At 40.9% G+C, this 144179-nt stretch overlaps 5 protein-coding genes across 11 annotated transcripts in view; 1 reads left to right on the plus strand and 4 right to left on the minus strand.

The window, feature by feature from the left end:
* Positions 1-10672, minus strand: part of LOC117814542 (NADH-cytochrome b5 reductase 2) — a 14157-nt gene extending 3485 nt beyond the window's left edge. Inside the window, exons 1-8 of the mRNA XM_034685940.1 lie at positions 10569-10672; positions 10269-10418; positions 7889-7961; positions 7356-7462; positions 4776-4905; positions 4586-4669; positions 3200-3285; positions 2976-3075 (exon numbers count right to left, since the gene is read on the minus strand). Coding sequence (XP_034541831.1) covers positions 2976-3075; positions 3200-3285; positions 4586-4669; positions 4776-4905; positions 7356-7462; positions 7889-7961; positions 10269-10418; positions 10569-10583 — 745 coding nt within the window. The 5' untranslated portion in view covers positions 10584-10672. The remainder of the gene's footprint in view (positions 1-2975; positions 3076-3199; positions 3286-4585; positions 4670-4775; positions 4906-7355; positions 7463-7888; positions 7962-10268; positions 10419-10568) is intronic.
* A 7752-nt stretch (positions 10673-18424) lies between these two features.
* Positions 18425-40474, minus strand: LOC117814775 (ovochymase-2). Its single transcript, XM_034686284.1, has 15 exons — positions 40390-40474; positions 40179-40276; positions 32386-32483; positions 31920-32276; positions 31660-31838; positions 31247-31451; positions 30847-30873; positions 30598-30688; positions 29928-30061; positions 28746-28889; positions 28130-28254; positions 27952-28045; positions 27680-27811; positions 25753-25854; positions 18425-18808 (listed from the first exon to the last, which is right to left on the minus strand). The coding sequence occupies exons 4-15, from the start codon at positions 32023-32025 to the stop codon at positions 18684-18686; spliced, it is 1464 nt and encodes a 487-aa protein (XP_034542175.1). The 5' UTR covers positions 32026-32276; positions 32386-32483; positions 40179-40276; positions 40390-40474; the 3' UTR covers positions 18425-18683.
* Positions 40475-47486: 7012 nt separating this feature from the next.
* On the minus strand, positions 47487-110895 carry far1 (fatty acyl CoA reductase 1). Of its 2 annotated transcripts, none has more exons than XM_034685768.1 (13): positions 110759-110895; positions 81548-81663; positions 80960-81076; positions 77464-77639; positions 73034-73213; positions 68666-68843; positions 67706-67750; positions 66579-66706; positions 66422-66489; positions 64239-64410; positions 58687-58816; positions 56066-56193; positions 47487-52918 (listed from the first exon to the last, which is right to left on the minus strand). In XM_034685768.1, the coding sequence occupies exons 2-13, from the start codon at positions 81617-81619 to the stop codon at positions 52759-52761; spliced, it is 1554 nt and encodes a 517-aa protein (XP_034541659.1). In that variant the 5' UTR covers positions 81620-81663; positions 110759-110895; the 3' UTR covers positions 47487-52758. The 2 variants fall into 2 exon arrangements, with proteins under 2 accessions (XP_034541659.1, XP_034541660.1); XM_034685769.1 differs by lacking the exon at positions 64239-64410 and adding an exon at positions 63424-63595 and having other exon boundaries at positions 49209-52918; positions 110759-110853.
* Positions 110896-114008: 3113 nt separating this feature from the next.
* On the minus strand, positions 114009-136270 carry dkk3b (dickkopf WNT signaling pathway inhibitor 3b). Of its 3 annotated transcripts, none has more exons than XM_034686768.1 (10): positions 136251-136270; positions 131626-131927; positions 128166-128265; positions 127709-128040; positions 125770-125895; positions 123584-123664; positions 117909-118001; positions 117108-117252; positions 115345-115495; positions 114009-114239 (listed from the first exon to the last, which is right to left on the minus strand). In XM_034686768.1, the coding sequence occupies exons 4-10, from the start codon at positions 127901-127903 to the stop codon at positions 114215-114217; spliced, it is 816 nt and encodes a 271-aa protein (XP_034542659.1). In that variant the 5' UTR covers positions 127904-128040; positions 128166-128265; positions 131626-131927; positions 136251-136270; the 3' UTR covers positions 114009-114214. The 3 variants fall into 3 exon arrangements, with proteins under 3 accessions (XP_034542659.1, XP_034542656.1, XP_034542657.1); XM_034686765.1 differs by lacking the exon at positions 136251-136270 and adding an exon at positions 132204-132315; XM_034686766.1 differs by lacking the exon at positions 136251-136270 and adding an exon at positions 132204-132315 and having other exon boundaries at positions 127709-128043.
* Positions 136271-141814: 5544 nt separating this feature from the next.
* Positions 141815-144179, plus strand: part of mical2b (microtubule associated monooxygenase, calponin and LIM domain containing 2b) — a 108568-nt gene continuing 106203 nt past the window's right edge. For 3 of the 4 annotated variants that reach the window (XM_034685343.1, XM_034685344.1, XM_034685345.1), the window contains exon 1: positions 141819-142034. The gene's annotated coding sequence lies outside the window, so the exon portion shown is untranslated. Of the gene's footprint in view, positions 142035-144179 lie in introns of all 4 variants that reach the window. The other variant, XM_034685346.1, reaches the window with a different exon arrangement.

The following is a 144179-nucleotide window of genomic DNA, read 5'->3' on the forward strand; positions in this document are numbered from 1 at the left end:
TCCTCAACTAAACCAACGAACAAATCAAGAGAAACTTTTTAACTGAGGCTTTCATCCGCTGAGATATTACTCCTCCATCCCAACAATGACACTCCTACAAACAGCGGGAGCACTTCTTTAAATGAATAATGATGACGTGCTTCCATTTTTGTGCAGAACTAATGACATACAGGACAGAATACAAGCAGCGTTCAAGGCCTTCGCAGGAGAGATTACGTTACAATGTTATGCTCATTAATTTCCTCTCGCTTTAAGGATTATGCAAAAGACGACATGAGCGTTCTGCTAAGCTACTGTAACACCTGGCTGCAAGTATCTGCTTCTGCGGCCTGCAGGGATTTTCCTTCAGCTGAGGATTCTTTGTTTGGTTTCACTCTCTGAATATTCAGCAGGGATCCAAAGAACCTTTGAGACTGATTTATTCAGCTCCTCACAGCTCGGCTCTGCACTAATACTAACGTTTCCTGAATCTGCTGCATGGAAACATGATGAAACAAGGTGTGGGGGGCAGTTTCCACCTATACCTCATACAGGGAGCATGATTCTGACTTCACTGTGTTGAGTTATGTTCTCTTTCTGTACCAAAACTATGTGAATCAGTTCAGATGACTGATGTGAATCAGAGGCAGAAGTCAGTTACAAATATTCATTCAATAACAATAATAATGGAGACATGCTGACGCAGAGTGTCCTAACTATACTGATGTGGCTTCTTAGGCTACGTTCACACTGCAAGGCTTAATGCTCAATTCTGATTCTTTTGCTCAGATCAGATTTTTTGTTTGCCTGTTCACATTACCATATATAATGTGACCTGTATCTGATTCCAGTGTGAACTGTTTGCGGCTCCGAACTGCCCCACATGAAGAACAGCAACAAAACTAGGAGCGCATATTTTTGTTCAGTAATCTGATTTGAAAAAATCTGATTTGGGCCAGATTTGAGTGTTCACACTGCCTCTAAAAAATCTGACCTGGTCACTTGACCCCAAAAAAATTGGATTTGGGCCTTCTGTGCCTGCAGTGTGGATGTAGCCTTAGTGTGCCTCAGAGTTTGTGTGCCTCTTGCTGTATTCTGCTTCAGTGTTGTTTGGTTTATACAGATGAAGCTTAATCTTTTATGAGGTGTTGGCGCCCCCCTGTGGACAAAGTTACACCTTCTACTTCTTGGCTGATCTCATCCTGCACTTGCCTGTTGTGTTTTCTGAAAAATCTGATCTTCCAATTTAATTAATCAAACATACTAATCATCAATCCTTTCTGTAAATAGAACCTGAAAATGGAGGCAGAAGTTAAAGGTGCAACAGAACGTGAATTTGTAGTTGATGGTCTTATTTGCTTTTTATGCCCATATGAAGGAGTCGCTCTCAGTTTCAGCTTGTTCAGTAACCATCAAAAAACTCCTCACAGGAGCTTTACTTTGACTATCCATCTCCATCCAACTTCCTCCGCTTGTCCAGGTTGTGGGGGCAGCAGCCTCAGCAGGGAAGCCCAGACACTCCTCTCCCCGGCCACTTCCACCAGCTCTTCTGGGAGGATACTGAGGCGCTCCCAGGCCAGCTGAGAGATATAATCTCTCCAGCATGTCCTGGGTCTTCCCCGTGGCCTCCTCCCAGACGGACATGCCCGAAACACCTTCCCATGGAGACGTCCGGGAGGCATCCTGACCAGATGCCCGAACCACCTCATCTGGCTCCTCTGGATCTGGAGGAGCAGCGGCTCTACTTTGAGCCTCTCCTGGATGTCTGAGCTCCTGACCCTCTCTCTAAGGCTGAGCCCAGCCACCCTGCGGAGAAAGCTCATTTCGGCCGATTGTATTCGCGATCTTGTTCTTTCGGTCACTACCCACAGCTCGTGACCATAGGTGAGGGTTGGAACATAGATTGACCAATAAATTGAGAACTTTGCCTTCTAGCTCAGCTCCCTCTTCACCACAACAGACCGGTAAAGCGTCCGCATTACTGCAGTCGCTGCCCCAATCCGTCTGTCAATCTCTCGCTCCCTTTTCCCCTCACTCGTGAACAAGACCCCAAGATACTTAAACTCCTCCGCCTGGGGCAAAGACTCTCCTCCGACCCGGAGAGGGCAAGCCACCCTTTTCCGACTTAGCACCATGGCCTCAGACTTAGAGGTGCTGATCCCCATCCCCGCTGCTTCACACTCAGCTGCAAACCGTCCCAGTGCGAGCCGGAGGTCACTGCTCGATGAAGCCAATAGGACCACATCATCTGCAAAGAGCAGAGATGGAATCCTAAGGCCACCGAACCGGACACCCTCCGCCACTTGGCTGCGCCTAGAAATTCTGTCTATAAAGGTTATGAACAGAACTGGTGACAAAGGGCAGCCCTGGCGGAGTCCAACCCCAACTGGGAACAAATTCAACTTACTGCCGGCAATGCGAACCAGACTCTGGCTCCGACAATACAGAGACTGGATGGCCCGTAGCAACAGGCCATCCACTCCATATTCCCAGAGCACCCCCCAAAGGATACCTCGGGGGACACGGTCATCAGCCTTCTCCAAGTCCACAAAGCACATGTGGACTGGTTGGGCAAACTACCCTCACAGTACCCTCCCGAGGGTTGTTCCTCCTGCATCTGAGGTTCAACCAACAGCCGGACTCTCCTCTCCAGCACCCTGGAGTAGACTTTTCCAGGGAGGCTGAGGAGGAGGAGGACGTTGACTTTGACTAATAACGTTGAAATAGTCCTTGTCCCATGAAAAGTTTGTTATGTTTAGCAACAGAGAACTACACACATGTATTTAGAGTCATTTATCTGTCAGCCTGATCAGTGTTAGGTAAAAGATGACTCCCTGTGCTCCTCTAGTCTTTCTGTTTGGGCTTCCAGACACTCTTTTAATTCACCATCTTGTTGCTTGTTATGTCATGGAAATATTTGAATGCACTTTTGTTTTCAGTGTACAGCCAAAATGACACTAACAACCATTTACTGTTTGCAGAAATGTCCTCCTTACCCTGTGGAGGTTTGTCCAGCGTGAACCAGAGATGAACTTTGTCAGGATGGTTCTTCTTCACCTCCTCCAGCTCCTCCCTCAGCAGGATGTCCTTCTCAGTCTGAAGTGAGTAGATCAAATGGATGTTATTTCTCTGGAGGTTTCTCCAGTTATTTACAGTGATACTCCTGAACTCTAACACTTAAAAAAAGATTTCCCAGAGCGATGTAGCACACAGAGCTGACCTGGTTGGCAAATATGAGGGAGCACTTGGTGTTGTCAGCAGGGTCAGCTGTGATGCTGCGTATTAACTGCAGCATAGGAGTGATACCTGGGATGGAAAAACACAGTACACAGTAAGTATAGTCCAGGAGAGTGGCTCTCTGTCACACAGTATCATGGGAGATGGTCCTGATAGTTATGACACCATACTTTGTCATTTCTGTGTTATTGAAGAGAAAACACTCTGTCAGCACCTTGTGTTGAAAACAATCATAAAGTCTAGCTCTACAACTTATTGTGTGATAAAGGTATTCAATCAGATAATACACTTTGAGAAAGATTTCTGTTCCTCATCAAACAGAAATATATTGAAATAACATCCATAAATATAAAGTCTGTTATCATTGCTATGCCAATGACACACAACTTTACATCCCAATTAAACATAATGACCAATCAGAAATCATACATCTTCACAACTGTCTGTCAGAAGTTAATTAAATCTTGCCAAATTTAGGTGAACTGTCAAATAATGTTAAGCCCTCAGCTAAAAACCGTGGTGTAATCTTTAACCAGAATTTGTGTTTTGAACCCCAGGTGAAAAAAGTTGTCCAGTCTTGTTTTTATCGGCTCAGAAATATATCAAAAGTCAAGTCCTTAATGTCAGCCAAAGATCTTCAGAGGCTTTTATATCCTCACTCCTGGATTATTGTAATTCTCTGTACACATGTCTCAGTCAGAAATCAATCCACCGTCTACAAATAGTTCAAAACGCAGCAGCTACTCTTTTAACAGGAACTGAAACATGTGCCCACATCACCCTGATTTAAACACAGCTACACTGGCTGCCTGTTGATTTTAAGATTCTTTTATTGACTTCTAAAGCACAACATGCAGGCCTGCTGGTCGTACCTAAAGTCTCTAAAAGTAGTATGGGAGGTAGAACCTTCAGGTATCAGGCCCCTCTCCTTTGGTATCATCTACCAGTCAGGGTCCGGGAGGCAGACACACCTCACCTGTGATTTTAATTATTTTTAGATCTGATTTTAAGGGTCTGTTTTGTAAGTTGGTATGTTTTTAAGTTTTATTTCATTTTATTTCTATCACTTCTTTTTATTTTTATTGCCCACTGTGATGAACCTTGTTGCCTGTATTGAAAAGTGCTACATAAATAAAGTATTATTATTATTATTATTATTATTACAATTACTATAATAATAATAATAATTATTATTATTATTATTATTTGTATTATTATTACAATTACTATAATAATAATAATAATAATAATAATAATAATAATAATTATTATTATTATTATTATTATTATTATTATTATTATTATTATTATTATTATTATAAATGTGCATTAATGTGATAGAAACATAGTAACAGAGATATAGATGAACCTGTTCCTCCAGCGATCATTCCAATGTGCTTGAATTTCCGAACTTTCGGCTCTGACTTCTTGTCCGGTCGGATGGAAAAGTGTCCTGAAAAGGATGAACAGTCAGCCTCAGTGACAGTGTTATATTGTACCACAGTGACACCTGCTGGCAGCTTACTGCCTTTGGTTCTGGTTACACAAACACATCGTACCGTTTCCCTTATAGATAAGCAGCCCACTGGGTCCTCTGAAGTCAATGCTGTCTCCTATCGCCATGTTGTCCAGGTACTGAGACATCTTCCCTCCCTCTGGGAAGGACGGGTGGGTGTTCTTGTAGTACACCTGGAGAGGAGACAACAACCTCTGCCTTAATGTGGAATCAGTGCAAATCAATCAAGTGCACTAAAGTAATACTGTAAGGCAGGGGTTCCCAAAGTGTGGGGCCGGGAACCCCTGGGGGGTCACAAGACACAAATGGGGGGGTTGTGAGATGTCTTCCATGATATATTTTTTTAAAAGTATCTAAAAATATTTATTATTATTCATAATTATTATTTTTTTATTTTTTTATTTTTTTATTTTGTTTTTGCAGAATTATTCCAGTACAACCAATACAGTGTAATAGTTAACAGTCTTTTTCTGTTTTTAAACACACACACATAACTGCTCTCCCTCCCACCACTCCCTCAAACCCCAGCTCAAGTTAAGAAAACAAAATGTAAAATAAAATAAAATACAATCAAGTAATACGTGGTACGGACATAAATAAATAAGGAAATAAATAAATAAATAAATAGAATTACAAGATGTCATTCATAAGAAGTTTGATATTACTTTTGTTTGCTGCTCGGATCCCAGCCAGTCAGGGACGGGGGCATGTAGATAAAAAGTAAGGAGAAGGTACTGAATTAGCGCTGCCGTCTATGGGGTCAACTCCTTGGGAGGGAGGCGGTCTACATAATCAAGTAAAGGCCTCCAGTGGGTATAAAATGTATTCATAATTATTTTTGTTTATTTACCTTGTTTTATGTTTATCTTCATTTTTGTTTGTACTGTTTGTTATTATTATTTCTTTATCAATATTGTATTTATTTATTTTTTCTTCTCTTTGTTGGTTTTGTATTACTTATACATAATCTGTAAACTTTTGATGAACAAAGAAATACTGAAAAAATGCAATAAAAAAAGTTGAATGACAAAAGCTATCTAGAAATAGTACATTTTACCCATTATATTAAAACATATTAACATAAATAGTAGTAAAACTTGAAATAAAACCTTGAAAATATAAACTGTAATGAGTTTTCTTCCTTTCATTGTTTCCAGATGACTCCTAAGTTTAGTGTTAGTGAACAGTTAATTATCTAAAGCATCAGTAGCAGCAGGTTCATTCATAACGGCACAGGAAACACAGACACATGCTCATATAGGGAGGGTCATTTTCTGCAGACCAGCTAAATGAAGACACATTAAATCACTATGAGGGACAGTGGAGGTCGCGGGCTGAAAAGTTTGGGAACCCCTGCTGTAAGGGACTGAGGAGGAGAAAGTCAGATGTGTTAGCAAACAATAGCTTTGATTGAGAAGGAGCAGAGCAACATTTAATCTGAACTGGAGTCACATTCCCAGGTCTGATGTCTCAGCCTCTCTGTAGCTCTGATTGGCTGCAGAGACTCTAGAACAAACATCTGGCTCCACAGTAAAGCTGTCTGATGTCAAGTGTTCTGCAGAATGTTTTAAACTGGCTGGCATTTTCCTCTTCTTTTAGGCTCTTATTCGTCTTCTAATCTTGTTACATCAGGAAGGCCTTCGATAGCCTGGACATGAATCACAGAGTCTGCTCTACATTTGGTTAATTCATAACTTATTCATTCTTATAACTGTTGATGTGATGTCTTGTCAGTGAGTCAGTAGCCTCTAAAGCAGGGGTGTCAAACATGCGGCCCGCGGGCCAAAACCGGCCCGCCAGAGGTTCCAATCCGGCCCACGGAACGACTTTGCAAAGTGAAAAAATTACAGATTAGACATTAACTGCAAATTTTCAATGAAAGTAACTACTATTTTAAATTTGTCCTCTGAGGGTCGCATACAATCATAGTGCTGATGGAGCGCACCTGAACAGCACTTTTTCCCGGGACTTTTTCCTCAAAGTGAGAAAATAGATTACTTGCTGTTTGCATAATCCGGTTGAGATTTATTAAGTCTTTTTAGAGCACTATAAGATGATCCACTAACTACTAACACTAGCACAACTACCCTGCATACAACACTGTCCAGCAAGCAAACAGTTCCTTTTGGAGCTGAGGGGTTCAGGATAGCCAACTTTACCTTCTTCATTATTATAATCTCTCTGTTCTTTTGCAGTAAAAATGACACTCTGTGTCAGGTGAATTGATAACTTGTTTGGTGTGTTTGCAGCAGGTTTCAGTGCTTAAAGAGTAAAATGTTCTGCCCCACTATGAGACTCATCATGGAGAACTGTTTTTGTAGAAAGATAGTTGATTACATTTTCAGCACATACTTGTACTATTTTGCACTAAAACAAAGGGAAAAATGTAAGTGTGTTATTATGTTGTGATTTTACTGGTCCGGCCCACTTCAGATCAACTTGGGCTGTGTGTGGCCCCTTAACTGAAATGAGTTTGACACCCCTGCTCTAAAGGGTGAGTATTTGTCTTAGCATGTGTTAAACCTTTTATAAAGTCCTTCTCAAATGGACATAGAACATGTGCTGATAAAAACCTCTACAGCAGCACACAGGCAAGCAACATGAATGTTTGTACTTTTCATACCTTGACCACGAGGTCCACATAGCCCTGGTCATCATCACAGGAGACTGGAGTGTAGGCTCTGACCACCAGACTGCCGTTCACCTTGGCTGACAGGTACACATGCTGACCTGGTGCAGAGGGGGAGAGCAGTGGTGACGGGTCGGGTGTGGATGAGAGAAGTGTTAAGGCACGGGAACACAAGAATAAACCTCTGAGGAGCTGTTAGACTTCAATTTATGAACAAAGGATTTTTATTGCTTGCCCTTTACCTACATGTCAGTAAGTATGCAGATCAGTGAATGGATTTATGGCACACAGAGCTTGCAATCTCATCATGTATTCTTGTTTATGGTTATTGCATTATGATCCGGAGAATCAAAGATCAAGTCAGGACAACACAAGGCCAGACGTTCTGGGGCTTCATGAGACGATTAAACAGCTGCTCACTGAGAGTGTGTAGTTACTTATAAACATCCTAAAGCACTCAAATGAATGAATTCTGTCTCCTAGCTGAGAACTTAATCCAAGACATAAGACAGGAGAGGTTTCAGTACCTACTGGAAGTCCCAGGATCACATTTGAAGACGGAAGGCCAAACCGAAATTTCTTTGTGTCGTGGCTGATTTCCTGTAAACAAACAAACAAACTCATGAAATAAACAGAAACGAAGAAAAAAACATAAAGTCAACAGTTACCTGCTTTCAAAGAAAAACTGACAAACTAAGCTTACTAAATTAAGACCAGCTGGTCTGAAGTACAGTTGACCTTGATTGTCCATTTACTGAAATGCAGAATGTTTGAAGCTAGAACAGGATGAGACATCACTGAACCCTGCAGAGTCAATTAAATATGGCCGACAGAAAACATGTTCATCAACTAGAATCTAATCATGAGCAGATTGATGTGTAGTTTGTTTGAACTGAACCTGGAACAAGAAAAACCTGACAGTATCTTCTTTGAGGAACAGGTTTATAAATGTGAGATTCAACAATTGTAAGGGTCAGTTCTTAATAACAATTTCATTCTTCATGTCTGTAACTTTTATGACAATACTTTGAACTAAAAATGAATGAACTAATTTGTTGAAGTCACATGAAATGCTCATAATCATCAATACCATAGTGTATGACACAAACATGTATATCAATACATTGAGATCTCATTTAGTGAGCTAAGTTAGACATTGATAGTTTAGAATAGAATAGAATAGTATAGTATAGTATAGTATAGTATAGTATAGTATAGTATAGTATAGTATAGTATAGTATAGAATAGAATAGAATAGAATAGTATAGTATAGTATAGTATAGTATAGTATAGTATAGTATAGTATAGTATAGTATAGTATAGAATAGAATAGAATAGAAAAGTATAGTGTAGTATAGTACAGTGTAGTATACCATAGAATAGAATAGTAATGTGTAGTATGGTATAGTTTAGTATACTGTAAAGTAGTAAAGTATAGTTTAGTATAGTGTAATGTAGTATAGTTTAATGTAGTATAGTTCAATATAGCATAATGTAGTATAGTTTAGTATAGTGTAGTAGAGTACAGTACAGGTTAATATAGTATAATAGAGTACAGTATAGAATAGTTTAGTATAATATAGTATAGTAAAGATAGTGCAGTAGAGTACATACTCTACTATAATATAGTAGAGTATGGATAGTATAGTACAGTACAGCACAGTAGAGTATAGTAAAGATATTATAGTATAGTATACAATGTTACAATGTCATTTAGTAGAGGCTTTTATCCAAAGCAACGTACATACAAGAACAAGAACAACACAAGCAAATATCTAGACAAGAGGAAACAAGATCAGTAAGAGTAACAAAGTGCTTCAAGTCAATTTGGGTGCAGGTACTGCCAAGCAGTGTAAAGGCAATGCACAAAGTAAATAAGGAATTTTATTATTATTATTTTTTTTTAAATAAGGAACATCTACAATGAAGCAACCAAACCATTTAAGACCTTCCATTATCATCATCAACAATTAACATCACCACAAAGTACCAAAGTACCAAGTGCTGGGTCACTTAAGAGCTGAACACAGATTCCCAGAGTAGAGCAGGACAGTGTGAGTCAACTGGAAGACATGATCTGCCACTGGGGACAACAGTGGAGAACAGTCTAGCTAAGTGCATAGTGCTTCCTAAAGAGCTGGGTCTTTAGCTGTCTTTTGAAAGTAGAGAGGGACTCTGTTAAGATATTGTAGTATAGTTTAGTGTAGTGTAGTTTAGTATAGTATACCCAGTAGCGTAGTATAGTAAAGATAGTATATTGTAGTGTATTGCAGTGCATTATAGTATATCATAGTATATTACAGTATAGTATATTATAGTATAGTATAACGTATAGTATAGTATGGCATAGTATAGTATAGTATAGTTTAGTGGGCGGCTGTGGCTCAGTGGGTACAGTCGGTTGTCTATCAATCGGCAGGTTGGCGATTCGATCCAAGCTCCCGCAGTTAGATGCCGGAGTCTCCTTGAGCAAGACATTATACCCTAAATTGCTCCCTCTGTAGTTCAGAGGTGTGAATGTGTATGAATGAGCTCAGCTAATACTGATGGTCCCTACAGTATAGCAGCTGCCACCATCAGTGAGTGAATGTGGTGTGAATGGGTGAATGTGACGAGTAGTGTGTTAAAGCACTTTGAGTAGTCAGACAGACTACAAAAGTGCTATAGAAGTACAAGTCCATTTACCATTACCATTTATAATACAGTAGAGTGTAGTAGAGTGTAGTAGAGTGTAGTAGAGTAGAGAAGAGTAGAGAAGAGTAGAGTAGAGTACATTGTAGTACAGTACAGTACAGTACAGTACAGTGGTATAGTGTAGTATCAAGTATAGTAATCTTTTGTATAATGGTCTGAAAGTGTCAGTGTGTAAATCTGTCTCTGTCCTGTGTGTGTCCTCATGCTGTGTACCTGTTTGTTTATGAGGGGGAGAGGATATTTGGCTGTAGGGTCCTGCAGAGTCACAGGCAGCTTCTTCTTCTTCTCTCCTGTAGAGCCTCGGAGCAGGAAGTACAGTGCTGACACAACCACCACAGAAGCAGCTCCCACCACCGGAATCAGCTGTTAACACAGAGACCACATGCAGCATGGACACTAATGCATTATCAGTGAGTTATAATACATTTAAATAAAATGTATTCATTTTCACTGTGCAAGCGCAAATTAAGAGAAAAAATGTGATTTGAAATTAAAGTGAAAGTTAATTCTTACCAAGCTCTGATCCATGGTTCTAACATGTACAAATGCCTCTTGATTTCCTTCTCCTGCAACAACCTCAGAGACCAGAGTCCACACACAGTCCCTCTCTCTCTCTCTCTCTCTCACTCACTCACTCTCTCTGTCTCCTACACACACACACACACACTCACACAAAGGGCCTCAGATTGGGGTGTGGCCAACAGCTAGGGGAAAGGGGATCCTGGGTCCGAAGCACCAATAGAAAGACAGCTCCGTGCATGACACTATATAGTGCAGAGGTACTGACATCACACCACTGAGGGGAGGGGAGATACAACAGCACACTGATTACACAACCAAGCCTGGAGCTGCCGGGATCCTTCAAGAAACACAAGTTCATGAAGATAAATACTGGAAACAGCTTCATCAAAGCAGGACATATGAAAAGAGTTTTAATCAAACTGTATTATTAAAAACTTTAAGTTACAGACAACTTTAACAGCCCTGAGGGAGAAAAGAGGACAAAAAAAATCTAAAAGAGATGACATATTTATGCAAATATGTAATTTACACTTCAGCAGGGTGTTTCACCGTTAACCTTTTATACAAGTATCACTTCAAGCTCCTGTGAAGAACTTATAGTTTGCACAGTTTTTGCTCCCCCCTGTGGACAAAGTCAATCAAACAATCAATCAATCTTTATTTATAAAGCACCAAATCCCAACAAATGTTCTCCTCAGACTCTTTCAAACAGAGCAGGTCTAGACCGTACTCTATGTTCTATTATTAACAAAGACCCAACATCAAGACAGGATAAGATCCAGTCCCATCTTCCAGACAGGACTCAGTCTGATCTCATCTTAATCCACCATGAGCAGAGCACTTTGCAGCATTTAGCAAGTTACAGTGACAAGGACAAACTTCCTTTAACAGACAGAAACCTCCAGCAGGACCAGACTCATGTTAGACACACATCTGCTGAGACCGTGTTGGAGAGAGGGGTAGAGGGAGATGACCGCACCGTTGCATATGGTGCCATTCCCTCCTCTTTCTGTCTTTTCCCCCCTCTTGAGCAAACACATTCAACAACACTCTGGCACACAACCTCCCCTCTACCTCCGGCCCTCCCACTGCAGAGTCAAGTCCTGAACGTCGGCCAAACACACATGCAGTGTCATCAAGGGAGTCAAGACCTGCTGTGATGTTAGAGTCTGTTCATCTTATAAAGCTGTGTATGTTCCTGAGCATGTCTTCTCTCATGCATCTACAGAGTCTCAAAATGAATTCTTAAAGTATCAAAAACATTCCTGTTTGTGTTCAGTGTGTGACAGCAAACAGGGGAGATGTGTGCTCCAGCTGTTACTGAATGTGTGTTTAGAAATCTGTGCTTAATCAGGAGCTTCTGTGACAAACAAGTCCCTCTTACAGAGACCATTTTTTATTATGAAAAAAAGAGTTTTAAAGAGCTAGGACTCCAGAGTTCAGGGAGGGGAGAGTTACAGCTACACTCTGACAGACGAGTAACGATGAAGGCCTTCAACACATCACAACGTAAGACTTCAACATATAATCAATCAATCTTTATTTATAAAGCACCAAATGCCAACAAATGTTCTCCTCAGACTCTTTCAAACAGAGCAGGTCTAGACCCTACTCTGTGTTCTATTATTAACAAAGACCCAACATCAAGACAGGATCAGATCCAGTCCCATCTTACACACAGGACTCAGTCTGATCTCATCTTAATCCACCATGAACAGAGCACTTTGCAGCATTTAGCAAGTTACAGTGGCAAGGACAAACTTCCTTTAACAGGCAGAAACCTCCAGCAGGACCAGACTCATGTTAGACACACATCTGCTGAGACCGTGTTGGAGAGAGGGATAGAGGGAGATGAAGTGTTACCTTATAGCTCTTGTCTTGCCTGCACATGTCCGAGTCGTGTTTTCAGATGGAAAATCTCATTCTGCCTAGTTTTAAAGTCAAACACATCAGTCACTGTTTATGTTTATTTCTTCATTAACGAATGTCTGTGTTTTAATGATCAGTCTTCTCATTGGTGGTCTTGTTTGCTTCTGTAGGACATATAGAAGCATCATTGTGAATTTCATTACTTCACAACCAGCTAAACACTCCTCACAGAAGCATCAAGTGTTGCCACATTAAAATACCTGATATACACTACCAGTTAAAAGTCTGGAAACACCTTCTCATTCAAGGGTTTGTATTTATTGTAATGATTGTAAACACTGTAGATTAATACTGAAGACATCAAAACTATGAAAGAACATATATGGAATTATTGAATGAACCAAAAAGTGTTAAACAAAGCAGAATCTGTTTTATATTTTAGATTCTGTAAAGTAGCCCCCTTTTTCCTTCATGACAGCTTTGCACACTCTTGGTATTCTCTCAGTCTGCTTCATGAAGTGGTCTCCTGGAATGGTTTCTAATGAACATGAGCCTTGTGAAGAGTTCATTTGTAGAATGACTTGCCTTCTTAATGTGTTTGAGACCATCAGTTGTGTTGTTCAGAGGTGTGTCCAAACGTATGACATCGTAGTGTACTGTGTAAGAAAGGATTTTTAAAAGTTAAGAGGAGGGGCTGCTTCTGTAAGATGATGTCAAATTGAGATATCTGATCCCCAACTGGGAGCAGAAGTATTTTTGCAGATGCAATGGCATGAATAATACACAATAAGAAAAGATGATGGGGTAGCTCGGCTAGCTTAGATCACAGAAACTTTGATTCGGTTAAAAAGAAAATACACCTTCATTTGTGGTAACGAAGAAAGTGCTCTGAGGGGCTCTGAGGGGCTACTGGCACAGTGCTTTGAGACAGGGGTTCCCAAAGTGGGGGTCGGGACCCCCTGGGGGCACTAATGGGGGTCGCGAGATGACTTCTGGAATGTTTTTATTCTTTTTAAGAAGTCCAAAAGTGCATATTTTACCCATCATTGAAAAAAAATATTGACAAAAATAGAAGTTTGGTTGAATAAAAACATTTTTTTTCATGAGTTTTCTGCCTTTCTTTGTTGCCAGATGACTCCTGAGGTTATAGTTAATTAACAAAAGCACAGGGAACACATCAATGTGCACGCTGGCTAATTTTCTGCAGACCAGCTCAATGAAGTATGAAGCAACATTTAATCACTTTGGAGGACTGTTGGTCGTGGGTCTTTGGCACCTACAGTTTGTTTTGGGGTCTTGTCTGAAAAGTTTGGGATCCCCTGCTTTAAATACAAGCTTAAACTGTAATGCTAACTATCACAGTGAAAGAGTCTCTGATTAGCACTTCACACAGAGTACATCTGGGGATTATGTTCCTAGTTGTTGTACTAAACCAGGAATAAATAAGATGTTAAACTGATGATGGCACACTGAAAAGTTCAAAATGTCCTCCATCTAATAGAAAAATGATTCACCCAAGATGTATCATCAGTCCTCAGTTCTCTTGCTGCTGGATCTGTCTGCTGCTTTTGACACAGTAAACCACCAAATCCTCCTCTCTACACTCTCCTCACTTGGTATCTCAGGGTCTGCCCTCCAGTGGTTCAAGTCCTACCTCACAGGGAGATCTTTTAGAGTATCATGGAGAGGAGAAGTGTCCAATATGCATGGCTTATCAACAGGGGTACCTCAAGGGTCAGTGCTTGGTCCCCTCCTGTTCTCAATTTACACCACATCACTTGGTGCAGTGATCCGCTCCCATGGCTTTTCCTATCACTGCTATGCAGATGATACACAGCTGTTCCTATCTTTCCCACCTGACGACACAACTGTCTCAGCTCGGATCTCATCCTGCCTTGCTGACATTTCTAATGAGGGAACGTCACCTACAGCTCAACCTGTCCAAGACTGAGCTAATTATCATTCCAGCCAGTCCTACTATGGACCCACAGATCAATATCCAGTTTGGATCTCAAAACCTCATGCCCACTAAGTCTGCCCGAAATCTGGGTGTCATGATCGATGACCAGCTAACCTTCAAGGTTCATGTTGCCTCGATTGCTCGGTCCTGCCGTTTTTCCCTCTATAACATCAAGAGGATCAGACCCTACCTGACAGAACACGCAACACAGCTCCTGGTTCAAGCTCTTGTAATGTCACGCATTGACTACTGCAACTCTCTACTGGCAGGCCTCCCTGCATGCACAGTTAAACCTCTGCAAATGATCCAGAACACAGCAGCACGTCTGTTCTTCAACCAGCCTAAGACAGCTCATGTCACTCCCCTGCTCATCTCACTACACTGGCTTCCAGTTGCAGCTCGCATCAGATACAAAACTCTAATCATGACTTACAAAGCAGTCACCAAAACCGCTCCAGTTTACCTGGAACCCCTCATCCAGGTCTACTGACCTTCTCGCCCGCTACGCTCAGCCTCTGAAAAGCGCCTAGTGCTTCCAGCACACAAGGCCTCAAAATCAAAATCACTAGCTGGACTCTTCTCTTCTGTTGTCCCTAAATGGTGGAATGAATTGGCCAACTCCATTCGATCTGCAGAGTCCCTCTCTACTTTCAAAAGACAGCTAAAGACCCAGCTCTTTAAGAAGCACTATGCACTTAGCTAGACTGTTCTCCACTGTTGTCCCCAGTGGCAGATCATGTCTTCCAGCTACAGTTGACTCACACTGTCCTGCTCTACTCTGGGAATCTGTGTTCAGCTCTTGAGTGACCCAGCACTTGGTACTTTGGTCATTATTGTGGTGATGTTAATTGTTGATGATGATAATGGAAGGTCTTAAATTGGTTGGTTGCTTCATTGTAGATGTTCCTTATTAAAAAAAAAAAATAAAATTCCTTACTTATTTTTGTGCATTGCCTTTACACTGCTTGGCAGTACCAGCACCCAAATGGACTTGAAGCACTTTATCCTTGTACAGTCTGAAGACTTATATTAAATGTAGAGATATTTTAGTATAAACAAAACTAGCTGTGACAAACACACATCTCCATGCTGTTCAATCATTTATCTAAAATAAAATGTTTGATTATTTTGTTTACTGTAAATCACGCCATTCATTCAATTTCTAATGCATCCAGTCTTAACCCTGTAAAGCCTGAACCATCAAATAATTACCAGAAAATTCTAATTATTGGAAAACAGAGTGTTTATTAGAACTTCTGATGAATAAAAGAAAGACATTTTTGATTTGATTTGATTTGATTTGATGTCTTTATTTCGAACATGTAAAAGTAAAATAGAAACAAAAACAAAAAAACATACAAGTAGAAAAGAAGAAATAGTTATACAAATATAAAAGAAAAAAAAGAAATAGTTATACAAATATAAAAGAAAAAAAAGAAATAGTTATACAAATATAAAAGAAAAAAAAGAAATAGTTATACAAAAGAAACAAAATCAATCAGTTCTATAAGCAAGCAATGAAACATTTTACTTTACATGTGTGAAAAGGAGTAGGATGAAATAGAAATGAAATAGTAATTTGCCTGTATGATTTTTAATAGTATCATATTTGATACATCAAGCATTTTAAAGGTGCTGTGAGGAACTTTTGTTTTGTATCAATTCTGGCGCCCCCCTTGTCAACAAATGGATATCCTCTTATCTCTTGTCCTATACATGCAAAAGTAGTGTTTTCAACAAAAGCCTCATCCTGTTGTGTTCAACAGTCAACTTTGTCAGGGAATGTGATTATTTTCCATGAAAACAGTCAAATAAAGGGTGGTTCTGAAGCAAGATGTCCATCATCTGGTCTGGCACCTACCCCCTCAGGGCTGTTTCAGGCATTAAAAATTACAACAGAGAAGGTGTCAGTGTTGCTGCTGATGGACTTCTTTGCTATTGAAGGTTATAAAGAGGCATCAGTATCATTTTCAGTCTGTTTCTCAGCCAGTTCAAAACTCCTCATAGTGCCTTTAAGCAATTATTGCCCACATTTTTAATTTTTTAAACAAACAAACAAAATAATATAATTAACATTTTTAATCCACTTAACTTTGAGTTCCCTTCAAAAAATGTTTTTCCAATATTGCACGACAACGCCATCCATATTCTGTTTCTGCTACAATAAAGCTATCACGCAGCAATGACAAACCCACCAAAGGAACCTGCAGTATGGAAGAGCATGGTTTCAGATAGTTTGGTTCATTCTTTGGTTCACAATCTCTTTATTTTGCATTGTGGTGGGCCTGAAAACAGCGTCTGTCCTTGTTCAGGCAGAGATGGACCTTACATTTCCCACAGAGAAGTGATTGTCTGTGCAGTGTTTGCATCTCTGTCTGGTTTCCCATGTTGGTAATGATCAATGCAATTCTTTCTCACATTAGGAGGCACACCAGAGGTTGGCCTTTTGCGGGTGGGAGGTGTTCCTCCTGCTTCTGGAGAGGATTGTGATCTGCTGGACTCGATTTTGCCCTTTCCTGCACTTGTGAGAGCGGTGCCAACAGCAGCTTGAAACCTTCGTGGGGCATTTTTTGCCATCTAAAAATAAACAACATAGAAAAACTAATTGATTGAACATTTCTTCACTGAACTGTTCAGTTTTTTAGAGTAAATCAATGAGAAAAAGACAATTATTTACATCGAAACAAACAAGAAATTGTACAGTGACATTGGATAGAATTGGTGAAATTATTATTGGTTAAAAAAGTTAAACTTAATGAAGACTAAATAACTGAAGTTATTAAGTTATTGATGAAGGAAGATAGACTAATAATGCAAACAAAGAAATAATTAAACAAACAGAAAAAAATATATGTATATATATATGTATATATATTTATATTCAAGGTAAAAAACTAATTAAAAAATTGTATAACTATTTTGGATAAAACTGTTGAAATCATTATTGGTAAAAAACAAGTAAAATTAAAACATATTGAAGAGTAAATAATTACAGTTACTAAGTAATTAATAAGGGGCTGCACGGTGGTGCAGTGGGTAGCTCTGTTGCCTCACAGCTAGAAGGTTCCTGGTTCAAATCCCCGGCCGGGGGGGTGCCTCTCTGTGTGGAGTTTGCATGTTCTCCCCGTGCATGCGTGGGTTCTCTCCGGGTTCTCCGGCTTCCTCCCACAATCCAAAAACATGCTCAGGTTGATTGATCACTCTAAATTGCCCCGTAGGTGTGAGTGTGTGCATGAATGGTTGTCTGTCTCTCTGTGTTAGCCCTGTGATAGGTTGGCGACCTGTCCAGGGTGTACCATGCCTTCCGCCCGAAGCCAGTTGGGATTGGCTCCAGCCCCCCATGACCCCTAACGGGATAAGCGGTCAAGATAATGGATGGATGAAGTAATTAATAAAAGAACATAAACAAACAATCAAATAAAACAAATAAATAAAATACAAAATATATAAATAAAATAAATAAATAGAAGAGACAGAAAGACTACTATTTAAAACATTCAACTAGTCATTAATCATCATGATACAGGAGGTTGCATATAAAAATATCTCAATTTCTCCTCTAAATATACCTACACTTGATACCTTTTCAACAAGACTTGACTTTAAATGAAGTTATGAAATATAAGTTTTACATTGCATTAATCCAGTAACTATATCAGTTGTAGTTTCAGTAATACATTGAAGGTTTTTCTTACCTTAACTTTTTCAAAATTGGCAAAAATATCCATGAAAATCTTCACTTGTTGTGAGTCTCTGATCCACAGCTGCCATTTTGGATGTCTCAAGTGAGTGAAGGCTTTCTGGTGCATAAACTACTGACCCCTGGTGGATTATCAGTGCACTGCATGTATCTGATTGTATACATGAGGTTTTTCATATATTACACTGATGATGTAGAGGTCTCAAAAACTCATGTATAGAATAAGATCAGGTAACAGTAAGAGGGACACATTGACGACCAGTGCATTTATTTCATCTTTGTAGGTTTTTATTATAAAATCAATTATTAAATCTGAACCATGACCATCATGAATAAATATTCATTATGGATATGAACAAACCAAAGTATTTTAACCTTGATCTGCCTTCAGCACTTCAGGGTTTACAAATTAAGCATGTCTGGAAACCTGAATGCATCCACTTTGTGTACTTTATGAAGCAATGTTTGATGCATTTTTCCTTTCAGATAATCAAGACAATAAATAAATAAATCTGTACTCATAACTTCTATTTATAATTCATCCCACAGACATCAGTAAGAGGCCTTCTTCAGTGGGTTACAGTCCACTTCCTGAGGACTCCCCGATGTAGTCTTCATCATCCAGTCCCATGTCTGTGTGAGATCTGGGATCATCTGACGTCTCCTGGGGGGAAAGGGCTCTGCTGCTGGACTGCTGCACGACTGAGAAAAACAGAGCAGCGTGACATTATAAAATACATACTGTCCAAAGAGCTGGACTCAAAGTCAGCCAGGAGATAAGATTTATCCCTGTTATACTTCTAACACCGTACATAAGACTTCTACAGCTCAAACACCGGACGCTGAAACACGTTTACCCACACTTCATCTGAAACATGGGTCTGAAATGTAGGACTAGTTTAGTTTACAAGTCCAGAACTGTCGTGATACAAAATAAATCTGAGACACACATGAAGACTTTTAGTGACAGTTTACCAAACAGTGACTCCCTGTCTCTTAGTGAGAGTGCTGCAGTCTGTTCCCTGTGCTTTATATTTCCTGAACTTGTATTTCAGATAACAAAAGAACTCAATGATTGATCTTGCTGAGACTGTGTCTCTAACTGGTGTGCTGTAACTCATATTCACCACATGTGAATGGACAAATGTCCAAGACATGTATATCTAACACAGGTTCACCTCAAGGTTGTGTGCTGTCACCATTGTTGTTCATCATGAACACTGACAGCTGCAGGTCTTTGCATGAGAACAGGTCCCTTGTTAAGTTTCCTGATGACTCCCATCATTTTGGGAATGGATCTCAGAACTGGGCAGGGTGGCAGCTTTTGAGAGAATATCCTACAGTCTAATACAGGGGTGTCCAAACTTTTTTCAAAGAGGGCCACATATGATGTTGTCAGAATACCTCAGGGCCAGTGGCTCCTACTGAGACTTAGGAATCCTAAAAGTTAGATATGAAGTATCTATTTAATAACAATTATTTTAAATGTTTTCTCAATAAAACAGTAACTAGGAAGTACCATGTAAAGATTAGCAAATGTAAACTTCTTCTGGGGGAAAATGTTTTTCATTAGGGTCGGGCAATGTGGGAAAAATATTGTATCATTATTTTTCTATGGAAGGATCACGATCTGGATTTCATCACACTTCTTTTTCATGTTGTTTTTAAGACTTTTCTGACCAGCAGACAACATTTGAAGAACAATGTAATTATTTTCCTGAGTTCTGAACATTTTAATGCACCTAATTTTGCCTTTTCTGCACAATTTCATAATTTTGATCTTGTCTTGTGTCCTCTTTTGTGTCTTCTGAACTTTTAGTGTTCATCAAGAACATTTTCACATCATGATAAAAACATTAATTTGAAAACCTGTCAGCTTTAAGAGTTCTTGTGTTTCTTCTTTATTGCCGTCTTGAAGAATTCCCAGAGCTTTGGTTTTAGACAGGTAGTCCATATGAAGCTTTTTGAGACCTTCCTGGATTGACTTTAGTTTTGTTTGTGCGCTTGAAAGAAACTGCAAATGTACAGATGATTCAGAAGGTGATTAAGTTATGTGCTATTAATAACACAATTTAAGATGGAAGCTTGGGGCCATAAATAAATGGACCTTGGGCCGCAATTGGCCCCCGGGACGTACTTTGGACATGCCTGGTCTAATAAATGAGGTAGGAAAATATAATGATAAATGGGGAAAGTTTCTGCGGTTTCACTCACCACAGGGGAACCTTCTGGGCACCAGCTGATTGTTTTTTTTGAATGCCAGACTATATAATGTGTACATTGTACAACAAGTTGTTTGTATTTGTAAAAATATTAAGACATTTACTTTGCGGTGTGGTTGTTGGGGCTCTGAACTGAATGCAGGAGGTGTGACGATGGTGCGTTGAAAGGAAGCAGTGTGGACACTGTTGGACGAACATTGATTAAATATCTATTAGTGAAGTATGGGTAGAGGGCATGTGACAGTGGTACATTGGACATCTTGTTAACTTGTTCAAAATGTCTTGTTAATACTGGTATTTTGTCATTCTCATTATTTGTGCATTATTTTATTATTGTTATTTTTTCTTTATTGTCTGATACAGTATTTTTCTTCTCTGTTTGTTGTTTTGTCTGTTTGTTTTTTATTATTTTTCATGCCAGTCAAAGTCACACAATTCATCGTGATTTTTATTTTTTTTTCACTCTTCGGCTCGGCACTATTTTGTCCTGTATGTTGTTGATATGTGTTGTTAAAAATTCAAAATCCAATAAACTTGAGTCATAAAAAAGTTTCCTGATGACTCTGTCCTCTTGTCGCTGCTCCATGGTTCAGAGTCTGACCATGGTCCTGCTTTACTTGACTTTGTTACATGGGGCGATGAAAGCTACCTCCACCTTCATGTCTCCAAAACTGAGGATATGGTTATTGATTTCAGACACAATATTGAGCACACAGTTAGTGTTGTTGTATCTTGACCGCCCATGATGTGTAGATGCAGAAGGAATCTTCGTGACACTGGCTTGCTTGCATAGTAATACGTTTATTACAAGAAAACAATACCAGTATCGAACAAGCACCCGGAATGCTTGGGAGAACAGCTCTGCAAATCTGCTGACTCCCAGAATGCTGTTGACCAGCACCTTTTATAGGTCTTTGAGCCAATGACATAGCCTACTGCAAAGCCCAAACTTGTCCATGCATGTCACTAAATTGGAAGGGGGTCTCAACCAAAATTCCTTGAATGTCTGGGGCAACATAGGTTTCTCTTTGACTTGTTTTACGTCAGTTACTTATTAACTATCAGATACTTCAGTGTCATTCACGATGAACATGTACAGACTGTCGAGTCACACAAACATCTTGGAACTGTGTTTGATTCTAAATTGAAGTTTGATGTCAACATGGAGTCTATCGTCAAAAGAAACCAGCAGAAGATTTACCTGTTGAGGACGCTGAACTCTTTTAATGTGAGTGAGAGGATTTTTAGTGACTTTTATTGTTCTTTTATTGAAAGTCTTTTAGCCTTTTCTTTTATCTGCTGGTTCAATGGCTTACACATTAAGAGAAGAACAGCCTGCAGAGCATTGTAAACGTCTGCTCCAGGATCACGGGAATCAAACAAAGAGGCTTGTGTTCCCTCTGAGAGAATCAGGGGGTGAAGAAAACGAAAACATTATCGGCCAGCCATTACAGTTGAGGCCAAACTCATTAGCCCCCCTTGTGAAATCAGATAAAACCATTGATTTCTCCATGAAAATGACCATTAAAAACAAGTGTTTAGAGTTTATTTGTTTCCAAAATAACTAAGTCAAAATGTTCACTATGTTTGATTAGGATATTATATTGATGCAATGAATTGAAACAAGAAAAGGTAAAAATGACACGTCCAAAATTATTAGCCCCCTGGCCTTAAGTAGTCAATAGTGCACCCTTTCTGAGCCACACCTGACAACAACCTCTTCAAATAGTTCTTTACAAGGTTGGCACATGTCTCTGGAGGGATTTTGGCCCATTCTTCCAATGCAAACTGTTCCAGCTGGTCCAAAGCACATGGTTTCTGAGCATGGACATTCACTTTGAGCACCCGCCACAGATTCTCAGGATTGAGATCTGGGCTCTGTGCAGGCCACTCCAGGACCTTGGTTTAGGTGTCCTTTAAGAACCAATGGACCAATTTTGACGTATGCTTTGGATCATTGTCTTGTTGGAAGACCCAGTGATGACCTAAGCCTAGACTATACAAATAAAGATTGATTGATTGATTGATTGATTGATTGATTGATTGATTGATTGATTGATTGATTGATTGATTGATTGATTGATTGATTGATTGATTGATTGATTGAACATCATGGGTTACACAGAGTCACATCAGCATCACCAAAGTGTTGTGAATGGACTCTCCATTGCTCTTTAATACCTCATGCTAAACACTGAAGACTTCTGATTGTCTGTAGACAAATGTTTTATTTTGTAGAGATATTTTCAAACCCATGAAGGAGCTTTTGTTTCATCAATGAGTAGATATTTTACTCATATTATTTAACTGTGTCACTCAGTTTCTCCAAGCTGCCACCAGAGGGCGCCTCGTACCCACACAAACACACCACTGCCTCTCACTGAGTCAGTTTTTTTCCACTCACATCAAAAGTTAAAGTTGTTTTAATATAGCAAAGGTTGAGTTGAGTGACATTTTAGTGAATGTATATTCTTTAAACGACAATAAGACTCTTTGTAATAAATGCTGATGTTGGTGTTTAAAGTTAGCAGGACGACAGACTTCTGTTTGAGTGAAAGTTACATCTTGATTATTGCGTTATTCTTTGATCCACAGTAACTGAAGGAACATGAGTGAGCGTTGAAGGGTTAACTCGTGCCATGTTTGTGTTTCCACATTAGCTGTGTGTCCATAACACAGGGCATGTTGCTGCATCATGTGATATTAATCTTTGCCTGCTGGATGTCCCTTGTGTTATGTTCACTGGCGCTCTGACAGGCTAGTAAAAGAGAACACTGATGTTTGTTTGATGGCTGATATTTTTACTTACACCCCTGCTTTTGTTGTAAGTGCATATTCCATGCTCCTGTTCTCTCTCTGTCTGCAGAGGTAGTGTTTGGTAACAGCTGATTTCACCAACTTCATGTTTTGAGATGTTTAGAGATGCTCACACATTTTACAGTGTTTCTCACATAAAGTTGATGTAGTGAAGTGGTTGTATTTGGGTAGGATTAGTAAAAGATCAAAGTGCTTGTTTAAATATACCCTGTGACATGAGAGGTAACTGTGGCGTTAGGATCCTGACAGCAGTCTGTGGCAGAAAGCCCTGAGGACAAATCTCTCCCGTGGGTGTTGAAAGCTGCGGCATCACCACCCAAAGAGAACCGGTGTGGTGAGGGTGAACCATAGGGGTGAACCCGAGAGCAAAGGACTACGACAACTGGCTTTCACAGTCTGAGCTCAGGAAGTTCACAGTCTCAGAAAAGGCTTCTAAAGTTATCACAAAAGAGAAGAACATGTGTAATAAAAAAGAAAGAATGGTGTAAGTGTTAAAGAGAGTTTATGGACGAAGAAACCGTTTTTTCTTGGGCAGGCACACACACACACACACACACACACACACACACACACACACACACACACACACACACACACACACACACAGCAGAATCAACCTGTTCCCCAGGTTGTCTAGAGTCAGCATGGCAGCAGGTTTTCAAGGGTTCAAGACGTGCAGCACCACCCTGAACACACAATGCACCAAGTGGACATAGGAAATTCTTCTCTATCATCAAGTGTTTACTTTGCATGTGTGTGCATGCTTGTGTGCGTGTCCGTGCATGTGTGTGTGTAACAGTGATTCCTATTCCTTGTGCCATACTTGATAAAAATGGTGATTTTCAGTGACAGACTTTCAAACAGTAGTCCCAAATTAGTTCAATCTAGTTAAACATGTCAGTACATCATGCAAGAGTCAAATAAGAGGATTAATACTGCTCTCTGGAGAGTAACCTGGAATAACAACTAGGAACAGGACAAATAGCTTACTTTGCATAGTGAAAAGTTAACCTAATTCATCCTCTTCTTGACTCAAAAAAGCCGTGGCAGAGATTGGCCGGTGTTTTGGTTTAAACTGCGACCCTGTTAACTGCAGACTTTCAGCCGGATGCATCCCTCATAAACGTCTTTAGACCATCATTAAATATCTGATGAGGATATTTTGAAATCTTAATAAAAACTAAACTAGTTTGCATTCCCAGGAACTCCCTCTGTGTTTCAACAGCTGTGTAAACTCCACAAACACTGACACGTTCAGCTGAAGGTCTCCACTTTGCAGGGTCACTTTTAAAACCGGAACACCGGGAGAGACGCATTCACGGTGGGCTGAGAGAAGACTACTGTTACAAGCTGCTAAATCAAGAGAATCACAGCTTCTTCTTTTGAAAAGTACACACACATACAAAAAAGATAGAACAAATAAAAACTAATGAAAGAAAGAGAAATCAAGTGAATCACAGATGTGTGTGATGTTATTGTGGACGGAGGGTGGAATAAAAACACTGAGGTTAATCTACCAATCAGACACGTTCAGCATTGCAGGCCCCGCCCCCCGAAAGTCCCGGGACCTTTGAAAAGTACTAGCCCCCAAGCAGGGGCTTTTTAGGGGGGGATTATCTACCCCTGAACTAAATTCAGACCCTGGGTCCACCAGTTGAAATGCACATAGTTCAGGGGTAAAGTTCCTCTGGTTGAAAAACGCCTTATGGCGAAAGGATTCACATGTTTTGTATTTTTGGGCTGATTCACTAAAAGTGTTAAAGATCAACCTAAACACTCTCTTTGGCTTTAGCAAAACACCGTCCAGAAAACTCTAAAGAGGTCACCGAATCCACCAAAGAAATATTTGATTAGCTGGTAAGTAGATTTCTTTGCACTTGGACTAGACAAGACGAGTCTCAGCGTCCAATCATTGATTTCCGCTGGTTCTATACTTTGCTTACAGATGTGAGTCACATCACTCTTCTTCTGTAACTCCCCTCAAAAAGATCTGGTAATTGAAATGCTAAATAATTCATCTCAGTTAGTCATCCAACAGAGAGCTGAACTTCTCTTTCTCTCGTGTTAGTGACTGAAGCTTTCCCTCTCTGTTGTATCAGCTGAAAGAAGAAACGAGGCGATAACACCCTCACTACTCTAAAGAGTGTGACAGAAGTGAGATTTCCCTCGTGGACAGGATTACACTTCTGTTCAGTGTACTTCTTACTCTGAAGGACTGTCTGTGGTCAGTGTTAGAACAATGCAGAGTCCCCTCACAGTCCTAGGTTTGGTTAAAGGCAGTACGGAGGAGGAGTCAGTCCCCTCTTAATGCCTCAGCTGAGCCTCCCATGTTGAATGTCCCACGGTCATTCTAAATGCCGGTGAGGCTCTCTGCTTTGTTGAGCCCATCTGTGCTCTTGGACTCAGCAGCTGAGTGTCAGGGCCGTGTTGAAGGACTCCGGGTGACTCAAGGTGAGGATAGTAACTTATTCTCTATCTTCACTTATGTAACGTTTTCCTGAACTCCAGAACGCTCAGCAGTTAGTGCCCTCTTGCTAAATCCTCCAACCTTAAGTCAACACATTAAAATGCACAAAGAGAAAGCAGGGAGTGGACCAAGCCGCCTACCAGGAGATGAAGGAGGTCGCTGGTTAGCTACCACGTCATGTTTGTGAGCTCTGAGGCAGTCTCTGTCCCTCTCTGCTGCTGTGACCTCTGGGTGATGAAGGTCTGCAGAATCAAAGATGATGGGTTCAGCATTTTACATTCAGTTTTGTAAATAATTTTTATGTATATATAAAAGATAATTTTGGACCTTTGGACAGCTTGAGAGAGTGAGGACATGTGGGGAGAGAGAGAGGAGGGGATGGAATAAACCAAATCCTGCCAGGACTGGGAATCGATCCTACAACTCGTGTTAGAGGACTGCAGCCTCTCTACATGGAGCACTTAGTTTACCAACTGAGCTAAACCAGCAGCCTGTATAGATTGATGATGAGTATCTTTTAAAAGTGTACTATTACAGGTTTAGAGCAGTTTAGAAATGTGTTGTGTAATGTAACAAAAACAAAACAAGATCTAGACTAGAATTTAAAATCCTTCTTCTGACCTACAAAGCTCTTAATGATCAGACACCTTCATATCTTAAAGAGCTCATAGAACCCTATTACCCCTTTAGAACACTACGCTCCCAACATGCAGGCCTGCTGGTCCTACCTAAAGTCTCTAAAAGTAGTATGGGAGGTAAAACCTCCAGTTATCAGGCCCCTCTCCTTTGGAATCATCTACCAGTCAGGGTCCGGGAGGCAGACACCCTCTCTACTTTTAAGAGTAGGCTTCAAACTTTCCTTTTTGATAAAGCTTATAGTTAGAGCTGGATCAGGCTTGGACCAGCTCTTAGTTATGCTGCTATAGGCTTAGACTGACACACTGGGATCCTATCTCACCCCCCTTCCCCCCAACCCCTTCATCACTTACTTTAACTCTCCCTGTCCCATTAAAGTTACTAACCATAGACCTTTCTGGAGTCCCTGAGCTCCCTTGTCTCGTAGGTTCCTCTGAGCTGCCGTAGACGTCCTCCTGCTGTGGACGTTCCAGACTCCAGCTGATACGGACGTGCTGGACTCCAGCGGCAACAGCTACTACTACTCGTCTCATCACTATCACCGCTCCCTCTCTCTCTTATTCTCCTCTATCCCTCTTTCCAGACCAAACTGGGTTGAGGCAGATGTGTGTCTAACATGAGTCTGGTTCTGCTCGAGGTTTCTGCCTGTTAAAGGAAGTTTGTCCTCTCCTCTGTAACTAGCTAAATACTGTGAGGTGCAATGCTCATGGTGGATTAAGGTGGGGTCAGACTGAGTCTTATCCTGTCTTGGTGTTGGGTCTCTGTTCATAATTTGACATAGAGTGGTCTAGACCTGCTCTGTTTGTAAAAGCGACTTGAGATAACGTTTGTTGTGATTTGGAGCTGTACAAATAAAGATTGATTGATTGATTAATTGATTGATTGATTGATTGATTGATTGATTGATTGATTGATTGATTGATTGATTGATTGATTGATTGATTGATTGATTGATTGATTGATTGATTGATTGAGTGGGTGTCTGGGTGTTTTTAAAAGTAAACTTAAGGCTTACCTTTTAATCTAGCTTTTAATGTGGAGTCATTTATGTTTTGCCTTGGACTGCATTATTATCTTAATAATTGCTTTAACATTTATTTAACTTATTTAATTAATTATTTATTTATTTATCTATATATTTCTTTCTTGTATTCATCTGATCTTGTTAACTCTACCTTATCTCTAACTTTCTTTCCACTCTTACTTATTGTATTAATTTCACTGTGATGATTTTGTTTTATTTTTAAATATTTTATTTATAATCATTCCTTTTATCATTCTACCATTGCTGCTGTTTTCTGTCTCTCTGTTCTTTAGTGAAAAGTTTGGGCTGCATGTTTTTATGTATGAAAGGTGTTATATAAATAAAGTTGAGTTGAGTTGCAATAAAAACACACACACACACATTCACACACACACCCTGAGTCGTACCTGTGTGGCTGATGAATGTCAGTGTAGCTCTGAAGCCACGATGTGTGACGCTGCTGTCTGACTCAAACTGCAGCACCATGACGCTGCTGTAGGACAGGACAGGAGGAGGAATGCTCCCACCACATAGCACCACTATTCAAAACAGGACAACATAACACTCCCATTGAGACCAACACTGCTCTATTTATTCATCTGAAACTCAGTCAACACAAACAGAAGATAGAGAAACTGGAGTTATTTCATGGTGCCACCCAGAGACTGATCCAACTCACCTATCTCCTCTGATCCCTCCACGTCTCCCAGCACAGTGAGGGAGTCATACAAGCACCTGTCGGACTCCTCCAGGTGAAAGTCATCAAAGTCAAGCTGAAAGACAGCACAGAGGATAGCTTTATATGACAGCTGTGTTTAAAAGTGTTCTTTGAATTCAGTGGATGATTTGAGATTCACCTTCACTATGTGACCCTGCGGTGCATGGACGACCCAACGCTGTGCACAGTCATTACTGTAGAACTGTGGGTAATTTGTGCTGTGGAGAGCAATCTGATCCTGGACTAAAACAACCATCCCACACCCTGATTACACAGACAGATAGACGGTTAGACACAAACACACAAACACACACACAGACACACACACACACACACACACACTCAGAGGGAGAGGGAGAGAGAGAGAGGATAATTACGAACATGCACTAAAAATATCAAGTTACAGAGGAAAGCCCGGTCAACACAAATACACACACTCATTATTTGTGTGTGTGTGTGTGTGTGTGGGTGTGTGTGTGTGTGTGTGTGTGTGAGAGTGTGTATGTGTGTGTATGTGTGGTTTGTGGTTGTCTTGTGCAGCTCATTATGGTGTCATGCGACTCCTGCCTGCACAACTTACAGGTTGTTTCAATATCCCCAATCAACAGAGGTAGCAGAGGCTGTGTGGGAGCCATGTATACAGTCTACATTCAGTTTGAGATATATATGTAAATGTGTGTGTGTGTGTGTGTGTGTGTGTGGGTGGGTGTGTGTGTGTGTGTGTGTGTGTGTGTATCTCATGTTATGTTTCCCACCTGTGTCAGAGTGTCCCTGGACAGCACGATGCCTGATGACAAAGCCGCTGCCTGCTTGGCTAATGTCAGAGGAAAAGAGAAGTGTTGCATTGTGGGAGTTATTCAGGAGCACTTGGCCGGGTAGAACACTTCCACAGAAAACTCCTTAAAGAAACAATAATTTCACATTGCGATTAATTACATTTAAATCACATGTTTAAAGTTCCATTACTTTGCATTCCACAGTTTTTAAGTCTGTAACATGGTAAAGCATTTACCTCTAACGTCCTGATAAGGGAGTCAAATGAATGCAATGAAACGCAGCTCAAACTTGAAGCACTTCAATGATATTTTGATTCTATTAGAAACAAAGTGCATGTTGCTTTTGACTTGTAAGCTGAGCTGTCTGAGAGTTTCTAACGATGTCAATTAAAAGCAATGTTGTGCTTTTTTTCTCATCACAGCAGCAGTAGAAGCAGATAGATGATGTGATGACTTGACAATTGTGTGCCAAAAGGGACAAATAATAATGCAATTTAAAAAAAACATGTTCATTTGGACTTTAATTACATCAGGATTAATTTGTTAATGCAGACCACAGTCTGTATAAATAATGGATGTAAAAACCGTGATGTCACCCATCTGTTTCTGAAGCGCTGTTTTGAGGCCAGTCGGCGGCGGCAGCCATATTGGAAATGTTGAACTCAACATAACTTCTGTCCAGCAAGTGTGATGTAAAGTGGCGGGCTTTGAGCCTCCTAGCCAACAGCTACAGTGTTCCCGCCTGTCAATCAAGTCAGCTGTGCCTCATAATGGAAAAATTCACCCCCCATACAGTGTGTGCTGATAGAGAAATGAGCTATCCAGACTACACTCGTCTTTTGAACCAGGCTGTAAACATGTTTATTTCTGCTGTAAAGATCGTCTTCTCTGAAATGGTGTGTATGTGGTTTCCTGTACTTCTGGAGCCAGCCTCAATAATCCACGATGAACTGCAGTTTTTAACACTTCTGCATTGGACTCATATTTTTAGACCAGAGGTTGCCGCTTGATGCAGACTCTTCTTGTTGTGTGTTGGGTGGTGAGGGCTGCTAGGGGCCAGGTGGTAGAGTAGGAAGCATTGTCGTTGTCACTCCCTGGCCTTCACTCTAAATGCTATGCTATGCTAATCATGACTTCTGTTTGTGTGCGTTTGAAACTCACCAACAGGCCGATGAGTCCCGACTGAAATAGAGAGCCGATCGTAGCGACAGTGAGAGTCCATCTCCAGATCAAACTGAACAAACTCCAGGAGAACGCTGTAACCTGGGGCGACACTGATACTCCAAACACACAGCCTGAGGACACACAGAACATCAGGCTTCTTTACACACGGAACATTGATTTATCTCCTGACTATAAAGAGCGTACACGCTGAATGTTTGTTTACATCGATTCTGGTCTGCACAGAAAGTGAGTGTCAATCAATCAATCAATCTTTATTTATAAAGCACCAAATCCCAACAAATGTTCTCCTCAGACTCTTTCCAAACAGAGCAGGTCTAGACTGTACTCTATGTTCTATTATTAACAAAGACCCAACATCAAGACAGGATCAGATCCAGTCCCATCTTCCAGACAGGACTCAGTCTGATGTCATCTTAATCCATCATGAGCAGAGCACTTTGCAGCATTTAGCAAGTTACAGTGGCAAGGACAAACTTCCTTTAACAGGCAGAAACCTCCAGCAGGACCAGACTCATGTTAGACACACATCTGCTGAGACCGTGTTTGGGTTGGAAAGTGTGTGAAAAGTTCTCTCTCAGTTACTAAATAATAATAAAATCACAGTTATTAATAATAATAATTGTTCTCTGTCCGAAGTGTCACTCACTGGTTGTTGTCATAGTGGTTACCATGAAGGGCGGGGTTTCTGATGACCCCCTCTCTGTCTGTTACTGGCCCATCTCTCACGCTGCAGAGATCTGACACACACACACACACACACACACACACACACACACACACACACACACACACACACACACACACACACACACACACACACACACACACACACACACAGCTAAGAACCTCAGAGACGCATTATGAAATAAAGATGAAAAGAGTTGCTGTGACTCACTGGATGTTCCCTGCTGCTGCTCATCAGCTGAAAGACACAAGGGAAATTATTAAAATATATATGAGAACAAGTTTATATTGATATACCAACATTATACCAACAAATAAAATATCAAAATATGAACGTGTCCTGTTACTATTTACCTGAAACTACACCAAAGGCAATGTAATATTGAAGACTGATAAGAACAGGGTGCAGCTTTTTGCATTTAAAGCAACATAAACAGAAAGAAATGATAGTGTGGATGGCATGTTGTTTACAGCTCTTTACTTTAGCACAAGTGCTAACGTGAGGTTTAGGGTTAAAATAAAGTTATAGACATCAATTCAAAAAGAGTCAAACAAACGAACAATCCTCTCTTGATGTTCTGGTGGAGAGAACCTGAGAGATCTGATCCTACCCTCGAGTCTCAGTTTGTGCTTCACCCAGGGCAGCAGCAGCCTGACATCAGTGAACAGCCCTGGAGATCCTCTCCTGGAGGGGGAGCGGCTTCTGTTGTTCTCCCAGCTCCGACCGCACCCCTTCCCCCAGGAAGTTACACCCAGCACCACCCAGTGACCGCTGCCCGAACTTGTCAGACATACCAGAGGACCTCCTGAGTCCCCCTGAAGAGAGGGTGAGGGAAACAACACAGAATAACCTTACTGAGAGGCTGGTTACTGAGAGGCTGGTTACTGGTCTTTTAATCTAAAGATGATAAAATACAGTTCATTTCATTTATAGTTCCCAGATATTGAGACATGATTGCTTCTGTAGGCTCAGACTGAACTAGAATGCTGAGTGTCAAATACAGTCCACTGATTCTGTTTCTACCTGGCAGGCATCTCTCCCTCCTCTCTCTGGCCCGGCACACAGGACTGTCATGGCCGTGAGAGGCCGTGCTGCTCTTTGGATGAGACCTGAACTTTTGACAGTCTGGAGGACGTGTTTACATTTAGCCGGGCCCAACAGGTCCAACTGGACCTCTCTCAGCACGGCAGGAAGACGACCCTCTGGGTGAATACAGAATTCAATATAAGAAAAATGATCAGCCTGCTTTAGTGAAATCAGTTCAGAGCAGCAGAAGTTCTTACTCTCCCTTATCCTGCCCCATCCACCCACGATGCAAGAGGTGGGCGTGATGCTGTCGTCAGGCAGAGGCAGACATATCGGCTTTACACGAGCTCCTGTTGAAGACATCACTCATCAGTGACTAACTAAATACCTCCCTCAGTGATACAGAAACTATAGCTCTCTGATCATCAATATGAAACCTGCCCAGGCGGATGTGTTGGTCCAGCTTGATCAGAGCGATGTCATAGCTCATGGGCAAAGCATGATGGTACTTCTCATGGACTGAGACGGACTTGATGAGAAAGATTTGCTCCTCTTCATCCTGTACCCTCTGGTCGAACTCCCCCACCACCACTCGCACACCGCTCAGGTACTCTCTGCACGAAGGGGAAAAGAATGCATGACTATGAAACGTGACAAACAAGCATCTATCAGGATCACTCATGAGCATCAGACATTCAAATGGGTTCAAAGTAAGAACAGTACTTAGAGAGCGATGCAAAGCAGTGTGCAGCCGTCAGTATCCAGCTCTCAGTCAGGACGGCCCCTCCACAGAAATGAGAGCCTCTGTATTTGAGGGAAACCTGAAGGTAGATACAACTGTCAGTCAGTTAGCAGAGTAAGCATGTTATTAAAGCCTGAACCATCAAATAACTGTCAGAAAACTGTGTTTGTGTTGTGTAATCTGTTTTCACAGGATTGTATGCTTGTGAATGTTTGAACATGAGGATGAATCCTGGGTGTGCCTTGTTAAAGACCTTGAGGCCAACAGTTCTACATATAATTACAGCCTGACAGTCGGAAACAAACTTGACACTGACCCTCTCAACACTAAACTACACTGCATGCACTCTGTTCAACTGGAGCGTCAGATCAACCTATGTTTTACCATTTAGAAACAGGGACCTGTTTGCAGTTGATAACATTGTGTTTTGATGAGCTATAATCATCATACTGCACACATACAGACTGTTACCTTGAAGACAAATATGAAAAGGTGTCACAGGTATTTTTACAATTTCATTGAAAATACAACAAAGATGGATTACTTAAGTCAAAGTTAATAGCCTTTCTGCAATAATCAATCAATCAATCAGACTTTATTTATAAAGTGCTTTTCATACAATGACATTGTAACACAAAGTGCTGGACATAAAAACAACTTCAAATAGAATAAATTAAAAAAGAAAGATGTATATAAAAATAAAAAGACACCCCATCCTAATCCCCAAAAATTATTCTGATAAAATCAACAAGACATGATACAGTGCAAATAATGAGTACAATTTAATTGATATTTGTCCTTTCAAGATTCATTATAACCTTACCAGGTTCCTGGTGAACAGCCTCTAGCATGGCAGGTAATAATGCCAACAGGTCAACAGTCTTGTTATGACTGAGAAAGAAAATTCTAATCATTTTAAAATGGAGTGTTTATTGGACCTTCTGACAAATAATAAAAAAAAAAATTAGAAAGCAATTTTCATAAATGAGTTTAATTTTGTATCATATTTGATACATCAGGTATTTTGATCCAAATGTATTACTCAAAGTTTCAAATTTTTTAAACAAACTAAAACTAAAGTTTTTAGCCTATTAAAATTAGTGTCCTTCAAATGTTTCCCAAAGTTATTTCAAACATAGACTTTTTTTTTCCTATATTGCACAACAACGTCATACATATTCTGTATCTGCTACACAACAAAACAACCTAATGTATTGTATATTTCTTCTCTGAATTGTTCAGTTTTTAGTGGAAATCAATGAACAAAAGATAATTATTTACTAGGGAGCCATGGCAACATTCAACCAGTCATCAATCATCATGATACAGCAGGTTACATATATAAAAATACAATATACGTTATAAATATCTCAATGTCTACTCTAAATATACCTCATTATGTCATTTAAACATGTTCTTAAATAATAAAAAGACTGTATGTTGCTTTATGGAATAATGTATGAAATGTAATAAAATGATGATTGACAGTAAATAAATGTTCTTATATATCTGCTGTATTCATTTTGATACACACATTTTCAACATGATTGACTATAAATGAAGTAATGAAATATTAATTAGTTTAATATTGCATCAATCCAGTAACAATTCCTCTTGAAGTTTCAGGAACAATTTGAAAGTTTTTTTTCATCCAAACTTTTTCAAACTTGGTAAAAATATCCCTGAAAAACCTGGAGTGGGTCTCTGATCCACAGCTGACATTTTGGATGTCTCTGTGACGTCCTTCTGGTGCATGAATTACTCACACCTGGTGGATTATCTGTGCACTGCATGTATCTGATTGTAGACATCAGGTTTTCTACTGAAAGAATATATCACACTGATGATGTAGAGGTCTCAGAAACTGAAGGATCAAATATGATATGCTTGGCATTTTAGGATTAAACATTAACTCAATAATGTAAAACTGCATTCTTAGCAAACAATCACAGTCTAGATAAGAAGCCTCTCAGTAACCAGCCTCTCAGTAACCAGCCTCTCAGTAACCAGCCTCTCAGTAACCAGCCTCTCAGTAACCAGCCTCTCAGTACCAGCCTCTCAGTAACCAGCCTCTCAGTAACCAGCCTCTCAGTAACCAGCCTCTCAGTACCAGCCTCTCAGTAACCAGCCTCTCAGTAACCAGCCTCTCAGTACCAGCCTCTCAGTACCAGCCTCTCAGTACCAGCCTCTCAGTAACCAGCCTCTCAGTAACCAGTCTCTCAGTAACCAGCCTCTCAGTAACCAGCCTCTCAGTACCAGCTTCTCAGTACCAGCCTCTCAGTAACCAGCCTCTCAGTAACCAGTCTCTCAGTAACCAGCCTCTCAGTAACCAGTCTCTCAGTAACCAGCCTCTCAGTAACCAGTCTCTCAGTAACCAGCCTCTCAGTAACCAGCCTCTCAGTAAACAGCCTCTCAGTAACCAGCCTCTCAGTACCAGCCTCTCAGTACCAGCCTCTCAGTACCAGCCTCTCAGTAACCAGCCTCTCAGTAACCAGTCTCTCAGTAACCAGCCTCTCAGTAACCAGCCTCTCAGTACCAGCTTCTCAGTACCAGCCTCTCAGTAACCAGCCTCTCAGTAACCAGTCTCTCAGTAACCAGCCTCTCAGTAACCAGTCTCTCAGTAACCAGCCTCTCAGTAACCAGTCTCTCAGTAACCAGCCTCTCAGTAACCAGCCTCTCAGTAAACAGCCTCTCAGTAACCAGTCTCTCAGTAACCCACCTCTCAGTAACCAGTCTCTCAGTAACCAGCCTCTCAGTAACCAGTCTCTCAGTAACCAGCCTCTCAGTACCAGTCTCTCAGTAACCAGCCTCTCAGTAACCAGTCTCTCAGTAACCAGCCTCTCAGTACCAGCCTCTCAGTAACCAGCCTCTCAGTAACCAGCCTCTCAGTAACCAGCCTCTCAGTAACCAGTCTCTCAGTACCAGCCTCTCAGTACCAGCCTCTCAGTAACCAGCCTCTCAGTAACCAGCCTCTCAGTAACCAGCCTCTCAGTACCAGCCTCTCAGTAACCAGCCTCTCAGTAACCAGTCTCTCAGTAACCAGTCTCTCAGTAACCAGCCTCTCAGTAACCAGTCTCTCAGTTACCAGCCTCTCAGTAACCAGCCTCTCAGTACCAGCCTCTCAGTACCAGCCTCTCAGTAACCAGCCTCTCAGTAACCAGCCTCTCAGTACCAGCCTCTCAGTAACCAGCCTCTCAGTAACCAGTCTCTCAGTAACCAGCCTCTCAGTAACCAGCCTCTCAGTATACAGTCTCTCAGTAACCAGCCTCTCAGTACCAGCCTCTCAGTAACCAGTCTCTCAGTAACCAGCCTCTCAGTAACCAGCCTCTCAGTACCAGCCTCTCAGTAACCAGCCTCTCAGTAACCAGCCTCTCAGTACCAGCCTCTCAGTAACCAGTCTCTCAGTAACCAGCCTCTCAGTAACCAGCCTCTCAGTAACCAGCCTCTCAGTAACCAGTCTCTCAGTAACCAGCCTCTCAGTAACCAGTCTCTCAGTAACCAGTCTCTCAGTACCAGCCTCTCAGTAACCAGCCTCTCAGTAACCAGTCTCTCAGTAACCAGCCTCTCAGTAACCAGTCTCTCAGTAACCAGCCTCTCAGTACCAGCCTCTCAGTAACCAGCCTCTCAGTAACCAGCCTCTCAGTAACCAGTCTCTCAGTACTAGCCTCTCAGTACCAGCCTCTCAGTAACCAGCCTCTCAGTAACCAGCCTCTCAGTAACCAGCCTCACAGTACCAGCCTCTCAGTAACCAGCCTCTCAGTAACCAGTCTCTCAGTAACCAGTCTCTCAGTAACCAGCCTCTCAGTAACCAGCCTCTCAGTACCAGCCTCTCAGTAAACAGCCTCTCAGTAACCAGCCTCTCAGTACCAGCCTCTCAGTAACCAGCCTCTCAGTAACCAGCCTCTCAGTAACAGCCTCTCAGTAACCAGCCTCTCAGTAACAGCCTCTCAGTAACAGCCTCTCAGTAACCAGCCTCTCAGTAACCAGCCTCTCAGTAACCAGCCTCTCAGTACCAGCCTCTCAGTAACCAGCCTCTCAGTAACCAGCCTCTCAGTACCAGCCTCTCAGTAACCAGCCTCTCAGTAACCAGCCTCTCAGTAACAGCCTCTCAGTAACCAGCCTCTCAGTAACAGCCTCTCAGTAACCAGCCTCTCAGTAACCAGCCTCTCAGTAACCAGCCTCTCAGTGTGGTGGAGGATGCAGCCTTCACTACTCTCAGCTTCTGTCTCTTCTCACATGCAGCTACCTTTCCCTTATTACACAGAGAGGCTCCTTGTATAGCTTCACTACGCACATCTGGACACCACGTGTAAATCCTGTCAGCATGTGGAGCCTCGCTGCCATATATCAGTGTCTACGGGCTAAATCCTCATGCATCCCTAAATATAACCACCTTATTTACTGTCATTTCAGTCCCTAACACAGATTTCTATGAATGTAGAGTTTTCAAATGTGAAATGTTCAGTATGATGCCAGGAAATGATAGAAAACACACATTATGTTCTCTAATTAGGATATAAACAGCACTAAAGTCAATCATCATGATACAGCAGGTTACATATATAAAAATACACTTTATAAATATCTCAATGTCTACTCTAAATATACCTCATTATGTCATTTAAACATCTTCTTAAATAATAAAAAGACTGTATGTTGCTTTATGGAATAATGTATGAAATGTAATAAAATGATGATGACAGGTCTGTAAATAAATGACCTTATATACCTGCTGTATCAGTTTTGATACACACATTTTCAACATGGTTTGACTATAAATTAAGTACTGAAATATTAATTAGTTTAACATTGCATCAATCTAATTAGGATATAAACAGCCCTTAAAGGTGACATATCATGCAAAATTGACTTTTTAATGGTTCTTTACCTGAAATATGTGTCCCTGGCATGTCTACAAACCCCCCGAGAATGAAAAGAATCCATTCTGCCCCTGTTCTGATTTCTCCACCTTTCTGTAAATGTGTGTGAAACCAGCCGTTTCAGACTTCAGTGTTTTTGTTACGTAACAACAATATCCGGTCTGTCACGGAGTCAGAGCTCAGAGCTTGTTCAGCCCATAGACTGTATAAAATAATACTGAATCCCTCCTCTGTTTTTCATTACCTGCACACATGTGTGCTAACAAGGAGCTTAGGAGGGAGGCATGCTAGTTGTAGGCTGTCTTAATAAACACAAAGGTCGGTTTTACTCCCCACGTCTGCAGATTTGAAGATCTAGTGGATGATTTTTATTTGTCATGGATAAGTGCTAGCGCTAATTAGCATAGCCACATAGCTACATGTTCATAGCTGTAGCTGTAGCTGTGTACCAAGACACACGTTTACATACTGACAAATAAATCCAACAAGAAACACTAAATCTGTGACCAATCCTTCAGAAAGGTCCTGCTGTAGAGGTCGGTTTTACTCCCCACGTCTGCAGATTTGAAGATCTAGTGGATGATTTTTATTTATCATTGATAAGTGCTAGCGCTAGTTAGCATAGCCACATAGCTACATGTTCGTCGCTGTGTACCAAGACACACGTCTACATACTGATAAATAAAACAACAAGAAACACTAAATCTGTGACCAATCCTTCAGAAAGGTCCTGCTACAGGCGCCTCTCCGTCAGGATCAGATTCTGGATCAGATTCAGAGGGTTGAAGTAACGTGATCTCTGAGCAGCCGTGCATATTCAGCCAACATGTAAACATTAGATCAACGTGCTGGAGAGCCAAGGCACATCCACTTCCGGAGGGGGCGTGGTCAGAGAGAAAACAGAGTGTTCTGAGGAGGACTGAAGAAGAGGGTTCTTCAGGCAGACCAAAATCTGATTTCAAAGTGTTTTTTTGAGCATAAACTTTAAAGACATGTTTTGGGGACCTCTTAGACCAATATATATTGATGAAAAAAGCGTGATATGTCCCCTTTAAGTAGAGAAACAGTAACATGTCCATGCTCTCTGTGATGGAGGGTAAACAGTTCTGATTCTGAAGGTATCCTGAGGGTTAGACGCTCCTTCCTGTTGAACATATAAAACAGATATGAGCAGAGTGGTTAACACTAGAGGGGCCAGAATCCCATTTCTACTAGAAAGGCTACAAGAGGTCATTTTGACTACTGGATTCAAAATTCTATCCATTATAATAAATAACCAATATAGAGAGTGATGTGTTTATTGTTTAAGGATATACTGTATAATATAGGATGAAGCTTTCCATGACGAGTCACTTTCCTCCACTTCTTATTCAGATAGACCGGCTGTCTGTGCAGTCCCATTCCTGAAACAGCTTCCAGGCTTCCTCAGCTGTCATCTCTCTCTTTGTGCTCCTTTTTACAAACAGTACATGCCAACACAGAGTCTTCTAATTTTTTCAGTTTCAATCCAAAACCTTTCAAATTGCTCTGTACACTGACTAACTAACTCATATGCCTGACACAAAATGAATCAATGTAATCGCAACAACAAGTGTGCAGTCATTGTGACTGCTTGTGGCTAAAGTAGGTAAACTTGGTCGTTTAATTAGGGCGGTTGTGGCTCAGTGGGTAGAGTGGATCGTCTTTAACATCATGGTATATATCTCCTTCATTCCCAGCACTTTTGTACAAAGATCATTTCTAACTATTCAGCGTTTCTGTATACTCTTTATTTTATTTGATCTTTATTTATTTTATTTGTTCCTTCTTCTATTAATATTTTGACTTTCTTACTGTTTATAAGAGCTCTGTAATGACTGAATTTACCTCCATGGGATAATTAAAGTATTTCTGACTGTGATTCTGAAGGTTGGTGGTTCGATCCCAGCTCCTGCAGTCACATGCTGAAGTGTTCGTGGGCAAGACACTGAACCCCAAACTGCTCCCTCTGTAGTTCACCGGTGTGTGAATGTGTATGAATGAGATTAACACTGATGGTCCCTCACTATAGCAGCCTCTACACGTAGGCTACATCACTGGCATGTCCTTGTTTATAAGGCAGTTCTTAACTTGCTCCCCTCATATTTATGTGATTTAATTCATTTTAAAAATAATGGAAGCTTCAGTCTCCGCCCTGTGACCCAGTCACAAAATTTGTTTTTGCTCCCCAGAGTGTGTCTTGAAATGGGTAAAAAGGGTTTTAGATACGCTGTCCCTGCAGCCTGGAACCTGCTGCAGGACATCCTGGGTTTGAGGGAGCTTGTCGCTTTAAACCAGAGGTTCCCAAACTTAGCGACCCCCACTGTCCCTCAAAGTGATTTAATGTGTCTTCATTTAGCTGGTCTGCAGAAAATGACCCTACCTATATGAGCATGTGTCTGTGTTTCCTGTGCTGTTATGAATGAACCTGCTGCTACTGATGCTTTAGATAATTCACTGTTCATTAACCCTAAACTTAGGAGTCATCTGGAAACAAAGAAAGGCAGAAAACTCATTACAGTTTCTATTTTCAAGGTTTTATTTCAAGGTTAGCGTCTATTTTTGTCGATATTTTTCACTCTAATGGGTAAAATGTACTATTGTTAGATAACTTTAAAAAAACAAATTTTCTTGAAGACATCTTACGACCCCCCATTTGTGTCTCCAACCCCCCAGGGGGTCCCGACCCACACTTTGGGAACCCTTGCTTTAAATGTTTTCAAAGCAGACTGAATAAAGCACATAAAGAAACCAGAGCTTCAATGAAAGAACATGCAAAGAACAAGACGTCCCAGATGATGCTACCATTGTCACAGGCCTTTTGCAGACAAAAAGAACGACTTCAAATGTAAAACGATGAGGGGTTAAACATTTACCAGCCATGGATGTGAGCCGTATGTGGCCTCTGTCCCTCCAACTACCCTCAAAAACTGATCCATCGGACTCCACAGCTGGGGAGTCCCACACTTTGAACCTGACGGACAGGATGAGAACTTTCTTCACTTCAGAGTCTGAACTGCACACAAGCATCCATCAAAGAGAGACGGTATCAGCCTCTCCTGAAGGATGCTGATCTCTGTGGTTTACCTGTTTGAGCAGCAGGGACACCAGAGAGGATCCACAGCCAGAGAGAGAGGACAGCAGCAGAGGTGTTCATCACTGAGGCACACATAAGGAATGGGTCCTACTGGGGAGACAAACTGGTTTACAGACCGTGTGTGTGTGTGTGTGTGTGTGTGTGTGTGTGTGTTTTTATTTTCTGTGTGTGTGTGTGAGAGAGAGAGGATACTCATTAACCGGCCAGTAAAACTCTAGCAATGGGTGGTCAGCATGTTTAAATGTCAGCACAGAGCGAGCTGCTCTACAGAGTGAGTGTGTTGGCTTCCTCAAGGTTAACTGTGTGCTGCTGAGTGGAGCTGTGTTCTCACCAAAGAGCAGATCTGCTGTAAAATATTCAAAAAGGAGAAAAACAATCATAAAGCGCTGACACAAACCCAGGGGAGGAGAGCTGCTTCAGCATGTGTGAAGCCACACGCTGACGTAGAAGCAGATGGAGGAAAAGGAGAGAAATAAACCTGAACCTCTCTCTGCCTCCTCTGTGCGTTCGTCTCCCCTGACGTCTGAGCTGGCAGAGGACAGGAAACACTTTGATTTTACTCATTGTTGATGCTGTCTGCTTTTGTGTTGAAGGTTTACAGCAGCTAACTGTCTCCCTGAGTCAAGAAGCTTGTTGTGAAAATGTAAAATGACGTGGACTGGTCAGAGAAATCTTTGAAGCAGAGCTTTACTAAATGAGATACAGGAAACAGAATGCACTACATTAATGATAAAACTGCTGTGTGTCTGGGGAAATATATGATGGAGGATACACTTAGAGCAGGGGTGTCCAAACTTTTTTCAAAGAGGGCCACATATGATGTTGTCAGAATACCTCAGGGCCAGTGGCTCCTACTGAGACTTAGGAATCCTAAAAGTTCTATATGAAATATCTATTTCATAACAATTATTTTAAATGTTTTCTCAATAAAACAGTAACTAGGAAGTACCATGTAAAGATTAGCAAATGTTATCTTCTTCTGGGGGAAAATGGTCGGGCAATGTGGGAAAAATATTGTATCATTATTTTTCTATGGCAGGATCATGATCTGGATTTCATCACACTTCTTCTTCACGTTGTTTTTAAGACTTTTCTGACCAGCAGACAACATTTGAAGAACAATGTAATTATTTTCCTGAGTTCTGAACATTTTAATGCACCTAATTTTGCCTTTTCTGCACAATTTCATAATTTTGATCTTGTCTTGTGTCCTCTTTTATGTCTTCTGAACTTTTAGTGTTCATCAAGAACATTTTCACATCATGATAAAAACATTAATTTGAAAACCTGTCAGCTTTAAGAGTTCTTGTGTTTCTTCTTTATTGCCGTCTTGAAGAATTCCCAGAGCTTTGGTTTTAGAGAGGTAGTCCATATGAAGCTTTTTGAGACGTTTCTGGATTGACTTTAGTTTTGTTTGTGCGCTTGAAAGAAACTGCAAATGTACAGATGATTCAGAAGGTGATTAAGTTATGTGCTATTAATAACACAATTTAAGATGGAAGATTGGGGCCATAAATAGATGGACCTTGGGCAGCAGTTGGCCCCCGGGCCGTACTTTGGACATGCCTGACTTATAGGTTTTACAGAGGTTTGTAAATACATATTTATTTTGTTGAGCAACACGGACAACATTCCATATACACTGAACAAAAATATAAACACAACTCTTTTGTTTTTGCTCCCATCTTTCATGAGCTGAACTCAAAGATCTCAGACTTTTTCTCCGTACACTAAAGGACTATTTCTCTCAAATATTGTTCACTAATGTGTCTAAATCTGTGTTAGTGAGCACTTCTCCTTTAATAATCCATCCACCTCACAGGTGTGGCATATCAAGATGCTGATGAGACTGCACAGGTGTGCCTTAGGCTGGCCTCAATAAAAGCACACTCTAAAATGTGCAGATTTACTGTACTTGGGGGGTCCAGGGTGGTCAGAAAACCAGTCAGTGTCTGGTGTGACCACCATTTGCCTCATGCAGTGTAACACATCTCCTCACAGAGTTGATCAGGTTGTTGATTGTGGTCTGTGAAGTGTTGGTCCACTCCTCTTCAATGTGCCAAGTTGCTGGATATCTGCAGGAACTGGAACACGCTGTCGTATGCGCTGATCTAGAGCGTCCCAAACATGCTCCATGGGTGACATGTCTGGTGAGTCTGCTGGCCATGCAAGAACTGGGATGTTTTCAGCTTTCAGGAGTTGTGTACAGATCCTTGCAACATGGGGCCGTGCACTATCACGCTGCAACATGCTGATGTTTAAGAGTTTCATGATCAGACTAAAGTCAGCCTCTTGTTTGTGGAAGTCTCAGAAGCAAACAGATGCCTTTGTTTAAAGTCAGAAAATACAACTCAATGCAGTTAGCATAGGTAATGAATCTTTGTATAGCAGATCTGACATATGTGAAACTCACTCTCCTTTGTCCTCAGGTTTGGTCTCTACCAGCGGCTTTTAAGGACTCTAACCATGTTAGCTGCTAGCTTTGTCTGCTCTGTGTACAGTATGCTGTTCTAAACCTGAGATATGTTGAAACAGCTGGCTGCTGCTCCTGGAAAAGAGGAGTTTGGTGTCTTAGTAAAACGTTCGGCCTGGGGAGTTTCAAAGATATTCCCTTATCTGTTCTTTTGAAGATGCAGGGTGAGAGTGCTCTCAAACATACCGGTCAGAAAAACAGCCATAGGTGTATCACGTGGTTGAGATCATTTTTATTCTCATCAAAGAAGTCAGGAGGCTGCTGTGAGGCTGGCTCTCTGAGACTGTCTGTACACAGGAGGATGATCACTGGGATAACTTTGTATTGATTTGCAGCAGAGCTTCCATCTTCAGGGAAAAGTGGACCCAATATGCCAAAACCTGTCCCCAACAGCTCAACCACTACAGAACAACAGGATCACTTCACTGCAGGGGTCAGGTACCATGTTTGTTGGATTTGTCACCTTTCTGTCAGTGAAGAATAATTCATTGTGGGTTGGGAACTACAAGAAATAATTTCCATATCACACTGAATTATTCATCTCACATTTACAGTTTTTTTTTTGTTGCTTAAACACGATTTTCAAAACAGGGCCCATTTTATCAAAACACTACACACAGTTCACACAAACACACACACAAGTAGCAGAACACCTCAGATCCTTTGCAGTATGAAACACTCTTATAAAAACTAAACACTAATTTATCAAAACCATATTTTGTTACCATATGAAACACACACGTTTCATATGACTTCATTCTGTTTGAACCAGTTACACACTGCTGCTGCTAAAACACTTTATATTCTACTTCTCAGTGATCAGAGTCCTGTAAGTGAAGTACACAGAGAGAGTGCAAATATACAATAAATTCACCAAACACTACACAAGACCAACGCTGCAGACTGATTAACATATCATTTATTTCTCTCTATAGACCCAAACATGTCAACATGTCAGCATGGAGAATCATGTCCCAGTTTTCATGCTGCTACAGTAGTGTATGTGTAAAACTGTAAACTCAGCAAATATCAGACAAACATCAAATACTGGATCCAGTTGAAGACAGGTGAACTCACCTGCTGCCTTGTTATGGTGCTTAAACCTGATCGGTGTGTCTACTGTACAATTAAGCAGTCATGTGTTTGCTCACCTGATAGCTGTGTTTAACCAATCGGCTCTTAGGTGTGGTCATGTGACAGTCAGGGCTTTGGAATTGAAGGAAGTGACATCATGATATACTTCTGTGTCTAATGTATACACGTGTGTTTAGTGTTTGTAAATCACTGTGTGTTTAATGTTTGTAAATCACTGTGTGTATTGTTTTGTAAAAGTGTGAGGCTTACATTGTGCTTATCGTGGTGCAGATCTGGGCCGATGTTTTTCTCCTTGAGTGTAAGGTTTTGATGATTGTGTAATACTTTTGATTTTAGTGTTCATGCAGTCAAAAAAACTGTAATATGAAAATCTTGCTGTTTGTGAGAATATGATTAGCTTCAGGAAGTCAAAATATACCACCTGTCTTCTCTATCTATTTCAGATTTCTGACCTGCAGAATATCAGATGTTATTCTTGTAATAATGTTGCAGTAAAGATTCACCAGACATCATTGTGTTTAATATTAAGAGGCTAAATGGACAACTATACTGAAATGACCCCAGAGTATGATTCACATAAGCTGTCCAATAACAGATACAGAGCAGACATTCAGTGTGTGTGCTCTAAGCCCCATAAGCCCCTGGTTCCTGTTTATGCAGCCCAGTGGACCAGGCCCCCCCCGGGGGTGCTCGGCTGGTAGTGACTCAGCGCTTGGCGTGGTTGCTGGGCCACGGTTGCCAGGTGTTGCAGAGAGGAGCATGACACACTGAGGGCTCCCTGAACACTGGGACTGTTTACAGTCTCTGATGACCCACAGGCTAAACCACAACATAAAGCCGAGCTGTTAAAGACCATTCAGTCCAGATCCACGGTTTCTATCCTCCCCGCAGACACAGACCCAGATCAGAGTCTGAGCAGTGAGGTCTGCTCTCTCTCAGGAAGGAAGGGAGTGATGGGGCGTTTAAAGCTCCATGAATTCTTAATGTAAAGCCGGACGCATTAAGGGAATTATATCAGTGATTCATCAAGTCACTATGGGAGCTGGTCAGAAGCTTTTAAGTAGTTTGACACTGACAGACAGGAGGTGAAAGATGCATGTGTTGTTTAACATCATTTCACTTTCTTGGCTGTAGATCCTTAAACAAGTCTCTGAGCCAAGTTCTATAAAGTCAGTGTTTGATCTAAGAAAGCTAAGATTTGATCTGGGTATAGAAAGGTTTGATGGCTCAACGTCTTGACTTGCTGTGAGAGACAAAACCTTACCCGGTTACTCACCCACTCCTGCTCCAGAGCCCACATCACGCCCATCCTTCAGCACCTCCACTGGCTCCCCACACAGCACCAAATCCACTTCAGGATCCTGCTCAAGCCCTCAGTCACCTCACCCCCTCATACCTGACCTACCTCCTCAAACGTCACTCCCCGTCTCGCCGCCTCAGATCATCAGATGCTGGCCTCCTGTCCCCTATCACCAAGACCAAGCACAGTACCTTGGGGGACAGATCCTTTACCATCGCTGCCCCGACTCTCTGAACTCTCTCCCTCCAAACATCCTCAACTCTGACTCACTTCAATCATTTAAAAACCACCTCAAGACCTTCTTGTTCAAAAAACTACAACTCATGACCTCTATTCCTGCCCCACCTCTCTTTGTTCTCTTTTATTCATCTGCTTTATTTTTATTTTTCAGTTCAGCGTCATTGAGTACCATGAAAATCAATATACAAATCTGATCAATTATTATTATTAGTTTGTAACAATATCCAGACACACTCTTCACGGGCCTGTTAACAGATGAAACACAACAGCATTCATGTGCAGCAGCAGTCCTGTTACTGGTCCCTGACAGGGTTTACACAACTGCACAACAGTGGCCCCAAAGCCACTGCTCAGGAAGGTTGGAGATCTCCTCCTCCATGTGGATGGCTGTTCCATCTCCCCATGTCCTGAAGTCGGCAACTTGGGTGTGATTCTTGACTCCACCCTCCCCTTCCAGTCACACATCAAATCTGTCACCAAGTCTGCCTTCTACCACCTGAAGAACATCCCGTCTGCGTCCATCTCTTTCAGATTCAGTTGCCGAGACCCTCATCCACGCATTCATTACCTCCCAACTGGATTACTGCAATGGAGTCCTGTTGGGGGTACCCAGCATTGCCCTGGACAGGCTCCAAAAGTCTGCAGAACTCAGCTGCCAGGGTTCTCAAGCATGCTGAGCCCTGGCAGCACATCACCCAACTCTCATGCACCTAAGTACCGCATCTCCTATAAACTCCTCCTCCTCACTTACAAATTACTGCATGCCCTCGCCCCCAATACCTGGCTGACCTCCTCCACAAACACACTCCATCCCGGAACCTACGGTCTTCTGACCTGGGTCTCCTCTCCATCCCCCAGACTAAGCTGCAGACTTTTGGAGCCTTCAGTGTGGCAGCCCCTACGCTGTGGAACTCTCTCCCTCCCGACATCCGCAGCTCCCCAATCCTGGGCAGTTTTAAAAACAGTCAAAACGCACCTTTTCCTCAAGGCCTTTCCCTTGAGGAAGACCCCTTACCTGACCCTGTGAAGCGACCTTGGGTTTCTTGATAGGCGCTATATAAATCCCAGTTATTAATATCATTATTATTATTATTATTATTAATAAATGAAGTTTACATGGTCTAAGATAGGGACTTTTTAAACAAACTACATCTCAGTTTAATTCACATTAAAGTTTCAGACTCAACACGACATGTGCAGAAGTTAAGGGTGACGGTTGAACATCACCAGTCAGACCACTCCACCAGTTGGTCCTGGAAAATGCGAACTGAGCCCTCCGGATCAAGGGCAGGTCAATCCTTTCATTGACGGAGTCGAGTGTAATCCTGAGTGGCAGCATTAAATCTTAATGGAGTCGTTCAATAGCTTTTACTTTAGTCTGCTTCCAGAGAACAGTGCATGTGGAGGACTGATCTGCTATGCACCACAGGAAACAGGTCAGCTGGACTGATTGAGACTAATGGTTCATTTGTTCTGTCAATCATGCCGTGGTTCCCCGGGTGACTCTTGTCCTCATACAGCAGAATCCAGAGAAATCAAACATGGTCAGCAGAAAGAGGATTTACCACTTTATTTCTTCTTTTGGTTTACAAACTAAAGGCACCCTTTGATTTTAGTTTTGAAACTTTAAAGCAACAACTCCTCTATCCTTCTCCAACACAGTGACCTGTGCACATTACCCTGCTGAGAGTCAGAGACATGTAAAAAGAAAAGGGGAACACATTCAGATAAAACCTTGACTCTGAAATGAGACTGAATGCAATCACAACCATGGAAAAGCTCTTCAGTATTTAAAGCCATGTTATGTTTGCAGTATGAGAACCGTTGAGAGAACCGTTGAGAACTGGAGAAGTCAATAATATAAAAAAATAAAACACTACTTTGATGCAAGCGATCAATACACGGGCCGTCTAATCTCAAACATGCAAAAAAGGACAGAGGGAAACAGAGAGAGGAAAAAACAAACAGTGCACCAAGAGTGGAAAAAAAGGTTTCTTTAATATCTGTAGAAAAAAAAATGAGAATTTAATCCAACAAAACACAGAACTGTTAAATACATCACTCATGTGTTCATATCTGTGATCAAGCTCTTAACATGTCCTGCAAACATCCTTCAGTGAGGATTTCTGTCAGAGTGAGTTCCCATATGACACTAACCTGTGTTTGTTTAATGCACATTATTTTGGTTGGTTGTTGTTTTGGTGTTTTTTGCACTAGTCTGGATTGAGCCACATTTAAATCAAAACCTGATCACAGGTCAGGTCATTGAGTCTCCTTCTAACCCGATTCAAACACTTCCCCTCAGTCCTCATGATGTAGATCACTTTCTACAAGTACGATTAAAGCTAGGGTTGGTAGTCACGGAAAACTAGCATGAATTTAAATGTAGCATGTCCTCACGACTCCGTATCAGCTTTGGATATCTGTTTCCTTTTATTAAAGTACAATGAACGCCAGGCTGGAGTTCATTACCCAAAAAAGACAGACTATTCCTTTAACTGTGCTTATTGCATAACTAATCACACATGGTCATTTGGTGTCTTGTATAGATCTCCTTCATTCCCAGCGCTTTTGTGCATATGTAATTCTATCTATTCTGTGCTGCTGTATATACTTATATTTTATTATCTATATCTTATTTTATTCCTTTCTGCTATCAACCCTCCTATTATCCTTGGGGTCAATTGGACCCCATTCGATGTTTAACGTCTCTAAATGAATGACTACCATCATTATTTTGTCTTCATATTTTATGACTTTTCCTCATTTAATGGGGAAAACTGGGAAAATGTCAAATTAAAATGTTGATATGTTCCAATTTCCTGGAAAAAAAATGTACGCATCGGTGTTCCTTGGGGTCAAATTGACCCCAGGCTGTTTTAGCTGTATATAACATAAGAAATGTCAACATTTTACATTTGTTTTGGTTGTTTTGGATGATATTGAGGTCACTATAACCAAGGACACTTCCACATGTGACTGCAGGAGCTGGGATCAAACCGCCAACCTTCTGATTGAGATATAATATTTCCAGGCACCATGTCTCTGAAGACATTCAGTGATGAGTCCTGTGTCATGTTTTGATAACATAAAACAAGGCAGGGCCGACGAGAGCATGACAAACTCACTGTAGTCTGATGTTCTGTTTTATAATAAAGTCCTTCTGAATGCTTTAAATTGTGTTAATGTTTAAAATATATTTTATTTAAAGGCAATTTAGATAGTCAACAAAGAAACAACCTCATACATAAACCTGGGTAACAATCTGTTTCTGGAGGTTTCATTTGCTGGGGTCAAATTGACCCCATGGATAAAAGCTGATAGTAAATTTGAGGGTAACACGAGGGTTAATATTTGACTTCCTCACATACTGTTTATAAGAGCTCTGTAATAACTGAATTTCCCTCCCGGGATAAATCAAGTATTTCTGAATCTGATTCTGCTATTTTTGGGAATCTTGTTTTCATATTGAGGACTACTCCCTAATGTTACGTGTGTTCAATGCCCAGTTTAGTGAACAAAACTTCATGAAACAGACATCCCTCCCCACCCCACCACCATCCACACAGAAGATGAACAGCAGCCATCCTCCACCACTCACTCACACCGTCACCACAAAGAGGAGATAGAACCACAAAGAGTTATTGCACAGCACTCCAACATACAGGCTTGCTTCATATAAAAATTACAGGCAATTCTAGTAAAGTTGATTTCTTGTTTTAGGAGTCAGAGGCAGATTCTTACTGTGCAAACAAGTCAGGCGGTGTTAATGTATTACATTCAGAGAAAAACAAGTACATGTACATACACTGAAGTCTAATAACAAGCAACTTGTGACAAGTCAGCTCTCAAGATGCTGCGTTTCTGTTTACATGTTGAAGAATTAAGAAGCTTCTTGTCAGTAAAATAGCCACACAATGTCATCAGCAGAAAAATACATCAGTCTCTTTACATTTGGAGGTCTACCTAAATAGAGCTGTACACAAAATAATTAGAAAACATAGATCTGATTGCTCTCTCTTCACATTGTTAGAATATTGAAAAAAGTTCAGGCACAGTTCACACTTGCACACATCTTTCCAAAGCTTTGTATCTTCTCACCAAGTCACATGGTTCAATGTCAAATGGCTCATGCTGTCAGATAAAAACAGCAACAAATCACATTCCTACACGATCCAAGACATTCACAGGACATGAATATACATGTGATCAACATCGCTAAAAAGATACATGCGAGCGCAGTTAAAGATCAGCGTGGAGTCATACCCTGCTTTATTCAAACATTGTAGTGTGCTCGAGGAACAGGTAACAGACGTTAGGACAAAGTGCAGAGGTAAACCTCAGGGGGGGTTCACTGGAGACACAGTATGGCAAAGAGGATTCATTTCTAGGGAATGAGAAAAATGTAATGCAAAATCTTAAAATGCTGAATTTCTTCAGTATCAAGAAGAAATTCACACAGCGTTCCCTCCGACACCGAGCTCAGAGCGGGATGCTCACACGCTGTTGTAGGCTGGTTTAGTAATCTGACTATGTTCCTCTGTTTCCTCTCTGAGAGGGACTTGGGATCAGACTTGTGTGTTAACCCATTCAGGTTATTTCTTCCATACATAGACTGTATAAATAATGGACGTAGTCTCCGTGACATCTCCCTACTGTTCCTGAGCGCTGCTTTTGAAGCCAGGCGGCGGCGGCAGCCATATTGGAAATGCTGAACTCAACCAAACTTAGTGTGAGGTAAAGAGGCGGGGTTTGAGCCTCCTAGCCAACAGCTATATGTTCCCGAGTCAAGTCAGTCATGTCTTTATTTGGGCAAAAACTTGTGATCTTAATATCTTCTGAACTGTTGCATTATAAATAAATTCACCCCCGTACAGTGTGTGCTGATAGAGAAATGAGCTACGTAGAGCCAAGCCGTTTTTTGAACCAGGCTGTAAACATGTTTATTAATGCTATAAAAAGATCGTCTCTTTGAATGGGTGTGTATGTGGTTTCTGGTGTTGCTGCAGCCAGCCTCTAGTGGACGCTCGATGAACTGCAGTTTATAACACTTCCGCATGTGCTTCTTATTTTGAGACCGGATGTTGCTGCTTGGTTCAATATTACACTGAGTAATACTCTGAACAGTACAGTAATGTTAGCTGTTTGGTGCTAATGTTAGCTGTTGTATTCATAGACTGTATAAATAAAGGACGTAGTATCCGTGATGTCATTCATCTGTTTCTGAAGAGCTGTTTTGAAGCCAATCGTTGTTGGGAGCCATATTGCTGCTGTGGAGTGATTGTGATGTAAAGAGGCGGGCTTTGAGCCTCCTAGCCAACAGGTACAGTGTTCCCGCCTGTCAATCAAGCTGTGCCTCTCATTGGAAAACTCGTAATCTCAATAACTTCGAAATTGCTGCGTTAGAAAAACATTCACCCCGTACAGTGTGTGCTGATCGAGAAATGAGCTAGCCAGACTACACTGTTTTTTTGTACCAGGCTGTAAACATGTTTATTTCTGCTTTTTTGAATGGGTGTGTATGTGGTTTCCGGTACTTTCAGAGCTAGCCTCAAGTGGACACTTCAGGAAGTGCAGTTTTGAACACTTCCGCATTAGACCGGAGGTTGCCGCTTGGTTGTCATGCAGTAAATGAACAAGTCGCTCTGTCCGCTTTACGCTGTCATTGTGGAAGTGTCTCTATTTTGTAATGATGAAATAAGTTTTCTAATTCTGTAGGTTTATATAATTTACAAACTGGAACACACAAGTTCAACATTACAACAGCATCTAAGCTTCCCGAAGCTGAGCATGACGTCTGAGGAGAGTAACCATGTGTGGTGAACCATGAAGGCAACATTATGGTCCAAGAGTTTTAATGAACAGCACGAGTACAGGACATAAACTGCAGTCATAAAATAGGTGTGTAAATAAAAGTTACTTAACAAACATTTATTCACATACACACACTCAAACAGGAATATGACTGAAGCCAAGGAGCTAAAGACACGCAGACAGCGAGCTACAGGAAGAGCTACTCTGAACTGTGGTGCACACACCTCAATCAGAGTCCTCTCATATAGTGTGTGTTCATGACTCAATACATCATCCAGTCCTTCAATCTCAAGGAGAACAGAGAAAAACAAGCCATAAACGAAACATCTGACCTCTCAACTCCTCCCGTCTCATCCTCTGCTGAGCTACAAGTCGGTTAGCTAAGAGGTATTTTGGCAAAAACAGCTTAAAGACTGACAGCTGACAGTCGAACAACAACGAAAAGGAACCTGGAGAAGAAGCAGCAGCTCCGTTTGAAAGGTCTGTTGATGAAAGTTGATGTTGGTAGGCACTGGATAAAGCCGTTATATTACAATCTACACTGTGCTTGTTGTGGAGATAAACTAGCAGGTCACCAGGGACGTACAGGAGAACACGTGGGATGAGTGAGTGACAGCTCTTGATGGGCTGTGGGCCAACATGAGCCAGTCGCACAAAACCCTGCAATAACAACTCTCTGTCACACTATGCGTGCAGGTTTCATATACATTGGCTTTGGTTTGGGGATAGAAATAAGAGAGACAGAGTTTAGAAATGCTCCCATGGCCAGCTTGTCCCTGAACGCGTCATCCTTCAGCTGCCACCAAACAAAAGTTCTAAACTGGCTCCAAGTGTAGCTCCAGTTTTGCCTCAGTAAATGCTGCTGTCAGATGAAACCCAAGAGATCCCTGCTGACATACGTGTGTCATGATGAGTTAAAAAGCTTCATGGATTAAAAACAGAGAGAGAGAAACAGCCTGATGTTTTTGGGTGACAGCAGAGAAACATAGCTTACATATGTTAGAGTTGTTATTGCTAAAAGGTAACGTAACAGAGGGGACAGCATGGACTGACTCAAAACCAGGTTTTTTGCAACAATCCAATGCATAGTTTTGAAATACAGGCAGCCAGACAAGCAGAGTGTTGAGATGGAGCAGGTGTGGGCGCCATGGAGCTTAAAGACTGTAAGAGCTGACTAGGTTCAGAGGTGGACTGGTCTGACTGGAAATGAACAGAGTGAAGGCATTTGGTCCGGTACATCGTCCAACTGTGGGGGGTATGGGCGTTATACACCGAGACTCATCCATGTCCTCTGCGTGTTATGAGCAGGTTACATGTATTGATTGTACGCAACATTTAGACTGTGGACCCCCAGACTCATCCAGTGGCCCTCTCTGTGTCTGTGTTTCTTCTCTTCTTCTTCTTCTCTGCGCCCCACACGACCCGGGTCCAGGTTCATTATCTCATGGTGGAGGATGCTCTGAAGTAGGACAGGAATTTGAAGCAGAGGCTCACCACAAAGTACCAGATGTTTCTGGCCATCTGTGATCGGGCGATGAAGACACGCCAGATGAGCACCACGAGGATGGTGTTGAAGGTGTAGCGAATGTTCCTCAGCCTGGTGGACAAACACAAAAAAAAACATGTCATGGACTTCACTAGAGTGACTCAAGTTTTAGGTTCTGTGTAGGGGAAAGCATGAGAGAGATAAGAGTAGGCTTCAGACTTTCCTTTTTGATAAAGCTTATAGTTAGAGCTGGATCAGGCTTGGACCAGGTCTTAGTTATGCTGGTATAGGCTTAGACTGTCAGGGGAACTGACACACTGACACACTAGGATCCTATCTCACCCCCTTCCTCCCAACCCCCTCATCACTTACTTTAACTCTCCCTGTCCCATTAAAGTTACTCACCATAGACCTTTCTGTTGCAATGCTCATGGTGGATTAAGGTGGGGTCAGACTGAGTCTTATCCTGTCTTGGTGTTGGGTCTCTGTTTACAATTTGACATAGAGTGGTCTAGACCTGCTCTGTTTGGAAAAGAGTCTTCAGATAACATTTGCTGGGATTTGGGGCTATACAAATAAAGATTGATTGATTGACTGAAGAGAGAAATGACATTTTACCCTGAATGCACAGACAAATCACTACCTGTCATAAAAAAGCAACCCTGCTAAAACCAAAACATACCCAGACCCTCTCACAACCCTGCAGGGCAGAGCAGGATGTTCTTTCTATGCAGCTGAAGCTTCATCTTGCCCACTGAACAAGTCCTCTCTGCTCCGCCCTCCATCTCACCTCCAGCTCCTACATACATCTAACATCTGTGCAGCCACAACACAGCAGACCGCTCTCATACCAAAAAAAAAAGATGTCACAGACTTTTTAGGGTACCTCCTCATGCAATGGTCCTCTCAAAAACCCCAACTGTTTGTATAGCCTTCCTCACTTTATTGGCCAGACGTCAGTTTCTATTTTGTTGGAAGTCTGCCTCTCCTCCATTCTATGAGGGTTGGGTCATGGATGCTCTCAGACTAGAAAAAGGTCAAACATACTCTGCGCAGATCCACAAACCAATTTTTTTTAATATGGTGGCCTTTCTTTGACCTTATATAAAATAAAGCGGGTCAGCTTTTGATTTTCTCTTTTTCCATCGACTATTTCTTTATTTTGATCCTTTGAATCCCTTCTATAGCACAACTATATTCAAAGAAGAACATGTTCTGTTGTTCTCGTTGTAGATTGTCATATGGAGTGTTTTTAATTTATTTCTGCATTTTTTTTTAACCTTTTCCGCTTATTTATCTTTTTAATATTAACCTATTTATCTTATTGTAGTTTCACTATTATCATTTATTTCATTTTCATTTATTATTATTGGTTGCTTTTTCGTTCATTCACTTATAGTGTTTCTTATATAAAAAATATCACTTCTTTAATTGTTTACATTGATCTTTTGTATGTAATGTGTATAAAGACAGTCCCTTTGTTCTACTAGGTACCTTTAAAGTCTGCAGTCTCTCTCTGCAATAACATCCCTCTGCACTACACTTCCTTCACTCTCAGCCAGTTAGAGGGCTTCAAACATTACCCAACCATAGAAGCCCAGAGACGCCAAGGGATGGGTGCCGAATTCGGTACTTTTATACGTACCGACCGAATTCCGTCGGTACTACTGAGTACTGATTCACGTAAAATCAAACGGTACCATGTTTCGGTACCTGAACGCATCCTTGTGACTGTGAGGGAGTGGAAGAGTAGATGATTTTTTATACTTTAGCCCTGTAATAAAGTTCAAGACTGGTCAGGTGGACGTCTCTGCTCTCTGCATCTGCACGGAGCGCGCCAATGTAGCCTGCAGCTGACAACGCGCACTCACCGCGAGGTAGAGCTGCAGGATGATTAGGTTTCGACGGACCCTCTCGCTCTGACTACCTGCCCTGTTTATAACCGTTCCTGTGTGCGTGAATGCCAAACAAGTAAGTTGTGTGTCCTGTTATTATAAAGAGACGGAGAACTGACTTTGTCCCGTCCGCAGGCGTTCACGTGTTCATTGATAAACTCCAGAAAGAGCAGTTAGACGCCACGAGCACGAGTCAGCTAATATATCTAATCACCTATAGAATCCTGTTTCTGTTCATTTCATGTTAAATTAAATAAATATGTTAAATTTAAAAAAACTTGAGATTGTATTATTAAACAAATTAAGATTTTTTACCACATAAACACACAAAAGTACAGAAAATTGGTACCATTGAGTACCGGTACTGATTCCCAGGTACCGGGTATCGGTACCATATCGGTTCAAATGTGAAAGGTACCCATCCCTAGAGACGCCCCCAATGAAGCAAAGAGACAGAGATATTGAGACTTTGAATGTAAACTAAAAACGTATTTATTCAGTCTGGCTTTAATGTAGGGTTTAACAATTTTATGACTTACTTTTTACTGTTATATTGATTTAAATGTTGCTTTATTATTTGATCAATTTTTACTGTTTATTTTATTTTCATTCATTTATTTTAATTTATCCACTCAGTTTTACTGATATTTTTAGCCTTAATTTTATTTCCAACTCTTATCCTTACCATTTTAAATGTATTTATTTTAACTATCTATATTCTTAATATTAATTTGATGCTTTTACCTATTTTAATTACACATGTTGTTTTGTTGTCTGTGTGCATTAGACTCAATTTTAAAATCCATTTTTTGTTTTTTGAATGTGTCTTGCCATTATTTTATTTCTGCTTCTTTCTTGTTTTTCAGTCGCTGTAAAGCTCTTTGGAGCATCTGATTTGTATGAAAGGTGCTCTATAAATAAAGCTTGATTGATTGATTGAAAATACAAGAGAATAAAAACACAGACTACTGAACTATATATGTTGATCAATAAGGATGATCTTCTATTTTATTTTTGGGTAAAACTCACACTTTTTGTCAGCTTGTGTTGAACTTAAATGACTCCATTTAATCTACAGATTTATTCTATTGTAGTCATATTACTGAATGATATAGTTAGTTACTAGCATCACATCATTTTAAAGTCTGTTATTGAAGCAGTCCTACTTTACACTGATGATAGCCTGGCATTTTTGGTTCATGATCTCTGCTTGAATATCTCTGAATTTGCATAAACCTTGTTAAACTCAGAGGACTGATAATCTCACAGAAACAAGATATCCCTAATCAGATGCACTCTTCAGAAGAGTCTTTAGTTTTGTTTCTGTGCATGGTTGCAGAGTTGCACTTGGACAGACTCTTACTTGTTGAGGTGTTTGCGAGCAGCAGGCAGGCCAGACAGCTCTTCATTCAGGACGTATTTTTTGGTGCCCATGCAGTAATTTTCCATGTACTCTGCCCAGTGCAGCTGTCGGACGTCAAAGTTGAACATCTACAGAAAGAAAGAAAGAAAGAAGCAGAGAGAGAGTCGACATTACAGTCTGTTTGAATATCACATTTTCAGTGACTGATACGAGAGGCCTTCATCAATGACACGGTCTAAGACATTGAAACTAAACTTTCTTGATGAGGATTTGTTGACTGACAGTTTTGTGTTTTCACCCTGACCTCACTGATGTCTGCTGATATCAGCAAAACAAAGGAGCTTGTGTTGAAACAAAAAAAACACATGAAGCAATGGTTGCCAAGTTTGTGAGCTGGGACAAAATTGATGAATGACACTTTGACATTAACGTCTTCAAACTAGGCTTGGCTTCTAACTGGTTTTAACAGACGACATCACATCTGTGTTACTGACTACTTTTAAAGCACCCCAGGATTGCTGAAATATTAACACCATACGAGCCATCTCGCGGCCTTAGATCCTCAGGTGGGGCATTTTTTGGTCGTTCCAAAGTCGAGGCTCAAATCCAAAGGGGATCAAGATTTCTCCATCAGAGCCTCTTGACTCTGGAACGACCTCCCTGAGGAGATAAGGCTCGCAGAGTCAGTGACATCTTTTAAATCTCTTCTTAAAACCCATTTTCACAGACTTGCTTTTATGTGTTTTCACCCTTCTAACCGCTTTTACTTCTATTATTTTTTTGTGGCTTAAATCAAAATAATTAATTGTTTTAAAATGTATTTGATTATGTATTGTTAAAATTCATTTTAATTTTTATATGTATTATTTTAATGTTCCTAACTTATCCTTTTCACTTTTTCTATTTTTCCCAAATTAATGTCATCTTATTTATTTATTTATATTTATTTATTTATTTGATTTATTTATCCTTGAAAAACCTCTTAAACATTGATATATTGGTCTGTTGTCACACCACTTCATTCTGTTTAATGAACATATATTCTTTTTAAAGGTGACATATCACGCTTTTTTCATCAATATATATTGGTCTAAGAGGTCCCCAAAACATGTCTTTAAAGTTTATGCTCAAAAAAACACTTTGAAATCAGATTTAGGCATGTCTGAAAATCCCTCTTCATCAGTCCTCCTCAGAACACTCTGTTTTCCCTCTGACCACGCCCCCTCAGGAAGTGGATGTGCCTCGGCTCTCCAGCACGTTGATCTAATGTTTACATGTTGGCTGAATATACACGGCTGCTCAGAGATCACGTTACTTCAACCCTCTGAATCTGATCCAGAATCTGATCCTGACGGAGAGGCGCCTGCAGCAGGACCTTTCTGAAGGATTGGTCACAGATTTAGTGTTTCTTGTTGTTTTATTTGTCAGTATGTAGACGTGTGTCTTGGTACACAGCTACAGCTACAGCTACAGCTATGAACATGTAGCTATGTGGCTATGCTAACTAGCGCTAGCACTTATCCATGATAAATAAAAATCATCCACTAGATCTTCAAATCTGCAGACGTGGGGAGTAAAACCGACCTTTGTGTTTAATAAGACAGCCTACAACTAGCATGCCTCCCTCCTAAGCTCCTTGTTAGCACACATGTGTGCAGGTAATGAAAAACGGGGGAGGGATTCAGTATTATTTTATACAGTCTATGGGCTGAACAAGCTCTGAGCTCTGACTCCGTGACAGACCGGATATTGTTGTTACGTAACAAAAACACTGAAGTCTGAAACGGCTGGTTTCACACACATTTACAGAAAGATGGAGAAATCAGAACAGGGGCAGAGTGGATTTTTTTAATTCTCTGGGGGTTTGTGGACATGCCAGGGAAACATATTTCAGGTAGAGAACCATTAAAAAGTCAATTTTGCATGATATGTCACCTTTAACCTCACATTGTATTCTGCATTGTTTAAATTCCTCCTCCCTGTCTGTCAAAAGGTTTACTTTGTTATTCCAACCATGCTTTGTTTTTCAAAGCACTTTGTTAACACTTGTTTTAAAAGGTTCTATATATATAAAGTTATTATTATTATTATTATTATTATTATTATTATTATTATTATTATTACATTATTAATGTAAATCCCTCTTTATAAAGAAGTCTTTGGGCAGCCCCTCATGTTCTGAATGTACGAGCATCATGTAGCTTTAAACTGTCTGGACAAAGTCATCTTTAATTCTGTCAGAATGAATGTTTACCAAAGACAAACTTCCCTCACTGCTCTGGACTTAAAGTGTGATATACAGAGTGATATTTTGGCTTCTGTTAAGATATAAAACCAAACATAATCTCTGTTGGAGTCACCCCCAAAGTGTGCTTTATTAATGCAGATTTCTCTGGACAGTAGTCCTCCACAATGCCTCTGTTCACTGCAGACTGACATCAGCACAGAATGAATGAGTGACTCTATTGTAGGCAGCCTCCCATCAGACATTAACACACTGAGTGATGACTCTGTCTGCAGACTGCATTCTGTGTACAGGCCTGTGTGGTGTGGTGAGGGGGGACACAGAGGGACGCATTGTGAAGAAAATGTGACATCATCATCATCAGTCTCCTCCATACCTTCCTATCCTGAGGGCTCAACTGGGACATCAGCATGGACACGTTGTCATTGTTCCACACCCAGGAGTGACTGGTGAAGTACTCCAACACCATCATGGCTCTGTGGAGGCGGGTGATGGTCTTCATCATCCTGTGGGCCAACAATGAGAGGAGAGAAAGAGAGGGAAGAGAGGGAAAAGGAAAGGAAGAGGAAAGTTCAGCAGAGGAAGAAGAGAAAAGATCAGAGAAGTGGTAGAGTTGGTGGTGTTACGGCCACAGAGAGGTTCATTGATGTAATATGAATGAAGGATGATGAAGACGGAGAACGAGACTGAGTGAGGCAGAGCTGGAAAAAAGAGGTATAGAAGGAACGTTGTTGAATAAAGGAGAGATGGACGAACAGAGGGAGGGATGGATGAACAGAGGGATGGATGAACAGGGGATGAACAGAGGGATGGATGAACAGAGGAAGGAATGAACAGAGGGATGGATGAACAGAGGAAGGAATGAACAAAGGGATGGATGAACAGAGGGATGGATGAATAGAGGGAGGGATGGACGAACAGAGGGATGGATGAACAGAGGGATGGATGAACAGAGGAAGGAATGAACAGAGGGATGGATGAACAGATGGATGGATGAACAGAGGGATGGATGAACAGAGGAAGGAATGAACAAAGGGATGGATGAACAGAGGGATGGATGAACAGAGGGATGGATGAACAGAGGAAGGAATGAACAGAGGGATGGATGAACAAAGGAAGGAATGAACAGAGGGATGGATGAACAAAGGAAGGAATGAACAGAGGGATGGATGAACAGAGGGATGGATGAATAGAGGGAGGGATGGACGAACAGAGGGATGGATGAACAGAGGGATGGATGAACAGAGGAAGGGATGAACAGAGGAAGGGATGAACAGAGGGATGGATGAACAGAGGAAGGGATGAACAGAGGGATGGATGAATAGAGGGAGGGATGAACAGAGGAAGGGATGAACAGAGGAAGGGATGAACAGAGGGATGGATGAACAGAGGAAGGGATGAACAGAGGGATGGATGAATAGAGGGAGGGATGGACAAACGATGGATGGACGAACAGAGGGATGGACGAACAGAGGGATAGACGAACAGAGGGATGGATGAACAGAGGGACGGAGGGATGGATGAACAGAGGGACGGAGGGATGGATGAACAGAGGGATGGATGAACAGAGGAAGGAATGAACAAAGGGATGGATGAACAGAGGGAGGGATGGACGAACAGAGGGATGGATGAACAGAGGGATGGATGAACAGAGGAAGGGATGAACAGAGGAAGGGATGAACAGAGGGATGGATGAACAGAGGAAGGGATGAACAGAGGGATGGATGAATAGAGGGAGGGATGGACGAACAGAGGGATGGACGAACAGAGGGATGGACGAACAGAGGGATGGATGAACAGAGGGATGGATGGATGGATGAACAGAGGGATGGATGAACAGAGGGATGGATGAACAGAGGGATGGATGGATGGATGAACAGAGGGATGGATGGATGGATGAACAGAGGGATGTAGAGTAGTGAAGTGTCCCCCCCTGATCCAGATCATGTGTCTGGGTTGAAGGATCAGACTTTGGCAGGTTGAGCCTTCAGAGCTGGAGGAAGGTGTTTGGACGTCTCTTGACCGTGTGAACGTTCTCAGGGTGGTGATGTTTGTCAGATATCTGTTCTTCATTTTAAGGGAGGGGGCGTTTGTTGAGAGGCGGGTGAGACTCATGCTGATCCTCTCTCTTGGTTTGATTATTCTTTTGTTTGATTTAATAATTACTTTAATTATTATGCTGTCAAAAAAACTGATAAAGCTTTTGAGCGTCTGTAAAATAAGGATTCCTCTGCAGAAGGAGAAGAGACAAAGATGGCAGGTTAAATGTTTGTTCTTTTTCATTGTGGTTTTTGTGATACTCTGTTTGGCCAATGAGGTAGAAGGGCAACCCATGCACGTTGTTCAGTAAAGCCAACTGCAAAAAACGAGAGTTCCTCTGGTGTCACTTCAAGAGAAACCTCAACAGAAACCACGTTAAGTTGCTTTGCACATTTTTGCAACATATTTACAACTTTGTCCAGGTAGAGTTTTAGTGTCAGTTGGTGATTTCTTTATTGTTTCAGTTCCTGTGAGGAGATTTCAGCTGATTGTAAAACAGACTTAAATCAATACTGATGTCTCTTTATGACCGGAAAAAGCAAACAAGACCGTTAACAAGAAGAGGGACTAGGGATGTAAGGATACACTCAACCCATGATTCGATTCAAATCCTGATCTTTGGTTCACGATACGATTCACTCACGATTCTCTAACGATTTACAAGAAAACTGGACTGAACTCAAAATTTAAATAACTATCATTTGATTTCAGTCCTCAGATATGGACAGTTGGGATATATATTTGTTCTCTTATATTTCTTTGTAAACAAAGTCATCCTTTTTCATTTTGAAGGTGTGTTGGAACTCAAATAAAACCACTGCACACTTTTTTTTAGGTCAATCTCTTTAAATCATCTACAGAGCAGCTTCTGCTCCTGGCTGTGAATTGACATGTTGTTCTTCAGGAATATCAGGGAAAGAGAAAATGCTGCCGTACCTCAGACTGGAAACACAAAGGTGAATCCTGACCTGCTCGGTCTTCACCTGCTGCCTCCATGGCTGTTATGATCAACTCAGTGAGTGACGAGAGAGCAGACAAGAGACTTCATGATGCTGAACAAGCGGAGAGAAATGCAGATAGCGCCCTCTACTGTTTAAAAATAATATCAGGGGGCGCTGGTGGCCTAAGCGCCCCACATACAGAGGCTACAGTCCTCATTGCTGGGGTCGCCGGTTCAATTACCGACCGCGACCATTTCCTGAAAGTCTTCCCCCGCTCTCTACTCCCCACATGTCCTGTCTCTCTTCTGCTGTCCTATCGAATAAAGGCCAAAAAAGGCTACCACAAATATAACTTAAAAATAATATCGCAATACCAATTTTGTTGAATCGATTTTTAATCCACCCTTATTTGTATTGATTTTTTACGATCTTGTTACATTCCTAAGAGTGACTATTTCTGTTTGCTTTATTATGTCTGAACCCGTGGCTGGTGTCAGACCAGGTGACTTAAAGAATGCTGCTGTATCGCCTTTTCCCCCACATTTTCCATGACTAAATAATAAGTAAACATTTGACTGTTAAAGAATAACTAACTTCTCATGTAAAAGAGGGAATGCAAAGACTGCTTTGTCCACAGGGGGCGCCAAAATCAACACAGACCAAAAGTTCCTCACAGGAGCTTTAAAAATCCTCTGCTGTGATTTAATAAAGGCATGGAGGGATGCTCCTCTTTGCAGGTTTCTAGAGTTAGTTGGAGTTAGCTGATCTAACACGGTCACCGCCATCTTTGTGCTTCATGATGCCACTTCAGAAACCAGTGGGGGACGCCTCTGACGCTGACCCGATCAGAAAATGATCAACATTACCAACGTTTTGAAAATGATGTCATGATGCACAGAGGTTGTTCATGGTCAAGAGGGATGTCCGAACTTTCTCTCAGCACTTTAAGAATCAGATGAAGACTCACTCCTCTGGACTAACTGGATTTCATCTGTGTGTAGGCCAGGAGAGCCAACATCAAATTATCAAATCTATGCCATGTGTTTTAACACTTTAATAATGATTGAAACAGTTTGAGGAATTCATTCTGTAATGAAACTTCCAGTATGTTACATTGTCCTCCTGGTGTCACAGGTAAATCCAGTTTAAAGGTGATTTTGTGTTTGAGTGCAGACTTCAGGGCTCATATTCAAAGAGCATATAAATCATGTCCAGTGGAAGTGATGTGGTAAGAACTTTAGAGGGTTTCTGAGTCTTCAAACTGCACAGTTTGATCAAACATTGTAGTTTGAAGGTTCTCCAAACATTATTTAACATTTGACTGTATTTGAGTTGCATTATTTTGCTATCAGCAAATGAGGATTTAATCAACAACAGGTTGGCTGGATTTCAGATGAGACCCTGTAGGTCTTAACACTAACTGATGCAGATAGAGATGACTCAGATTCCTCTCCTCAGTGAAAATAATCTGAAGGATTGGACATACATGCACGGTCGGTAAGCACGACACACCCAGTCAGATCAAATAACAGCCCACGATGTGAGTATGCTACCAAGTCAAGAGGATTTCAGATTGAAGACGGTGTGTGTAAAAACTCATCACACCTCACGTCTGAAATCTCCTTTGCTTTAGGAAGGAGGGAGCACACGTGTGAGTACGGAGCATTAACATGCATTAGAGTTGTATTCAGTGAGGTATATCTCTCTCCAACTGGACACAACTAGGTTCAGAGATGTCCCATGGTGCCTCGGGGTTCTCCATGATTGGATGAGAGCTGAGGGGATGACAGTAATGGATGACATATTCGCCAAAAGAAAAGTCTTCTTTCAACAAAAGGTCGTGAAAAACAGAGCATAGCTGAAGAGTGCTCTGGTACAGGCCAAATCTATTTGTCATGACCCTGTGTTTACAGAGTCCAGCTGATGCCATGAGGTCAGACGAAGACACAGCAGATTCAGGCTTATTCTTCTGCCCCAGACCCTTCAGGTGACCAGCCAGTAAAAACAAACCAAAACAAAAAGTAACACACACAGCTGGGGGGGTGGGGGGGTGGGGGTGGGGAGAAGGTGAGGGCTGACTGGCATGGGGGAAAGTGCAGGAGGGGGGGGGGGGGGGGCAGGTGCAACCTTACCAGGGCTTGTGGCCTGTCAGCCTGAGATAGCCATCATAGAGCAGGGCAGGGAGCGTGTGGCTGACAGTCGTCCAGTACTGATTAGTAAAGGGGTTGGAGCGCAGATTGACATTGGGCCTTCTGAAGGCCTGCTCTAAGGGATTGGTCTTGAAGGTCATGTTTATACAATTTTCTGTAGGAGAGAAATACATGTATAACAGGACAGGGGGACACAGAGAGGACGAGATGATGAAGAAGAAGAAGGTCTTTCTCCTTCTACTGATACAGGCGTGATGCAGGCCCCATGTGTAGTCCCACCACTGCTAGCCAGTGAACAGCTGAATGTCGTCTACAGGACTGCAGAGAGTCCAGTATCTGGGCTCTAAAGTGGACACATCCATTCAACTCTACGTTGTGGCAATTGAGCAGATAGCAGGGTTTTCAAAGGGCCAGCAACTGGGTTGGATTCCAAGTGCTTTCAGACTCAAGCTCACCTAAGTCCATGTATCAGCTGGACTGAGATGACCTTAATGCTGAGGCTTTGGAACCCAACGGAGAACACTATCATTGCAACTAAAAGGGCGTCAAGATTGCAGAACCCATCAGTGAGCTCCTGCAGGAGAAGAGCCGTGGGTTATACATTCTTGGACTCCTTCAATACGACACACAAGCGTCATGTAACACATTAGCATTGCAGATAAGACGTTAGGCGACTACCACGAAAGAAGATAAGTTACACGACTAAAGTAGCAGGCGTGTGTGCGTGTGTGCGAGGGGGGTTTTGGCGTTAATACAGCAGGAGAGCGGCACGTCTGAGTCGGTGGTGATGAGGTTACCTGGGCTCTCGTCCAATCAGCCTGAGGTACAGATCATAGAGGAAGGCCGGAGCCTTGTGGCTCACAGCGATCCAGTATTGATTGATTAGGTGATTGGTTGTGAGATTTACATTGGGCCGACGAAAGGCCTGCTCAAGGGGGTTCCTCTTGAAAGTGGATATTACATGGTACTCTAAGAAACAGAAGGTTGTTCAACACAAGTCATCAGTCAGCAGTTATATACACGTTTGATTTTCTGTCTAATGACTGACTGAAAGCTTTGGTCTTCAGGCTACAGAGGAAACAACGTCATCATGAGTTTACTTATTCTACCACAGCTAACTCAAAGCTATCAGTCAGGCTAAAAGGCTACATTATTGTATCTCTGCTGTGTTCAAATTGATCAAATGTGTAAACTCATAAGACATGAACATAAAGTAGGGCTGGGCGATAAATCGATAACAATAACAATCGTGATATTATTTTTCTCAATATAAATATGACAAATGTTCATATTTAAACCTGTAATTACACCCCCCAACCACTGGACAGGGAGGGGGTGCCAATGTGTCTTAAACACTAGTTACCAACCAACATTAGACAGAAGAAGACAAACTATCTAGACTAGAATTTAAAATCCTTCTTCTGACCTACAAAGCTCTTAATGATCAGACACCTTCATATCTTAAAGAGCTCATAGTGCCCTATTACCCCTCTAGAACACTACGCCCCCAACATGCAGGCCTGCTGGTTCTACCTAAAGTCTCTAAAAGTAGTATGGGAGGTAGAACCTTCAGTTATCAGGCCCTTCTCCTTTGGAATCATCTACCAGTCAGGGTCCAGGAGGCAGACACCCTCTCTACTTTTAAGAGTAGGCTTCAAACTTTCCTTTTTGATGAAGCTTATAGTTAGAGCTGGATCAGGCTTGGACCAGATGTTAGCTATGCTGCTATAGGCTTAGACTGCTGGGGGAACTGACACACTGAGATCCTATCTCACCCCCTTCCCCCCAACCCCCTCATCACTTACTTTAATATATTTTATTCTAATATACCTGTCCCATTAAAGTTACTAACCATAGACCTTTCTGGAGTCCCTGAGCTCCCTTGTCTCGTAGGTTCCTCTGAGCTGCCGTAGACGTCCTCCTGCTGAGGACGTTCAAGACTCCAGCGGCAACAGCTACTACTAACCATCTCATCACTATCACCGCTCCCTCTCTCTCTTATTCTCCTCTATCCCCCTTTCCAGACCCAACTCGGTCGAGGCAGATGGCTGTCTAACATGAGTCTGCTTCTGCCCGAGGTTTCTGCCTGTTACAGGACGTTTGTCCTCTCCGCTGTAACTAGCTAAATACTGTGAAGCTCATGGTGGATTAAGGTGGGGTCAGACTGAGTCTTATCCTGTCTTGGTGTTGGGTCTCTGTTCATAATTTGACATAGAGTGGTCTAGACCTGCTATGTTTGTAAAAGAGTCTTCAGATAATGTTTGTTGTGATTTGGAGCTATACAAATCAAGATTGATTGAAACTAAAACTTCACACAAAAATCTCATCTTACTCTAAAGACCTGCTTCCTGTGGTGAACTCAAGAAGTTCATCAGAAAACTAAATCCAGATACAAACTAACAAACTGTCTGGTTTCTTCAACTTTCACTCAGGAGCAAAAATCTGACTTTACATTTAAATTAAATAATGATTTGATATTTATCATGATAATTATTGATATCAACTGATATGAAAAAAAATATCCTGTAACATCTTTTTTTAATATCGCCCAGCTCTAACAGAAGGAATCAATTATTTAGAAAGTGCAAATGAATAAAAACAAGACCACAAACTGCATCTTAAGTTTTCTACTGAATAAAGTAAACATTTCTCAGATTTCAAACTTAAGTTCAACTTTAATCTGATCAAAAAATGTATTAATCATTTTGTATTTGTTTTCATGTTTTGATCAGGTGTGAAATGTGTTAACTTTCAGTGTGAGACTTCCTTAAATCACCTCTAAACAATGTGTGACTGCTAGTTAAAGGTGGGATTCCTTCCATCTACAAACAAGGCTCCATCTGGAGCAGCAGAACAAAAGCTGAGGTGTGGCAGGTAGTGGATCAGGTTACAATCATGTCACTGGAGACCAGGTTTTAAGCCTCTATTATCTTGGGCCTGTGTGGAGGCAGTGTTTAGGTAAGATAAACAGATTTCATACCAACTTCGCCCCAGTGGAACGGGTTGATTCCCCCGGTGGTGCAGTTGTAAACAATGATGTTTCTGGGCCTGTAATGAAGAGGACAGAGAGAAACATATGAAGTTATTTCATCTAAAAGCAGAAAACCTGAAGAAACAGGTGAGCGTATTCTTCCTACCTGCTGAGAGTCTGAGATCCTGAGTACCAGGCAGCTGCTATGGTAGCATTGATGACCACGTCCACCGGCACTAGGTCAGCCACGGCATCATTAGACGCCCTCATTGTACGGAGGATCCCCTTACCGGCCTACAAAAGGTGCAAGTCGATTAATACAGCCGCTAAAGTTTCAACAAATGTGTATGAAGGATAGACAAAGGTACATGAGGTGCTTAACTACCAGACCTATTTAAATAATAATCAATTAATCAATTAATAATAATAACAATAATAATGATGACAATAATGATAATAATAATAATAATGATAATAATAATAATAATGATAATAATAATAATAATAATAATGATAATAGATAAATACATTTAAAAAGGGAAAATCTTAATTTAAACAGATGTGTAAATACTACTACTACTACTAAACATAATAATAACAATAATCAGAAATAATAATAATAATTATTATTATTATTGTTATTGTTATTATTACCATCACATACATACATATTAAATAAAAATAAATGATAATAACATTTTTAAAAAGTGAAAATAGTTCAGTTTAACTACCAGACCTATCAGATGAAATGAGTGCTATTTCTGTGTAATTTTAAATTGCTTCTTAAAACTTTTTTTTTTAAAAGGCCTTCATAACTATGTAAAATTTTAATTTAAATTAATTTATTATTATTATTATTATCTTTTTTATTATTACATTTTTCTTATATATTTTTTTTCTTTTCTTTGTTTATTTTTGTCTTTCTGTGAAGCACTTTGTAACTTTGTTTAGAAAAGTGCTATAGAAATGAAGATTATTATTGTTATAATTATAATTTTTATTATTATTATTATCATTATTATTAACTGCACAGCCACATACATGGGCGGCAGGTTAGAGAGGAAGCTGCAGAAGGTTCACAGACAGAGACAGGTTGGCCTCAGCTGTCGTAAGGCTCCTTAAAGCATGTTGAAATTATGGGGCAATTTTGTCAAAGGAGCATCTTGAGCAAGCTGTTGAACTGTCATTTAAAGAAGTTACAGCTGGGAGGGTGCAGCACTCCAGCATCGGAGCCATGAGACAGATACAGCTTATAAAGGAGACAGATATTAAAGTTTTCATTACTCTACTTACTGCGATAAATATTCCACTCGGTCCATTGAAGTTATCAATCCAGCCCTGAGAGACGGACAGAGAGCAGCAGCATGAATACCCTCACTGACACATTACATGTTCTCTTCTTTGATAAACTGGAACTAAAGAATAATACATCATGAAAAAGTCTGACATGTACTGATTATGGTTTCAGATGAACTGAGCTGCTTTTTCCTCCTCACTTAACACGATGTATCATGTCCTAAAGCTCGCTCTGATCTGAACATGTGAAAAGTCTCAAACGTCCTGAACCCAGCAGTGCTCCAGTCCTTCAGCTCGCCACGCTCACAGGCCAGGAGAGGAAAGGTGAGAAGAGCTTCTTCACTACACATTCCTCACATTCCTCCTCCTCCTCCTCCTCCCACCGCCATGTTCACTGCTCCACTGCTCCACTGCCACCAACGCCTCTGTGCTGGCAGCAGAGCGCTTTTAGAAACACAGGACGAGTGTTGCTGAAACTTGGACTGTGTACAAGAAGGACCAAGAAAGATCTTTGGACACTTTCTCCATCTCCTCAATACCCAAGTTTAAAATCTGTTGACCGCCTGATCCCAGCGAAGCCAGTTCGTGTTTTATAATCCAGAGATTCTGGAGGTCGCTGTGTGGAGAGAGTGTTTTCTGATGACCCAGGCTTTCATCAAAGAGAGCAGCTTTAGTATTACTCTGCTGTTTTATTATGACCATGCTCTAAAAAAATGCTTCTCCCTTTAGTTTTCAAATCAGCTAATACATTCAAAATCCCACAATGTGATTCAGCAGACTGGCCCAGACCCAGAAACCACCCCGAGAGCCTGTTTGGTATACTTGTGCAGTTTGTCTTCTCCTTTTTAAACAGCATCATAAACTCATCTGGGGCCCAGTGGAACATTTGATTCAGTAATTCTTCAGATTTAAAACAATATCAAACCCAGTTTAACTCTAATGGCCTGAATCACTCACTGGGAAGGGCTCCTTCCAGCTGGCTCCCACTATGGAAGGTCTGATGATGGCTACGTTCAGGTCTCCTGCCTCCTGCTGCACCAAATACTCAGCCAGAGCCTTTGTGTAGGTGTAAGTGTTGGGACGCTCCCCGATCAGCTTTGGGGTGAGAGCGGAGACCAGCTCGTCATCCATCCAGCTGGAAGGACAGAAGAAGAATCAAATTCATTCGTTAGCAACAAAATGACAGACAGCGAAGAGGAAGTTTATATGACTGTATGTAGCTCTGCATAAACAAAGATGGATCTCATTAAGCTGTTAGAATGTGACCTGATTGTAGTGTGAATTATAGACGAATTGAATCCACATTCCACACCATGAAGTTTCTTCCAAAGACAAACATATCAACCTTTTTGTGAAATAAGAGGAACAATTCAAAGTCGTTACACTTCATGATAAATACAAGAACAAAACTTCATCCAGTCACATCCAGTCAGGGGTTAACAACGGTCCAACACATCCTCTCTCATGCCATTTGCACATATGCAAACTAAGCAAGAGTGTGTGCAAGTTTTGTTTTTGAAATAAATAAAAGAGGAAGGACAAAAAAAGATTTAAAAAAGCGCTCGTGGAGACCTGTCACTCAGCCACAGCCCACAGCTGAGTGTCTCCACTGTGGTCAACACCTTCAGTCAGCTGATTCACATGAAACATGCTTGAAACTTCAAACACCTCACTGATAGCTGAACCAGATATGAGACCACATGATGATTGTTCCACGTGATGGAAAATCAAAACAAAAAGAGGTGTTCGAATAAGTTCTTAACAATCAATGAATCCCTACTCCATGAATTGTTGACATCCCTACTACAGACAGAATGACTCCATGTTCAGCAGCTTGAAACAGACTACAGCCATCCTCCTCTCTGCTGTGATGTTACAGTAAAACTTGAATGAGCTGCATTGGCGACTTCTAGATTTAGGTGATTAATGACTTCAACTGGATGAGTAAAAACAGGTCACTAAAACGCCATCCATCCATAAATCCATACATCCATTACTTCCGCTTATCTGGGGTTGCAGAGGTTAAATTCTAAGTAGATTGACCCAGACATCCTTTCCAGCTCCTCCTGGGGAATCCCAAGGCGATCCCAGACCAGGTGGGATATATAAAAACGAGTTCTGGGTCTATCCCGGGGCCTTCTTCCAGTTGGATGAGCCAGAAACACCTCTAAAGGGAGGCGTCCGGGAGACATCCTTATCAAATGCCAGAACCACCTCAGCTGACTCCTTTCGAAGCCCAGGAGCAGCCGCTCTACCCCGAGCTCCCTCCGGATGTCTGAGCTCCTGACCCTCTCTCTCATACAGGACTTCCAGCAGATCAGTGTCCGGTCGGTCTCTGATCCACTGTGGTCCGGGTCCGTGCTCTCTCGTCCATCAACACCCACCGGTTGCTTTTTCAGAATGCAGCACGGAGCAGGACCGCCGGACAGCTGGAGTCATGTGACCGAGGTTTTCCTGTGGTAATTCCTGAATCAAGGATTCTCCTCCTCCTCTCCTCATCCTGAGGTTTCTGGCTGTTAAAGGAAGTTTTTCCTCTCCACTGTAACTAGTTGTAACTAGAGGTGCAATGCTCATGATGGTTTAAGGTGGGGTCAGACTGAGTCTTATCCTGTCTTGGTGTTGGGTCTCTGTTCAGAATTTGACATAGAGTGGTCTAGATCTGCTCTGTTTGTAAAAGAGTCTTGAGATAACATTTGTTGTGATTTGGCGCTATACAAATAAAGATTGATTGATTGATTGATCCATGTTGTCTTTCTGGTCCTCTGAAAACCTCTGACCTGTTGACTCCAGGCCTGGCTCCGCTCATCATGACTTTGGTTTGTTGTTGTAGTTAAGTGAAATACGATCTGGTGATAACACAGAGTGTTTTATTCTGAAAATTAACCGGATGTTTTCATTTTGTTTCAGTGAAACCTGACTTCCTGTCCCGCTCCATCTGCTCTGTTGAGATTGATGTGTCGTGCTCCGGCATCCGGCAAAAATAGAGTCCTGTGTATCTGATCCGGAGGACTGCTGGATCAGAGACGTAGCCGGAATGCAACGGAGCAGATCCAGTGGAAGTTAACACATTGACTAGAATAGAAACCTATCAGATCCAGTGCTGTGACGGACCCAACACGGATGTGGTGGAATTTGGCCGTAAGGCTGAGCTCAGACACACCTCAGAGTAGCTCATTTCAGCCGCTTAGATCTGCTATCTTATTCTTTTGTTCGTGACCCACAGCTCTAAAACTCTTCTGTAACATGTAATGTCATTTCTTTACGTAAACATACAATGTTGTCATTCAGGAGTCTTTCTTAACAGAAACTTCTACAGCATGAGTGAAATGTCTGTGATTGAACATGTCACTGAGCAGAACCTTCAACACAGCAGAGTTTAGTGTATAATGAGGGCATGCTCACGCCTGGTAATCAATAACATATTACAGAGCTGACATGCCAATGGTTCAATACACTGCACACAAGTTTGTCAAATAAAAAGTTTATTCTAAGAATGTGATCGCACCAAGAGGATCGGCCTGAGTACTGAGCTGCACATCAAACATCAGGTTGATCTGCTCCACCACTCTGACCACTGGTACACACCCCACGCTGCACGGCTGCACCGCTGTGGTGCTTTCATATTGTCCAAATGACCAGATCTACAAAACACTGCAGGCTGACCACAACCACATGTGGCTCGCAGACAAATGGCTGCTACAACGTTAAACATGGGTGTGGAGTTGAAAAGCAACAACATCCAACAAGTTGAATGGCGTGTTGCACGGTGAAGTGTTAAAGCAGCAGATTATAAAGTGAATATGATGTTCTTAACCTCGGGTCCACACAGCCTGCTTCACCATCTCTCTGTTTGTGATCCTCGATGGATCCCAACACGTTCTCTCTCTGCTCATATCCATTCAAGGTCTCTCAAAGCTGGACCACACTTTACATGCTATGCCTCAGAATCATCCCATAATCTCCACTTACTCTGGGAGCTTCTAACGCTATACTAATCTCTGCCTCGGCAGCTGAGACTGACAGCCTCTACAACGTTAGTGCTACTAAGCAGCTGTTTACTCTTCAGCTATGGCTAAGCTGACATGCTCACTGTGTTACTCACATTAATCATGCTGAAACCATCAGATGTGACTTTATGCATCCAGTAATCTGGAGAAACACAGAAGTCCTCAAACATGATTCCACGCAACTGTTTACTAATGAGAAACCGATGACCATCACACACCTAAAGGGGTCTTTTAGCCCCCAGAACTACTACCAGAAGTCCTGGGTAGATTGTGCAAATCAGGTCAGTGACGTATGGAGAAAAAAAGTAAATGCACTACACCACCAGACCAGTAGAGGGCAGTAAGACAAAGAGGAATGCCATTCATCACAGATGACACCATAGAAGCAGACGGACAGGCAGGTATCATTTTGAGCAACACAACAGTTAGCCTGTTAGCATGAAGAGACTCAGCTGGTCTGTTTTAGATGGTGCTATATTTCATCACAGATGGATTCACTGAATCAACACGTGAGAGGAGATAAGCGCGAGTAGCAAAGACGTTTCAACACGGCTTCAAAATCCTTTTGAACTCAAAAAGCCGTGGCAGAGACCGGCCGGTGTTTTGGTTTAAACAGCGACCCTGTTAGCCGGATGCATCCCTCATAAACGTCTTTAGACGATCATTAAATATCTGATAAGGATATTTTGAAATCTTAATAAAAACTAAACTAGTTTGCATTCCCAGGAACTCCCTCTGTGTTTCAACAGCTGTGTAAACTCAACACACACTGACACGTTCAGCTGAAGGTCTCCAGTTTACAGGGTCACTTTTAAAACCAGAACACTGGGAGGAGAGACACATTCACGGTGGGCTGAGAGAAGACTACTGTTACAAGCTGCTAAATCAAGAGAATCACAGCTTCTTCTTTTGAAAAGTACACACACATACAAAAAAGATAGAACAAATAAAAACTAATGAAAGAAAGAGAAATCAAGAGAATCACAGATGTGTGTGATGTTATTGTGGACGGCGGGCAGAATAAAAACACTGAGGTTAATCGACCAATCAGACACGTTCAGCATTGCAGGCCCTGCCCCTGAAAGTCCCTGGACCTTTGAAAAGTACTACCCCCCTAGCAGGGGCTTTTTAGGGGGGAGATTATCTACCCCTGAACTAAACATAGACCCTGGTTCCTCAGGTCTAAATGCACGTAGTTCAGGGGTTAGGGTTAGTCCCTACAGTAGAAAAACACCTTTATAAACAGGAACAAGAACACACAAACCAACAGTCACCATGACAGTTTGTTGAAGCTGTTAACGAGTCCGGATCAACTTACTCCAGAGAATCGATGAGCTTGCGGTAGTCTACCGGGGGAGTATAAACAACTTCCTCAATGAGCTCTCGGTCACAGTTGGCGTAGGCTGTGGAGACGTGCAGAAACACCTCCAGGTGCTTCATCCTGTGGGCCAGGGCCAGCATCTTTTGGGTAGCCAGGACATTCAGCTGCACGGCGTCTCTGAGAGAGGGGAGAGGGAAAGGTAAGCCTACATACGTATATCCAGCAGACAACTTAAGTAAACCCAATGACCCAGTACTGTGCAGGATTCTGTAGCTGTTCACCATCAGTGAGTCAGGCATTGTTATCAGTGATGGCGGACTAAGCCTTTCTACCAAGTCCAGTTGCCTTTCCGGATCAAGCTTCGAATGGATAAGTTCATCTTTGTCCTAAGTTGCATGAAGTCTAGCAGCACTTCTAGAGTTTACATCACGTTACATCTCATTTGTTACATCCAAACCAGAACCAGAACGTAGCGACGCTGTGAAAAGTATTGATTGCAAAGACTGGTTAAGTCAGGAGACATTAAGAACATGACGAGGTGAGCTTGGACATGTTGGCAAGCATGTTTTTCCTGTTTGTGCTATAGTGTGTTCAAGTCCTTAAACATTGATGTATAAAAGCAACAGACTGTACTGTACTAAGAGTGACATGCAGACAGCTCATCATGTAACAGGTGGGTCGTTTAGCTGTCATTGACATGACACGATGGAAACAGAGTGAAATGAGAGAGTGAATAAACAGGTGACAAAATCACAGATCAAGATTTTCGTTGATTTTTTTGTGACAAAGGTTTCCTTGATATAATGATCTGTTCCCTCCTCATTATGAAGAACGTTCTGTGGACAAGTCTATGAAGTGAGTTGGTCTCATAGACTGTATAAATAATGGACGTAGTATCTGTGACGTCACCCATCTGTTTCTGAAGCGCTGTTTTGAGGCCAATCGGCTATGTTGAACTCAACATAACTGCTGTCGAGCAAATTGTGACTAGGGTTGCAAAATTAGAAACTTTCCATGGGAATAAACGGGAATTTATGGGAATAAAGCAGGAATTCACTAAATTGAAGGTTGGCTCTTAATATGGAAGTTAAATATAGTTGGGGAAAATATATTTTAGCATAATCCTGACTAAAAAAACCAGATTTCATGCAAGTACAGTTGAACATCTATGCTATTCCTCAATCACACGCACATAGCACACTGCTTAATGCAGGGCTATTGAGACCACGCCCCCTACATGCACTGTGCATTCCTCCATCACATGCACACATGATTTCTAGAATCCTGTAGAGGCTTGAGAAGCTTGAGGGAAGATGCTTTTTGATTTGCATGTTGAATGGGACTTTGTTGGAGGGAGAGCGGCTCTTTTCATTTAACATTTTCAATGGGACTTTGTTGGGATTGCATTTTTGTTAATTTTTGAATAGGTTGGGTCGGGGGGGATGAGTAATATTTAACTCAACATTGATGTTTTTGTTCTTCAATGAAAGAATTGATTGTTCAATAAAATATTTAACACTTGATAAAGTTCTACTTACAAATAAATCTGTTTTAATTGTATTATTTTGGATGGATGTCTGCTTATAACAAAACACATATTGATGCTTGGATATGGTCAGTGTTGGGAATAACGGCGTTAAAAATAATGGCGTTATTAACGCCGTTATTTTTTTCCAGTAACGGGTGATCTAATTAATTACTATTTCAAACGTTACAACGCCGCTACCGTTACCGACAGAGAAATGTGGCGCGTTATTATGCACTGAAATCTAACAGCTCTCATCCGACCTGGCTCGCTCAGCCAGGCACAGGACAGGAGCTGCAAATAAAATGTTTGTTGGCTGTCTTTCTTTGGTGAGGGGGAGGGCTGACAGACACATAAGTAATGATGATTGGCTAAAGGTAGAGTACAATTTCACGTTAAGCCAATCAGTGCCAGAGTTCAGGTAGGTGGGTGTTGTTGTTTAAACTAGATGCAATAATGACGAGTCCGGAGCGGTCTGTCCCGATAAAATTGGCATTCACAGGATGGAAGTACAGGCACTACTTCAACATCATCGATATAAAAGGCAAGAATATACATGTTAAGTGCACATTATGTCCCCGAGCGAAGTGTTTGTCCGCGTCCGTTCAGAGTAACTCCAATCTCATGAAGCACCTCTCAACGGCACACGCCACTACGAAGCTACTAGCCAAAAACACAGATAACGCCGTTGATGATGCCGGCGCTGCTAGTAGCAGGCCAGGTCACAACATGGACGGACATGGAGAGGGAGCCACGCCGTTCAAGCAGCAAAAGCTGGATTTTTCTGCCCCGAGAAAACTTGTGACACAGACTGAATTAAATGCTCTGATAGGCAGGTATGTTGTTGAGGACATGCTCCCATTATCAACTGTTGACTCAGACGCCTTCAGAGCCATAATTGCTAAAATACCAGCGAGTGGAGGGGCCGTTCCGCCATGCAGAAAGACATTTTCTAAATACATAGAAGCAGAGTATGTTAAAATGAATGCCAAGCTCAAAAGCAGTTTTGAAGAATTAGAATATGTTTCTACTACTGCTGACATATGGACAGCACACAACCCCCGTTGAGAGACTGTTTAGCCTGGGGAAGCTTGTCTTTACTCCAAAGAGGAACCGACTGTCAGACCAGAAGTTTGACAATCTCTCTCTCTCTCTCTCTCTCTCTCTCTCTCTCTCTCTCTCTCTCTCTCTCTCTCTCTCTCTCTCTCTCTCTCTCTCTCTCTCTCTCTCTCTCTCTCTCTCTCTCTCTCTCTCTCTCTCTCTCTCTCTCTCTCTCTCTCTCTCTCTCTCTCTCTCTCTCTCTCCCCCTCCCTCCCTCCCTCACACTTGAATACTTGAAGACCTACAGTTTATATCAATTGTCTGAAGCTGTGAGACAGTTTGATTTATTTAATTTACAGTTTTTAACTGAGAATGTTTTGTTGAAAATACTTGGAAGTACAGTTTATATCAATTGTATAGTTAAATGAAGTACCCGTCTATGCTGTTCTACTCTATGCAACTGGCCCGTGAAACCCACTCAAAAATCAAAATTAATTTACATATTTGAAGGTTTTTCAAAAAAGTAACGCAATAATTACTTTCCCAGGTAACTAATTACATTCATGAAGGAGTAATTCAGTTACTAATTCAATTACTTTTTGGGGAAAGTAACTAGTAACTATGACTAATTACTTTTTTAAAGTATTTTGCCCAACACTGGATATGATACCTATCCATTACATTACCCTCAATTCACAGTTCATTCACATTGATTCCCATGGAAAGTTTCCAATTTGGAATATTTCCCAAATTCCCAAGCTTAACTTCCCATGGAAATTTACCTGAAACTTTCCACCCCTTTGCGACCCTAATTGTGACGTAAAGAGGCGGGCTTTGAGCCTCCTAGCAAACAGCTACAGTGTTCCTGCCTGTCAATCAAATCAGCTGTGATGAGTCAGCTCGTAATGGAAAGCTCGTAATCTCAATATCTTCCAAATTGCAGCATTATGAAAAACATTCACTTCGTACAGTGTGTGCCGATCCAGAAAAGAGCCATCCAGACTACACTCGTTTTTTGAACCAGACTGTAAACATGTTTATTTTGGCTTTTTTGAATTGGTGTGGATGTGGTTTCCGGTACTTTCAGAGCTAGCCTCAAGTGGACACTTGAGGAACTGCAGCTATTAACACTTCCGCATTGGCCTCATATTTTTAGACCCGAGGTTGCCGCTTGGTCGGTCACCAGTTTGGTCTAGCGGTTAAACATTTGCACCCCATGCACAGACGTGATGGTCCTCAAAGTGGCCTGCAGCCTCTTGTCTGTCCCACTCTCTCTCTTTCAGTCTGTCTGTTGATACATCCTCTCTGAATAAATCAGAAATAACAACAACTCTCCAAATCTGCATTACAGCCCAAAAAGTAACTTAAAAAAACTGTATACAACTGAGCTCATCATCAGAAGAAATGAGAAACCACTCCAGACACATCCAGGGTCATTCCCTCTGTGCTGTCAGATAGTCGAGCACTGATCTTAAAGAACAGCAGTGATGTTATAAAGTGCTTGGAAAGTGATAAAAACATTTATTCCAGCTGTGTTTTTCTCCTAAAGTCGTCTCGTGTTCATCTCAAAAGAAGAGTCAATGATTTCCTTCAATGAAAACAAAGGTTACACGTTGAGGCACCACGCTCAGGTGTCAGCATCCCTGTTTACAGCAAACAGTTGTAGGTTCAATCTGTCATCACTACCCATGCTGTCTCTGACATTTCATACATGTGGCTGTAATTCTACAGTCTTCTGCAAGAGTGAAACAACAAGACAATTACCACAGAGAGAAAGAAGCAGGAGAACAACGTGCTGGCCTTATTTCTAAGATATACGTCATTAAAAGAAGAAAGAGAGCAGAACAAACAGAACACTTACTTGAGAGCCTCATTAAAGCGGATGGTGGCAGCACAGTGGAAAACCACGTTAATGTTTTCAGCCAAGATGCTCTGATCCTCTTTACTCAGATCCAGCTCCGGAAGAATCAAGTCGCTGCTCATCGCTATGATCTTCTTTGCAAAGTCGGGCTGCTCCTCCTGCACCCTTTCAAACAGCTGAGAGTGAAAAGAAACATCGTCAGTCATAACCAAGGTTCAGTTTATAGGAGGTACGATGACGGAGGAGGGGTGGAAATCTGTGCACTGTTATTTAGTGTGCAGGTGAACAGAGACTCTTAAATTAAGGCCTTCTTTTACTTCTTTCTGTGTAGTGTTGGTGATACATGGTGCCAGAGTGTATTTTTATGTACACATGCTGAAACTTCCCTTATCTCTTTCTATTCCTGGCCCCTAATAACCCCTTACATATAGCAGAAGTAGTATTTAACATCAGCCTACAGTCTGTTCTTTAGAAGCTGCTGAGACAGCTGAAAGTCAAGTCAAACTTTGTTTATAGAGCACATCTAAAAAACAACCATGCCCCCTTTGGCTCATGCTGCTGCTCCCCTCTTTTGTGTGTTTCAGTGCTTGTTTATGGCCTAGATAATACTGGACTGTTTTAACCAATAACACTTAATTTAGTTTATTTATTTTATGTATTTGTTTCAATTTATTTATTGTACTTTATATTATTTATTTTGTTATTATTATTATTATTATTATTATTATTATTATTATTATTATGTATTTATTTAAATTCTATTTTAATGTTTTGATATTAAGTTGTATTCCCTTTAAATGTCACCATGGGTGGGGGTGGTGGGGGATTTCTATGAATCAGTTTACTGTACGTCATCACTGTGAGTTATTACTGTTGTGTTGAAAAATTCGTAAATAAACTTTGTTTAAAAAAACAAAAAAACAACTGCAGTTGGCCAAAGTGCAGTAAGCTTAAAAACACAATCAATAAAAACAAATCATAATTAAAAAAGAGAAGATATTAAAAACACAATAGATAACACAAGAAAAAGACAATAAATAATAGCAAGATCAAATGTTGTATGTCTTGCTCAACAGGTATAATAAGCCAATGCAAAGAGGTGCGTTTCAAGCAAAGATTTTAAATTCTCAATTGTCTGGGCATATCTTAAAAAGGAGTCCTGATCATAAATTGAAGATGTCTGCACCTGCTACCTTGTAAGACATTTTAACTGATATCCTCAGTTAGTGCAGCAGTAAATCACTTTGGTTCCCCTCATGAACAAAAAGGAGTCTGTGACATGATACTGTATGTGTTTTAAGAGAGTACTGGACAACTTTATTTTGAAGCGAAGGACACATCCACTCTGAGAAGCATCTGAACAACGAGCTCAAGCAGTGAATCATCATTTAAACTTCGAGCATAGCGAGCATAACTTGGCATTATGTTCACATCAGGCAACATTTTAATGTGCACCCATCTGGTAGCAATCCCCCATCCCCCATCCCCCACCCACACACACTTACACACACACACCTCCTCCTCCTTTACACTGCTCAACAGCCATCACATTGTGCCATCTCATTTTTCAGCCCACAGTTCATTTGGAATGTGGAACAATATCAGGCTCCCAGCATGTCTCATTTAGACTAGCTCTTAGTAAAGTTGCTATAAACTTAGACTGCTGGGGAACTGACACATCCTTCTCTCTCCTCTGTCTGCCTGTCTCTTACTTTAACTCTCCCTGTCCCATTAGAGTTACTAACCATAGACCTTTCTGGAGTCCCTGAGCTCCCTTGTCTCGTAGGTTCCTCTGGATCTCTGCTGCTGTGGACGTGCCAGACTCCAGCTGCTACAACCGTCTCACCACTATCATCTCTGTCTCACTTCATCTCCCTCTATCCCTCTCTCCAACACGGTCTCAGCAGATGTGTGTCTAACATGAGTCTGGTCCTGCTGGAGGTTTCTGCCTGTTAAAGGAAGTTTGTCCTTGCCACTGTAACTTGCTAAATGCTACAAAGTGCTCTGCTCATGGTGGATTAAGATGAGATCAGACTGAGTCCTGTCTGTAAGATGGGACTGGATCTGATCCTGTCTTGATGTTGGGTCTTTGTTAATAATAGAACATAGAGTACGGTCTAGACCTGCTCTGTTTGGAAAGAGTCCGAGGAGAACATTTGTTGGGATTTGGCACTATAAATAAAGTTTGATTGATTGGTCAATACTCCTCTGAAACCGTGATAGCAAAGGGGATTCTAGGGCGAACCTGATCACACACGTCACACATCAAATCAATCTGCAGAAAGGAGTTGCGCCACATCTAGTGCACTGTTTAAGATTTCCTGTTAACAGAAACATCACGTTCTGGTAGCACTGGTGGACAGGGATGGAGGATACTTTTGTTATAATTCTCAATTTAAAGGTAGCACAACTCTAGATTGGCTTTTAATGGCTGACCAGTCAACAGCAGGGAAACTAAGACAGGAAGTGGCTGAAAAGTTTGGGAACCCCTGCTATATAGTATCAATCAATCAAGCTTTATTTATAGAGCACCTTTCATACAAATCAAATGTAACCCAGAGTGCTCTACAGCGACTGAAAAACAAGAAAGAAGCAGAAATAAAATAATGGCAAGAAATATTTAAAAACAAAATGTGTTTTAAAATAGAGACTAATGCACACCAACGACAATGAAATATGTGTCATTAAAATAAGTTAAAGCATCAAATTAATATTAAGAACATAAATAGTTAAAATAAATACATTTAAAAAGGGTAAGGATAAGAGTTAAAAATAAAAATTAAGGCTAAAAATATCAATAAAAATGAGTAGATCAATTAAATAATTAAATAAATAAATAAATGAATAAATACCCAATATAATAGTAAAAGTAAGTAATAAAATTGTTAAACTCTACATAAAATCCAGACTGAATAAATATGTTTTTGGTTTAAGTTTAAAAGTCTGAATATCTCTATCAGCTCCTCTCAGATCCTCCTACAGGATGTTCCATCGTCTCAGAGCGTCGTGTCTGAAAGCAGCATCACTGAAAGTTTCTGTTCTCCTCTGAGGAACAGCTAAAGAGGAGAGGAGCCCGAGGATCTGAGAGGCCTTCCTGGTTCATACACTAAAAGCTGAGATGTAGTCTGGTACGAGGCCATGCAGCGCCTTAAAAACTATTAAAATCATTTTAAAATCAATACGAAGGGAAACAGGCAGCCAGTGTAAATACTTTAAAACAGGCATAATGTGAGCTCTCCTTCTGGTCTTCATTAAACTCTTGCTGCTGTATTTTGTATTAATTGCAGTTTGTTTATTGTGTTCTTTGTAGACCAGGAAGGAGAGCGTTACAGTAGTCTAACCTGTTGGTTATAAAAAGCGTGCATTAGTACCATGTACACGTCATGGTTTAAATTCAAGCCTTATAATTTCAGTGTTTTGTTCCTGGTCCAGCCGTGTGCAGAACTTTCTAAATCCCTCTTGTTTAGTTTGACTCATTCGATGAAACACCTCTCACCTTGCAGTTGATCATTTCAGTGATGCGTGCCTGAGGGCTCTGACCAGCTTTGGACCTGACCATCACATAGACGGTTTTCACCTCTGGACAGGACCTCAGCAGCTTCTCCAGCAGCACCTTGAACAATGAACAAAGGAGAGTTAGATAACTGTTCTTTTTCTCAGTGGACCGTTCAGTCGCTGGGTGAGGTGATAGAATGACTTTTTCACTTCCTGGTTTTGGTGATTTGCAGAAGTTGCAGAAGTTGAACTAAGTAAACTTAGTTTGTGGTGTCATGTTTGCTTCTCTGTTTACAGCATCCAAATATCAGACAATGGCTGCTGTCTGGGACGGTAAGATGAGGATGATATGAAAGATGGGCCAAATAAATCAGTGTTTCTCACCCCATGAGACAGCAGTTAGACTCTTACGTGTGTTTCAGGGTTATTATATACAGACAGAGAAGCCTGTTTGTTACACCTCACCTGCATCAAGTTGGCAGATAAGAGTCGACATAAAGGAATTAAAAACAGGTTTACTGTCAACCCTCACTCATTCACTCACACTGTCGGGTTCAGTCATGTCTGGCTTATTCAAACAGTACCGTACCTTGCCCATGAAGCCTGTTGCCCCAGTGATCAGCACATTTTTCCCTGCATAGTATTCTGGGATGTTCACCATGATGTCTGCCGTCCTGCTCAGTGAGCTCCTCAACGCCGCTCCACCTGCAGAGACAGAACAAAGTGAGGATTAGAAAAGACTGGAGGAGAGGTATGTGCACAACATTGTTTGATGCAATTTAAAATTTTGCACAGACTGCACAATTCAAAGTCTAAATTTCACAGAATATTCCCTGAAATCTCACCACACCGTGATGAATGCAATTCAACAGAATCAATGTTAACACACAGTTATGCCCTGTGTCCCAGCCTGCAGAATGTCTGGATTGGAATCTTTAAAAGTTCTCGGGGTTGAGATTAAACCTGATCCCGTATTGATCATCTTTGGCATGTCGGAGCGGCTCAGGAATCTCCTTTCTTCAACAATTATTTTGATTGATTTTGTAATTACAGGGCAAATAAGCATTGACAGTGTAAAATGGAGATTCAAAGAGTGTGTGCACCAGTGGCAGTACTTAAAGGTGACATATCATGCAAAATGGACTTTTTAATGGTTCTCTACCTGAAATATGTTTCCCTGGCATGTCTACAAACCCCCCGAGAATGAAAAGAATCCATTCTGCCCCTGTTCTGATTTCTCCACCTTTCTGTAAATGTGTGTGAAACGAGCCGTTTCAGACTTCAGTGTTTTTGTTACGTAACAACAATATCCGGTCTGTCACGGAGTCAGAGCTCGGAGCTTGTTCAGCCCATAGACTGTATAAAATACAACTCAACCCCTCCTCCGTTTTTCATTACCTGCACATGTGTGCTAACAAGGAGCTTAGGAGGGAGGCATGCTAGTTGTAGGCTGTCTTAATAAACACAAAGGTCGGTTTTACTCCCCACGTCTGCAGATTTGAAGATCTAGTGGATGATTTTTATTTATCATGGATAAGTGCTAGCGCTAGTTAGCATAGCCACATAGCTACATGTTCGTAGCTGTGTACCAAGACACACGTCTACATACTGACAAATAAAACAACAAGAAACACTAAATCTGTGACCAATGGTTCAGAAAGGTCCTGCTACAGGCGCCTCTCCGTCAGGATCAGATTCTGGATCAGATTCAGAGGGTTGAAGTAACGCAGGTCTGTGAGCAGCCTTGTATAGAAGAGGGTTTTTCAGGCATGCCAAAATCTGATTTTAAAGTGTTTTTTTGAGCATAAACTTTAAAGACATGTTTTGGGGACCTCTTAGACCAATATATATTGATGAAAAAAGCGTGATATGTCACCTTTAAATACAACAACTTTACAGACCTTTTCATGACCATAACCCCAAGCTCCTCCCACCCAAACCTCACATTCAAGTCAAGTCAAGTCAACTTTATTTATATAGCACATTTAAAACAACCAGTGTTGGCCAAAGTGCTTTACAAGGTTAAAAGTAAACATTAGTTGCATAAGAAAAAAACAACAACATTCCTTAGCTTAATAATACAAAAGATACCAGTTATAAACAAATAATAAAAAGAGCTACAACGGACAATCAAAAAAAAACAGACAAACCAAAATCAATTAATAAATAAAGGTTAAATATACATTAAAGATAGGTAGAAGGAAGAGGGGGAAGAGAAGGAGAGGGGGGGGGGGGGGGGGGACACCCAAGCTTCATCTGGATGAACAGTTGTTTTGTTTAAGTATTCGATGGCTCAGGAATTTCCAAGTCTCTAAACAATGTCTTTTATCTTATGGGCTGCTTGCTGCTAAGAAACTGATCCTCCTATTTTGGAAGAAGAAAGAAGCACCTACCCTCAAACTGTGGTTAATGACGGAAACACTTCGTTTAGAGAGAATTCGATTTATTCTTAAGAACAGGCTTGAGAAATTTGAAAAAAAATTGGCAACCACTGATCTCCTTTTTGCAGAGCTGGAATAATCAACTTGTTGTACATTGTCAGGTAGCACTCGTTGGGAGGGTTGAGGGAGGGGTGAGGAGGGGATCATTTCTTGTTCTACTGTTAACTTGATGCTCTGATGAAGACAGTGATAATGAGGTATGAATAATCTGACTCAGTGATACTGTAGACTGTGAGATCAGGCCTTCGAATTGTACTGTTATATGAACATTGAATGTTGATGTGGATGCTTTGTGGAGATCTTGTTTTCCTTAATAAACATATTGAAACACAGAAAAGACTGAAGGAGCTCCAGACTGGAGACTGAGAGCAGTTTAACTTGAATGAACTTAAACATGACTGAGGCGGAGGAAGGAAGGAAGTCAGGACCCGAGCATACTTCAGTGTTTAATCAAAGCTGCCTCAGTAAAGTTATTTTAACCAATGACTCAATAACTGTCAGGACCAGTCTGAGCAGGCTGAGGGACAAATATTCAACCTTTCATGCTACATGTGAACTAGGGGTGGGTAAAAACATCCATTCATTGATGCTTTGCATTATTCCCCCCAAATTCAATATCAATTCAGCAAATCCTCTGAATAGACTCCTCTCCTGGCCAGTGGGGGGCGCTGTGCATGTGATTCATGTTGTATGGACGGAGGCCGCACTCTACCAAACAACAACAAAAGGGCGACCAAAGCAAGCAGCAGCAACGTGAAGCCAGTGCCTTCAACTTTTAAATCTAATGTTTGGGGTCATGTTGGATTCCCGTGTAAATCCAGAACACAGGATATAGACAAAAGGTCTTTGTAAACTGTGCCAGGTAGAATTAAAGTACTGCAGTAACACCACAAACCTGCACAACCACTTACACTGACACCATGAGGATGCTTTGCAGCAACCCATGGCTAAACCTGTTGACTCAAAACAGACGCAACTCCACAAATCCTTTCCCTGCAATCTGCCGCCAAGCTCTGTCTGCACGCAGAAGAGAACGGCGTCAGGTCACGATGGCTGCGAGGAGAGACCATGACAGCATGTGGTTAGGTATGTTATCAGAAACAGAGGGGAACGAGGCAATCTGTTTACTGACTGTAACAAGCTGGATTACAGACTGTGTTTACTGATTGTAACAAGCTGGATTACAGACTGTGTTTAATGACTGTAACAAGCTGGATTACAGACTGTGTTTACTGACTGTAACAAGCTGGATTACAGTCTGTGTTTACTGACTGTAACAAGCTGGATTACAGACTGTGTTTACTGACTGTAACAAGCTGGGTTACAGACTGTGTTTACTGATTGTAACAAGCTGGGTTACAGACTGTGTTTACTGACTGTAACAAGCTGGATTACAGACTGTGTCTACTGACTGTAACAAGCTGGATTACAGACTGTGTTTATTGACTGTAACAAGCTGGGTTACAGACTGTGTTTACTGACTGTAACAAGCTGGATTACAGACTGTGTTTACTGACTGTAACAAGCTGGGTTACAGACTATGTTTACTGACTGTAACAAGCTGGGTTACAGACTGTTTAATGACTGTAACAAGCTGGGTTACAGACTGTGTTTACTGACTGTAACAAGCTGGGTTACAGACTGTGTTTAATGACTGTAACAAGCTGGGTTACAGACTGTGTTTAATGACTGTAACAAGCTGGATTACAGACTGTGTTTACTGACTGTAACAAGCTGGATTACAGACTGTGTTTACTGACTGTAACAAGCTGGATTACAGACTGTGTCTACTGACTGTAACAAGCTGGATTACAGACTGTGTTTACTGACTGTAACAAGCTGGATTACAGACTGTGTCTACTGACTGTAACAAGCTGGATTACAGACTGTGTTTATTGACTGTAACAAGCTGGATTACAGACTGTGTTTACTGACTGTAACAAGCTGGGTTACAGACTGTGTTTACTGATTGTAACAAGCTGGGTTACAGACTGTGTTTACTGACTGTAACAAGCTGGATTACAGACTGTGTTTACTGACTGTAACAAGCTGGGTTACAGACTGTGTTTACTGACTGTAACAAGCTGGGTTACAGACTGTTTAATGACTGTAACAAGCTGGGTTACAGACTGTGTTTACTGACTGTAACAAGCTGGGTTACAGACTGTGTTTACTGACTGTAACAAGCTGGATTACAGACTTTGTTTACTGACTGTAACAAGCTGGGTTACAGACTGTGTTTACTGACTGTAACAAGCTGGATTACAGCCTGTGTTTACTGACTGTAACAAGCTGGATTGCATACTGTCTGTACTGACTGCAACAAGCTGGATTACAGACTGTGTTTACTGAATGTAACAAACCGGATTACCGACCGTTTACTGATTGTAACAAGCTGGATTACAGACTTTGTTTACTGACTGTAACAAGCTGGATTACAGACTGTGTTTACTGACCGTAACAAGCTGGGTTACAGACTGTTTACTGATTGTAACAAGCTGGATTACAGACTTTGTTTACTGACTGTAACAAGCTGGGTTACAGACTGTGTTTACTGACCGTAAGAAGCTGGGTTACAGACTGTGTTTACAGGTTGTAACAAACTGGATTAGAGACTGTGTTTACTGATTGTAACAAGCTGGGTTACAGACTGTGTTTACTGACTGTAACAAGCTGGATTACAGACTGTGTTTACTGACTGTAACAAGCTGGGTTACAGACTGTGTTTACTGACTGTAACAAGCTGGGTTACAGACTGTTTAATGACTGTAACAAGCTGGGTTACAGACTGTGTTTACTGACTGTAACAAGCTGGGTTACAGACTGTGTTTACTGACTGTAACAAGCTGGATTACAGACTTTGTTTACTGACTGTAACAAGCTGGGTTACAGACTGTGTTTACTGACTGTAACAAGCTGGATTACAGCCTGTGTTTACTGACTGTAACAAGCTGGATTGCATACTGTCTGTACTGACTGCAACAAGCCGGATTACAGACTGTGTTTACTGAATGTAACAAACCGGATTACCGACTGTTTACTGATTGTAACAAGCTGGATTACAGACTTTGTTTACTGACTGTAACAAGCTGGATTACAGACTGTGTTTACTGACCGTAACAAGCTGGGTTACAGACTGTTTACTGATTGTAACAAGCTGGATTACAGACTTTGTTTACTGACTGTAACAAGCTGGGTTACAGACTGTGTTTACTGACCGTAAGAAGCTGGGTTACAGACTGTGTTTACAGGTTGTAACAAACTGGATTAGAGACTGTGTCTACTGACTGTAACAAGCTGGATTACAGACTGTGTTTACTGACTGTAACAAGCGAGATTACAGACTGTGTTTACTGACTGTAACAAGCTGGATTACAAAATGTGTTTACTGACTGTAACAAGCTGGATTACAGACTGTGTTTACTGACTGTAACAAGCTGGATTACAGACTGTGTTTACTGACTGTAACAAGCAAGATTACAGACTGTGTTTACTGACTGTAACAAGCTGGATTACAGACTGTGTTTACTGAATGTAACAAGCTGGGTTACAGACTGTGTTTACTGACTGTCACAAGCGAGATTACAGACTGTGTTTACTGACTGTAACAAGCTGGATTACAGACTGTGTTTACTGACTGTAACAAGCTGGATTACAGACTGTGTTTACTGAATGTAACAAGCTGGGTTACAGACTGTGTTTACTGACTGTAACAAGCTGGATTACAGACTGTGTTTACTGACTGTAACAAACTGGATTACAGACTGTGTTTACTGACTGTAACAAACTGGATTACAGACTGTGTTTACTGACTGTAACAAGCTGGATTACAGACTGTGTTTACTGACTGTAACAAACTGGATTACAGACTGTGTTTACTGACTGTAACAAGCTGGATTACAGACTGTGTTTACTGACTGTAACAAGCTGGATTACAGACTGTGTTTACTGACTGTAACAAACTGGATTACAGACTGTGTTTACTGACTGTAACAAACTGGATTACAGACTGTGTTCACTGACTGTAACAAGCTGGATTACAGACTGCGTTTACTGACTGTAACAAGCTGGATTACAGACTGTGTTTACTGACTGTAACAAACTGGGTTACAGACTGTGTTTACTGACTGTAACAAACTGGATTACAGACTGTGTTTACTGACTGTAACAAACTGGATTACAGACTGTGTTTACTGTCTGTACTGACTGTAACAAACTGGATTACAGACTGTGTTTACTGATTGTAACAAGCTGGATTACAGACTGTGTTTACTGACTGTAACAAACTGGATTACAGACTGTGTTTACTGACTGTAACAAGCTGGGTTACAGACTGTGTTTACTGACTGGAACAAGCTGGATTACAGACTGTGTTTACTGACTGTAAAAAGCTGGATTACAGACTGTGTTTACTGACTGTAACAAGCTGGATTACAGACTGTGTTTACTGTCTGTACTGACTGTAACAAACTGGATTACAGACTGTGTTTACTGATTGTAACAAGCTGGATTACAGACTGTGTTTACTGACTGTAACAAGCTGGGTTACAGACTGTGTTTAATGACTGTAACAAGCTTGATTACAGACTGTGTTTACTGACTGTAACAAGCTGGGTTACAGACTGTGTTTACTGACTGTAACAAGCTGGATTACAGACTGTGTTTACTGACTGTAACAAGATGGATTACAGACTGTGTTTACTGACTGTAACAAACTGGATTACAGACTGTGTTTACTGACTGTAACAAACTGGATTACAGACTGTTTACTGACTGTAACAAACTGGATTACAGACCGTGTTTACTGATCGTAACACGCTGGGTTACAGACTGTGTTTACTGACTGTAACAAGCTGGGATACAGACTGTGTTTACTGACTGTAACAAGCTGGATTACAGACTGTGTTTACTGACTGTAACAAACTGGGTTACAGACTGTGTTTACTGGCTGTAACAAGCTGGGTTACAGACTGTGTTTAATGACTGTAACAAGCTGGGTTACAGACTGTGTTTACTGACTGTAACAAGCTGGATTACAGACTGTGTTTACTGGCTGTAACAAGCTGGGTTACAGACTGTGTTTACTGACTGTAACAAACTGGATTACAGACTGTGTTTACTGACTGTAACAAGCTGGATTACAGACTGTGTTTACTGACTGTAACAAACTGGATTACAGACTGTGTTTACTGACTGTTACTGGCTGTGTTTACTGATTGTAACAAGCTGGGTTACAGACTGTTTCACAGTCAATTTTTCAAACTGTCTCAAGCTAAATCAACAGAAGCCTATTTAAAACCATATGTACAAATAATCACCCAGTTTTGTTGTTCTGTTACACAACCGTATACAAGACAACACAAGCTGAGAACTGTAACTTCAGGCATGTTTCACTCACATCTGCATTGTTTTACGACCCCCTCTTACTCACTTATATTTGTGCTTCCCATGTACACAGATAAGACTACACGATGCAGCACACACATGCCTGCATTCAGTGGCTTTTCTATGAGTAACACTTTCCTCTGAGGAAACACCCATAGGCCAGAGCAGCGCCACACTTACAGCACACTACCTACTCCATATGCACCAATAACTTATTATTGTGCACATTTTTATTTTCACATGTTTTATTGCTGAAAATGTGAGGTGACATACCACATATGTTCACATGGGCATGAAAATAAATATTTAAAAATAGTCAACAGGTACTCTCATTATTTGTGTATTTCTACTTCTTACTGAATCGACTGAATTTAAATCAATATCAAATCAAATCAAATCGAATCGTGAGGTTTGTAACAATACTCAGCCCTAATGTAAGCAATCATAATGAAGCTCCCATAACTTCATTAGATACTTCAGATCTGACAGAAAACTCATATAAGACAATTTACAGTCCGTGCAAACATCAACCGTGAAATATAAGATGAAACATATAATAATAATAATAGGCTTTATGTGCAGTCAACAGTCCAGCAGCTTATCAGCGCTGCGTGTTGACTCTGTGCACTACTGTATTTGTCTTATCACTCAGATTATGTTAGCTCTTAGGGAGAATGACAGTGAGGAGCTGATAACAGGCCACTCAGCTGATAACCCATCTAATCATTAACTTTCTCTAATGTTAGCTATCCTGATAATCTCACTGTATAAAACCATAATCTGCTTTCTGGAATATACTGTGTGTGCAAACATGCTGCCTTACGTATTCACACACTGCAGTGTAGAATGGAAATCCAGTTGTCAATGTAATCAGACCAAACCTGCAGTTATCTGAAGAGATAAATCCTGCCCGGCTTAAAACTAAATGATGTTCTAACATTTCTTTCTGCAGAGTAACAACGTGCAGAACATTGTTTTAGATCCCTCTGAATGATTAGATTTGACTGTGAGGAGGTGCAGACACATTCAGACTAACACTGTCTGCAGCAACATGAGGAACTAAAATCATCCTTCAGCTGATCTTTGTTTAGTTAACGGAGCTCTCAATCATTTCTCTGCATGACAGATACACAGATGTTTTGTGTCAACAGCTGATGAGATTCAATAGATGCGTGTCTTTAAAATACTCCAGTGAGTCTGATTGGCTACAATCACAGTGATGTGGGATCAAGTGGTTTCACAGTGAATAGGATATCTAAAAGGGTACAAAGGCTGAAACCAAATCTAAATCCCATACCGCACTCTGAGTGTGTTTCTATTGTTGGACCGCTTCAATACCACAGGAGTTACAGTTAAACCAGTTTGTCAGCTTGGCACACAGGCAGCTCACTACGTGCTGACACTTCATTCAGCAGGTGCAGAGAGGCTAACTAATGTGAGAAAAAACTAATCTACTTGGGATGTCAACAATTCATGGAGTATGGATTCATTGGTTTATGAGAACTTACTCAAAACACATTTTTGTGTTTTGATTTTCTATCACATGGATCAAACATCATGTGGTCTCATATTTGGTTCAGCTATCAGTGAGGTGTTTGAAGTTTAAAGCATGTTTCATGTGAATCAGCTGACTGAAGGTGTTGCTCACAGCGGAGACGCTCAGCTGGGGGCTGCAGCTGAGTGACAGGTCTCCATGAGCGCTTTTTCTCCGCCGCCGGACTGATTCTGACCTGGTTGCGCTCCCGCTGACCCCTGACCACGTTCACATGTTTATTTTTCTCAATCAGAACGAGTAGACAGAAAACTGGACAGTGTGAGTCTGAAATCTGTTTCTGTTCAGTTCCCTTGTTGAAGTCTGAGCCTTCACTTTTATGACTGTGTGTCCACGGAGATTATGAGCCTGCTCCACGCGTTGATATTCAGCATGTTTAACTTTTTGAAAACCTCAATACGATCCGTAGATAAACATTGCGTCGTGAAAAAACGCATTTGGCATTGTTTTCTGACATGGAAAATGTTTACGTTTTTGTAATGATTAATCGATAATTGATTGTTAACATTTCCAAAGATCGATCACAGAAAATGCTTGAAATTTACATCCCTATAATCTGCCAAGATCCAGACGAATGGCTGATCATGAAACTGCAAACCCTGAGAGAGAAACACGTTTACCATCCCAGTCCCTCCAGGATTTCGTGGGATTTTTTTGTGATTGTTGCGTCCCAAAAAGCCTGAATTTGCGACAGCTTTTTGAAAAAATTGCGGTGAAAGTTGCGTTTTTTTTGTTGTTGCTTTTTTCCCCCCAATAACATCTCAGGGGCAAGTAAATATGCTAAATTACAGTTGTTTTTAGAAAACATTCTTGATGTGGCCACTGACTGTGTTTTGATTCTCTTTATTCACACAAAAATGCCATGAAAGGGCTGTATTGCACATTTACGACGGTCCCTGAATGCACCTCGCAGTGACAGAGGCACTTGACAGGCAGTTCACGCACTCTGAAATGAATCTGCATCTTTGTTGACGAGGAGTTGATCAAATCTTACTGAAGGTGTCTGATGTTTCACCAAACTGGATTAAATCAAGCTGTAGACGCAGAGCTTTTTACGGTGATGGCGGCAACAACGTCAAACGTCAAATAGTAAACAGACGTCCCCCGGTTGTGTCTTTGTCACTAACGCACACCGGGGGTAAAAATCATCAATGAAGATGAGACAGATGCATGGAGGTGAGGAGAGCTGGTTCATAAAGCACACCTGCTGCAGGTAGAGACCAAGCGAACACTGAGCCCCTCAATCTATAAATAACAATGTTGTCATGGTCACTAGTCCCGCCTGCTGTCCTCTCTCTTTTCACCCGTTCTCTGTGCGTGTTTTGTTGTTGAAAAGTGCCGATCAAGTGAGGACTTACGTTTATGTTCCTAGGAAGTGAAATTGATGACAAAACTGATGACGTACAGGGGCTGAGATTAAGGTAACTGGTCAAAGTTGCGAGAAAGTTGCGGTGATTGTATAAAATCGCAAGGCTGCGAAAAAATCGCGCTGATTGGTTGAATTTGCGTTGATAGTTGCGATCGCGGAATCGCAACTTCCTGGAGGGACTGCCATCCATAGACTGTATAAATAATGGACGTAGTAACGGTGACGTCACCCATCTGTTCCTGAGCGCTGTTTTGAGGCCAATCAATGGCGGCAGCCATATTGGAAATGCAGAACTCAACCAGGCATTGTGTGACGTAAAGAGACGGGGTTTGAGCCTCCTAGCCAACAGCTATGTGTTCCCATCTGGGAGTCAAGTCAGTCATGTCCTTATTTGGGCAAAACTTGTAATCTCAATATCTGCTGAAGTGTAGCGTTATAAATAAATTCACCCCTGTACAGTGTGTGCTGATGGAGAAATTAGCTATGAAGAGCCAAGCCGTTCTTTGAACCAGGCTGTAAACATGTTTATTTCTGCTGTAAAGATCGTCTTCTTTGAATTGGTGTGTATGTGGTTTAGGGCTGTCAAAATTGCTCCAAAATGACCTTTGAATATTCGCTCTAAAAAAACCATAGGTTCCAACTATTCAAATATCTATATTTGCGCATTATGTCAATAACAGGTGGACAAACTAATACAAGGAGACATAACTACTTGTATATGTATTTTTATTTAAGATTTAACATGCCTAAAACATACCTACACATTCCAAAACAAGTAAAGGACCTAATGGTCTATACCGTAACACTTTGAAGACCTCTCGCTCGTTCGCTCACCCCCCTCCTCTCTCTGTGCACAATGCGCTGAGTGTGTTCTGAACAAGACTTGTGTGAGCAATTAAAGGTCCCGACTCTTGTCCCTAATATAGGCAGGCTTCATTCAGTGATTGAAGCAAATATTATTAACATTAATTGAAGTTTAAGTTAAAAATGGAAAAGTATTCCACTTACATTCTTGGCGCTAGTATGAAAAAAGAGAGGAAAAACTGCATTTTATCCCAGTGTCACTGACTGTCGGGCTCTTTTAGTCCACTGTCAATGTAGGGTCTTAGGCCTGACAGGTTATTTGCCAAAAACACAAGACAGTCCACATGTGAATAAGACAGTCCAAATGTGAAGAAGACAGTCCACATGTGAATAAGACAGTCCACATGAGAAGAAGACAGTCCACATGTGAAGAAGACAGTCCACATGTGAAGAAGACAGTCCACATGTGAAGAAGACAGTCCACATGTGAAGAGGACAGTCCACATGTGAAGAAGACAGTCCACATGTGAAGAAGACAGTCCACATGTGAATAAGACAGTCCACATGTGAAGAGGACAGTCCACATGTGAAGAAGACAGTCCACATGTGAAGAAGACAGTCCACATGTGAAGAAGACAGTCCACATGTGAAGAAGACAGTTCACATGTGAAGAAGACAGTCCACATGTGAAGAAGACAGTCCACATGTGAATAAGACAGTCCACATGTGAAGAAGACAGTCCACATGTGAAGAAGACAGTCCATATGTGAAGAGGCCAGTCCACATGTGAAGAAGACAGTCCACATGTGAAGAGGCCAGTCCACATGTGAAGAAGACAGTCCACATGTGAAGAGGCCAGTCCACATGTGAATAAGACAGTCCACACGTGAAGAAGACAGTCCACATGTGAAGAAGACAGTCCACATGTGAAGAAGACAGTCCACATGTGAATAAGACAGTCCACATGTGAAGAAGACAGTCCACATGTGAAGAAGACCGTCCACATGTGAATAAGACAGTCCACATGTGAAGAAGACAGTCCACATGTAAAGAAGACAGTCCACATGTGAAGAAGACAGTCCACATGTGAAGACAGTTCACATGTGAAGAAGACAGTCCACATGTGAAGAAGACAGTTCACATGTGAAGAAGACAGTCCACATGTGAAGAAGACAGTCCATGTGAAGAAGACAGTCCACATGTGAAGAAGACAGTCCACATGTGAAGAGGCCAGTCCACATGTGAAGAAGACAGTCCACATGTGAAGAAGACAGTCCACATGTGAAGAAGACAGTCCATGTGAAGAAGACAGTCCACATGTGAAGAAGACAGTCCACATGTGAAGAAGACAGTCCACATGTGAAGAAGACAGTCCACATGTGAAGAAGACAGTCCACGTGTGAAGAAGACAGTCCACATGTGAAGAAGACAGTCCACATGTTAAGAAGACAGTCCACATGTGAAGAAGACAGTCCACATGTGAAGAAGACAGTCCACATGTGAAGAAGACAGTCCACATGTGAAGAAGACAGTCCACATGAGAAGAAGACAGTCCACATGTGAAGAAGACAGTCCACATGTGAAGAAGACAGTCCACATGTGAAGAAGACAGTCCACATGTGAAGAAGACAGTCCACATGTGAAGAAGACAGTCCACATGTGAAGAGGACAGTCCACATGTGAAGAGGCCATTCAGTATATTCCCAGCGGAGGAAAAGACGCGTTCAGAGCTCACTGAGGATCCGGGGATGGAAGGATTTCTCTCTGCCGTCTGCTTCAAGCTGTGCATGTGTGACTCCTGTGACCTGTCCCTGACCCGTCATGCAGGGCGCCCACTCGCAAAGCAGCCGCTGTTTTTTTCCACAATCGAATATTAATTTTCACAACCGAATCTCCGTTTCTTTTAAATATTCGAATATATATTCAAATTTAGAATATTCGTTGACAGCCCTGATGTGGTTTCTGTTTTTTCTGCAGCCAGCCTCAAGTGGACGCTCGATTAATTGCAGTTTATAACGCTTCTGCATGGGCTTCATATTTTAAGACCGGAGTTTGCCGCTTGTTACCAACTCACGATGAACCTCAAAGTCTGATGACATCATGAGAATCTTTCATGAGCAGACAGTTAGAGCTGGCTTTGCTGCAGCACAGTCAATAAACTCAATCTAGTAAAGAGATGAGGGCTGTCACAGGATGACTGTTGATGCATAAAATTCATCTTTAACTTTCTTTAAACATGAAACACATCTGAGCCTGTTCCAACACAGCAGCATAGTAAAGCGTCAGGTAAACTACCTCCATCAGTTCACAATGAGAAAGACGACTGTGCACTACGCTTTGCAGACACCTTCTGAGGCCAATGCTGCAGATGTAATTTGTGCTGCATCACAAACTGTGCCAAGTGGCTGCTCCAGCTGCAGTCCTGTCAGACCCCAAAACAGTGACTGCAGCAAAGCTGCTCCGTGCTGAAGGTGTGAATGTGTGAAGTGGTCACACAGAGGAAGAGAAGAAAGAACATCAAAAGTGAAAGCTGACCGCAGCCTCAGACTTTCATCAGGTACATGGCTGACAGCTGCTGCAGCAGGAGTCTGAATCTGACAGCTGAAGACCTCGTCTTACAAACACACTTTGTATTGAGTTAGAAATATTGGTAATAAGACTCGTGTGCCGATCCGATACTAAGTTTCGTATAAGTTCGATAGTAGCCAAAACTTCTGGATTGGATCTAAAACAGAAAGTCTGATCTGATTTGTTAGCCTCACTGACGCTGCACGGTGTCATAAGGAGGCTCTAAGGCAGGCTGGTGCAGCGCGTCACGTGAGCAGTAGATAGAGCGTGAGGCTGGTCAGCAGCGCTGTAATCTCAGCTGTGTGGAGTTACTTCAAACTCAAGGGAGAAAGAATGTCCCTCCTATGAATCCTGCTCTGTCAATGTGAAATCTAGAGGTAAGACATGAAGTACAGAGAGCTCTGCAAGATACGAACTTTACAGATCACAGCAGAGACTCCGTTCAGCCTGCCATCAGGACACTGAGCAGAGGGACACTCACACGAGGCAGTGTCAGTTAGGTTCAACTACTTTGTGAAGCAAATGTGATAAAGTGGACCTTTCCTTCTTTTCACACTTTTATTACACATGAAATGTGATTCCTGACTCATCCTCTGCATTTAGAGCTGCACTGTAATCCTTGTTAGTTTTGAAGATGTACTTTCCAAACTGCAGGCACATGTCTCTGATTTTATTCAGAAAACATGATACAGTCAGTTTAAATTAGAGATAGACCGATTATCGGCAGGGCCAATTATCGGCGCTGATATTCCTTACTGTGACACACATGCTGCTGAGCCCGGAAGCTCCCAGCAGTCTTTGTGTTAGACAAAAAACAAAAACAAAGATGTCTATTATCTAAGATTAAAAAACAACCTTTCACATTTTGAAAATTTGAAAAGCTGTTTAATAAACATATGCTTAAAGGCATTTAAACAAAGTTAAGTGTTGGAGTTTGTATTATTCAAAATTTTGACACCAATATTTTCCCTTTTACTGCAAATGAATATCGGCACCAAATATCGATTATCAGCCTCCTTGACTACTAATAATCGGTATCGGTATCGGCCCTGAAAAAACCATATGGGCCTATCTCTAGTTTAAATATCATGTTTATTTATGTCATGTTGGTTTTCAGTTCATACTGGTGTTGGATTGGATTGGTTCAAAGCCCAGGCATCGGTACGGGACTTCAAAAGTTGGATTGTTCCATCTGGAAGTAAGACAGGATCACGCTACAAGCTTCCTGTTTTGTTTCCAAAAGTTAAATGTATGAATTTAGTGAATAATCTAAAAGAAGGGAACTAAATACAAGATTTGACTTACAAAGGATGTGCCGCATCGTGTTACAGCTAGGGATGGGCGATGATTTTCGAATATTGAAATATTCCTTCACTTTGTAAAAATCGAAGAGTTACTTTGAATATTTTCTCATTTTAAAAGTACAATTTTTTATTGTTTTTACCGGTGCCTGGTTGTAATACGGTATTCCTGCCAGACGGTGGCTACAGAGCTGCTTACAGCTGTTTGCTAACCGCATTATGTAACAGAAGAAGAAGAATGCTAACTGCATTAAATAACAAAAGAAGAAGAAAACTACAGTACACATGTATTTCCAGAGACTGAGCATGGCTGTAAAATGTAAACACACACACCATGCTGCATCACAGAAACACCGACATAAAGATCAAGACAGACGCTGACAGTGCCCGCTACTAGCAGCACCTCGTCCTGCTGCTGGTTAACGAGACTGCCACACAAACGGGCTGTTGATGGGACAGGTGTGTGTGTGTGGAGGGGGGGGGGGGGGGGGGGGGTTATTTGAATAAACGAATAGAAGCCAATGTTATGGAATAGATCATTTTGAATTATAAAATAAGTTTTTTGGCTTTAAATGCCCATCCCTAGTAACGGCTGCGCCGCGCACTGAGCAGACGAAATGTTCCCATTCTAGTCAATGCTCATGTTCACACAGGGAGCGCCGCAGCGTGTCTCAGCAGTGTGCCCCCGCACCGCTCCACTAAAGATACGTGTTGATTCTATTTTTGACGGAGCCTGCACCCAGCATGCGTCAATCTGCACAGATTGACAGATTGTAAAAAATCGACCTCGACAGGGAGTCAGGCACGGGGATCGCATGCAACATCCACCAATTTCAAAATAAAACATCATATACGGACTCCCAAGCGTTTAAAGATCCTATAGATCAGAAATACTCATCGATTATGGATGTAAGATACAAACAGCCACATATCAGTGATCCAGGTCGACTACAACAGGACCACTGTGTCAGAAGGTAACAGGACTTTAAGATAAGATCTCTGTGTCAGAAGGTAACAGGACTTTAAGATAAGATCACTGTGTCAGAAGGTAACAGGACTTTAAGATAAGATCACAGTGTCAGAAGGTAACAGGACTTTAAGATGATCACTGTGTCAGAAGGTAACAGGACTTTAAGATGACCACTGTGTCAGAAGGTAACAGGACTTTAAGATAAGATCACAGTGTCAGAAGGTAACAGGACTTTAAGATGATCACTGTGTCAGAAGGTAACAGGACTTTAAGATGATCACTGTGTCAGAAGGTAACAGGACTTTAAGATGATCACTGTGTCAGAAGGTAACAGGACTTTATGATGATCACTGTGTCAGAAGGTAACAGGACTTTAAGATGATCTCTGTGTCAGAAGGTAACAGGACTTTAAGATGATCACTGTGTCAGAAGGTAACAGGACTTTAAGATGATCACTGTGTCAGAAGGTAACAGGACTTTAAGATGATCACTGTGTCAGAAGGTAACAGGACTTTAAGATGATCACTGTGTCAGAAGGTAACAGGACTTTAAGATGATCACTGTGTCAGAAGGTAACAGGACTTTAAGATGATCACTGTGTCAGAAGGTAACAGGACTTTAAGATGATCACTGTGTCAGAAGGTAACAGGACTTTAAGATGATCACTGTGTCAGAAGGTAACAGGACTTTAAGATGACCACTGTGTCAGAAGGTAACAGGACTTTAAGATGATCACTGTGTCAGAAGGTAACAGGAGAACAAGTAGAGCAGAATTATTCATGTTAAACTAAACCTGCAAAAACTAAACTTTATAGTTCTGCAGCATACTCAGTGATGATTAAAGCACAAAAGTAATGGAATACTATCCAAATGATTCAACCACAGAAAGGCTCCATGACCTGTTTGTGTGTAGTTCTCTCTATACTGGACCCAGCTGATCCTGGCTGCTCTGAGGTGCGCTGCGTTTCAAACATGCATTACATGTAGCAGGGTGCAAGCCATCGGACGGAGCAAACACGGAGCAGCCTGTATAAATTGTGGGTAAGAAATCACTATGCAGCCACACAAAGCTGATTATCAATTCAACAAAGGGGTGAAGTTTGCAGCCTGTGGCTAGTCACAAACATGGACATGTGTACTAGCAGCACAGCAGCATATTTCACAAAAAGAAACGCTAACACATCAGGAAGTTAGCAGGAAGAAAAACCATCAGAGAAACATCAGGAAGTGTTCACATCATCCAGAGTGCAGGAAGGACAGCTTGAGAATAATTGCATAACTGTGTAAGTGCACAAATTAAAGCTTATAATATCATTGCTTTCTATTAGAGCAGCAAAGATCTGACTGTGATAACGCAGGCTGCATATTCCCCTCAATGATTCACGGAGCAGATGTAATCTCATGGCCTGTCAGTTCCTGCTCCAGTGATGTCAAACAGACTGATGCAGCAAATGAAAAAACTGATCCAAAGTGGAGTGAAGGAGTGCTTTCAGACCTGCAGAGCTTCAGTGTTCTATCACTCTTTGTGGTATGATGGAGTTAGTAAGACACAATCCTTTTTATTTATGACAAATCATGCAGGAACATGAGAGTATAAACTGCTCTCTGATCACTCCTGACTGGCTCATGAGCTCTGGGGTCACTAAATGGTTTGGTCTCTAGGATACACTGATCTATCCAACATCAGTATCAGCCTGTCACCCTGCTGACTGACAAAGACCCATCTGCAAATAATGTGCCATGCACCGATGTCCACAGGAATCAACTGCTGGACAAACTCTGGTTTGTTTTCATGGCATTCTAAAGTCTCTGAGAAAGATCAGTGGCATGCAGTATTTAAGACACGCTGCATGTTTCAATGTATGAGGACTTAAAGAGGGACGAGGAGGGATCTCTACCAACACATCTAATCATAGAGCTCGTTTGATAAATGATCAGAGCTCATAGTGCCCTATTACCCCTCTAGAACACTACGCTCCCAACATGCAGGCCTGCTGGTCCTACCTAGTCTCTAAAAGTAGTATGGGAGGTAGAACCTTCAGTTATCAGGCCCCTCTCCTTTGGAATCATCTACCTGTCAGGGTCCAGGAGGCAGACACCCTCTCTACTTTTAAGAGTAGGTTTCAAACTTTCCTTTTTGATAAAGCGTATAGTTAGAGCTGGATCAGGCTTGGACCAGGTCTTAGTTATGCTGCTATAGGCTTAGACTGCCTGGGAGCTGACACACTGACACACTGGGATCCTATCTCACCCCCTTCCCCCCAACCCCCTCATCACTTCCTTTAACTCTCCCTGTCCCATTAAAGTTACTAACCATAGACCTTTCTGGAGTCCCTGAGCTCCCTTGTCTCGTAGGTTCCTCTGAGCTGCCGTAGACGTCCTCCTGCTGTGGACGTTCCAGACTCCAGCTGATACGGACGTGCTGGACTCCAGCGGCAACAGCTTCTACTACTCGTCTCATCACTATCACCGCTCCCTCTCTCTCTTATTCTCCTCTATCCCTCTTTCCAGACCCAACTCGGTCGAGGCAGATGTCTGTCTAACATGAGTCTGGTTCTGCTCGAGGTTTCTGCCTGTTAAAGGAAGTTTGTCCTCTCTGCTGTAACTAGCTAAATACTGTGAGGTGCAATGCTCATTGTGGATTAAGGTGGGGTCAGACTGAGTCTTATCCTGTCTTGGTGTTGGGTCTCTGTTCATAATTTGACATAGAGTGGTCTAGACCTGCTCTGTTTGTAAAAGTGTCTTGAGATAATGTTTGTTGTGATATGGCGCTATACAAATAAAGATTGATTGATTGATTGATTGATTGATTGATTGATTGATTGATTGATTGATTGATTGATTGATTGATTGATTGATTGATCCAGACAAAGCAATAAGTGTGACTCTCTACTAAAACACTGACTGTATGAAGCAGTCAGTGTTTCACAATCTGCCTCTCGGCTCATCAACAGGCTGCAGTGACGCTGTGATCTGTAGTGCTCTGTGCTGACGTGCTGCTCAGTGCTAAGCTCACATTAACGCAGCGTTAAGAGCAATAATCAAAGCCATCATCTAGGATCCTTCACTGACCCCTCTTTGTCTCACCAGCTCTCACATTAGCACAGATAGTCCTGCAGACACATCTTGTGTTGGTTTTCAGCTCCTCTTTGGGAGGGTATGACAACACAGCCTCTGCTTGTAGTCTGCACCCTGCTCAGTGAGTATTTCATCATCAGACTTCACACAGACTCAGCTCCTCCTCCTGCAGCCCATGAGCCGGGCCAAAAGAGAATACTCACTACAGAAAATGAAAAGAGCCTGAAAGTGTTGCACTTAGTGCTGCTGTGCATCACCCCATGTACTAGCTGATTTAAAGGGACAGTTCTCTTTGTTTGTGGAGGGGTTATATGAGGTACTTGTTGATTTTAAGTGTATTACCCAAGGATGTCTGTAAGCTCAGCCCCTTTGTTGAGAAACCGTCTGGTGAATTAGAACGAAACAAGACTCAATGAGCCGACACAGAGAGATGACTCAGGGGAGAGATTTTTGAGCTAACTGGAGAGCAGGGAGACGGGAAGGGAACTGTGAGCACATGCACAAGAACCCAGAGAGCTACTTGCTGTCATTAGTTTGGTAAAATCAGTATTCCTCATCTGAGAAAATATTGTGACTGTTGTTTTAATAATGTGCAAAATGACAATATGACTCATTTTATAAAAATATCAGTCAATGTGACTTAAGAGTCCACACACATTCAGTGATCCAGCCTAGCAGGACACACTCTTACGGTCAAATTCCAGCAGATCTGTCTCCGGTCCGTCTCTGATCCGTCACAGCTCCGGATCTGATAGGTTTCTATTCTAGTCAATGTGTTAACTTCCACTGGATCCGCTCCGTTGCAGGTCTGAGTCCTCCGGATCAAATACACAAGACTTCTATTTTTGCCGGATGCCGGAGCACGACGCATCAATCTCAACAGATGGACAGATGGAGCGGGACAGGAAGTCAGGTTTCACCAAAACAAAATGAAAACATCCGGTTAATTTTCAGAATAAAACACTCTGTGTTATCACCAGATCGTATTTCACTTAACTACAACAACAAACCAAAGTCATGATGAGCGGAGCCAGGCCTGGAGTCAACAGGTCAGAGGTTTTCAGAGGACCAGAAAGACAACATGGATGAGGAGAGGAGGAGGAGAATCCTTGATTCAGTGATTGGCTGGTTGGTGTTGACGGACGACAGAGCTTGGAGACAGACCGGAACGGATCTGGTGGAAGGCTGATGTTACATGTGCACTGAAAACACCTGCAGTGTTCACTGTTTACAACAAGCTAGGCTAGCATAGCTGCCTGCATGGCTGAAGTTCAACATGAGTGAACAGACAGCACCAGAAGACCAAACACAAACACCAGACTCAGTGTTGTTAGATTCAATTGCTAGACATGGATCATCCACAATAGTGGTCGACTGATATCAGTTTTTCCAGGGCTGTCTTTGAATTGCAAGTTATTGCTCACGCCAGCTTTGCTAGCACTAGCATCCACAGGTCCCTTGCTGCCCGCATAGGTGTCTCTGTGGCGTCTCAACTAGGGATGGGTACCTTTCACATTTGAACCGATACGGTAGCCCGGTACCTGGGAATTGGTATCAGTTTCAACGGTACACATTTTTGGTACTTGTGTGTTTATGTGGTAATAAATGTTAGTTTGTTTAATAATAAACCTAAAAATGTTTAAAGTTAACATATTAATTTCTCAATATATAAACTTTAACAAATATATCAAAACAACATCCAACTGTTTGTATATATAACATTTATTCAACATGAAAAGAACAGAAACAGGATTCTATAGGTGATTAGATATATTAGCTGACACGTGCTCGTTGTGTCTGGAGTTTATCAATGAACACACGTGAACGCCAGCGGACGGGACAAAGTCAGTTCTCCGTCTCTGTATAATAACAGGACACACAACTTACTTGTTGGGCATTCACGCACACAGGAAGGGTTATAAACAGGGCAGGTAGTCAGAGCGAGAGGGTCCGTCTCAAACTATTTTATGCAGTCTATGGTCTCAACTTAATCCACCTGCAGCTCTACCTCGCGGTGGGTGCTTGCGCCCGTCAGCTGCAGCCTCTGTTTGGCTTGCTCTCGCACAGATGCAGAGAGCAGAGCAGAGACGTCAACATGAGCAGTCTTGAACTTTATTACAGGGCTAAATCACCTACTCTTCCACTCCCTCACAGTCTCAAGGATGCGTTCAGGTACTGAAACATGGTACCGTTTGATTTTACGTGAATCGGTACTCGGTTTATACCGACAGAATTTGGTTGGTACCTATAAGAGTACCGAATTCGGTACCCATCCCTAACTCAACAGGTGAGTGCTGAGATTAGTCCTGCTACCGCTGTACTTCAACGCTGCTTTACACACTTTACAAATGGCCAGAATTTAATCCAACCGTCCATCCTTCTTTAAGTCTTCCACACTTTAGATTTAAGATTTGAGGGTGCATTGTAAACTGTGCCGGTGCTGTCGGCCATGCTGTTGTGTTGTTGTTACTTACAAACACGTTAAGAGAACGTTACTCTCGTATGACGTCACACAAGACTGGAGCGGCCATATTTAGTAGCAGATCTCCAATCAACTGATTCATAACTTTACACCTGGACATCGACCTTTCCACAGTAGATAGAGATCCATTCAGAGGCCCGTCGATCCATGTATTCATATCTTTAACGTTAAAATCAATTTCCGGTTTGTACCGGTGAATCTTTACAGCCCTTCTATTTTTCTGTCTGTCTGTCTGTCTGTCTGTCTGTCTGTCTGTCTGTCTGTCTGTCTGTCTGTCTGTCTGTCTGTCTGTCTGTCTGTCTGTCTGTCTGTCTGTCTGTCTGTCTGTCTGTCTGTCTGTCTGTCTGTCTGTCTGTCTATCTATCTATCTATCTATCTATCTGTTTAATATCAACAGCACAGTCAGACTGTTGTGAGTGCTGCAGTTGTGTTTGTTCTAACGTTGGTAGGCCACAACTTGTGCAAGCATTCAATCATGCGAGCATTATACCCGTCAGCTCCACTTTGTAGAGTCGGGTGTGTTCCAACCTGCACAGCCTAAAATTAACACACTACTATGCAAACATGTGACGACATCTTCACTGTACAGCTTGGTTTAGCTTCAATAGGAGAATAAATGATCTCCCTGTAAGGATCCATCTCTGACATGTACACAGTTTAATCTGCATGTGACCATTACTTTATTTTCTCTGTCTGTGTGTGTGTGTGTATGTGTGTGTGTGTGTGTGTGTGTGCGTGTGCGTGCATGTGCGTGCGTGTGTGTGTTAGGGGTGGGCGTAATGACCTAAAATTTATATCACGGTATTTTTCCTTCATAATCATTAAAGGTTGAGCAATTAAATTCACCACTTAAAAGTAGTTCCAAAATGACCCCTGTATTTACCAGATACAAAGCAATAATGCATCACTAATTAAATGTTATAGCTTAACTGAAGAATACAATGATATCTTTATTTATTATTTTGCTTCAAAATGTTTATTTTGATGCCACTCTGTTTGTTAAAAAATGTTCAGTACCTTTATCTAATATAAAATATATCTTCAAGGACTTGCCTTTGCCTATTTACGTGTTAGTGTTATTAATTAGGTTGCATCACACATTAGACTCAACCTATAGTGATGTGCAGCCTGTGTCCAAAACGGGGTAGCCTGTTGAGCTGCAGTGCTCCAACCATGTTTGCACAACTGTCCGTCATCATGCACACCATAGGGCTCTATGAAATCTGTTTTATTTTTTCCAAATTCCGTTTTTTTATTTTTTAGAATTCCATTTTTTACCCTTTACACTTATTTTACCACCATATAGTGTGTGATTTTTGTGTCAGTGAATAAAATGTCCATTAATGAAATCCTTACATTTATTGATGCAACACCATAGACTGTATAAAATACAACACAGTGCAACACTCTGTTTTTCACATGGCTTTTTGAAAACAAGTGGTCATGACACTTATTTTTATGTTTCCAGTCAACGGTATGTTGGCAGAATTTGCTAAAAGCATGTCACCTGACACAGAGAAGTCATTTGGGAAGTGTTCAGCTCTGTATTGTAACAGATTGGTTGTTTGGTGTTTGCTAGGGTTAGTTACTAATTAGTTATGATGTTAGTGAGTTAATTAGTTGATGTTCAGTTTTCCTTAATGTCAGTGAATGTGTTGACCAGGATAGCGGGCTTGTGTGTGTGTGTGTGTGTGTGTGTGTGTGTGTGTGTGTGTGTGTGTGTGTGTGTGTGTGTGACAGAGAATAGAGAGAAGAAAAACGAGAGGCTGAGGGATGAATGAATCAGAGCCAGGTTCAGAGTTCTTTTGTTTTTGGCGTTGGCTGCAGCGGGCAGTAGTCTGTGAAGTTGGCAATAAAGTCTCTGAAATGCTGACCAGTGTTGTCTGTCGTCACATTCATAAGTAGATGGTTAAGGTATTTTGGAGTAAGAGATGAGTTTGGTCGTTTTTCTGCAGACTTAGCCGGTGTTTCTGGTGGCCCCTTCGACATGTTGTTTATTTCGGGAGGGGGCGGATGTTTGTGAGGAGATGCCACAGGCTGTATAAATAAGGGAGATGCACAGGTCGCTTTCTGCACACCGGTAAATGTTTACTTCCTCTAGTAAGCGCCGTCAGTGACTCGGTGTCACCGGCCTTAAAGGTGACATATCATGCAAAATGGACTTTTTAATGGTTCTCTACCTGAAATATGTTTCCCTGGCATGTCTACAAACCCCCCGAGAATGAAAAGAATCCATTCTGCCCCTGTTCAGATTTCTCCACCTTTCTGTAAATGTGTGTGAAACCAGCCGTTTCAGACTTCAGTGTTTTTGTTACGTAACAACAATATCCGGTCTGTCACGGAGTCAGAGCTCGGAGCTTGTTCAGCCCATAGACTGTATAAAATAATACTGAATCCCTCCTCTGTTTTTCATTACCTGCACACATGTGTGCTAACAAGGAGCTTAGGAGGGAGGCATGCTAGTTGTAGGCTGTCTTAATAAACACAAAGGTCGGTTTTACTCCCCACGTCTGCAGATTTGAAGATCTAGTGGATGATTTTTATTTGTCATGGATAAGTGCTAGCGCTAATTAGCATAGCTACATAGCTATATGTTCATAGCTGTAGCTGTAGCTGTAGCTGTGTACCAAGACACACGTCGACATACTGACAAATAAAACAACAAGAAACACTAAATCTGTGACCAATCCTTCAGAAAGGTCCTGCTGCCTTTCTGGCAGAGGTCGGTTTTACTCCCCACGTCTGCAGATTTGAAGATCTAGTGGATCATTTTTATTTATCATGGATAAGTGCTAGCGCTAGTTAGCATAGCCACATAGCTACACGTTCGTAGCTGTGTACCAAGACACACGTCGACATACTGATAAATAAAACAACAAGAAACACTAAATCTGTGACCAATCCTTCAGAAAGGTCCTGCTACAGGCGCCTCTCCGTCAGGATCAGATTCAGAGGGTTGAAGTAACGTGATCTCTGAGCAGCCGTGTATATTCAGCCAACATGTAAACATTAGATCAACTTGCTGGAGAGCCGAGGCACATCCACTTCCGGAGGGGGCGTGGTCAGAGAGAAAACAGAGTGTTCTGATGAGGAATGAAGAAGAGGGTTTTTCAGGCATGCCAAAATCTGATTTCAAAGTGTTTTTTTGAGCATAAACTTTAAAGACATGTTTTGGGGACCTCTTAGACCAATATATATTGATGAAAAAAGCATGATATGTCCCCTTTAAAGGTGTATGCACGTTTCCTTTTAAGTAAATCTCCCGCTTTACCGCAGTAATAACGGTATTGCAAATTCCATTTCATGCCAACATATTGTACCGGTGACGGTAATGACACCAGTTTACTGCACACCTCTAGTGTGTGTGTGTGTGTGTGTGTGTGTGTGTGTGTGTGTGTGGGGCACTCTTGACAGATTGTTTCAAATTCCTTACAACAAAAGGTTTTCGACTGCCAACATGACAAGGCTGCAGATCCGGATGCCACTACACAATACAATCATGTTTTTTCTTTTTCCTGCTTCTGTGGCTGCCATCCAGTTTGTCTTCTCTTAAATAATCAAACATGAACTCAGGAGATACAAACTGCTGGATGGCGTCCTGATAACGGCGTGAACAAGCTTCATTCAGCAGCCCGATGTCCTTGCAGAACCGGGACAAAAGGAGCAGGTATGAGCTGCTCTCCTGACCCAGCAAAGCTTTCTCTGAGACACACAGCAGAGCAGAAATGATCTAAAGATGTGTCTTTCCCATAGACTGTATAAAACATGGACGTAGTATCCGTGACTTCACCCATCTGTTTCTGAAGAGCTGTTTTGAGGCCAATCGGCAGCGGCAGCCATATTGCTTCTGTCGAGCCAGTGTGACGTAAAGAGGCGGGCTGTGAGCCTCCCAGCCAACAGCTGCAGTGTTCCTGCAGGCAGCTGTGCCTCTCATTGGAAGACTAGTAATCTCAATATCTTCAAATCACCACGTTAGAAAAAAATTCACCCCCTCACAGTGAGAGCACATCGAGAAATTATCTATCCAGACTACACTGGTCTTTTGTACCAGACTGTAAACATGTTTATTAATGCTGCAAAGATCAGCTTTTTCCCATTCATGTGTATGTGACTTCCGGCACTTCTGGAGCCAGCCTCAAGTGGATCCTCCATGAACTGCAGTTTTTAGCACTTCCTCATTGACTCATATTTTTAGACCGGAGGTTGCCGCTTGGTCTTTCCATGAACCAGAGAGCTGAGCCAGGACCTGCTGCAGCCTGTGATCGAGCTCTGTGAAAGAGCCTGTAACTCACATTCAGGCGGTCAGGCAGCAAGCTGATCCCTGATGCCATATCGTCACTCTGAATAATTGAGCAGACATATTAGAACACCTTAATGTAGCACCTGTAGCTCTGAGGTTAAGCTACTGCAGCAGACAAACACCGATACGCAACAACTTCCATTCTGAGACATGTTACAGCTGCACAAGATTACACATGCACACTAAATATTCAACGATGCACCATCACATGAATCCAGAAAACAACAAATAAAAAGGTTGAATATATTTAAAGTCATATATCTGTAAGAGAACAATAGATCCTGAACCTGTTATTGTATTGTTTGGTGGACCTGTAATAGGCAGGGTATTACTTCCTCCCATTCTAATTTGCTTTTACATCACTGATAGCACAGAAAGGTTAATCCTTGTTAAATGGAAGGCTGCAGGTCCTCCCTCCTTCATGCAGTGGATTACAGAAGTCATGATGCGTCTTCAAATAGGTTTACGTTGAAAGGTTCACTTGGAAGATATAACAGACGTGGATGCCATTTGTAGAGAAACGGTCATTCCCAGCAACTTAAAGCCATGTACACTACCAGTCTAAAGTTTGGACACACCTTCTCATTCAATGGTGTTTATTTATTTTAATTATTTTCAACATTGTAGATTAATACTGAAGACATCAAAACTATGAAATAATCTGGTTTTACCATAACATGGCATAATATGAACGTACTCGAACACATTTTTGTGTTTTGATTTTCTATCACGTGGATCAAACATCATGTGGTCTCATATCTGGTTCAACTATCAGGGAGGTGTTTGAAGTTTAAAGCATGTTTCATGTGAATCAGCTGACTGAAGGTGTTGATCACAGTGGAAATGCTCAGCTGGGGGCTGCGGCTGAGTGACAGGTCTCCATGAGCGCTTTTTTTCTCCGCTAGCGGTCTGATTCTGACCCGGTTGCGCTCCCGGCTGACTCCTGACCACGTTCACATGTTTATTTTTTCTCAATAAGAACGAGTAGACAGAAAACTGGACACTGTGAGTCTGAAAGATGTTTCTGTTCAGTTCTCTTGTTGAAGTCTGAGCCTTCACTTTATGACTGTATGTCTGCAGAGATTATGAGCCTGCTCCACACGATGATATTCAGCATGTTTAACATTTTGAACACCTCAATACGATTCGTTGATATTCAATACTGTCAGTTATATACATTGTGTTGTGAAGGAAAATTTGATTCAGGGGAAAAAACACATTTGGCATTATTTTTTATGGAAAACATTCACGTTTTTAAAATTATTAATCGATAATTGATCGTTAACATTTCCAAAGATCGATCACAGAAAATACTTGAAATTTACATCCCTAGTAGAGAGACTGTGCTTCCCTGCCGCTTAAAGCCACGTTTGTGGGAGGTGGTAATTAGACCGGTCTGCTGATGTACATGTAAACGTCCCTGTTTCCCAACTGACCTGTGTTTTCATGAGCTCCTTTAAATCGAATGCAAGTCATGTATGTACCCTGTTTGTACCTTACAGCTGAAGCGTGTGTTGTGTTTTTTCATTTTTATGTGTACACTACCAGTCAACAGTCTGGAAACACCTTCTCATTCAAGGGTTTGTATTTACTGTAATGATTGTAAACACTGTAGATTAATACTGAAGACATCCAAACTATGAAAGAACATATATGGAATTATTGAATGAACAAAAAAGTGTTAAACAAAGCAGAATGTGTTTTGTATTTTAGATTCTGTAAAGTAGCCCCCTTTTTCCTTCATGACAGCTTTGCACACTCTTGGTATTCTCTCAGTCTGCTTCATGAAGTGGTCTCCTGGAATGGTTTCTAATGAACATGAGCCTTGTCAAGAGTTCATTTGTAGAATGACTTGCCTTCTTAATGTGTTTGAGACCATCAGTTGTGTTGCTCAGAGGTAGGGTTAGTACACAATGGATAGCCCTATTTGACTACTGTTGTAATCCAGATTATGGTTAAACCAGATTATTTCATAGTTTTGATGTCTTCAGTATTAATCTACAATGTTGAAAATAATTAGAATAAATAAAAAACATTGAATGAGAAGGTGTGTCCAAACTTCTATGTGTATATTAATGCTTTCTATGTGGCCTATTTATTTCTACTTATTATCTTTTTGTCTTGTGTAATTTATTTAAAGTCGTGACCACTTATTTCATGCCAGTTGTCTGCAATACTAAAGTTTTGTTATCAAAGAAAATGTGATACATAAATAAAGGTTGAATTGAATTAAAGCTGCTGTTGGTAGTCGTGATATAAATATCAGTTCAGAATCAGGCTGACGTAGTGGGGCCTCTACTCGACCAATCAGGACGGAGGGTTGGAGATTAGCTCTGATTGGTCCGTCATAACGGGAGCGAGGGGAATAATAACACTGCTTTATACACAGGCATTGGAAAAACACAAGAGACTTCACAATAGTCTCAAAGTACTTCACTTACAGATGAGTGCCGATTACTATTATGACCTTTTCTCCAAACCCAGCAGAAAAAAAGTAACGGTTTTTACACCATGCCTACCAACAGCAGCTTTAACTTCCTGCCCACTTCCTGCTTCTGATGATGTCAAGACTTATACTACTGTGCACGTGCAACGGGTTTGTATTCCAGGTCAAATCACCCACATGAGTTTGCCAAGACACGAGGACTGTCATGAGACCGCATACAGTAGAGCTGGTCACTATAACAGTGTGCCTGACTCACTGTAACACAGCAGAGCTACAGGCAGAGCACACACACACACACACACTCACTAAGTTCTTACTCTCTTTATCACATTGTATCTTAAACCTAAATAAAGGCTCTGTTTCCCTCTCACCCTCCCAGACATACAGAGCACATTACAGAAGGACACATCACACACACACATCGAGCACAGTAAGGAAACGGACACAACACTTCCAACTCCAGCAGTGTATCAGTCCGTGATAGTCCTGCACACAGACCAGTCCGTGATAGTCCTGCACACATTGTATCAGTCCGTGATAGTCCTGCACACACACACACATACACACACACACACACACGCACACACTTACACATACACACATACACAGCTGCCTCAGATCATTAGCAGCCTCCACTCTCCGTCCGTCCACACAGGGGCACATTAAACCCTCCCCGCGGTGTGCTCTGGCAGCCTTTGATGTGCCTGACGCCTGGGCGCACATTAAAGAGTCAGCTTTAATGTAAAGTCATATGCTACCAGAGCACACCCCGTTTCTCATGTTCTCTTCTTCAGTGGGGGAGGACTGAACGGAGAGAAGGTTTAGGTGGAGCACAGGAACTGCAGAGCCTGACTAATAGTAAAGCCCCCTTTCCTTTGTATAAGGGAGCAGGAGTCTCCACGATACTCGATAACTTGATTCGGAATCTGCGTATATTCGATCTACAGTTGTGCTTCCCTCCCACCTCCTGGCGCATCTCTTCCTGCACGATGTCACACGTCGAGCAGCCTGTCACACCGCTCCACGCCTCAGAATAAAAGCTCTCATGAATGCCTCTGTGTGAAGGGAACACAGCAGCACACGCGAAGAGAAGGCTGGACCTACCCGAAATGTCGATGTTTCCCCGGCTCCGGAACTTGTGGATTCAGTGTTGAGGCTGAGTGGCAGCGTGTACCGCTACAGGCAGCGACAGACAGAGTGGAGGCTCAGCAGGAAGCCAGCAGCAGAAAGTCTGGGCGGATAACTGAACCACCGTGACGTCAGCGGGCTCCGGCACAGATAGGGTGAATAGAGATGTATCACTCCTCTGGATTTCACTCTTTCATACTTTCAAACACAAGCCTGCTCGTGGAAGGTGGACTCACACTCACTTTTTGGGGGGCCCTAAGGTTCTCTTCAAAGGAACTCAAGACGTCTGGAGGGTCTCCCAATTTAGTCAGTTCAGAAATAACCTGGAGGGGGTCTACTTTACAAGCCCACGCTGGTGTATGGATCGTGTATCGCTGAAAAGAGGGCATATATCTCTCCAGAGTTAGCTTCTCTACACTGACTCCCCAAATCTAGACTAGAATTTAAAATCCTTCTTCTGACCTATAAAGCTCTTAATGATCAGACACCTTCATATCTTAAAGAGCTCATAGTGCCCTATTACCCCTCTAGAACACTACACTCCCAACATGCAGGCCTGCTAGTCGTACCTACAGTCTCTAAAAGTAGTATGGGAGGTAGAACCTTCAGCTATCAGGCCCCTCTCCTTTGGAATCATCTACCAGTGTCCAGGAGGCAGACACCCTCTCTACTTTTAAGAGTAGGCTTCAAACTTTCCTTTTTGATAAAGCTTATAGTTAGAGCTGGATCAGGCTTGGACCAGCTCTTAGTTATGCTGCTATAGGCTTAGACTGCTTTGGCAACTGACACTATGGGATCCTGTCTCACCCCTTCCCCCCAACCCCCTCATCACTTACTTTAACTCTCCCTGTCCCATTAAAGTTACTAACCATAGACCTTTCAATGTTTGTTGTGATTTGGCACTATACAAATAAAGATTGATTGATTGTATGAGTCCAAAAATGCCACTGGTGACAAACCATGTAACCCTTTTTTGTTCAAAACAGACCTCTAATTGATTAAAAATGTTATGAATTAATCATTTTAAATGACACTCTTGCTCGATTCTGCACAACAAAGGATTTTCTTCCAGCTCCTGTGAGGAGTTTTGAACTGGTCCTGAAACAGAGTGAATGCCTCTTTATGACCTGCAAAAGCAAACTAGACCATGAGCAAAAAGACTGACAATCTTGTTTATAATCATTTCTAATGGCTACCATCCCTGCAAGGGGGTTTAGGTGTCAGATGAGACAATGAACAGCATGGTGAAGGAAACCCCTCTTTCCTTTCTCCACAGCAAACACACATGATGCAATACTGGTGAAAACATGGCTTACATATGAACAGGAAAAGATCAGTAAAGATATGAGATGTGTCCACAGGTGGTGCACAAATCAAGACGAACAGGAAATTCTGCACAGGAGCATGAAGCCCTGAACATCCCCATGGAGGGACAGTAGCGTAGTGGTGGCTGTAGAGTTTAGGGGAGTAATACGACTGTTATCAACCCTTTTTTAAATTCAGGGGTTATCCTGCACATACCTTCAGTCAACCGACTCTCACTGTCCATGCCTTGGACATGGCCTCATGCAAGCCGCAGGCTGTATCCTTTGCAGGCGCTGTTTGATGGCCGTCGTCCAAAGAGGGCGTCCAGGCGGTCGAACCACTTGCTGGACCCACTACGACTGTTGTGTTCCTTTATCTTCTTATAATCTTGCCGCAGTTTTTTCAGCTTCTCTCGGACCTGTTTCCCAGTGTGCCTTATGACCATCTCAGCAAGTCTTGCGGACATTTTCGCGTACACCTTATCGTTCCGTACAGCCGTACGCAACTCCTGCTGGATCTCCTCTTCGGCTTACACTGCAAGCAAGGCCTGCACCTCCTCGTCGCTCCACCGGTCGTAGATCTTCCTCTCACTCATGTTGAATTTGAAATACCACAGTTGTAGGAAAATGAAAAAGTAAACACTGCAGCTTGCAATTGCAGGGTTTTAAACATGGCGGGTCCAATAAAAACACTACAAATTATGGACCAATCAGAAACATGCAGCTTGCAGGCCCTGCCTCCCATGGTCCCGGGGCCTCTAAAAAGTACTACCCACCTAGCAGGGGCTTTTTAGTGGGGAGATTATCTACCCCTGAACTAAATTTAGACCCTGGGTCCACCAGTCGAAACACACGTAGTTCAGGGGTAAAGTCCCCCTGGTCGAAAAACGCCTTTACCGTCAGTCTTACCCTCACTATTGTTACATGTACACACACATGCACAAAACAGAGTTTATAAAGCCTTTGCTCTGTAAATGGGATATTCGATTCACGCGATGATACGATACAATTCACACAACACTTTCCCAGCCTGACGGTTGTGCTTCATACATGTATCAAGGACTAAAGAAGAGAAGATCACGAGAGTTAGAAACCAAATACAAAGGTTTATGATCAGGCAACAGGCTCATGTGTGTGAGATAAGGATCAAGTCCTGCAGGATGATGCTCTGTCTGCGGTCTCTGGATGCTAAGGTTTGTTTTGCTATGTTGCTCGTATCGTGCTCTGTCATGTTATGCGTCCACTCATTGAAACTAACTCATGTGGTAGGTTTACAAGTAGCATTGACATTCCTGGAATTATCACCTGTAACTACTTGTTGGGCACAATGTTTTAACATGTTTCACATTTTACAACTTGTACTTCCTCTGTCATAATCTGAAAGTAAAGAAGAAACAAAACAGGCAACACCTCTGAATCAGACTGGTTACCACTCCTTCAGTCGAAAGACGGATGTTCATGTGTTCATACGACACAGAGAGCAGTCTTAGGAGGTTAACATTCAGCCTTTAGTTAGTTTTATTTTAATATTTAGCATGATTAAAAATGGTTTACACAAAGAAGGGATTCTGTTGAGATGCAAATGCAGTGAAAACAAAACGGACTCTTATTTCAGCATCAAAACGTGGAGAAAAAAAAACTAAATTCTAAAACTTTGAATCTGAAATTGAGAGTCAAAGGCTTTTTTGTTTCCTATGACTGTACTAGTTGTGTTTGCATGAGTGTGAGTGTGTGAGTGTGTGGAAAAAAAGAGGGGGAGACAGAGCTCTCTTTTCATGCTGACATGAGTTCATACAGCTATGAGTGTGTGCCACAGAAAAGAGACAAAGGGTGCCCTCTTGTGGCCAGCTGTGTTATGAGTTTGAAAAAATGAAGCTGAGCCCATCCATGTCCATACACAGATCACATACTGCTTTTCTTGGTTCTCAGTCCAAACTGACAACAGGTCTTTTATTTGCATAAAGATATATCCCAAATATTGTTTGTAAGGCATAAATAAAACAGTGCAAGTCCAGCCCTGAAGCACCGGTCTGGTCGGCTGCTCTTTGGTTCATGCACAGTGCAGATGTTAGTGCAGCTCCTTGAAAGGGTTGTGTATATTTTCCTCTTGCTCTCTCCATCTCCAGTGCTACTCTCCACAAACAGATCCACGTCTGAGGGGTGGAAAGTAATCATTACACATACAACTTCAGTATCTTTGTAATTTAAAACAACAACACTGCAAAAAGCCAGCCTTCAAAAACAAGAACAAATATGCAATCATTGGGGGTATATTACTTAAACTAAGCAAAATGATCTGCCAGCAGAACAAGAAAATTTGGCTTGTCAAGACTTTCCAAAACAAGTAAAAATATCTAACCTCAATGAACCCAGAAATACCTTCAAATGTGTGGATTTTTACTAAGAACAAGTGCATTTGTCTTTAGAGGAATAAAAAAAAAGAGACTTCTTTTCTTAATATGTTGAAAAATATTCTTAAATTAAGTAAATGCTAGTGCCATTATCTTGACATGATGACATGCACTAGGCATTACATATCTTGAAACCAGCAAAGTTATATTAAAAACTAATTGACTTTTCTTGATGGAAAGACAAAAGTTCAGAATATATTTCTCTTTAGGTAGGATCATTTTCTGCCTTGTTATTTGGAAGAACTTATCTGAGTGTAATTATTTCTGTTTGATACGGTTTGAAATGTTAAATGTTTAAATATTAAGTGTCAGTTTACAGTACTGTGCCAACTGTACTAACACATAGTCGTACATATTTTCTATTGTTTCATTGAAAATAACACAGTGGATTACAGTTGGCTGTCATTTGTTTTCATTGTGTGAAGAGATACAATTGTGTCAAAGTCATGATTTCTTATTTCATGCTTGAAATAAGAAATTATGACTTTGTAAAATCTGTTTTATACTTGTGAGTGTTGATGAAACAGCTTTGTAACAGTTAATATTCTAGTTTCAAGCATGTATTACTCAATACAGGTCATACAATCTCAGTAACAAGCTGTAACATCTTACTGAGATCATTTAGGACCAAAACACTCTAAACAAGTGAAACACTCCAACATAAAAACTGTTTAGTGAGAAAAACAATCTTATCAGGCAAAAAATAAGAACACTTCACGATTATCTGAGATATTCAATCCAACTTAGATTTCAGTTTTTGCAGTGAAGAATATAAATTCATTTTAATAACTTTAGAAATGCCCCAATTATCTCTGGAATAATCTAATGTTTACTATTTTGCTCTCACCCTTGAGGTTGGCACTGGAGGTCATCAGCACAGGGACAGTGGTCACGGGGACCCTCCTGGTCCCAGGCGAGCATGTCCATCAGCAGGTTGGGGTTGCTCAGACAGGACTCCCCCTTCTCTGGTTTGGGATTACACACTGGAAACAACAGCTCTGGAGAGAAACATCATGGAGGTTCAAATCTGGCTTCATGCAGATAAGCACATCAAGTTCTTTTTCCACACAAACCAGAACCTTAAAGCTCACTTCAAGTTTTTCAGACATGAAGACCAGTCCAGATAAAGGTTTGCCACGCACCTCCTCGTGTATGTTTGTTACATCTTTAATGATGTTTAATACAGTTGTTTCTTTATACTTTAACTCAACTCAACTTTATTTATAAAGCACCTTTCATACATATAAGCATGCAGCCCAAAGTGCTTCACTAAATAACAGAGACAGAAAACAGCAGGTCAAATTATAAAAGGCATTATTATAAATAAAATACTTCAAAATAAAATACAATCAACACAGTAAAATTAATAAAATAAGTAAGAGTGGAAAGAAAAGTTAAAAATAAGGTAGAGTTAACAAGATCAGATGGATACAATAAATACAAAGATAAATGGCCATTCAATATGTGTTTCATTACAGTTCCCCTGGATCTAAGAGGATGTAAGTCAGGTGAGTAATAAAATGTATAAATCCTTCAGCAGCTTCTAATCTTTTTATTCTTAGTGACCTCCGGTGGACTCATCATATGCAGACATCAATCTTGTATGTGGTTACAGGTTGATAAAGCAGACTACTTTCCCAACCAAAAGCAAAGTCAAGAGACAGTTCAACTCTTAAAAGCCTGATTTATAGTTCTATCTCAATGAGATAGACAAAACTGTTTTGTGTAGAGGCAACTTTATTTTTATTTGTTTCTATTTCATTTATTTGATCTTTATTTTATTTGTTTAATCTTTATTCTATTTTATTTATTTGATCTTTATTTTATTTGTTTAATCTTTATTCTATTTTATTTATTTGATCTTTATTTTATTTGTTTAATCTTTATTCTATTTTATTTATTTGATCTTTATTTTATTTGTTTAATCTTTATTCTATTTTATTTATTTGATCTTTAGTTCATTTTATTTTATTTTATTTTATCTTTATTCTATTTTATTTATTTGATCTTTATTTTATTTTATTTTGTTCATATTCATATCTTATTTTATTCCTTCTATTCATATTTTGACTTTCTTACATGGTGTTTATAAGAGCTCTGTAATGACTGAATTTCCCTCCTGGGATAAATAAAGCATTTCTGATTCTGATTAAATAATGAAGAGCACCATGTTCATATTGTATCCAGAGACTGTCTCTTCAGACAGTCAGAATCAGAGCTGATGAAGGGATTTGGCAGTGATGTCTGTCTCTTATCATGAGTCATCAGGACTTTGGCTTTGAGAAGGCATCCAGTTTTGGATGATACAACTGTGCTCCAGAGGAATATTATATAATATCATATCATCAGGGAGAAGCATTGTGAATTAACTACAGCTTTACTTTACTTTTTACAAATAAACGTAACACAATATTGTGAATGAAACAGATGAAATGAGATACAGTTAGTTTAAGGGAAAGGACATTTTAAGCCATAGAGATTTGCAAAAACCTCTTGAAACAACATATCCTGCAGCATGCTCTGGGGGTCCTGTCTGACTGACTGAGACAACTTAAACAAGTCTGTCTCTCTTATTGTGTGCATCACTTTGGGGTCAGTGGTTAAGCTCACCTCTTTGAAAGGCACAGCAGAGGTCTGCCCTGCAGTCACTCTGACCCTGACAGATAGTCCCCTCTGTTCCTCTGGTGGCGTTGACTGTGCACTGGCCCCACACACACATCTGATCCGAGCAGCACTCCTCATCTTTGGTGCAGGGCTTAATGGGGACAGACAGTCAGATAGTCAAACACACACCATGATAACCCGATCTGTCTCTACCCTGCCTTCTGCCTGAAGTCAGCTGGGATAGGCTCCAGCCTATAATAATATATTATTATTATTATTATTATTATTATTATTATTATTCATAATCATAAAAATCTTCTTTTTTTTTTTTTTTAAATAAATAAAGTTACAACTTTAAAGATGAAAGAGAGGAAAAATGGTCACTTAACTTGAACGTATGGAGTAAATGCCAATAGTGCTCCATAAACGTATGGAGTGGCCTTGACATTAAGACACATAACCAATCATTTAAGTGATTTTCTTGTCACGTGCTGACTATAATATTAATAGAATGAAACTTCTATATTCACTCCTCTTCTAACTCTGAGTCAGCATCTGATGGAGAAGAATATCTGGCTCTATGGCAGCGCTCTGCAGGTTTATCAGAGCTGCATGCTCTCACTAGAAATGACCAGGGTGAATGTTGAACAACACAGCTTTATGACACAAAACCAGGCGATTTGGGTGCTGCAGGGTCAGGACAGAGGTCTGTTAGTGTTTGCCACTTACATATTTCTATGAGACAGTAGTTTTGATCAGTGTGAGAATACAAATACCTACAAAGGATAACACTGACTCTATCCTCACCATATCTGTTGGTATGCAGGGGAGGCACTTAGAGTTCTCTATCTCATACAGGCAGTATTTCAGATCACCACAGTCCTCGTCCACCATGCATTCCTGTGTGGAGAGATAACATCGTTACACAGAGTATGAGTTCAAGTGATGAGAAGAAGGACATTTAAACACACATTGAAAATGTTATAACTATAATAATAACTTTATTTATATAGCGCCTTTAAAAAGACAAACAAGACAAACAAGTTGGAATAACAAAGTAAACTTTCGACAGACAGAGAGGAGGAATTTTAACAATGCAAAATACAATGTGAGGTTAAAAAGAATACAAGTAAATTAAACAGGATGAAGTGGTGAGACAATAGACCAATACATCATTGTTTAAGAGGTTTTTCAAAGATATATAAATACAATAAATGCAAAGAAAGAAAGAAAGAAAGAAAGAAAGAAATAAGATAAATAAGATAAATAAAATGGATAAGTAAATAGAAGCATTAAAAGGACAATAGAAGGGGTTTTCAGAATGAGAGGACGACATCACATTGGAGTAATTAGAAAAAGTGAAAAGGATAAATTAGGAACATTAAAATAATTAATGAAAAAAATAAATAAAACAATAAATAATAAAATAAAAGAATCAAATAAAATTTAAAACAATTAATTACTCAGATAAAACTAAAAATAATAATAAAATAGAGCTAAAAGTGGTTAGAAGGATGAAGTCACATAAAAGCAAGTCTGTAAAAATGGGTTTTAAGAAGAGATTTGAAAGATGTCACTGACTCTGTGAGCCTTATCTCCTCAGGGAGGTCGTTCCAGAGTCGAGGGGCTCTGATGGAGAAAGCTCCATCCCCTTTGGATTTGAGCCTCGACTTTGGAAAGACCAAAAATGCCCCACCTGAGGATTTAAGGCCGCAACCTGGCATGTAATCTGTTAGCATTTCTGCAATGTAGTTTGGGGCGAGACCCAGGCGGGCTTTAAAAGTGGTCAGTAACATCTTAAAATCTAAAACACAGAGGAACCCAGAGGAGAGAAGAGAGGACAGGAGTTATGATGTCGTATGTTAAAACCAGTGAGAAAAGGGTGAAGGTTCATTTAGATGTTTTCAGTGCATCATGAACCTTCTCTGTGTTGTTTCAAGGACAGTTGTAACTCATAGAGTCAAACCACATCCTATAGCTGAGGATTAAACAATTACATTGATCCAAATTATAATCGCATATAAAAGTGTTTCACTACCAAGACTCAGAACATATGATCCATGTGATCCCCCTTCATATTTCTAGTAGCTGATGGTTTTAGAGGATGTGTTTTTGCCAGCCAAAGAGCCCATCTCCATGGAAACTATCTGACAGACATCTGCGACATCTCAGTGAAACAGAAGGGGCCTAATCTTGAAATAGCTTCATGTGTTGATTTGAGATATAGTTATGCCAGAGGAAGCGTAGTCTGCCAAAAGCAACACCAGTCTCCTGTGAACTCCCCGTTTCTAATGTTTCATTTCAGGAGTCTCTGTGTCTGTGTTTGCTCCCTGCACAGCTCCCTAGATTAATACTGAAGACATCAAAACTATGAAAGAACATATATGGAATTATTGAATGAACCAAAAAGTGTTAAACAAAGCAGAATCTGTTTTATATTTTAGATTCTGTAAAGTAGCCCCCTTTTGCCTTCATGACAGCTTTGCACACTCTTGGTATTCTCTCAGTCTGCTTCATGAAGTGGTCTCCTGGAATGGTTTCTAATGAACATGAGCCTTGTCAAGAGTTCATTTGTAGAATGACTTGCCTTCTTAATGTGTTTGAGACCATCAGTTGTGTTGTTCAGAGGTAGGGTTAGTACACAATGGATAGTCCTATTTGACTACTGTTGTAATCCAGATTATGGCAAAACCAGATTATTTCATAGTTTTGATGTCTTCAGTATTAATCTACAATGTTGAAAATAATTAAAATAAATTAAAAACATTGAATGAGAAGGTGTGTTCAAACTTTTGACTGGTAGTATATATGTCTCTAATAAACTTCTACACACCCTGCCCCTGTTAACAGTTTGTACTCTTCCTGAGTTATTCGGTCTCTTCAGGCAGTCATCAGAAACAACATGGAAAATTTGAATCAATGTTTGTTTTTATTTTTCCTCCTCAATATTTGCAGAAACCGAAACATAAAGGTTTTTTTTCCTTTTTGCAAAAACTTCCATGAAATAAAATATATCACAGGGATGTTTGAAAACTACAAACTATGGACCACACTGCTCACAACACCCTGTCATTTTACAAATACATTCCAGATGACTACAGCTGTCATTAGTTTTATAAGACCAGTAGCAACCCATAACTTTCCATACAACTATTTTCCACAAATCAAGTCTGCAGAAAAAAAAACAGCTCCACGGTCTGCTCTCTAAACAATAGACCCCATTTAAACCTCTGAGTGTGAGTGATTTCTGGTTACACTGTGGCTGGCCAAGCCAAGCCCTCAATGAGCTGTTAAATCAACAAACTACGCTTAACTCAGATTTTCTTTTACTGTAGCATGCAGCGTGCATGCAGCTGCCGTCACACAAAACACCTAATAATTATTCTGGCTGTCAGAAAAGTTACTGAGTGAAGCCAGTGAGAGAACTGTGCCTAAAGAACAGTGAGTGGTAAAGCCAGTCCTAAAGAGCAATGAGACTTAAAGAATGAGTAAGGAACAGAAAGGGTCTTCAATAATTAGTGCAATAAAAATACTGATGGACTAACACGTCAATTATCAAAGGGAAGAGTGTATCAACTCTTGGTAAACCTGAGTATTGATGACATATTTATAAGGAGAAATAATTACATTAAATATTAAATGACAGCAAAATGCAAACTGTCAAACACAGGAGGATATATAAGGGCAAGATCAGTGAGCATACAGACGTGTATTACTTTAACAAAAAGAAAAAAGACGGAGGGGTCACCTCATAACTTTGTTTTTATAATTATAATTATATTTGTTATTATTATTATTATTATTATTATTATTATTATTATTATTATTATTATTAATATTATTATCATTATTATATTTGTTAATATTATTATTATTATTATCATTATTATTATTATTATTATTATTATTATTATTATTATTATATTTGTTATTATTATTATTATTATTATTAATATTATTATTGTCATTATTATCATTATTATTATTATTATTATTATCATTATTATTATCAATGTTTTTGTTGTTATTATTATTGTAATTATTATAAAATAAATGTTTTATCATTATTATTACTATTTGTATTATTCTTATTAATATTATTGTTGTTGTTAATATCATTGTTACTGTTAATGTTGTTGTTATTATTCTTATTATTATTCTTATTCTTATTATTATTATTATTATTATTATTATCATTATTATGACTATTATTATTTTCATTATTGTGAGTAATATTAATCATTATTATTATGATTATTATTATTATTATTGTGAGTATTATTATAATTATTATTATTGTTATTATTATTACTATCATTATAATTATTATTAATATTGTTATTATTATTATTATTATCATTATTATTATTATTATTATTATTATTATTATTATTATTGTTATTATTATTATTATCATTATTATTATTATTATTATTATTATCATTATTATTATTATTATTATTATTATTGTGAGTATTATTATTATTATTATTGTTGTTGTTAGTATTGTGAGTATTATTATTATTATTGTTGTTATTATTATTATTTTTCTTATCATTGTTGTTGTTTTTATTATCATTATTATTATTATTATTATTATTGTTGTTTTTATTATTATTATTATTATTGTTGTTGTTGTTTTTATTGTTATTATTATTATTGTTGTTATTATTGTTGTTGTTGTTGTTTTTATTATTATTATTATTATTATTATTATTATTATTATTATTATTATTATTGTTGTTGTTGTTTTTATTATTATTATTATTATTATTATTATTATTATTATTATTATTATTATTGTTTTATTATTACATAACTCTTAGCAAGGACAGTCCTGGGGATGCAATGCTGCTTCTGAATTCCCCTCATGGGTTTGTTGTTGCTCTCCTTCACCAAGGAGAGATTACTCACTGTGTTATTCATGCAGAGTGTATCTGTATCTTGTCCGTCACAGATAACGATAAAACCAGTTTAAATAGGAGAATGTTGTAGGCTGATGTACTTTGATTGATTGTTAAAGCCTACTTTGTAAACTGTCTTCATTGAGTTTCAGAGCAAGGTGTCTGTGAGGATATTGTAACGGCAAGTTCTGTTTGTTTAAAGGGAATTAAAGACCTTTATTTTTATATTGCTTTTAGATGTTATCGTTTTATAAGTTTTAAACATGAAGTTTAATTTTTTTCTACATTATTAATACCCCTTGTGTTTATTTTATCAATGCATGGTGACTTATTTAATCATTTACTTGCACATTTTAGTTATTTTATATCTTGAAAATGTATATGCATTGCTTTTCATTATTGTATTAATTGTCAGCTGTATTTGAATTCTGCTATGTGAAGCATTTTGCATTACATGTTAGTTTGAAAGGAACTGTATCTGTTAAAGGTGAGTGTAGATACATCTCTAACAGCTCTGGGTCACAGTAACAAGGTGATGTTTAAGTGTGATAAACATCAACCCTTCAGACCATGAAATCCCTCTAAGACATCAGGACTAAGTACCTACAGCCACCTGAAGAGGATCCACATTCAACCAAACGTTCCCCTCACTTAATACCCCGATCCTTCTCATCCTTGAACAACACACAAAATGTTAACGGGGAGTATTCTATGAAATCTTGAGTGAGTGAGTTTTGCTGTATCTTCCTTGTGTAAAACGGAGTGACTCTGAGAGGGTGAAAATTCTGAACAGTTAATAATTTCCAAAGAGCACAGAGGCCGGCCTGCTGGCTTGCCGGCCTGCTTGCGTCTCTGGTATTTTTTCCAGCAGCAGCAGACTCCATTAACATAACCACTCACTGTACGGCTGCCAAGAAGGCAAAAGATCAAAACCAGCGCTGTGAAGTAAAAAGGCAGCAAGCGGCTCTAACGACCTCTCGATCCAAGCCGGCCTCCTGTCGGCTAAACTATGAAAATTAGAAAAGTATATGGTAGGTCTGTTTGCTGGATGATCTCATTCTGCATGAAACAAGTTCAGACATTACAGCTTCACCATTTTTTCTCCTCTCACAGACGCTGCAGATATTTACACAGACCAGGGAGCATGATAGTTCCCAAACATGTATAGGTTAACTTTGAATTAAAATGAGCCTCACTGGAACAGGATAAAACATGATAAAGGGGGTCTAAAGGGGTTTTTCCTTTAAAGTCTGCATCCTGACAGTGAAACAGAATCGATCATCTGAAACTGGGATGGTTGGGTTTTGTTTGTCTGCCTGCAACCCAACACATGTTTCCTTACTCATGAGTCAACAGGCTATCAGCTGGACCTGCACACAACACTACACACTAGTGTTTACTTGCTGCGAGGCCCATTCCAATGAGAACCACATCTTGATAAGCTATTTTGTGTACTTCTACTTATGTCAGCATCAGCATGGAGAGGAACCAATTAACAGGAAACACATGGTGGAGTGCTTTAGGCCTACACTCCTCTGAGTCTTCACACAGACCAGACCGGGAGAGTAAAGGACTCACATGATTCACTGTGTTCCACGGGCCAGACGTCTCCATGTGTGTGTGTGAAAGACGACTCTCTCCTGTTTTATTATTTGTTTCCTTTAAATCAGAAAGTAAACACATTAGACCTCAGAAACACAAACAATGAAATGATATTTATCAGGTTTCGTTCACTTTAAGGGATGAAGGCTTTTATGTGTTGTACCATACGGGGCGCTGTTTGTAAAGTAGTGCACACTGAAAATAACAGCAACTATTCTCCACATTTAGCTTCAAAACATCATAAAAATGTAGAGTGAATTTTTAAAAGTCACTTTTTATCACATTTAGAGGAATATTTGTGATCTTCTTCACATTTAATTGTGTTGTGAAAAATATATTAAGTTAAAATCACTGTTGAATCAAAATGCTAAATATAAATCTAAATGTTAAATACAAATGCTCAAAATAAACGTAAATGTTAAATGTTTAATCTGAATGTTAAATATAAATATAAATGTTAAATATAAATATAAATGTTGATTGTTTAATCCGAATGTTAAATCTAAATATAAATGTTAAATCTAAATATAAATGTTGATTGTTTAATCTGAATGTTAAATATAAATATAAATGTTAAATATAAATATAAATGTTGATTGTTTAATCTGAATGTTAAATATAAATCTAAATGTTAAATATAAATATAAATGTTGATTGTTTAATCTGAATGTTAAATATAAATATAAATGTTAAATCTAAATATAAATGTTGATTGTTTAATCTGAATGTTAAATATAAATATAAATGTTAAATATAAATATAAATGTTGATTGTTTAATCTGAATGTTAAATATAAATATAAATGTTAAATCTAAATATTAAATGTAGCTCTGCAATCCTAAATATTTAGCTGATATGTAAATTTACACTGCTGCCTAGAGGAAATACCAAAATAAAAGCTTCATAAAGCGATACAGACTTAGCAATAGTAATTTAGCTTGTACGTACCATAGACTGGGTCAGTTCTGTCTCGTTGTGAAATCTCTTTGTGGACTCCAGGAGTCAGAACTGACAGACTATGGTTAGGATATCTGTATCGCTTTATGAAGCTTTTATTTTTGTGCTAACGGCGCCCAATACAAATTCACACTGCAGCCTAGAGGAAGTATCAAAATAAAAGCTTCATAAAGTCACAGGCTGTTTCCGAAACGGCCTGCTACATACTACTCACTAATGTAGTAGGCAGTAGGTATTGCCTACTACATACTGCGTTTGAATTTAGTATGTAGTATGACTGTTCTGTCCGATCTGTCATGCAGCATGCTGAGCCAGACTTCGCTGGATTTCCGGTTTCGGAAAGCGGAAGTAAACAACGGCGAAGCCGATAAATAAAATGCTTATTTAGCATCCATTTATGATTTAAAAAGTTAGGAAGTGGTTTATATGTAATTTGATAACTTTCACAGCACCCAAAAACAGATTTCCTCCCGTCAAAAAATGAGGAAAAAGAAAAAGCAGAACGAGCGCTGTGCATTATGGGAAACAGTACGCGAGGCAGACTGGTCCGATGCACACTGAGATATTTTCCCGAATCAGTAGACATCCGGGGAGTTTTGGCTTACTGCAGATTTTGCTCTTGTTCACATACTACTTACTACATACTGAATTTTGGACATATCAGTACGTACTGCTAATATAGTAGGCGATTTCGGAAACAGCCATACAGATATCCCAGCCATCGTCGGTCAGTAGTGACTCCTACGGGTTATAGCTAGACTGCCCACTGTAAAAATGCTGGATAGGCAGTTTTGGAGGCCACTAATGTTTTGGTATTTCCACTAGGCGGCAGTGTGAATTTGCATATCAGCTAAATATTTAGGATCGCAGAGCAACATTTAACATTTATATTTAACAATCAACATTTATATTTATATTTAACATTTATATTTAACATTTAACATTTATATTTATATTTATATTTAAAATTGTATTTAATATTTATATTTATATTTAGCATTTTGATTTAACAGTGATTTTAACTTAATATATTTTTCACAGCAAAATTAAATGTGAAGAAGATCACAAATATTCTTCTAAATGTGATAAAAAAAAGGGACCTTTAATAATTTACTCAACACTTGGAGCTAAATGTGGAGAAATGTTGCTTTTATATTTTGGTGTGCACAACTTTACAAACGGCGCCCCATGATACCATGCCCTACCTTATCGACTCTATCGAGGATCTGAACCTGTCTGTCTCCATCCTGTTTCGTCCTGCTCGTCTGGTTGTGGTAGTTAGGAAGTAAATCCAGCGACGTTAAAGATGACTTTGCACTCTCTGTAGTTATCTGTTGGATTGAATGACAAGATTAAAAAGTATTCTTAAATGAAGCAGAAGGCGATGCATTATATCCAAACACCAGATGTGTTTATGGGAGACGTCTAACAAGGCTTTATTTTGGACGGTTTGTCAATTCACAAACACAATTCCAGTAAAGTTGGGACGCTACACAATGATGAGAAAACATGATTTTGATGGTTTGCAAATCATTTGAATCTTAGTTCCACTGAGAGAAGCAAAACAACAAATATCATTGTTTAATGAAAACCATATCCTCACTTTAAATTTGATGCTAGCAACATGTTTTTAAGAAGTCTGGACATGACACGACAAAACATAAAAAAGTTTTGTAATGCTAATAAAAAAAGCTAGATGATACACTTTTTACTACTTAGGTTAATTTGGGACAGGTCAGTCATGACTGGATGTAAAAAAAAACAATCCAGGGAGGCAGCACTGCATTAAAAAAACAGACATGACTCTGTAGTGGAAATCACTGCATAGGCTCAAAATCACTTCCAAAAACCACTGTCTTTTCACTGCATCCTCAAGTGCAGAATAAAATTACACCATGAAAGTTAAAATCATTTATCAAACATTATACAGAAACTCTGGAAACTTCTCCCACGACCATATCAGATGGACTGAGGCAGAGTCTGACATTCTTTTTGGAACCATGGACGCTGTGTCCTCCGCTCTAAAGAGGAGAGGGACCACCCGGCTTGTTATCAGCTCACAGTTCAAAGCCAGCATCCCTGATGGTATGGGGATCATAAGAGTCCATGCCACATCTGTGAAGGCTCCATTAATGCTGAACAATATGTACAGGTTTAGGAGCAACATATGCTGCCATCCAGACAATGACGTCTTCAGGAAGACCTTACATATTTCAGCAAGACAACGCCAAACCACATTCTGCACGGATTACAACAACATGGCTCTGTAGTAGAAGAGTCCAGGTGCTGAACTGGCCTGCCTGCAGTCCTGACTCGTCCCCCATTGAAAACATTTGGAGCATCATGGAACAGAAATACAACAAAGGAAACCACAAACGAAGAAGGAATGGGACATCTAGCTCTCACAACCCCAGAAACTGGTCTCCTGGATTTCCAAATGTTTACAGAGAGTTGTTCAGAGAAGAGGTGATGAACACAATCATAAACATGCCCCTGTCTGGACTTCTGTGAGGCGTGTTGCTGCCATCAGATTTAAAATGACCACTTTGATAAACAGTGGTTTCAACATTTGATTTGTTGTCTTTGAACAATTTTCAATAAAGGGTTCACATGTTTTTCAAACCATCAAAATTCAGTTTTAACAGCATCCCTACTCATTTGGAATATAGGCTGCACAACCTGATTTATAGTCATCTTTAGTTCTTGGATGACATGAAGCGTAACCTCCTCTTTAGATCATGAGTGATACAAACAGACTCCAGCACCATCAGCCCTCCTGTCTGGGGAAACACAGCAGAGGTTAAACTGAAGCCTTCCAGGAGTCTGCTGGTATGATGTAAGTTGGATGAGTGGAGTTTTCTGTGAGCAGTTTCTCACTCTTGAATTGTTTGGTTAGTTTCCATTTTAACAGCTACTAAGTTTTTACAGTGAGGATCAGACATGACGTGTGTCAGACGTTAAGCAGACATGGAAACTGTGCGTAACCTCTCTGCTTCAGACTATGTTTAAATCTAAAGTGGGCACAACGACACGTGACTCACATCGATCGTCCCCATTGTTAGATTAGAATACATCTGAAGTCACAGAGTCACTTTGTCACTCTCTCCACTGCCCTTGTCTGAATGAATAAAAGATGACGCAGACCTGGTCCACAGCCTCATCCAGTATGTGCTGAGTGTCCTCCATCAGCTCCTCCACCTCTCGGAACATGTCGTTCAGACTGGCCGGACCCCGCTCCAAGGCGTCCCGCAGGATCAGGGTCCCGCTCCGCACCGAGTCTCCGCTCACCCACAACAAGCACAAACTCATAGACACCGACAGAAGCATGATCGCAGACATCTTTCCTCTGTCCTTCCTTCTCCTTCTCCTTGTGGTGTCTGCCTCGTCCACTGAGCAGCAGAGCAGAGTGACGCACGGAGGGCGCACAGCCGCACACAGCTGGATCCGTTTTATTTGGAAAGTCTGAGCGAGGAGTGCTGCTGGGTAATAAACCAGAACGAATCAGGTTTAATAGTGTGGGAAAAGGTTCAATTTGCATTTGTGAAATGAATGTCAGAATAAGATGGCTTGTTTAATGTAAAAAAAAAAAAGGCTTCCTTACTGTAAAACAAAGAAGGATCAAAGCTGGGAGCAGAGGATGCCAGATGTGGTCTGCTAATGGTTGCTCACTGCGCATACTGAACTGAGACATCACAAGGGAGCTGGCAGGAAGAGGCACACAGTTTATTTCATACTGATGAGGAACCAGGAGAGGCCACCAACAAACTGAAACCTGAAATCTTTTAGAGTCAGTGGCGTATTCAGGATGCTTAAGGGGCAAGGGCGAAAACCCCCCAGAGCATTAAAAATCCTTTTCACCTTCACAATAACGATACTCCTAATAAGACCCACAGTCATAACAAAGCAAAGGCCTGGATCACAGGGAGGGTCTTGGATCTGTCAGAGCCCAGAGACCTCACAATCTAACAAGGAAATAAATTACAAGAGGAGTCTGCCAGAACGGCTCCTTGTAGAATAAAAGAGTGGATACAGGAAATTAGATGTCAGGCATCAGCAGGAATACAGAAACTGTAGATTCCTGACTCCTTAGTAATGTAACAGACGAGATGCAAGCCAAGCTTTGAAGGAAGCAACCTTTTACTCTCGAGTATGCATGGGTCCTGATGAACTATTCCTTTAGTGGTTTGGTTTTCAGAGGTCCTGATGAACTATTCCTTTGGGGGTTTGGCCTGATGAAATGTAGCTCTAGTGAAAGTTCAGACAGGAAGAATATAAAGCAATCACAGCAGTTGTTTAACTCTCCTCTCCCTCATTCAATAGCTCACCCGCTTCCAGCTGCACGCTCCGGAGCTGTCATTGGTTAATCAGCAGCTGCGTCATCCAATAGCTCAGTGACACGCCCTTATCGTCAGCCTATCAATTTTCTGCTGTCTTTTTAAATGCGTCTCTCTCTCCAGCTAGTTCCTCTTGCATTGATGGTGCGCACCCCTCCACCTCCCCATCTCCACCTGGTCTCTGCAAGTCTTCAATTCCTAGGATCATCAACCACCACCACCAGTGTCTGGACTCTAGGGGGATTTCTTCAGCTGCCAAATTCATGCATCCTACGCTCACAACATTATCCCCATAGAGTCCTTACGCCAAAGATTTCTGTCAAGTTTCATCATTCATTCAGTTGTAATAAATAATCTTTAATATTCAAATTGTGTCTCTCCTGATTGAACTACTACGTTGGTGGTTTGGTTTTCAGAGGTCCTGAAGAACTACTCTGTTGGTGGTTTGGTTTTCAGAGGTCCTGAAGAACTACTCTGTTGGTGGTTTGGTTTTCAGAGGTCCTGAAGAACTACTCTGTTGGTGGTTTGGTTTTCAGAGGTCCTGAAGAACTACTCTGTTGGGGGTTTGGTTTTCAGAGGTCCTGATGAACTATTCCTATGGACCACTCTATCCCACCATTGGTCAGTCGAATTTACCCCTAACTCATGTTCCCAAGCATTCTTAGTTTCAATAAAGAAGTTATCTTCAAAGCTTGCCATAAATTAGATATCAGAGTTTTTTGATGGGGTTTCAAAACCAAAAAGTCATCCCATGGCTGAGTAGAAGGGAGGGAATGATGCAGTAACTGTGCTTCACCATCAGAGGGCAGAGCAGGACAAAACATCTGAGGGGACAGACTGAATCAAAAGTTAGACATGAGATTGGATAGAGAAAAGTAGAGATAACATAAAGAAAGACGTCTTCTGTGAGAAGAAGTTCAAAGTGGATCTGTGCACATGTAAAAGTTGAAGGGCTGTTTGACTGAAGTTATAGAACAGGGGTGTCAAACATGCGGCCCGCGGACCAAAACCGGCCCGCCAGAGGTTCTAATCCGGCCCGCGGAACGACTTTGCAAAGTGAAAAAATGACAGAGAAGACATTAACTGCATTTTTTCAATAAGAGTAACTACTATTTCAAATGTGTCCTCTGGGGGTTGCATAAAATCATAGCGCTGAGGGAGCGCACCTGAACAGCACTTTTTTTTTACCGGGACTTTTTTTCTCAAAGTGAGAAAATAGATTACTTGCTGTTTGCATAATTCAACAGCTGTTTTTGTAGAAAGATGCTTCATTAAATGTGAACATTTTCAGAATGTACTTGTACCTTTTTGCATTAAAACAAAGGGAAAATTTTGAGTTGTCGTTATTTATAGGTTATTATGTTGTGATTTTACTGGTCCGGCCCACTTCAGATCAACTTGGGCTGTACGTGGCCCCTGAACTGAAATGAGTTTGACGTCCCTGTTATAGAACCAGTGTTTCATGAGGCCTTATTGTGGTCTCTGTGGAGGGAGGCTAACTCTTCTTCCAGTGGACTACCATGATACTATTTACACCCAGACTACTAGACTACTCTAGTAGTCTGAGTGTAAATATTATCATGGTAGTAGGAGACAATATAGAACATTTCAATTCACATAAAGTTCTTACAGCTGTACTCCATCACTGACTCAGAAACACAGAGGACCTTTAACACTCATCAGATATCAACCACTCTACTTTAAAGAAATGAGAAAGACTTTATTCTGCACAATGTTAAAAATCCTGTGAAAAGTCAAGCTAAAAATCAAGATCTAAACTTTACTGAAATAATAAACGTGTGTTTAAAAAAACAAAAAACAAGAACTCTGTCTGATGTGAGAGAGCGAGCTCAAAGAGCGCTGCAGGAACACCTGCAGGCTCACCTGCAGGCTCACTGCTGTTATAACATTCACTGAGGTGACAAACATCAATGTGTCAAAATAATAATTTGAGAACTATATCAACTTACATAGATGAAAGTATCTCTTAAAAAGCACAGCTGTAATAACAGGTTTTATAAGAGTAAAGGGATTCTTGTCCGTGTAGGACTCGTTGTAGACTGGAAGAGCTCTGGTGCTGGACTTGTTGGCGTTTTGAGAGGCTGCTTTGTAGGCCATCCTATTGTACCTGAAGTCAACTGATTCTATGGAAATTAAAAAATGCATGAAAGCTTGCTAACTTCAGGACTCACTGTGACCCCACCTTTACCACCACTCGTCAATATCAACATAGAGTCAAACACTATTTTTTTAACAACATTGGAAGAAATCTGTCAACTAGGAGAAGAACACAAGGATCTCTGTGTATTGGTCTGAAACCAGCCCTGTAATCATTTTCAACTCTGCATTAAATATACAGGAAAAAACTCCAAATAGACTTACATTTACATTTTGCTGAATGTCTCCTTAAATTTGAAAGGAACCCATTTTTTTCTGCTCAACAAACATAACCAGGAGTGCTGCATGTCGTTGTTCAGCTTTGTCAGAGAGCAACATTTCTGTCTTTAAATGTATTCATTTACAGCAGTGAAAACACAATCTGAACTCAGATTTTGTTTGTAGTGCTTACAAGGCATTTCTGTTGGATCGCTGCTCCGTTTAGAAACTTCCTCATCTCTGTTCATTTACTGTCCTGGAGTATGGGTGATGTTAAACATTACTGCCACTACAACTGGTGCACTTACAGGTCACAGATGAGTTATTGCTTCTGTCATGAGAGAAACCTACTGTTCCTTTGTTTCTGAAGTCAGTCTGTGGCAGGCTGGACACATGACGCCTTCACTGGCCAAGGTACTCTGATCCAACCTATGAAAAGTGTAGGGCTAAAGGTATTTTTAAAAGAGACAGTGATAACAGTAAAACACAACAAAGGGCTGCGGAAGATTTAAATACAACTTTATATATTGAAAATCTTGGACAGGGATCCATTGCATCCACCAACACCCACTTAAAACACACCATCAGCATAAGTACACCACATGTTTTGCACAAGTTAGAAAATGTGGAGACCCCAGCAGTCCAACAGACACCTGCAAAAGAAAGGAGAGCACACTTTGAGATTGTTCAGAACTGGTTTAACTGTCAAAGCAGACATTGTGAACAACTTTCTATTAATGAAGTTAAGGTGTTAACTTAGATTCGGGAGCAGGACCACGCCTAAACCACACCCTCAATCACCTGACAAGCCTTCTTAAACGTAGCCAGCCTACTCCAACTGCTTGGTCGTGATTCTTCAAAGCCGGACGGACCGTGCTTCAGGCATCACCGCTCAGATTTCGGGGCAAAGGAAAAAGCAACAAACTCACCATGGAGCTTCCTCTGTACGGCTCCGGCGTTGATCTTTACGGTTAACCTTCCATGCAGAGTATCCCTCTCTCGGAGACGGGCAGTCACACCACAGCCGGTAGTCGCAGCGGAGCCGCCTGCGCTCCGGTTCAGCATGCCGCGGCCACGTCGTACCCATTCATGCTTCCCGAACAAGGTGTCGCCTTCTCCAAGAGGTGCACAGGCTTCGTCCTCATCGCCAGGGAGAGCCGCGGACCGGAGGCGCCCCAGGCTCCGCCGAAGCAGACCGTACCTGTCCTCTCCACGTCCTTCCCACTGCTCCGTCACCGGTAATCCATCACGGGGCGATGCGCCCCCTTCCTCGCGACCGGCTCCACGTTCTCCACAGGAATCCGACCGCTGGAACTGGACCGTCGCTTGCTTGCGACGCTTCCGCAACCTCGAAAGGCGTTCTCTTCCACGGCAATGACAACATGGTCGGATCGTTCCATTCGTACTCTTCATTCATTGACGCCACAGCGTCATAAACCGAACTTCCCGCGCTTCCTGCTTCCTCACCTGGGCCTACTACCGCCAGCGACGTCAGGCGTGACGTCAGGCGTGACGTCAGGCCTCAGCCGCTCCCACAGCCTCTACCAGCATCATCGGCTCCCCCTGGTGGGGATCAGGTTGTATCTCCCCCTGTGCCTGCTCCCTCTGTGTCTGACTTCTCTCGGGCTATCACAGCCTTCTTTACATCCCGTGTCCGCAGGCTTCACAAACTCCCCTTGCACATGCATCCTTTCATCCCATCATCCCTTCCTCTACCCTTCCTTCAGCCACCCACAGCAATACGGCTTCTGTTCCCCCTCTTCCCACCATAGCCAGCTCCTCGGCTCCATCAGGAGCCCCTTCACAGTTAAATGGAACTGGCTATCCTCGACCCCCTCTTTTCCTACTGACCTCTCCTTTCACCCCTCCCTCCCCATCCCCACCCCCTCCCTTCCCCAATACCCAAATGTTTTCTTGCACTCTGTCGACGCCTTCGCTCTCGCCACAGCGGCACTACCCATCCGGCCAGCTTCTGCTGTTAACTGCATCTCACCTGTCTCACCTACATTACGCCATCTGGAGTGAGATCGGGTTGTGTCGCCCCTGTGCCTGCTCCCTCTGTGTCCGACTTTTCTTGGACTATCACCGTTTCTCTACATTCCTGTGTCCGCAGGCTGCACACAATCTCCTTGTACATACGTCCCCTCATCCCCTCATCCCTTCATCCCCTCATCCCTTCATCCCCTCATCCCCTCACCCCTTCATCCCCTCACCCCCTCATCCCCTCACCCCCTCACCCCCTCATCCCTTCATCCCCTCACCCCCTCATCCCTTCATCCCCTCATCCCCTCATCCCCTCATCCCTTCATCCCCTCATCCCTTCATCCCGTCCTCTTCCCCTCTTTCCGCCGCTCATGGCGATATGGCTTCCGTTTCCCCTCCACTACGCAATCTGCACCGTTCCTGGGGCTCAATCTTCCTCTCCAACCCCCTCACGCAATCTGGGGCCGTTCCCATATCACGCAAACTTAGCTTCGGCGGTTGTTTCAGGGGACGTTGGTTCGCTGCCACCTGGCCTCCAGGGCTAACGTCCTTCGATTCCGCATCCCAGTCTCCTTCATCCGCTTTGATGACCTGTTTCTCATCACCATTGCGTCCATATTTTGGGGTCCCGAATGGTTAAGAAAGTCAATACTCATACACTCTGATAACACGGCAGTCGTCGAAATCATCAGCCAGGGCCGTCACACTCCCCAGTCATTATGCCGTTTCTGCGCAGAACCGCATTAATCTCAGCCCACCATCAGTTCATTCTCAGAGCAGATCAGAATCCTGGTTATCTCAACACCATCGCTTATGCACTCTCATTCTCTTTTCAGAAATTCAGACTTTGGCCCCAGAATCCGATCCGCATCCCATACCAGTCTCATTGTTTTCAGCAACAATATTCAGCTATCTCCACAGCTAGTGAACCTCTCTCATCTCACATGAAGCTTCCTCAACGGCCTCGCTCCAAGCACTATTCGAATGAGCCTGATCGTTGATATTCTGCGTGTCAAACATGTGCCAGTATTCAATCCCGTCAGTTATTTGCATTTTGTTGCTGTAGAAAATACAATTTAGGGGAAAACAACCTATTTGGCATTGTTTTTGACGTAAGAATAATAATGTTTTATCAATTCATCGATAATTGATCGTTAACATTTCCAAAAATCGATCACGGAAAATACTTAAAATGTACATCCCTAGTTTCAACTCCAATCTTAGCCCGTACGAACCACTTACTAAATACATCAGCTCTCGGTATGTCGCTATTGCATCTCCTCACGACCCACTCTTCATCACTGAAACCTGAACAAAAGTGGCATAACCTCCAAGCACTGTCCTGCCCTTTCATTCCGCATTGCTGCAGTGTCCACAGCAGCTTGGTCAGGCAACTCAGACATAGCCATACAGATCCTAGGGCTTTGGTCATCTCAAACATATCACTCATACATCCGCAACAGTCTCAATGATCGTGTCAAGCTCACGCTCAACTGAGCTCCATCTAATTCAACTCTTTTGGGGGTCAAGATCAGCTCCGGCAGGATAACGCTGAGACGGAACCCCCATCCTGAGTCTCCTTCTGCTGGGCACACCACGCACAACTAATTCATTAAATGTTCAACTTATATCCTTGTGTGGCGTGGTCCTTGCTAGTGAAATGAAGTTAAGGTGTTAACTTAGATTCGGGAGCAGGACCACGCCTAAACCACACCCTCAATCACCTGACAAGCCTTCTTAAACGTAGCCAGCCTACTCCAACTGCTTGTCCGTGATTCTTCAACCCACCCTCCCTCACCTTACTCTCCTGCCCTTAACCTATTTCCTTGTCCTCTCCTACTCATCTCGTGCTCGCTCCTTCTATGCCCTGTCTACTTCCAGGTACAACCTGGGTCAAGATCAGCTCCGGCAGGATAACGCTGAGACGGAACCCCCATCCTGAGTCTCCTTCTGCTGGGCACACCACGCACAACTAATTCATTAAATGTTCAACTTATATCCTTGTGTGGCATGGTCCTTGCTAGTGAAGTGATTGTATAATTTGAAACCTAAAAATGCAGTGTAAATGGATATGATTAGAGCCTTAAGGACTGAATGAAAAACTATCAAGGCAAGGCAAGCAAGAACCAGCTAAGAGATATTCATGTGTTTACTTTAGGCCTCCAGTTACATGACAGGGATGCAGATAGGATAGGATATATCATATGGTTTGATACCATATGATACTATATAATACAATACCATGTGATAGGATACAAGATGATGTAGTATGATATACAATATGACAAGATATAGTAAGATGCAACATTAAATCATATGATACACTATGATTCCGTACAATGCAATGCAATATTGTAATATATATTGATACTACAGGATAAAATACAATGTGATACAATGTGATATGATAAGATTGGATATGACACAATATGATACAATACCATTCAATAATACATGATATGATATAATACAATACAAAATTACATACAAAACTATCTGGTTAGATACAATAAAATATGATCCAGTGTGACACGATAAGATACAAAACAATACAATGCCTTAGGATACAACAGATTTGATAGGATACAATCCAATATGATCCAAGACAACACAAGACAATACAATTCAATTCAATGTGATATGATACCATACCATACAATACCATATAATATGATATGACATGAGATAAGATGATAGGAGACAGTAGGATAGATCAAATCCAATCCAATGCGATATGATAGGATACAGTATAATAGGGTATGATGTAAGACAATACCATACCATGCCATGCCATGCCATGCCATGCCATGCCATGCAATATCATGCCATACCATACCATACAATATCACGCCATACCATACCATACATACCATACCATACCATGCCATGCCATGCCATGCCATGCCATACCATACCATGCAATATCATGCCATACCATACCATACAATATCATTCCATACCATACCATACCATACATACCATACTATACATACCATGCCATGGCATCCATCAGGGACTTCACCTCTCTGTAGTGAAACACAGAGAGCATGTTCAAAATAAGTGCACTTTACTTCTGTGTTAAGAAGTCAGCTGTCACAGAGCAATACAATGTTCTCCCCCTGCAGCTGGTGCAGTGAGGAGTGTGTATGAGAGGAGGGAGAGGGCGTTTGAAAGAGCAGGGAAACATCAGAATGGGTCAGACGTCATGTATGTTATAATCACACCCATGTGTTGAGCTTTTCCAGTTTTAAATACTGATGTGTGTATGTGATTGTGCGACACAACACAACAAGACACGAAACAGCAAGACAAAAAAAGACACAACACAACTCGACACAGCAAAACACAAAACAGAAAGACACGAAACAGCAAGACACGACACAACACAACAAGACACAACAAGACACAACAAGACACGAAACAGCAAGACACGAAACAGCAAGACACGACACAACACAACAAGACACAACAAGACACGAAACAGCAAGACACGAAACAGACAGACACGACACAACACAACAAGATATGAAACAGCAAGACACGAAACAGACAGACACGACACAACAAGACACAACAAGACACAACATGACACAACAAGACACAACAAGACACAACATGACACAACAAGACACAACAAGACACAACAAGACACAACAAGACACAACATGACACAACAAGACACAACAAGACACAACAAGACACAACAAGACACGAAACAGCAAGACACGAAACAGCAAGACACGACACAACACAACAAGACACAACAAGACACAACAAGACACGAAACAGCAAGACACGAAACAGCAAGACACGACACAACACAACAAGACACAACAAGACACAACAAGACACAACAAGACACGAAACAGCAAGACACGAAACAGCAAGACACGACACAACACAACAAGACACAACAAGACACAACAAGACACAACAAGACACAACAAGATATGAAACAGCAAGACACGAAACAGACAGACACGACACAACAAGACACAACAAGACACAACATGACACAACAAGACACAACATGAAACAACAAGACACAACAAGACACAACAAGACACAACATGACACAACAAGACACAACAAGACACAACAAGACACAACATGACACAACAAGACACAACAAGACACAACATGACACAACAAGACACAACATGACACAACAAGACACAACATGAAACAACAAGACACAACAAGACACAACGTGACACAACCTGACACAACCTGACACAACAAGACACAACAAGACACAACAAGACACAACATGAAACAACAAGACACAACAAGACACAACGTGACACAACAAGACACAACCTGACACAACAAGACACAAGACACAACATGACACAACAAGACACAACAAGACACAACAAGACACAACATGACACAACAAGACATAACAAGACACAACATGACACAACAAGACACAACAAGACACAACATGACACAACAAGACACAACCTGACACAACAAGACACAACATGACACAACAAGACACAACATGACACAACAAGACACAACAAGACACAACAAGACACAACCTGACACAACAAGACACAACATGACGCAACAAGACGCAACAAGACACAACATGACACAACAAGACACAACAAGACACAACATGACACAACAAGACACAACAAGACACAACAAGACACAACAAGACACAACAAGACACAACAAGACACAACATGACACAACAAGACACAACAAGACACAACAAGACACATCATGACACAACAAGACACAACAAGACACAACAAGACACAACATGACACAACAAGACACAACAAGACACAACATGACACAACATGACACAACAAGACACAACAAGACACAACAAGACACAACATGACACAACAAGACAACAAGACACAACAAGACAACAAGACACAACAAGACACAACAAGACACAACAAGACATGAAACAGCAAGACACGACACAACAAGATATAACAGGACATGAGACAGCAAGACACGAAACAAACCAAAAAAAAGGTAAGATTATCCAAAACTGAAATAATAATGTACATTTCAGAATTATATGAAAAGGGTTGCTGCACTGCAGCAATTAAGGTTAGTCAAGCCTTGAACGTTGGTGCTACCAGTTCTTACAGGTGACCCAACTTTCCTCGATTACTTCCAACCCCCTCTGTCTGCATAGAAATAGTGTTGGAACACACTGTGATACCATACCCTCATGAGCATCATTTGATCAGTCTTGTACTCCGGAAGGTAGTGTGTTGCTTTAGAAATGGCCAGAAAAAGGGAATTAACAATGGAAGAGAGACAGACCATCATAACACTTAAAGGTGTAGGTCTTTCCTACAGAGAAATTGCAAAGAAAGTCAAGGTGTCAGTAAGTACAGTTTTCTTCACCATCAAGCAGCACTTAGAAACAGGGGGAAACTCTGATAGGAGGTGGTCTGGCAGAACCAAAGCTACAACAAAATCAGAAGACAGGTTTCTGCGTGATAGGAGGCTCACAGGACAACAGCTTCAAGCACAGCTAGTGGTCGTATTAAGTAAGTCTCAGTTTCAACTGTGAAGAGAAGACTTCAAGCTCCAGGTTTGACTGGTCGAGTTGCAGCAAGAAAGCCTTTGCTAAGACATCAGAATAAGAAAAAGAGGCTTGCCTGGGCCCTGAAACACCGCCAGTGGACTACTGAAGAATGGAAGAAGGTGTTATGGACGGATGAATCCAAATTTGAAATCTTTGGTTCATCACGCAGGATTTTTGTACACCGCCCCTGAGTAGGTGAAAGGATGGTTCCTCAGTGTGTGACATCAACTGTCAACTGTCATTCATGGTAGCTTGTGCTACAGAGCTGGGGAGAACTTTCTGAAGAACATTTGACTTCTATTGTTGAAAGAATGCCACGAGTGTGTTCAGGTGTTATATCTGTCAAAGGTGGCTACTTTGAAGAGTCAAAAGTTTAGACTACATTTTGATTTATGAATTGATTCCATAATTTATATTTTAAATTCAATTTTTTATTTGTTTGATGTTTTCATTTCAGAGCACAGTAAGACATTGAACTGCATCATTTTCAAAAGAAAACTTGAGAAATTGGGGTGATCTAAAACTCAGTTCCTAATTGTCTTAATCTAGTTTTCACAACACTGTTTGCACAGAAGGGCTGCACAGTTTTTGACCACTATCTTATCATAACCTCAGGAGGATATTTTCAGAAACGTTGCATGTATAATTGGAATCGCTAAATCCACAAACATTTTTATTCATTTATTTGTGAAGTCCTGATTCAACACTCACAAAAGCGTCAAGCCTTCTTCTTTGTTCTATTTCACAGTTCCATGGGTGTGTCCTTGCAGTGTATTTTATTGAAAGGTTCTTTATCAGGGATTTGTAACCTGATATATGATATAAGCATATTGTGTAACAGCTGTGCTGCAGGTAACCTCTGAGCTTTAAATGATGACAGGAAACACACCTGACAGTGGAAACACACACTCACCAAAGTGTAACACTCAGAGTCTTATTGGATGTCTTTTTCGTGGTGCAGCTCTTTAACTTAATCACTGATTGTGTCAAGGTATCTAAAGACAAACCAGGTAGTACCGGAAATATGATGAATGAACTTTCAAAGTAAAATCATTATTCAACACTTAATGCACCCTGCCTGCAACTGATTATTTTTAAATACAGTGAAATAGCAGCTGAACGAGGCCTTTGGCCTCTTTTGGAACTCTGTCAGAATAATTGAAAAATGTATTTTAATAATAATAATAATAATAATTGTTGGGGCTATTTGTTTATTTGTTGTGTTTAGTTGTTTATCTATTTTAGACTGAATAAGTAATATTAGTTGTTAGATTTATCCAAACCTTTCTTTTTTATGAGTAATTTAAGTTACATTTTGGGGATATATTTTTTGCTTGTCATTTGTTTTATTTAGATTTTTTGTATATTTAGTATTTCCTTTGTTTGTTTGGTAATGAGGAACTGTGGGCACTGGAGGTTATTTAAGTAGGTAGGTGGCAGAGGGCCAGCATGCACCTGGGTGGGCCTATGGTTTTTTTTTACTAGCGCAAGAGAGGCAGCAGAAGCCATGATTTTCTTTGTTCCTTTTGTTTGTTTGCTTGCCATCAAAATAAACCATTGGAAACCGCTGAACTCTTGCATGGACATTGGCATTCTTTTGCCTGTGTACAAAACATTCCCACAGTGCATCAGTGACCCTTTGATTATGTTTAGTTAGAGTTTGAGTTAAAGCTGTCTTTATCATGGAGAAAATCACAGCAAGGTTACAGCTGAAGACAAACAGGTCTTTCAATACGTGAAGACCAGTTATACAGGCCATGCCTGAGCTCTAATCACCTCTTGAATTTTATTTATTAATTTTATTTATTAATTTCAGTTCAATTTTACCTTGAATACACTTGTGTGATGTACACTACAACCAATGAATGTATACCATGAAATAAGATGAAGAGAATGGAGTGACAAAGATTTTAGATATTGGGAATTGTCTCATTAATGATATAAAGATTAAGTGTAAAGGGAATACATCTCCTGCATGTGTGCTTGTTGTGTGTCAATTGAAAAAATAATAAGTAAAAAAAAAAGAAAAACTTACTTCAGCTTTCAAAAATGACAGAATCTGTAACAACAAAAAGGTTACAGCCTTTCATACCACAGTAGATCCACACTTCTTGTTTTTTCCACCAGTTGTTTGGAATAAATATATATTTAAAAGAGCCGGCCAACCAACCATGATTAGAATTGAAATTGTCAATGATTTCCTCTTTTTTTAATCTGTAGCTAAAACAATCAGTCAATCAATCAATCAATCAATCAATCAATCAATCAATCAATCAATCAATCAACCAACCAACCAATCAATCAATTCATACAAATCAAATGCAATTCAAAATGCTTTACAGGGATTGAAAAAAAAATATTTTTTATAAAAAAAATCTTATATATCTAATGCATAGAAATTGCAATAAAATGTACAGAAATAACTAACAAAAGGTGTGCTGGTGGCCTAGCGGTCTAGGCACGCAACATACAGAGGCTACAGTTCTCGCTGCAGGGGTCGCCGGTTCCATTCCCAGCCATGATCATTTCCTGCATGTCTTCCCCCGCTCTCTACTCCCCACATTTCCTGTCTCTCTTGCTGTCCTATCGAATAAAGGCAAAAAAAGACAGAAAAATATAACTTAAAATAGATAAATAAATAAATAAATACAAAATAAAAATAAACAGTTAAGATATAAGACAATAAAAGATAAAACATGACCAGTTCAGACAATGATAAAAGCTTAAGATAAAAGTCAAATATATATAAAAACACTAAAATAGAAATAAAAAGAGTATTATACAAATTGAAGAGTAAAAAATAAATATAAAAAGTAATTTTAAAATAGATATAAAATGATAGATTAAAATAAGTTGTAAATCCAGACTGTATAGATGGGTCTTTAATTGACTTTTAAAAGTCTCAATATCTGTAGCAGCTCCGCTCAGTTACAGACTTTTATTCTGAAAATACTAACCGGAAGTAAAATCGATGTTCTGTATCTGAGCTTGATGCCAGTTTACAAGACCAGGGTCGGCAGAGGCGGACTGCTCTCATGTGAGGAACAGGTCTCTACCTGAGCACAGCTGAAGCGGTGAATCCACCTGTGAACCGGTCTGCGGGGACAGTTCGAGACTTTACTTTGGACACTTTGTGGATAACACGTGGAGGACTCCCGTGGACCCCCTTTCTGTCTGTCCTTCAGTCTGCCTGTCTGTCCTGGACTCTGTAAGTAGCTGACAGCCGCACTTTCCTCCCTGAGCGTGAGGAGCCGCTTATCGGGACTGTGGAAGGGTTCAGATCATGGCTCAGATGTGAGATCCAGCTCACCCTGGCTTTGATGCTGTGCATTTCTTCTGAACTCTTTGTGTGCTGCTTGTTTCTGCTCTTCTCTTTCATTCTTCATCCTTTACTGTAACTTCAGAGCAGGTGGAGCTGCAACAGGTGATTGGACAGGCCTCACAGAAAGGTGTACCAGACAGATTGTTTACAATTGCAGGTTTAGAATGCAAGGAGAAGTCTGTTAGCAGAACAATACATACCTAGGTCCTCCTGCCCTGTGCTCAGACAGGCATGACCCTACTGGACTGTGTGTTACTGTGACTGTAAACTTAGAGAAGTCTGTTTGATGGAAACTATCTGCTGCATAGTTGAACTCATAACCCTATAACTCCAAGCATATCATATTTGATACATTAGTTTTTGAGACTTCTACGTCATCAGTGTGATGACCCACTCAAGTTTTTTCAGAGTCTTTTTATTATTTAAGAACATGTTTAAATGACATAATGAGGTATATTTAGAGTAGACATTGAGATATTTATAACGTATATTGTATTTTTATATATGGAACCTGCTGTATCATGATGATTGATGACTGGTTGAATGTTGCCATGGCTCCCTAGTTAATAATTATCTTTTGTTCATTGATTTCCACTAAAAACTGAACAATTCAGAGAAGAAATATACAATACATTAGGTTTTTGTTGTGTAGCAGATACAGAATATGTATGATGTCATCATGGAAAAGAGGAAAAAAATAATTTCAAGCTTTGAAATTACTTTGGGAAAAATTTGAAGGAAACTCAAAGTTTAATAGGCTAAAAATGTTGTTTTTATATGTTTTAGTTTGTTTAAAAAAGAGGAAACTTTGAGCAATACATTTACTCTACAATTCCTGATGAATCAAATATGATTCAAATTAAAACTCATAAATGAAAATTGCTATTACATTTTTTTTTATTCGTCAGAAGGTCCAATAAACATTCAATTTTCAAAGAATTATAATTTTCTTGCAATGATTTGATGGTTCAGGCTTTACAGGGTTAAACAACCTGATATAAAGTATTCTTAAAGAGGAGATATAGATGAGTACAGTCACTAAAGGACTTCAGCAGTATAATCGTGCATAAAGGACCCACAGTACTCCTTCAGTTTTATTAAGATGAGTGCACACTTGTACTTGTCTTCATCCCTGTAAGTGTGCCATCCTGTAATCCTTCGGTCTGTGTGCAGCAGCTGGCTCCACCTCCTCAGAGACCTGAAATCCAGTCCAGTGAGACGGTCTCCTCTAAGATAACTCAGTTGTTGTGGATTGATGTTTCAGCAGCAGGATAGACTTTCACTTCATGTGCACTTGGGTCCTATAATGGATTAGTAGAAGCGGATGGTCATTCATATTAAATGGTGTTTCCATACAACATGCTGCTGCTGCTGGTCTGTAGGATCCAGTAATCATACCCTGTGAGCATGTGCTGGTATGGCTCCCTCTCTCCCTCCCTATGGATTATGGGTGTTTTGTAAAGCAACATTTGGAAGAGCAGTCGTAGCAAGCAGCTTAAAACTGCAGAGTGTGAGTGTCGATCTGGAGGAGCTTGGTCAGCATAAAGGGCTAACGGTTCAGAGGTCCAGGACTTGGACAAATCCTTGCTAAATGGTGCTTTAAACAGGGGTTATTGTTACCTTGTTGCTGCTGTTGCTACACCATTACTGCTGACTAAACCATGTGAACTTTTAAACCTTTCACACTGCTCAGCACTACAGGAGGACGTTTGTATGCAAGTTCTCCAGAAATCATGTTGTGATTTTTTATGGTATTTATCCAGACCCTTTAAAAACATCCATATCACAGAGGTCTCAACACTTACCCTCAGATAAGAATCCAAACTAACATGTTCACCTGTTCTCTAGCAGCAGGTTGGAGCTTTGAATGATTCATGATCCTGTCATGATGTGAAAACAGTGCTTCCCTGAGGCAAAGACAGTCCTCGGACTTCTTCCTGTGGAGTTTTAGTGTTTAAAATATACACATAAATAAATACAAGCCTCTCAGGGAACACAATGTCAGACCCAAGCTTACAAACCAAACCAGTT

This window comes from Notolabrus celidotus, chromosome 6, assembly GCF_009762535.1.
Source record: "Notolabrus celidotus isolate fNotCel1 chromosome 6, fNotCel1.pri, whole genome shotgun sequence".
NCBI classification, from domain to species: domain Eukaryota; kingdom Metazoa; phylum Chordata; class Actinopteri; order Labriformes; family Labridae; genus Notolabrus; species Notolabrus celidotus.

Excerpts from the sequence above, each read along its gene's own strand:
- far1 (XM_034685768.1), bottom strand. The coding sequence starts at position 81,619 with ATGGTGAACATCCCAGAATACTATGCAGGGAAAAATGTGCTGATCACT. Across the intron at positions 73,214-77,463 it reads CGCTTTAATGAGGCTCTCAA|AGACGCCGTGCAGCTGAATG; the intron begins GTAAGTGTTCTG and ends CCCCTCTCTCAG. Across the intron at positions 52,919-56,065 it reads GCTCGCAAACACCTCAACAA|GCTGAGGAACATTCGCTACA; the intron begins GTAAGAGTCTGT and ends TTTGTCCACCAG.
- dkk3b (XM_034686768.1), bottom strand. The coding sequence starts at position 127,903 with ATGTCTGCGATCATGCTTCTGTCGGTGTCTATGAGTTTGTGCTTGTTG. Across the intron at positions 123,665-125,769 it reads TCCTCGATAGAGTCGATAAG|GAAACAAATAATAAAACAGG; the intron begins GTAGGGCATGGT and ends TCTGATTTAAAG. Across the intron at positions 115,496-117,107 it reads CTGCTGTGCCTTTCAAAGAG|AGCTGTTGTTTCCAGTGTGT; the intron begins GTGAGCTTAACC and ends GTTTCTCTCCAG.
- LOC117814775 (XM_034686284.1), bottom strand. The coding sequence starts at position 32,025 with ATGTCTTCAACAGGAGCTCGTGTAAAGCCGATATGTCTGCCTCTGCCT. Across the intron at positions 28,255-28,745 it reads CCAGGGACACTCTGACACAG|GGTGTGGGATGGTTGTTTTA; the intron begins GTGGGAAACATA and ends CTGTGTAATCAG. Across the intron at positions 25,855-27,679 it reads GACATTCATCAGCCACACAG|ACCTTCATCACCCAGAGGTC; the intron begins GTACGACTCAGG and ends TTGATTCTGCAG.